General features: G+C 50.4%; 2 protein-coding genes across 4 annotated transcripts; both read left to right on the forward strand.

Moving 5' to 3' along the window:
* Window positions 1–11,568: 11,568 nt before the first annotated feature.
* Window positions 11,569–54,256, forward strand: LOC113904883 (olfactory guanylyl cyclase GC-D-like). Its single transcript, XM_027561967.1, is given in 27 exon segments — window positions 11,569–12,322; window positions 18,215–18,303; window positions 18,305–18,490; window positions 19,664–19,684; window positions 20,384–20,474; window positions 20,477–20,737; window positions 24,139–24,223; window positions 24,879–24,960; window positions 25,095–25,231; window positions 25,386–25,503; window positions 26,467–26,547; window positions 28,707–28,761; window positions 28,764–28,882; window positions 29,111–29,267; window positions 29,579–29,728; window positions 33,418–33,563; window positions 37,015–37,139; window positions 37,141–37,176; window positions 37,209–37,222; window positions 37,596–37,658; window positions 37,661–37,773; window positions 45,064–45,238; window positions 46,162–46,251; window positions 47,380–47,500; window positions 47,625–47,683; window positions 49,232–49,298; window positions 53,948–54,256. Coding segments are annotated over 27 exon segments (3,471 nt in total). The 5' UTR covers window positions 11,569–11,601; the 3' UTR covers window positions 54,057–54,256.
* A 17,044-nt stretch (window positions 54,257–71,300) lies between these two features.
* On the forward strand, window positions 71,301–85,370 carry LRRC32 (leucine rich repeat containing 32). Of its 3 annotated transcripts, none has more exons than XM_027562831.1 (3): window positions 71,301–71,437; window positions 76,060–76,150; window positions 81,252–85,370. In XM_027562831.1, exons 2-3 carry the CDS (start codon window positions 76,064–76,066, stop codon window positions 83,151–83,153), a joined length of 1,989 nt encoding a protein of 662 aa, XP_027418632.1. In that variant the 5' UTR covers window positions 71,301–71,437; window positions 76,060–76,063; the 3' UTR covers window positions 83,154–85,370. The 3 variants fall into 3 exon arrangements, with proteins under 3 accessions (XP_027418632.1, XP_027418634.1, XP_027418635.1); XM_027562833.1 differs by lacking the exon at window positions 71,301–71,437 and adding an exon at window positions 71,457–72,307; XM_027562834.1 differs by lacking the exon at window positions 71,301–71,437 and adding an exon at window positions 71,457–72,150.
* The last annotated feature ends 57,232 nt before the right edge of the window (window positions 85,371–142,602 follow it).

Consider the following 142,602-nt stretch of genomic DNA (forward strand, 5'->3'; position numbering starts at 1 on the left):
CACGTTCATTGAGTCAGTGATGCCATCCAGCCATCTCATCCTCTGTTGTCCCCTTCTCCTCCTGCCCCCAATCCCTCCCAGCATCAGAGTCTTTTCCAATGAGTCAACTCTTCGCATGAGGTGGCCAAAGTACTGGAGTTTCAGCTTCAGCATCATTTCTTCCAAAGAAATCCCAGGGCTGATCTCCTTCAGAATGGACTGGTTGGATCTCCTTGCAGTCCAAGGGACTCTCAAGAGTCTTCTCCAACACCACAGTTCAAAAGCATCAATTCTTCAGCGCTCAGCCTTCTTCACAGTCCAACTCTCACATCCATACGTGACCATAGGAAAAACCATAGCCTTGACTAGATGAACCTTTGTTGGCAAAGTAATGTCTCTGCTTTTCAATATGCTATCTAGGTTGGTCATAACCTTCCTTCCAAGGAGTAAGCGTCTTTTAATTTCATGGCTGCAGTCACTATCTGTAGTGATCTTGGAGCCCAGAAAAATAAAGTCTGACACTGTTTCCACTGTTTACCCATCTATTTCCCATGAAGTCATGGGACCAGATGCCATGATCTTCGTTTTCTGAATGTTGAGCTTTAAGCCAACTTTTCCCTCTCCACTTTCACTTTCATCAAGAGGCTTTTGAGTTCCTCTTCCCTTTCTGCCATAAGGGTGGTGTCATCTGCATATCTGAGGTTATTGATATTTCTCCTGGCAATCTTGATTCCAGCTTGTGTTTCTTCCAGTCCAGCGTTTCTCATGATGTACTCTGCATATAAGTTAAATAAGCAGGGTGACAATATACAGCCTTGACGAACTCCTTTTCCTATTTGGAACCAGTCTGTTGTTCCATGTCCAGTTCTAACTGTTGCTTCCTGACCTGCATACAGATTTCTCAAGAGGCAGATCAGGTGGTCTGGTAGGATTAGTCAAAAGGGTCTTAGGAAGAAACATGTCCTCAAGCAAGATACATTGCTATATTGACTAAGACAAAGCAATGTAGAAACAAAGGTTTGTCTTTTCCTCTTCCTTAAGAATTCCAGACCCCTGTTTCCTTCTTGGGACTCCAGACTTCTTATCAACCTACCTAGGAACTGACTCTCTCAGTATGGCCCCACTCAAGTCTACACTGGCCTGCAGCATCTTGGCAGGTTCTAGATACTGCCTTACCGGAAGGAAAAAGGCAAATAAATCACCCCCTCTTCTCCTTGGGGTCCTCGTCCAGTCTCAAGGAAGCCGCACCCTTTACAAGTCACTTTCTAAAACAGGAGCACTGCTTTAGACCTTCCTCCTCAGGATCAGGGTCAGGGGACCAGTTCATGATCAAAGACCTCTCACTCTTTTGTGCTCCATGCAGAACTCTCCACTTGCTCCAGCGAAACACGACATTGGTTTTCTGTTCATTTTTTTAAGGTCTTGGCTTTCTGCAGGTTGCCGCCAGCCGACAAGCTCATTCCAGGGTAATTCAAGCCAGGCCTGGTCCCTGTGATAAATCCCTGGCAAGGATCACAAATGACAACAACACATAAAATAAATGCCTAGGGAAAAAGTCAGCCTTCTGAAACAGATGGCACATTTACACCCAGCAGCCTGAGGAGATGCGAGTCAAGTTCCACGTTAAAATGTCAATTTCCTGCATTACAGAGGTGCACCAGGAGTTCCTGGGCAGGCTGGTAAGTGGTTATTTGGTATGCCACCCCAGGTGGCAGTATCAGTTCACTTAACTCAGCCCTTGTCTCTAAGAATCTTCCTCGGCCTCAGAGCAGCTTCCACCCTCAAGACTTCCACTCTCAACTGGAACTGTCTCCATCCCCCAGAACCACATTGATCCTAACAGAAATTTCTCTAGTCACATCAGGGTCCTTGGTGTTAGTTGCTCAGTCATATCAGACTCTTTGTGACCCCATGGACAGTAGCCGGCCAGGCTCCTCTGTCCATGGGATTCTCAGGCCAAGAATACTGGAGTGGGTTGCCATGTCCTCCTCCAGGGGGTCTTCCTGACCCAGGATTGAATCTGGGTCTCCTGCACTGCAGGCACATTCTTTACTCTCTGAGCCACCAGGGAAGCCCAAGGTCCTTAAAGATCATGTTTTTTTCCCATTTCATACTTGCTGGGTGGCCATGAGTAAGTGAAACAACTATTCTGGGCAATGAACACATTCTTTGTAAGTGTTGAGGGTGTCCAGCATACTGAGCACTCTCTGCTATACCTCATTTAATCCTCATGACAAATCTAAAAGGTATACTTATTTCCCAAGTTCACAAAAGGCAACTGGGCTCTTGTGTGTGAAGTGTTCTCCCCAAGGCCCATTATTACTGGATGCAGGTGTGAGGGTTTGTCTCTAAGCCTGTGCGCTTAGAGCCTCACCCCGAACCCCATGGTCTCTGACCTGGTCTTCTATTCTTTCACCTGCCAGAGCTGCCAAGATGTACAGACCACGACCAGGGCTGGCTACAGTTCACCCCCACCCCGACCCCACAAGAGGCTTTTTATTGCCAGGAAGCTTTCCACTCAGTTCAGTTCAGTTGCTCAGGCGTGTCCGACTCTTTGCGACTCCATGGACTGCAGCACGCCAGGCTTCCCTGTCTATCAGCAACTCCTGGAGCTTGCTCACACTCATGTCCATTGAGTTGGTGATGCCATCCATCCACCTTATCTTCTGTCGTCCCCTTCTCCTGCCTTCAATCTTTCCCAGCATCAGGGTCTTTTCCAATGAGTCAGTTCTTCCCATCAGGTGGCCAAAGTATTGTCTAAGCCAATTATTGGAGCCTTGGTGCCCTCTGCTGGATAAAGACTGGAAGACCAGTCCAAGTCTACACTGTTAAATTAACATCTTTTCCAAAATGGCATTTTTTTCCATTCATCCATCCACCCATCTTCTACCCATCCACCCATCTTCTACCCATCCACCCATGCACCCACCTCCAACCATCTCAGTTTCACCAATGTCTGGAAGCATCACCCTCAGCAGGTATATTAAGCTTTATGAACCTCAATTCCTTCTCTGTGAAGTTAACTCACCCAACTGATATTCAACGTGCATATGCTCTGTGCCAGTCTTGGCTTTGGGGCTGCAGCAATGAATCAGACTGAAGAGGCATCTGCCCCTTCAAGCTTTACACTGTGAAGTTATAAAGAGGCTTAAATGAAGTGAGAATATACCACAGTGCCACCTAAGTGCCCTTTATGTCATTTCGTGTCATTGCCTATGGGAGAAATGTGAAAGGCTTTGGAGACGCTTTCTTGGGGAAAATAAAGATGAGGAAATCCTTGACATTATATTACAAAAAAAAAAAAGCTGCACATTCTGGGGTTGAGGGCATAGGGTCTGGAGCTTCATCACCTGGTTCTAAGTCCCAGCTCTGCCTCTTTGAGCTTTGTGACCTGCAGCAGCAAAATGGAGATAGTGATACAACACATACTTATTGCATATCTAATAAGTGCCGGGGAGAGTCTTAAGGACCCAGAAATGAACAAGACAGGGAAGGCCTGTCCTATTTCATAGGAACATGATGATGCAATGAATCATTATATGCCAGACACCTATAATGGTCCTGAGCGTAACGTGCTTGCTATTATGACTATCTCGAGTTGTTGCAAAGGCTCTGTGGATGATGTTTACCAGTATTTTGTGTTTGACTGTCTCCAGGAGATAGTGAAGGACAAGGAAGCCTGGCATGCTGCAGTCCAAGGGGTCACAAAGAGTCAGACAGAACTTATCTACTGAACAACTTGACTGCCTGGATTTGATGACCACCGGAGGGGGCAGGCTCGCCCTGTTGGCAGAGAGTGTAGAACAGGGAAGTGGAGGTCAGAGGGACATGGGTTTCTCAGTGCAACAGGACAGGAGATTTAGCAGCTGAGTGGCTCACAGCAGGGCAGTGGCCCAAGGAGCAGTGAGTGGCCAATAATGAGTGGAGGTGTGCAAACGTGGTTGGAGGTACGTGGAGTTCCTGTCCTGTCTGAGAGGTGGCACAGAAGCAACTTAAGTCTCCTTCTTCACTAAGAGCTTCTGTTTCTCCAGGGGGCAGAGAAACATCTAGCATCCCTGGAGGGAGTCTGGACTCTGGTTGGGTTTGGCCCATGAGAAGCCCTAGCGGCAGTCAGAGAGTAAGACATGTGGGATGGGGTTTCCACTTCCCTGGATTCCTCCCTGTAGGGACACCATAGTCTGGATGTGTCCTTTCAGCTTTCAAGACAGTCAGCTGCCTTCTGGGCTCCAGAATACTCTTTTCCTCATCTCTTTGGGCCTGGGGAGACAATAGTTCTGCTACCATTGCTCTCAAGTTTCTGCAATATTCTTTAGATACCTCTGCTCCCACCTTTAGGACAGGCCTTTGTAAACAACTCCCCCAATGCTCCCAACCCCCTCAGAGTTATCGTAATTTGAGTCTGCCCTCAGTTTCTTGCTGGGACTCTGTCTGGTGCCAGGAGTGGCCTTAGGAACCTGATCCTCCAAATAGGATTCTGGAATTGGGTTGGTCCTGTATTTGAGCAGGGCTTCCCTGGTGGTTCAGACAGTAAAGCATCTGCCTGCAAGGTGCGAGACCTGGGTTTGATCCCTGGGTTGGGAAGATCCCCTGGAGAAGGAAATGGCAACCCACTCCAGTACTCTTGCCTGGAAAATTTCCATGGACTGAGGAGCCTGGTAGGCTACAGTCTGTGGGGATCGCAAAGAGTCAGACACGACTGAGAGACTTCACTTTCACTGTATTTGAGCAACATGGGGATAATCTCCTGCTGGGGGAACCAGGATGCAAGTAATTCATGGCATCTAGTAGTAGCACAGTTAGCACAGTTACTCAGTTGATCAACGGGTAGTAGCAGGGGACTCAGTGCAGGTTGGAAGGCCATACTTCGGCATAGCAAATGGCTGTGGTGCTTTGCTCGGTGGCAACAGTACTGGTTATAAAGACAGCGGAGGCACTTGGCTTCTTCCTATAGCCTGCGAGAGAGAGAGAGAGAGAGAGAGAGAGAATGTATGTGTATATATACACACACATATATATATGCAATAAATTAAAAATTATGATCATAAAATTGAAAATGTGTGTGAACAACAGAAGCTGTCCATGAGAACTTGAAGGAGCCCCTCATGTCCTGTGAGTGCTAAGAAGGTCTAACTGAGACCACACTTGGGGTCTGATGACAAAAGTTGCAAGGTTGCTGAATCTCTGCCCCAAATCTCTTATACTGAAGGAGAGACACTAATAGGGAAAGACTGGGACTCCAAGACAGAAGGTGGAGACTTGGGGAGACATGGGTGGGGCTGAGAATTTTGATCTGCTGACTCCCCTAAACCTCCTTCACCAGCAGAGGCAGCCCCTCCTCTCCATGAAAGCCTTTCAGTGGTCACCCTGGGAGCAGTAACTCTGTAAGTTAATAGCTATGCTCTGCAGAACACTCTCATCAGCTTCATTGCCTACAAGCCCATGACCAGTGCTCAGTCCCAGTGTAGCCTGGAGGTGAAGTGCAAAACCTGAACTATGAGAAGATCATCTAGATAGTGAAATACTCCTAAGATTCTGTCCGTCTGTATCAGCCAGAGCCTGCGGGAGTGGATTCCAAAGGCGTTAGACCAAGGGGAAGAATTAGGATTCGACTGGGCCACATTCACTGACATGGGTGCCCTAGTCTAGGGTATGGAATTTAATAATTTGACTTAATCACCCAGGAGTGGTTTTAATCATTTGACTAACTGAAGCCTGGAAACAATGATGGCCTCACTGAAGGAGTCCAGAACTTCCTTGGAGTACTGTGTAGGAGAGTATGAGGCCTCAGGGAAGTGGGCACACTGAAGTAGATCTATTATATGCAACCTGCCCATACCCCTGGGAGAAGCCAGAGGACTCTCTCTCTCACTCTTTTTTTTTTTTTTTTAGAAAGAAGTTGGACCTTTACCTTTAATCATATAAAAAATTAATTCAAAATGAACCATAGAACTAAATGCAATAGCTAAAGGTATCAAACTTAAAACATAAGCATATTGTTTGTGGTCTTGGATTAGGTGATGGTTACTCAGCTGTGACACCAAAAACACAAGTGATAACAGAAAAAAACTGATTCCATCAAAATCAAAACTTCGGGGGAGTTTCCTGGTGGGCCAGCGGCTAGGACTTGTGCTTTCACTGGTGTGGCCTGGGTTCTGTCCCTGGTCGGGGAACTAAGATCCCACATGCCAGGCAGCTTGGCCAAAAAAAAAATACTAAAAACCACTTTGTGCTTCAAAGGACACTGTGAAGACAGTGAGAAAACAATCCACAAAATGGGAGCAATTCATAGATCTGAAAAGGAATTTGCATCCCAAATATATTTTGAAAACTTTTACACTGATACCAAAGTCAGGCAAAGACACTAAAATAAAATTACAAATACCTTTATGAATATTGACATCATAACTCTGAACAAAATATGAGCAAACCAAGGCTTGATTTAAAAGCAAACCCTTTAAAAGTGTTATATACTATGACCAAGTGGGATTTATTCCTGGTATTAAAGAGTGGGTCAACAGACAAAAATTAATCATCATGATATATCACCACAGAATTAAGGGAAAAAAAATAAAACCAAAATCACCTCAGTTGATGCAGTAAAAGAATTTGACAAAATCCCACACCCTTTCACGATAAAAACACTTAACGCTAGAAATAGAAGGAAGCTTACTATGATAAAGGCCATATATAAAAAACCCATAACTAACAGCAAACATATTCAGTGGTGAAAGACTGAAAGCTTTCCCCCTAGAATTAGGAACAATACCCATTTTGCCACTTCTAGTCAATAATATCTTAGTGGGTCTAGCCAGAGTGAGTAGGCAAGAAAAAGAAATAAGACATTCAAATTAGAAAGGAAGATGTAAAATTATCTCTATTCAGAGATGATATGATCTCGTATCTAGAAAAATCTAAAGATTACCCCCCCACACACAAAGTTAGAGCTAATAAATGAATTCAGCAAAGTTCCAAGACAAAATCAACAAACAAAAATAGTTGCATTTCTATATACTAGCAATGAACAAACCAAAAGGATAATTGAGAAAACAATTCCACTTACAATAGCATTAAAAAGATTAAAATACTTAGGAATAAATGTAACTCTATCAAAATCCCACTGGTGATGAAGTTTTGAAACTGGAAAGAGGTGGTGGCTGTACAACATTTTGAATGCACTAAAGTCATCTAATTGTATACGTTAAAGTGGTTAATCATATTTTGTCTAGGCAATATCCAGCTTGCTTCTCTTTCTTGTTTCCTCCCAAGATTTTACTTTTAAAGTTTTCAGATATCAACTTGAAAAAATTTTTCAGCTGACATCTATATGCTTATCACCTAGATTCTATCTATGATCATTTTACTGTTCTATTCTTTACTAGTCTTTATCACTAATCATCCATCTTTCTACTAGTCCATTTAATTTTCTAATACATTTCAAAGAAATTTTCATCATCAGTACACTTCACTCCTAAACATTTCAGCATTGTTGTTGCTGTTTACTCGCTAAGTTGTGTCTGACTCTTTTGCGACCCCATGGACTGTAGCTGGCCAGCTCCTCTGTCCATGGGACTTCCCAGGCAAGAATACTGGAGTGGATTGCCATTTTTTTCTCCATTGAGGACACTCTTTTTACTCAAGAATTAAGGAACGCATTCACAGGACTCCCCATCCTTGAAGACCTCTATGTTGGTTGTCCTTTGTAGGCCAGAGATGGCCATGGGGTGGGGGGGATGGTGGTGTGGATAACAGGAGGCCAGGTAGATGGCAGCACTTAACCATCAGAAACAATGATTTCTGGGACACTCCTGAGAGGAAAAAAGAATGGATGAGTGCTAGGGAAATCAACATCACTGAGCATCCCACCATATACAGCCCAGAGAGGTTGTATGGGGTATGTTCAATCCCTAGCACAAGGTAGATACTTGGTGTACTTAATAAAGGTCAACTTTGCCTTGGTAGGAGAAAGCAGGTGGCAAAGGAAGGGCTAAAAGTCCATTGGATTCTGGTGTCTATCTCCACATAAGTGAAAGTAAAAGTTGTTCAGTTGTGTCCGACTGTTTGCGACTCCATGGACTATGCAGTCCATGGAATTCTCCAGGCCAGAATACTGGAGTGGGTAGCCTTTCCCTTCTCCAGGGGATCTTCCCAACCCAGAGATTAAACCCATGTCTCCCATATTGCAGGCAGATTCTCTACCAGCTGAGCCACAAGGGAAGCCCAAGAATACTGGAGTGGGTAGCCTATCCCTTCTCCAGGGGATCTTCCTGACCCAGGAATCGAACCCTGGTCTCCTGCTTTGCAGGTGGATCCTTTACTAACTGAGTTATGAGGGAAGCCCCAAATTATAATAGAGGTTTTTCTGTCTTCTCTTTTAATGTGGACCTTATGTGGAGATTCTCAAGGACTTCTCTGATAGCTCAGTTGGTAAAGAATCTCCACATAAGGTCCACATTAAAACAGAAGATAGAACAACCTCTATTATAATTCCCAAAGAATCCATGTGGTATGATGAGCAGAAACCTGGACCCATAGGCAGCCCTACCACTTACTAGCTCTGTGGCCTTGGTCAAATTAACTCTCCAGGCTGTCCTTTCCTTATATATAAAGTAGGAATAATAATGATAATACCTGTCTCAGTTCGTTGTGCAAACAGTGCCCAGTACAGGGCTTGGCACGTGGTGGATGCTCAATAAGACCAGTTTCTGTAGGGCTCGCCCATCCTTTTTCCCTCCTGGGAGTCCTGGCCAGGTGTGGAGCTGTCCGGAGTGCTGAAGACATCCTCCCTACCTCCTTGCTTCCTTCCGTACCTCCCTCCCTCAGGTCCTCTCTCCTGCATTCCCTCCTTCCTTTCTGTGCTTGGCTCCCCAGAGCCCTAGGGTCTGAACAAATCGAATTTTCCAAGTGACTTCTTCAAGCCCCTGAGGGGAACAGGAGGGAATGAACCATATATGAGGCCCTCTCCACTGGCAGAAGTCTTGGAAAGATGACAGGAAGCAAGAGTGGTGACTGTGTGACTGTGTAGGCCAAGGTGGGAATGGAGGGGATTCAGGGTGAGGGTGGGGGTGGGGTGGTGTCCTAGGACAGAGTCTGCTTGGAGAGCTTGACATCTGAGGATCTCATTCAAGAGCCTCAGGATCTGCAAAGAGACAGTGAGTCATGCCCAACAGCACAGCATGGCAGGTGGGTCTTTGGGGAAGTTTCCCTGAATGAAGGCAAGAAAGACCAGGTTGGGAGGCAGGAGGGTGACCTTTGGATACTGGGGTCTAAGAAACCCCAGCTTTGACAGGAATCACCCACCCCTCTTCCCTGGAATATGTTGGTCACTTGTCTGTTAATGTAGCTAAAGGTAGCTTCATCTTTTTAGGTTATGGTAGTATGGAGTTTACTAGCTTCATACACTTGGCTCTATGAGCCACACTGTGGCTAATCCTTGGTGTCCACTTCCTTGAGACTAAAACTACAAATGGTCTCCCCTAGGAGGGTGGTGCATGAACCTATTGTGTTAGAGGTGGGAGCACTGGCAGCTCACACATTCCTGGGGAAGGGCTGGAGAGGGGATGCGGCCACCTTCAGAGATGAAAGTCACCTGTTTCCTGGTTTCTACTGACAACTAAAACATTGGAGATGAAGGATCTTTGGAGACCTAAATATCTAACTAAGCCCTCCCTGTACAGATGGTACAGAAAAGGATGTGAATTCTATCTCATGAGTCAGAGGTGGAGCTGGGGCTAAAGTCAGCTTCTGCCTTGGCCAGAGGCTGGCCTCGCTAAGGACCTAAGCCTTCTGTGACCCCCTACAGGCCACTGGCTGCAGGGTTTCCATGACACTGAGCAGGATCAACAGGGCTGAACGGCCAGGGGAGCCTGCAGCTGCTTTGTGGGATGGAGAAGTCCACACCCCTTCTGTACCCGGTTCCCTGTCTGTGCATAGAGGAGTTGCTTCAGACGCTTAGATCTCTAGGATTCTTCAGCTCTGATGTTCTAAGTGTTCAATAAAAGAGATGATTTTTGTCTTTGACTAGGAGTTGGGAGCCTGGCTCCAGTCTCAACTCAGTCTTAACTTTTGATGAGAATTTGGGCAAGTCGCTTGAGCTTCCCTGGTGGCTCAGACGGTAAAGCGTCTGCCTGCAATGCGGGAGACCCAGGTTCGATCCCTGGGTTGGGAAGATCTCCTGGAGAAGGAAATGGCACCCCACTCCAGTACTCTTGCCTGGAGAACCCCACGGACGGAGGAGCCTGGTGGGCTGCAGTCCACGGGGTCGCAGAGAGTCGGACACGACCGAGGTGTGCTTTGCCTTTGCCATTGAGCGAGTCGCTGCCCTGCCCAGAGTCAGTCCCCCATCCCCGCCCAAAAGGAGGATAAGTGATCTCTCCTCAGGGCCTCTAGAAGCACCAGGCAAAGCAGTGGATCACAGGTGCTTTGGGAGGTAGGGATTGAAGGGAGAGGTGCCTGTCATCAGTATTGGAAGCATATGTCTATGTTCCCACCAGAAAATGATTCGCTGTTTGTGAGCCCAGGACAAGCTAGCTGCTCCAAGGGGTTCGTCCCTTGGGGCAAGATGCTAAGAGAGAGACCACTTAGAGAATCACAGCGGAAGAGGAGGGAGTGTACAGAGGGTCCCTCAGAGACTGGTAGACGAGCAGCCGTCCCCGAGTCACCAGCCTCTGAGATGGGAGAAATGTAGCATCACAAGCCAGAAGGGCTCAGAGCTGGCCACCTGGCAACTGTCTTCTACAGATGGCGAGGCTGAGGTTTTGAATGGGGCAGGGGCAGGACTGAAACTCAGGCCTTCACTCCCTTGCCCAACTCCCTCTACCCCATGGTACATTTGCCTCCCCTCAGAGATCCAACGATGGTGATGATAGTGGTGGTGATAATGATAACTATTCCATTTAATAAGTGCCTACTCACCTACCTACTCACTGCCATGACCATCCCCACTGTAGCCCCTCGAGCCACAAACACACAATGGGGATGCTACCCAGACCCAGGCGCTGCTTGTGCTGTGGGGCCCTCGGAGTCCTGCAGAGTTAAGTGCTATGGATGGTGCTGGGTTTGAGAGGTAAGAGGCAGGGGAGGTTCAGAGGGAGAACTTGGCCCGCTTTGGAGGACGAGTGAAGGAAGAAATAATAATAGGTTGAAAGAGGTAAGATTTATTGAACATATAAGTACCAGGGACGGTGCTAAATGCCTCACCTTGCATCATTTAATCATCACAACAACTCCACAAGGTAGGTTTCATTATCCGAATTCTACAGAAGAGAAAAATGAAGCTCAGGAACTTCAGAGATTGGCCTAGCCACAAGGATGGGAAACAGTGAGTGGGTCTGGCTGGCTCTGACTCCGGAGTCCACACTCCAGCCTAGGACTGAGTGTGAGCATTGCAGACTGTGAGCCAGTTCTGGGAAGGAGGTTTAGGTCCCCAGATCTGGGGGTCTTTGGGCATCAAGGATCTGAATCCCTCATTTTTACCAATGAAGAGGATGAGGTTCTGGGGGCAGGAGGGGTGTCTGCCTCAAAGCCATGCAGGAAACACTGGCAGAGAATGCTAGAAAGCAAGCCTTGACTTTACCCCTCTTTTCCAGGACTGTGGGAAGGCCTTATCCTGAAGATTGGTCTCAGATGCTGCTGCATGTAAAGGCCCACCAACCCCACCCGGGCCTGTGGGGGTCCACTCTCAGCCTTCTGAGCACAGTCCCTTCCCTGCCACTTCTCTCTGTGCCACTTTGGGGTGCTCTCCTGTGGGCTGGCTCCCTCCCTGATCTGGCCTAGGGGACAGAGACCTTCACTCTGGGGGTGCTGTGTCCCTGGGGCTGCGACTCCATCTTTGCCCAGGCCCTCCCCAGTGTGGCTGCCCAGCTGGCTGTGGACCGAGCCAACTAGGACCCCTCACTGATGCTGGGCTCACGCCTGGCTTCCATGGTTCTTCCCATGGGTTGTGACAGCCCTAGTGCCCTGGCCACATTCCTGGCCCACAAGAACACCACGGCTGCTTTTGTGGGCCCTGTCAATCCTGGTTACTGCCCAGCTGCAGCTCTGCTGGCCCAAGGCTGCGGCAAGACCCTCTTCTCCTGGGCGTGTGGGGATGCAGGGGGAGGAGGTGGGCTGGTGCCCGCCTTGCCTTTGGCTGCCCACATGCTGCTCTCTGTCATGAGACACTTTGCCTGGGCTCATGTGGCCATCGTGTCCTCCCACCAGGACATCTAGCTGGCTACTGCCCGGCAGGTGGCCATGACTCTCAGGACACACGGGCTGCCCGTGGGGCTGGTGATCTCTCTGGGACCCAGGGAGCAGGGGGCCACGGAGGTCCTGAAGCAGCTTTGCAGTGTGGATGGCCTAAAAAGTAAGTGTATGTGGGTGCCTTCCTCCTACCCTAGCCCAGACTGCACATGGCTGGTGATGGGGAGTTTTCTTGTATCAGACACTAGGCTGAGCCCTTGACAACAGGCCCACATTTTACCCCAGAGCAGCCCTGTGAGCTATTAATAGTTCTGCTGCGGTCTGCACTTTGCAGCTCAGAAAAAGTATGTAGCAGACCCAAGTCACACAGCTGGCAAGCAGCACAGCTGGATTTTGAGCTCCAGTGTATGTGTCAGTTGAGGAGTGGGGGCCAAGGGCTTTCTTGGTTCCTGGTAGAGTGAAGAAAAAGATAGTGTAGTAGGACCTGAGCCCCAGGAAGGGTGTTAGAGCCATTCTTAGTTTCTTGAAGTTAGAGTCAGAACCTTCATGGATTTGTTGACTGATGGAAGACTTCCTGCATTCATCAAGTCCCTGCTCTGCTGGGAGCTGGGCTGCCTGATGAACGGGATAAATAGTGCCTTCTCTAGGGGATGACTGAGTGATGGAGACACAGGTGTATAAGCAGGAGATTATGATAGAGGTCACGGTCACCCCAGGGAGTGGAGGCCTGGAGAGCAACAGGAGTATGCGGCTGGGCCCTGGGGGAATCTGAGGAGGCTTCTTGGAGGAGGTGGCATTTGACCTGTCTTTAAGGAAGTAGCTGGGCATGGAGAGTCACAGTGGGGTGGGGTATAGGGGAGTGGCAGCCTCTGGAAGACAGAAGATGCTTAGTGTTCATCTGAACTAGAGCTTTTCCAAACTGTGGGTCATGGCCCATTTGGTCAAGAAACCAGTTTAGTGAATCAAGCCTAGCATTGCAGGAGACTTCCCTGGTGGTCCAGTGATTAAGTGCTTCCAATGCAGGGGATGCGGGTTTGATCCCTAGTCCCACAGGCCATGTGGCATCACAAAAAAATTTAAAAAGAATTTAAAAAAATATAGTACAAAGTGAATCTAATAGAAATTAATTAAAATCTAAAAAAAAAAAAAAAGACAAGCATTACAAAAAAAAGAGGAAGCGACTGAAATAGAAAGGGAGGGACAAGAACGGAACTGACTAGAGGAGGATAAAAGTGCTGAAGGTGAGAACGGCGGGCAGACAGCTGGGGAAAGTGTCACTCTGTGAAACTTCCAGTTTCCTGGGCCGCTCCTTTCCTATGCCCAGCTTTCAGAGCACCCCAAGCTAAAATGCGCTTCTTACTGCAGCGCTGGCAACAGTTTGAGAGCCACAAAGACCAAGCGCTGGGTTCTGTCTGTTTGGAATGCGAGGCCAGTGCCAGTGAGGAGGGCCAGGGTGGGCAGCCTCTGAGCTCGTGAGGCCCGTAGTGAATTAGAGACAAGTGGAGGGGGAGGCCTGGCCCACATGTGCCCACCGCCCCTCAACTGAGCCCAGTTTGACAGGAGGGGAAATGGGCTACTGAGACCTATTTCACAGGGTCGAGTGCTCTGTACCCACTGCATTCCAACATGGTCATGGAGCACTACTTTGCATGATCCTCGCTGGGCTCTGGGGACACAGAGAGGAACTGGCCGGGCACCAGCAGGGTGAGCTGAGTCTGGCGGAAGACAGATGTGCATACGGGAACAGAGGAGCCCAGAGCCTGGGGGGAATGATCTGCAGGGGTGTGGGCAGGGCTTCCCAGAGGAGGTGACGCCAGGGGAGGGCCTGAAATGGAAGTTGATGGCAGAGGAACTACTGACAGAGAGGTCGGCTAGAGCAGAGGAATGGAGGTAGCCTGGTAGCAGGGTTAAGGGGACGAGCAAGTTCTCTTCTGTGTGGCTGGAGCATGGCGGAAGTGGATGGGGGAAACCTCAGTAGACTCTTGTTCCACCCCTGTTGTAGGGGTTGAGTTCCAGCCATGGTGGTAACCAGAAGCCAGAGCAGTTAGGTGCACATTCTCTGATATCAGATTACCGAGATCCCTCTCCTGGACCCATTTCCTACCAGCTGTGCGACCTCAGGCAAGTCACTAAACCTCTCTGTGCTGTAGTTTCCTTGTCAGTGACATGACTTTAATGAAAGCCCTTACTTCATGGGGTTGTGAAAATGAGATGGACTATTGCAGGTAAAGGGCTTGACTGTAATCAACGTGGACTTTGATTTTTTTAACCTCCCCTAAGCAAAGGAGAAAAGGAAAGATATAAACATCTGAATGCAGAGTTCCAAAGAATAGCAAGAAGAGACAAGAAAGCCTTCTTCAGCGATCAATGCAAAGAAATAGAGGAAAACAACAGAATGGGAAAGACTAGGGATCTCTTCAAGAAAATCAGAGATACCAAAGAACATTTCATGCAAAGACGGGCTCGATAAAGGACGGAAATGGTATGGACCTAACAGAAGCAGAAGATATTAAGAAGAGATGGCAAGAATACACAGAAGAACTGTACAAAAAAGATCTTCATGACCCAGATAATCACGATGGTGTGATCACTGACCTCCTGACATCCTGGAATGTGAAGTCAAGTGGGCCTTAGAAAGCATCACTATGAACAAAGCTAGTGGAGGTGATAGAATTCCAGTTGAGCTATTCCAAATCCTAAAAGATGATGCTGTGAAAGTGCTGCACTCAATATGCCAGCAAATTTGGAAAACTCAGCAGTGGCCACAGGACTGGAAAAGGTCAGTTTTCATTCCAATCCCAAAGAAAGACAATGCCAAAGAATGCTCAAACTACTGCACAATTGCACTCATCTCACATGCTAGTAAAGTAATGCTCAAAATTCTCCAAGCCAGGCTTCAGCAATATGTGAACCGTGAACTTCCTGATGTTCAAGCTGGTTTTAAAAAGGGCAGAGGAACCAGAGATCAAATTGCCAACATCCGCTGGATCATGGAAAAAGCAAGAGAGTTCCAGAAAAACATCTATTTCTGCTTTATTGACTATGCCAAAGCCTTTGACTGTGTGGATCACAATAAACTGTGGAAAATTCTTCAAGAGATAGGAATACCAGACCACCTGATCTGCCTCTTGAGAAATTTGTATGCAGGTCAGGAAGCAACAGTTAGAACTGGACATGGAACAACAGACTGGTTCCAAATAGGAAAAGGAGTTCGTCAAGGCTGTATATTGTCACCCTGTTTATTTAACTTATATGCAGAGTACATCATGAGAAATGCTGGACTGGAAGAAACACAAGCTGGAATCAAGATTGCCGGGAGAAATATCAATAACCTCAGATATGCAGATGACACCACCCTTATGGCAGAAAGGGAAGAGGAACTCAAAAACCTCTTGATGAAAGTGAAAGTGGAGAGGGAAAAGTTGGCTTAAAGCTCAACATTCAGAAAACGAAGATCATGGCATCTGGTCCCATGACTTCATGGGAAATAGATGGGGAAACAGTGGAAACAGTGTCAGACTTTATTTTTCTGGGCTCCAAAATCACTGCAGATGGTGACTGCAGCCATGAAATTAAAAGATGCTTACTCCTTGGAAGGAAGGTTATGACCAACCTAGACAGCATATTGAAAAGCAGAGACATTACTTTGCCAACAAAGGTCCGTCTAGTCAAGGCTATCCATATATGGATGTGAGAGTTGGACTGTGAAGAAGGCTGAGCGCTGAAGAATTGATGCTTTTGAACTGTGGTGTTAGAGAAGACTCTTGAGAGTCCCTTGGACTGCAAGGAGATCCAACCAGTCCATTCTGAAGGAGATCAGCCCTGGGATTTCTTTGGAAGGAATGATGCTAAAGCTGAAACTCCAATACTTTGGCCACCTCATGCGAAGAGTTGACTCATTGGAAAAGACTCTGATGCTGGGAGGGATTGGGGGCAGGAGGAGAAGGGACGACAGAGGATGAGATGGCTGGATGGCATCACTGACTCGATGGACGTGAGTCTGAGTGAACTCCGGAAGTTGGTGATGGACAGGGAGGCCTGGCGTGCTGCGATTCACGGGGTCGCAAAGAGTCGGACATGACTGAGCGACCGATCTGATCTGATCTGTTGTGTGGATTAGCTCCCCCTTGTGGCCAAATGAAGAAAAGCGCCTCAAGAGAAAGGAGAAGCTGAAATAGAAGCACGGCAGAGGGGAGGGGACCAAGATAGTCCCGGTTTTGTTTCCATTCAGTCCTGGTGGATCTTTCTCCCAGGGCCCTACCCACTATTTGGGGGGCAGAGAGGGGTGGCTCGAGGCCATAGCCCACATATCATGGCCACCTAGGAGTCAGCAGAGTCCAGGGTTCCTGGCTCCGTCTTCTTTACGAAGGCCCCCTATTCCTGGATAGGAATCCCTCCTCACCATGGAGACCCTTGGCCTTTCTTGATTGCTCCATATTCCTGGATTTTTCTGGAGAAGCAATTTCAGTAGGAACCTGGCCCCAGCTAAAACAAGTGGTGGCCCTTTTTTGGCAGGGGTTGCAACCTTTGTCAGGAACCCAAGATGCAAAAACCTTTACTTGGGCAACTACATGGGGCCCTTATTTGGGGCAGGATTCTCTTCTGTCCTGGATGCTTGGGGATGGAATTGCCTGCTTTATGATCATGGGCTTCGTTTCTGTTACACAGGCCAAGGGGAATGTATTCATGTTTTCTCAGACCTTGAGGATGCCCTCATCCACCGTTGAGATTACAAGCCAATGATAAATGGATAAACAAAATGTTTATACAATGGAATATTGTGCAACAGTAAAAATGAATGAAGTACTGATACAGGCTATCATATGGGTGAGCCTGGAAAACATTATGCTAACTGAAAGAGGCCAGACATAAAAGGCTGCATATTGTACAATTCTATTTACATGAAATGTCCAGAAGAGGCATATTCATAGAGAGAGAAAGTAGATTAGTGGTTGCCTGGGGTTAGGAGAAAAGAGAAATAGGGAGTAACCGGTATTGGGTATAGGATTTCTTTCTGAGTGATGAAAATGTTCTAAAATTAAATAGTGGCAGTGGTTTCATAACCTTATGCATAAAACTCCTGAGTTATACCCTTTTTAAAAGGTGAATTTTATGATATATGAATTATCTAAAATTTTAGAAAATGTTAAAATATAGAAAGATTATAAGTTGGAAGCCAGCCTTCCTGAGTTCCAGGACTGGCTCTATCACCCTGGTAGCTGTGTATCCTGGGGAAAGTCCTTAACCTCTCTGTGCCTTGGTTTACTCATCTGAGAGTAGAGATAATGATGAACATACTTCTTTTTTTAATATTTAGTTTTATTTGTTTATTTGGCCGTGCTGGGTCTTAGCTGTGGCCTATGAGGACCTGGGCTGTCGCACTGGGACCACGGCATCTTCGGCACTCGACCACCAGGGAAGTCCTAAACATACTTCTTCGTTTTGTTGTTAATTGAACGAGTAAATGTTTGTTAAAGTACTTTAGGACAACACATTACAAGATGTCAATAAATATTAGCAATTTTCAGAGCCAGTGGCACAGGGAGGGTGAAAATTTGATCAGAATTACTCGGTGGGAAGATTGGAAGGTACATGTTAATATAAATTTATCCTCAGATGAGGGGATTTTTTTTCACCAGATTAAACCCGGATTTATCAGTCTTAGCTGTTACTGTTGCGGGGGCATCAGATAAAGGGAAAATCCCTCTTCCCCCAGACTGAGGCTTTCCTGGTGGCTTAAACGGTAAAGAATCCGCCTGCAGTATAAGAGACCTGGGTTCGATTCCTGGGTTGGGAAGATCCTCCTGGAGGAGGGCATAGCAACCTACTCCAGTATTGTTGCCTGGAGAATCCCCATGGACAGAGGAGCCTGGCGGGCTACAGTCCATAAGGTTGCTAAGTCGGACATGACTGAGCAACTAAGCACCGGACTGAGGCAGTGGGAGGAAGGGAGGGGCAGCAAGGGGGGCCGGCTGGATCTGCGAGTTGCCGTTGCTCTCCAGGGCCACAGAAGCTTGGGGAAGGCCTGGAGGGTGAGCCCCGGCCTCTCCCCCAGCTGTGGTGCTGTGCATGCACTCAGCGCTCCTGGGCGGCTCTGAGCAGACTGCCCTGCTGAGCAGGGCGTGGGCCCAGGGCCTGACAGACGGGGAGGCTGGTCTTCCTGTCCTACGACACGCTGCTCTTCACCTTGCCCGCCTGTGACCGCTCCTATCGGGCCCTGGGCGCTGGTGGGCCCCTGCAGGAGGCGTGCGATGCAGTGCTGACCGTCAGCTTGGAGTCCAGCCTCAGAGACAAGGCCTTTGAAGCTTCTGGGGCAGATGGAGAGGCAGCTGTGTATCTGGAGCCAGCAGGCTGGTTGGCTCAGACCCTCAAGGGATCCAAGGGGCAAGGGTGCAGGCCGGCGCGAATGTCCCTCACCCACCCGGCCAACCGGTTCCTTCTCCACTGTGGGCACATGGCCTGTCCCTTATCTGACAAAATGTCTTGCTCTGTCTGTCTCTTTCTATCTCTTATATGTGTGTGTGTGAGCGTGTGTGTGTGTGAGCGTGTGTGTGTGTGAGCGTGTGTGTGCATGTGTGTGTATGAGTGTGTGTGTGTGTGTGTGTGTGAGCGTGTGTGTGTGTGTCTGTCCATCTCATTTCTTTCTCGTGTCTCTCACTCTCTTGGCCACTTTGTTGATTCTCCTTCTCTTGTGTCTCTCTTGCCTCCATTTTTCTGTCTTCAACTTGGTTTCTCTGATTCCCATCTCCAGCCCATCTGCTCTTTCTCTCACACACATTCTTCCTCTCCTTTCCCCACATTTCTCTAACACACTGTGGAGGTCAGAAAGAGAGAGTGATGGAAGTATGGGAGAGCGGGAAGGGTTTCTGAAGTCACTGCTGTGGATCTGAAGAGTATGGGTGGTTGGGGACGTGGCTGCCGGCTCAGTTTTGGTTCCTAGGACTCGGCTGCCTGAGTCTCTCCCAGGATGGCTACTTCCTGGTGATAAGAAGCCAGTAGTGCCTGGAGGTGGTGATGGGAATGTGGATGATGATGGAGGGTCATTCAACCAGTCATTCATCTGACAAATGTGGGTTGAGTCCCTTTCACGTGGCTCTGTGCCAGGCATCAAGGCTGTGAGGATGGGTAGACAGCCTTGGCCTTCAAGAAGCTTCCATTCTGTTAGGGTGAGACTGACACTAACCAAGCAACTTAATAAACAACTTCAAGTAGTGACTGTGTCATCAAGAAAGTAAAACAGGATAGAGTGACAGAGAGTAACTGGGATGGAGTAGTGGCAACGAGAGACAGGACCGGCAGAGAAGTTCACGTGGAGGAGGCGCACTTGAGCTGAGTTTTGAATGATAAAGAGGCAGTCAGGTGAAGATCTGAATGGCAAGCAACCAAGCAGGGCAAACAGCAAGTGCAAAGGCCCAGAGGCAGAGTGAGCATCAGTGGCCAGAGGAACAGTTGTGGGAGCGTGGAGTGGTGGGACTGTCATGAGTGATGGGGAGAGGGCTCCGAGGTGAGCTTGGGGCCCAATCGTGTGAGGCTTTGTAAACTGGGTAAGGCATCTGAAGTTATCATAAGTGAAATGGGAGACAACCAGCAAGGTTTAAGTAAGAAATTATTTATGTTTTTTTTTTTTTTTTAATATGGTTTGCTTGCTTTGTTGCGAGTGGTCTGAAGAGGGCTGGATGAAGCAGGGAGGCCCTTGGGAGGCCCTTAGGAGGTTCCTATGTGGTTCAGGTAAACAGTGAAGGGGGTTTGGACCCAGAGGGCAGGAGTAGAAGTGGTGAAAAGTCAGTTAGACTGGAAACAAATTCTGATATAAACCTAAAAAGATTTGATGATGAACTGAAGAGAGAGAGAGACAGGAATTGGGAATCAAGCCTAGGCTTGAGAAACTGGACAGGTGGTAGTTCCAGTTCTTCAAATTTGGGAGGAATGGGGTTTGGTGCAGTAGGGCCACGAAGAACCGTGCAGAATTGGGAGTTTGTTTTAGAAGTATTAGGTGAGTGGCGAGGGTGGTGGTGGCAGCCGGCATGATGGTGGTGACCATGGAGATGCGGAGGCTTCTGAGTGGGGACTGAGGTAATGGTGGGACTGAAGAGAGGACTGTGTTGTGGATGGGGAAAGGGGATGGTGATTCAAACAACTGCTGAGGGCAGGAGGGCCAGGACTCAGAAATATCTGGGAGGCTATGACGGGGGGTTATGGAGCTGAAAGAGCGTCTCTCCCTCAGGTGTCCCTGCTCTTTGGAACCATCTCTGATGCTGTTGTCCTGCTGGCCCACGCCCTGAACCGCTCTGAGATCCATGGGGCAGGACTCTCAGGGCCCACTTGGGGGACCACACAGGGCCTCTGGATGTGGCTGGCTTTAGCCAGAGGATCCGGATAGATGGGAAGGGGAGGAGGCTGGCTCAGTACGTCATTTTGGACACAGATGGTCAGGGAAGCCAGCTGGTTCCCACCCACATCCTGGGCACAGACCCATGGCAAGTGAAGCCCCTGAACAGAGCTGTCCACTTTCCAGGAGGAGCCCCTCCAGCTCACAACTCCAACTGCTGGTTTGACCCTAATGCACTATGCATAAGAGGTAATTCATCATCTATCCATCCACCCATCCATCCATCTGTCCACCCATCCATCCATCTGTCCATCCATTCATCCATTTCTCCACAATCCATCCATCATTCATTCACTCATCCATCATTCATCAAGGCTCTCCATGTGGACAGTCATGTGAGGAGCAGGAACAAGGAAGAGACTTGAACAGCCACTGAAAAGACTGAACCAGGGGTTGTGAAGCTCCAGGGAAGCCTAGCAAGGCCACCCCTCAGCCCAGCAAGCTAAAGCATGTGTAGAGCACGTTCCCACCTCTCAGCTCTCCTAAACTTCGCCACAGCTTTGTGACAGGGACACTATCCTCTATGGGCCCCAGTGGAGAACTGAAGCTCAGAAAGTTTAGGTAACTTGCCTAAGGTTACACAGGGGGCCCCAAGTCCATCACCTCCAAGGGCAAGATCCCCTTTACCTTATGACCACTGGGGAGTGTGAGACACGAGACCCACACATTCTCGTTTCTGAGATTCACCCACCCAGGCGTTGATCGCTGATGAAACTGCACTGACACACAAGCGCACAGGTGGAGATGAGCACACTCCTACGTGTGTACCAAGTGCACCCGCAGCTCCTCATGCACTCCTAGTTGCAGTGGCTGCTGTTGGGGGTAAATTCAGGTCTGACCAGGCTTGCTGACATCCCTGCCTGCCCCAAACCTTCAGCAGCCACTCCCCTACCCCACGACCCAGACCCTGCTGTCCTTTCTGCCCCATCTCCTGATACTGTTCCTCTTTGTCTTTCCCCTAAACACATGCCACCCTTTCCAGCCTCCCTAAACATGTGTGTTTTCCTCATCCTGGAATGCTCTGGCCTTGCCTGGCTAAATCCTTTTTTTCCTTCCAGAATAACTCTCCAGTCTGAGCCATGGCGGGTGGAGGGGGCGGGGTGTGTGTGCTACCGCGGTGCTCCCCACAGTGTCTGGGGGCATAGCTTCCTAGGGTGTGTGTCCTGTGTTGGGGAGACCAGTGCCATCTGTCCCCAGGCTAATAATAGGAGGTCAACAAAGAAAGTTTCACCCAGTTGTTTCTTTGCCTCCTTTCTTCTACAAATATTGACTGAAGATTTACTGTGCTCAGCCCCAGGGAAGGACGAATGAATGAAACATTGTCCCTGCACTGGCTTAGCGCACCTGCCTTCCTCCCCCGGTGAGCTCCATCACGATGCTGGTAGTGACTCTGAATCTTATCTGCTGTTGTATCTTCAGTTCTTGGCATTGAACTCAGCACACAGTGCTCTAGAAATGTTTGCGGAGGGATTCATTGAATGAATGAGCAAACTCCTGTCAGAGGGTAAAGTCTGTGAGCCAGGGCTGGTGGAGGTGTTTATGAAGACCTCCATCAGCCTCTGGCTGCCCTTGTCACAGTTTCGGCCACATTGTGTGGTGTTATCTCTGCTGTCCCTGTCTCTGCCACCAGACAGAAGCCCCCGGAGAGTGTAGCCTGGGGCTGGTCTTCAAGAACATCTGCTCTATGAGGGAGGGACGAGGCTTCATTCAGGTTTCTGCCACCGCTCAGCAGCCCCTCTTGCCTGGATGCCTAGATGGCGTCTTCAACTTGACGTTGTCTGAAACTGAACTCTGGATCTGCCCCCAGCCTCCTCCCATTCTCCTCCCCAGCATTTCCCACTGCAGGTGACGGCAACCCCATCCTCCCTAAGGCTCAGGCACCCTCGTCTCCCCACACCCAAGGCCCAGCCTATCAGAACACCCTGGGGGCTCCATCTTTAGAATTTGCCCAGAAGCAGAGCCCTGCTCACCACTCCCCTGCCTCCTCCTTGGTCCAGACCCCATTATCTCTTGCTGGATTACCACAGCAGCCTCCCAACAGGCCTCTGTGCTTCCGCCCTTGTCTCTGGACCTCACCATGGCAGTTGGAAGATCCTTGGAAAATATTTTAATAGAGCGGGCTTTCCCCTGCTCAGAGCCTGCAGAGGCTTGCCTCCCCAGAGTACAGCCAGAACCCTTGCCACCCTCGGCTCCCTGCCCTCCGTCTTCCTCCCATTGAACACACCAGCCACGCTCCTGTTTCTTTGTGTTTGCTGACTGCTTTCCTGTCTATGCTTCCTCTCTTACCTCCTCCAGATCAGGAGTCAAGCCTCCTTCCTGGGTGAGGGGCAGGGCGGGCGGTGGTTGGGAACCTAGGCTCTGCCACTCAGAGACAGTTGCCTGTCTTTCTGTTTCCTCTTCCATGGAATCATGATCATACCTACTTCCAGAGGTCACTGTGCAGAATACTCAGTTGAAATATGTGACATCCTTAGAACAGGTGTTTAGTGCAATACAATATACAGGAGTACAATAAATGGGCTTCCCTGGTGGCTCAGTGGTAAAGAATCCACCTGTTAATACTAGAGATACGGGTTCAATCCCTGGGGCAGAAAGATTCCCCTGGACAAGGAAATGGCAACCCACTTCAGTATTCTTGCCTGGAGAATCCCATGGACAGAAGAGCCTGACAGGCTACAGTCCATGGGGTTGCGAAAGTGTTGGACAAAACTTAGCGACTAAACAACAGAATAATATGTGCTACAAGCTATTTGCTGCTGTTATTATTATCAGGACAAAATTGGAGGAGGCTCATCTCATCAGAGGGCAGACAGACAGTGCTGTCCTTCAGCAAAAGGAAGGAAGGGAAGGAGGCAAGGAAGGAAGAAGAGATGGTCCCCCCACTTGTGTGACAGTGGAGATCATTGTCCTCTCTCCAGAATAGGGCCTGGCATTTTGCCACCTTGCTGATGCCCAAGTGGCCCTCCCCACCTTGCCCACCAGTCCCAAGAAGACTTTACACACCCAATCCTGATATGAGAGCTAGAGAGATTAAGATTCAGTGTTAAGATTCAGGCTCCTCTAACAGTCAAAGTCAATGACACTGAAAATGGCTGCTGAAATAGGTAACGAGCAGCCCATGGTCGGGGTTATGTAAGAAGCAGAATAATCATTGATAGGGATCTACCATTTTTATTCAATATCTTGCCTGTCTAGCCCCTGTGTAAGGTGCCCAGGGGCCCCAAGTTGAATAAGAAACAGGCCCTACTGTCCAGCTGCTCTCAGTCTAGTGGGAAGAGCCCAGCATCCTGGCAGATGAGGGCCAGAGTGTAGGACAGTCATGGGGTCTGTGCGGGGTCTGTGCAGGATCTGTGGGGCCCCTGCGGCCAGGAGCCTGAAGTGAGAACACTAAGAGCAGTGCTGGGAATCAAACGTGTGTGTGATGGCCAGGCCACAGTCCGGGGCCATTCTGTGCCTTCCCCGGGAGGGCTGGCACTGGGAAGGAGTGTGTCCCCATGTGCCAGTAGGTGCAGGAGCTGAGTGAAGGGGCTGAGCTCCTGTGTGGTTGTTAATTACTGTTGGGACTCATGCCGCCCCTGCTTCCCACACAGGTCAGCAGCCCCCTGGAGGCCTCCTCACGCTGGCCCTGGCCTGTGTCCTGGTGCTGGCTGGTGGGGCCCTCACTTGCCTCATCAGGTAAGATCCTGGTCTCCTGAGTCTTCATCTGCCCTCTGTGCCCCCGACCCCGCTGGGCCTCCTGACTGTGTATACAGCCCTGGCATCTGCAGGGAATTTCATCCCAACCTTCATCCCAACCTCAGGACTGCCCACCCTCCTGTCCATTCTAGAGCCTCGGTCAGGGCCCTGTCAAGGTGGGCATGCCTCATGGGAGGTCCTTAGAGACCTGAGGAAGAAGCCTGGGACCTCGGACAAGACTCCATCCTTCCTGAAGCTCAGGCTACACACCTGTGCATTGAGGGCTTGGTCAGGATGACCTCAGAGTTCTTCAGCTTTGAAAACAATCGTCTGGGCCTGAAGTCCTCTGTGCTCCCTGAGCCTCAGTGACATCCAAGAGGGACAGCCCTCTGCCCCTAGGTGGGTTGGAAACACCGAAGCTGGGGACCAGAAGACACATGAGGCCTGGGGTGCATCCAGCCCTGAGCCGGACCTAGGGGCTCTGAGGGGACAGTGCTCAGTGGTGCCTTCTCAGCCCAGCAGGGACTGATGGGGCAGACAGGCAGGGAAACGGGGAGGACCAGGAGGGCTCTGGATCAGAGGCAGCTCTGAGGAGCCAGATGGGGGGAGTGACGACAGCTCCATCTTCTCTGTCCTGCACTTTGGTCACCTCCAGATGGAGAATCTGGCAGCTGCAGCTGATGCGGGGCCCCCACTGGATCCTGCTGATGGCCCAGGAGCTCACCTTCATCCAGCAGATGGGTGGGTGGGCAGGCACCAGGCTGCAGCAGCAGGCACTAGGCTGAGGGGTGCAGGCACCAGGCTGGGGGAAGGCGGGCACCAGGCTGGGGGGTGGGCAGGGCGTGGCAGAGCTGCTCTAGCTCTTGACCACACCTACTGCCTCCAGAGGCTGCACATGGACAGTGTGAGCAAATCAAGAAGTATGGCAGACGGCAGGAGCCTGAGGTCTATGGCCCAGTGGTCAGCAAGGAGCCTACAGGCCCCCCAGGAGCCCGCCAACATGGCTCTGTAACCAGGTGAGGGCCCCTGCCACCCCCAGGCCCAGGTTTTGAGAGCTCTTGTCAGTTTGGGAGAAGCTGAGGGAATCCAGAGCATCTCTGTATGCCCCATTCCTAGGAAACCGAGGCTGAGGGACAGACAGTGACTTTTCTGGGTCTCACAGCAAGTCGGTGGCAGGGCTAGAAGTGGGAAGCAGGGCTTCCAACTCCCAGTCACCCATGTTTTGTGACCTGACCTTGGGAAACAACCAGTCCCCGGCCACTTGGACCCGGGCATTGCTGGTATGAGTCTGGCCCAGGACCTCTCTCAGCACTGGGCCAACTGGGCTTTGGAAAGGGGTGGTGCGGTCTGGGGTCCCCAAGGCCCTGAGTGTGGGGCAGCACCCAGGCCCAGGACAGCCTCTGGGCAGAGCTTGGGTCACCAGCTGGCAGGACAGAGGTGAGACCAGTCAGATACTAAAGTTGCTGAGGACACTATGATTTCTCTAGACCTGGCTTCTCAAATCCAGCAATTAACTGATCTCTGACTCTCCTGTTCTGTGTCTCACGGTGGATGAACCAGGTTAATAGCTTCTACGGGAAGCCACATGAGGCTCGTGCTCCTTCTTTCCACCTTCTCCCTCGGAGAATCCCATCTTTTTTCTCTTCTGCTGAAGGGAGGCTTTAAGGGTGTACAAAACATGTTTTGACTGCTCCACGAAAGCACTTCAGGCCAGACTGAGGAGGCAGGAATCCACCAGTGATGAGAGGAGAGAGGGCGAAGGTTACAGAAAGTTCTGGGCGAGGACTGAGCCCCAGCTTGAGGGGCTCTGCCTCTCTCACCCTCCCCTCCTCCCCTAGGGTCTCTGGGTCTCAGAGCTCCCCTCACTTTGCTGGGTTTGGAATGTTGCAGGTGCCCAAGGCCAGGAGCTAACATGTTTTCTCTCCACGATCTTGTTAGCCTTCTTCATGTAGGTGAGGATATCATCCTGGCTTTACAGAGCTGGGACATGAGGCTCAGAGAACTGAAGTCCCTTGTCCAAGGTCACCGAGCTAGAAAGTGGTGGAGTAAGGACTGGATCTTGGGTCTGTCAGCTGAAGAAGACAGAGTCTAACTTTTTGTTTCCAATGGCCAGGCTCTTCCTGGCTTGGAGCACACAGAAAGAACACACATATGGGGAAGAAGCCGAGGCTGAGAGCGGTGGAGGAGTTGACTCCAGTTGGGGACCAGCAGTGGATAAACTTTTGCTGTCTTTTCTTAAACAGGGAGAGTTGGTGTGGCTAAAGAGATTTGAAGGTGACACAGCCCCTGAGCTGCGGCCAAGCTGCCATAGAGTCCTCAGAAAGGTAGGGCAGAGGGCGTAGAGGGTGGGCTGTGGAGGGGTGCTGTCAGGAGACCTCTACTGGTCTGGATTGGTCCCTACTCAATGCAGAAGCTCCTAGCCTCCAAAAAGGAAGGACTTACTATTATCATGATCACTGGCCCATTGTCATGACAGATATGCACCATCGCTGTCACCATCCCACACCAGCATCCCCCATGTCACACCCCCACCCCATATGCTCATCATCGTGACAACCAGGGCACAGCCATCTCCACCACTATCATCACAGGGTACAATCAGCACCGCTAAAGGACCTCATCTTGCACCCTTCATCCCTCCACGTATCTGTTCATCTGTCCACTGCTTTTTGAGCACCTTCTATGCTCTGGGCTTTGGAGACACAGCACTGGAGAAGAGAGACAGGATCCCTTCCCTCGGGGAACTTCCAGCCACTTGTCATCACTACTCACATAAGCCCCTTCACCTCTGAGATTATCACCATCCTGAGAAGCACTGTGGGATGGAGGGCAGAGCATAAGATTTGAGTCAGGAAGATCCCAGATGGAATTCTGCCTGGGACACTTAGTTTTCCTGTAAAATGGAGCTAATAAAATGGGAATTAGGAGGGCTGGAACGCAGGAGTCCTGGGTTCAATCCCTGGGTCGAGAAGATCCCCTAGAGAAGGGAATGGCAACCCACTCCAATATTCTTGCCTGGAGAATCCATGGACAGTGGAGCCTGGCAAGCTACAGTCCTTGGGGTCACAAAAAGTCGGACACAACTGAAGCGACTTAGCACACACAGAGAGAGTATATAGAATAACCTAGAACTGTCTCTGGCAAGAAGAGTACCTTTAGTAAATGGTGAATTTTATTAATATTTCCAATATCATGTCATCTGAAATCAAATTCAGAGAGATTAATTGATTAGAGATTAGTTTAGACATTCCCCCGTGGGCATCTTACAACTGAGACGTGTAGATGTTTCTTGAAAGAAAAGGTCCTATATGTGGTCAAATGAGTTTAGAAATTGCTTGGCTTAGGCACAGAACTTCTCAGAACATTTAATAAGTCTGTTTCAGTTATCTGTGACTGTGTAACAACTTATCCCAAAATTAGCGGCTTAAAACATCAACCATTTTACAATATCTTACAATTTTGTGGTAGGAAATTTGAGCAGGGCTCAGCCAAGCAGTTCTTCTGTTCCACTTGGCCTTGACTGGGGGTTTCTCGGTGGTTTCTTGATGCCTTGGCTGGGCAGTTGGAAAAGCATACTCAACAGAACCTGCTTCTCCACTCAGTATTGTCTCAGGGCCTCTCCATATGATCTCACCCGTGGGGTGACTTGGGATGGAGGGACTTTTTATGAACATTTAGTCCTCCAACAAAGAGGGCTCCAAGAAACAGGAAATGGAAGCTGTCAGTCTCTTAAGACCTAGACCCAAAACACACAAGTTCACTTCCACCATGTTCTACTGGCCAACGCGGATTCAAAGGGAGGGGTCAGAGGCCCAACCTCTTGCTGGCAGCAGGGTTAAAGGATTTGAAGCCATTCTTACCTCATCACATATACTAATAAGCATGCAAATCCCTAAGGAGGTAGGGAGAGTATTCAGGTTTCCCTCACTTAGCTGATCCCTGAACTGTATTTGAGAGGAGAGCCATGCCAGACAATGTTTCCCTCTTTCCTGCTCAGGCAAATGCTAGCCTAGCTGACGGGGTTTGAGTTCTCTGACCTGCTGGGCTGCTTTCTGCTTGTTCCTGATCCCTTCGGTTCTTCTCCTCATCTGTCTCTGAGTCTTGGGGAGAGATTTTACAGTTTTACAGGCCATGATGTCACTTAGGTGGAGAATAGGCCTAGATCCATATTCTGTGGTGTATTGAGTTATTCATCCATGATGCTTCCACGCCCTCATTTCACTGGCTCATCCATCTGTCCATCCCTCCATCCATCATCCATCCACACACTCATCATCCATCTACACATTTGTCATTAATCCATCATCCACCCACTCATCTTTTATCTGTACCATCCATTCATTCATCCATCCACCCATCACTTCCATCCAACATTTCTGAGGCCTCTCTGTGTTCAGCCCTGTGCTGGGTTCTAAGTACAGGGGGCCAGATGTCCACCCTTTGAGAGTCCCCAGGGGCTGCTAAGGTGCCCTTGTGCTGGAAGATGTGGGAGCTGCAGCATGAGAACATCACCACCTTCCAGGGCTTCTTCGTGGCCCCTGGGTTAGTGGTCTGGTGTTGGAGCACTGTGCTCTGGGCAACCTGGAGGACCTGCTGAGGAATGAGGCTCTGCAGCTGGACTGGACCTTCAAGGCCTCCCTGCTGCTGGATTTGATCCATGTGAGACCCCTTCCCAGGCCTGGAGGTGTGGGGGCAACAGGGAGGGAAGGGAGACAAGAGAGGCTCATTTCCCAGGCCTCATTTTCCACTTTGTCTTATTGAGAAAAATCTGAACAGTGTGGCAAAGGGTGAAGGGACGCAGGGAGATTTCCTGGGAATTCTGAGAGAAGCAGGAGTCCTTCTCATTCACCACAGTCCTAAGGGACCCTCATGATTCCACTCTACTAGGGGGTGCGGTATCTACACCGTCAGCGTTTCCCTCATGGCCGCCTCAAGTCCCAAAACTGTGTGGTGGATGGGCGCTTTGTGCTGAAGGTCACTGACCACGGTTATGCAGAGCTCCTGGATGCTCAGAGGGCTCCCCGCCCCCAGCCAGCCCCAGAAGGTCAGCTCAGGGGTGGGCAGGGGGCTGCCAGTAGGTGCTGAGGCCTCTGTTTAAGCCAGGCGCTTGGAGGGAAGGGGAGAGGGGGAGATGCCTGGTCCTCCAGCACTTCCTGTGGTGTGACCTGGAGTGGATGGCTTTTTCTCTCTGAGCCTCAGGACCCTTACCTGTGAATGGGGGAGGGCAGAAGCACCTCCCTCCTCTGGGACTGTAGGGACAGGGCAATGGCACAACATGTGTGAAGCACCCACCCAGCTTGGCCAGCTTGGATGGTCCGCCAGTGACGGCCGTGTGGTCCTGCCTTGTGACTGCAGAGCTGCTGTGGACAGCTCCAGAGCTACTGCGGGGACCCAGAGCACCCAGGCGGGGCACCCTCAGAGGAGACACCTTCAGCATCGGCATTGTCCTGCAGGAGGTGCTGACTCGAGGCCCGCCCTACGGTTCCTCGGGGCTCCCAGCGGAAGGTACATCATCCTCCTCCTCTTTCCTCGGCCTGTCTCTAGCAGAGTCCCCACATAGTTGAGTAGCTCTGTGAGCATCAGGAAATCAGGGCCTGAAAAAAACCACAGAGACACACATGCCTGATTTGATGACAAGAAATGGGTTTCTTTGGCTTAAGCCAAGCAGCCTTTAGCAGCTACCAAAATGGCAGCTCACCATTTCTAGAACTAAAAACATTGGTTTCTGGGTGAAAGCCAAACCCCTTTCTTCCTCTCCCAATGTTATTGCCATGTCCAGAGGTGGTTATGCCCTAACCATCCAGCTGCCCAGCACAGATTTCGCGTCTATGGAGACCTCAGTTCTTCCCCTGGATCACTTACTGCATGACCGTACACTAATTACTTACCCTCTCTCGGCCTCAGTTTTCCCATCTTTAGAGTGAGGATTAAATTTTAAAATGTCAGGCATCCAATCCCTGTCAGATGTCACCAATCTTCTGGGTGTTTGGGGACTTGGTCTTCTGCTTGAGTGGGGCTCCTCGAAGCACATCTTTGTGCTTCTGGGGTAATCACTCACACCTTCCCCATCAGCACCTGGTCTTACACATTTTTTTCTCTTCAGACCCCAGTGCCAGGGCCCAGCTTCAGAAACACCACCTCTGAGTCGGTTCTCTCTCAGGGCTCCCTGGGCTCTGTGCTGCTCTTTCAGTAGCCTGTGCCCCCCTGCCCCCCGGCTGCTTCTGTCCAATCCCGGGGACCTGTCCCACGGATACCCTGCATTTCAGCCCACAGCACAGGCAGTAATGGAGTGATGGAGCCCCCTTTCCTCCCACCCCAGATGGAGAATCTGTACCTCACAGGGAGGCCTGGCCTCACTTCTTTTCTCCACCAAAGTATTGCTCCATGAATCATGAGCATTCCAGGTCCCAAATTTATGGGGTGGAGGAGTGGGAAGGGGAAGGGCTTGGTCACACCATTTGTTCAACTCTCCTTGGCTGCTCCCCCCCACCTCCAACTTGCTGACATCTGCCTGCTGAGGGGGTGGGAAGGCAAACAGCCAGATGGGGTTTGTGAGTCTTGCTGCTGTGCAGGGCCCTTCAGGCCAGTGCTCCTGAGACTTCAGGGACCCCAGGGTCGCCCCTGCATTGGGCTGTCAATCCGGACCTGCTACTCCCTGGCTGCACTTTTCCTGGTCTCAGGGAGTGAAATGTCCAGAGCACAGCCTTTGGGGGACATGGACTTGAGCCCAGCTCTACACCAGTTCACCTCATGACTCTGAGTAAATCTCTTTCAGACTCTGAGCTTGTTTGTTCATTTGTAAAATAGGGACCATGATGCCTAGCTCTAAGAGTATTTGTGAGGATTCAGTGAAATGCTTTAGACAAGAGCCTGGCACATGCTAGACCCTGGGTGGTGTTAGGGGTATGCGACTGGGGAAGAGCCCAGGTTTTTCCCACTCTCCTACTGAGAAGCGGACCTCCTTGCTCTAAGAAATAGCATCTTTGAAAAAACAATTAATTAATTTTTATTTATTTATTTTTGGCTGTGCTGGGTCTTCGTTGCTGTGAGTGGGCTTGTCTCTAGCTGTGGTGAGTGGGGGACTACTCTTTGTTGGGGTGCTCAGTAATTGTGACTCATGGGCTCTAGAGCTTGGGCTCAGCAGTCATGGTGCTTGGGCTTAACTGCTCTGCAGCATGTGGAATCTTCCCTGACCAGGGATGGAACCTGTGTCCCCTGCAATGGCTGGCAGATCCTTAACCACTGGACCACCAAGGAAGTCCCAGAAGTAGCATCTTTTTAAGATTCTGCGGCGGGGTGGACACGTGTGGTTTCCTAAGCACTGTCATCTGTGTTATGCCAATGGACAGTGCTGTGAGGTGGTAAGTGCACTCTTCAGAGATGAAGCAGTGAGGCTCAGAGAGGGGCAGGACTTCCCAGCGGGAAGCTGTGGTCAGGGATCCCAGTGGGCTCAGTGGTGTTGGCCTAAAATCTCCTGGAGTCATCCAGAAAGCATCTTCCATGGAGCTGGATGTACAGGCTCTTGGTCAGCGGCCAGCAGGACTGATCCATCCCAATGATGGGCTGGATGTGGACAGTGGGCTCAGCATGAGGAGGGAAAAGGAGATCTGGCCTGGCCTGGGCTATGGGTTCCCAACATGACCACCTGTGAGAACTCTACTTTAATGACAAAAAAGTTTGGAGCCTCACATGCTACTATCTGACTTTTAGTATCTGGTGACTGAGAAAATACCCAGAGACAAAAACCTGCTCTGAAATAAGCAACGCTTTGAAATGGATCTGTATTTTATTCATCACACCATTAGAATGCTTTTGAAAAAGAGCTGGACATGTGTGTGTGTGTGTGTGTGTGTGAGATATATTATGAGCTCCATCTGTGCACACTCCTTTATAAGCATATATAGCTTCCTAGACCCTCTACTCAGAGGCCCTCAGGGCCTAACGCCTACAGACTGGGATCCTCTGGGCAGAGAAAAAAGTGCAGGCTGGGAGGCTATCAAGCCCAGTTCTAGCATCTACTTTTTACTGGCCCTGTGGCTCAGTTGACCGATGTTACCACCTCCTCAGAACCTCAGTTTCCCTGTCTGTAAAATGGGACAGTGAATGACGGGCTTCCCCCAACAAGGAGGTCGGCAAAGGGAAATCCAGAGAGAAGCTTCTCTTCACTCTCCAGGGAACTTTCTCTCCAAGGAACCCACCTCTTTGCCTCCTCTGAGGAGGGTCCCAGCCCTCCTGTTCCACCCCTAATGGCCCTGTGAGGTCTGTCCTATTATCATTAGGTGAGGAGACTGAAGTTCAGAACATAGCATAGCTTGCACAGGATTAGAAGGATAATCTTGACATCTCCTCCTGTGCCGCTGAAGGCCTGAGCTTTGTACCCAGCCTCTCAACCTCCTGGTGTGCCCATGAATCTCTCAGCTCCCTGAGGCACCCCTAGGGCTGACCCAGGTGGGAAAACCAAGGCACAGAGTGATGACAAGTGACAGAGACGGAGCTGGATCGCTGATCCATCAGATCTCGACTCAGTCTGTGGTCTTTATCATGTGGAACGGGCACAGGAAGATCCACAGCAGGGACTGTCCTGGGAAAAGAGTCATGATGATGGCGAACATGCAAAGCAGAGAGTCCTGCCTCACAGTTGTGCAGAGTCGACCCCAGATGGCCTCCGGGTGGTGGGGCTGCCAGACAGATCTGCAGTGCCCAGGTTGTGAGCACATTCTTGGACATTGCTGGCAACAGAGCAGCAGCAAGTTGTGCAGGGTTCACGGACGGGGGTGAACCTAGCACCCCCAAGTCTAGCATCTGTCATTTCCTTCCTCAGCACTCATCTCACGAAGGCAGTTTGTTAAGCTCACTTCATAGACGGGGAGACCAAGGCTCAGAGAGATGGCTGTGTTGTTCACCATCTCACAGACAGGTGGTGGTGGATCCAGAATTCAGGCCCCATTCTTCAAGCTCCGAGCTGAGACCCTTTTCCCCGCCACACTATGGAATGGGCCCAGGAAAACAGCAATCCTGGACCACTGGCCAGCATGCCCTGGAGCAGAGAACAAGAGGCTGAGGAACACTCTCGTGGCCTGGTATCCACACCCCACAGGCCCAGCCTGCCCTCCATCTCAGGATCCCAGGCCCATGCCTCACCACCAGCCATCCTGGGGACCTCAGCCCCACTGGCGCGTCTGTGTTTGTTGCAGAAATCAGGAAGGTGGTATCCCCCCCTCCCCTGAGCCAGCCCCTGGTGTCCCCTGACCATGGGCCACCTGAGTGCATCCAGCTAATGAAGCAGTGCTGGGAGGAGGCTCCAGAGGACAGACCCAATCTGGACCAGATCTATAGCCAGGCCAGTGCCACCAGAGGAGCTGGCTACTCACAAGAAACAGCGAATCAGTTCACCTCACTTTGCCCAGTGGGGGCCCCCCTATCCCAGGGGCCTGGAAACCCTGTGCATAGAGGGGGCAATGGGCCAGCATCATCACCCCTGAGGGTGGAACCTGAGGCCTACCATCTGGGGGAATCTTTCTTAGAACTCTGGGTTCATAGACACTTCCTTCCTGAGTGCCAAGCTCCATGCTAAGTCCTATGCTTATATTTAACCCTCCTGATAGCCCTCCAAGGAAGCATTGCTATTATCTGGGCTTTACAAGAGAGAAACTGAGGCATGGCGAGGTGATGGGACTTGCCAAAGGTAACCAAGGAAGTGAAATGTGGGGCTGGAACACAGACCTAGGTTTGTCTCTGCAGCATTGATGCTAGGAACCCCGACCCCACGCCAGGCCTCCTGGCACCAGAGCAGAGGGGCCATTTGCGGTCATGGAGGCAGCGCTGGTTCCTGCATCAGGGAGTGGAAGGTGTGAGGGGGACTGCCGCTCCCATCCCCGGCCTGCCTTGCGGACTGTACCGGGAGGGGTGAGGCAAGCCTGGACGGGTTTGCTGGGCGGACGTGCTGTGTGTGGGCCTGACTGAGCTGGCTAACGGCTCTCACAGGGCCGACTCATTGAGCCTGTGGTGACAGCTTTTGTGCTTCCCGTTTCCTGCCCTCCACTCCCCAGCCACAGTGGAATTTTGCCAAGGGGAGGTTCAGTGAGCCAGAGGGGCATCCAGACAGGTGATGAGGGAGTGGGAGATAGGAAGACAGGAGAAACATACAGGCATCCTATGGGAAATGTGGACCTCAGAGTGAATGAGCTCTCAGTGGCCCCTGTGAGGGTGGGTGGCAGAGCTAGGCCAAAAAATCAGTTCTTAAAACACCAGCCTAGAATCTTTCCAGGGGTTAGAGATTGCCGTGGCTAATGAGGTGGGGAAGAAGGATCTTAGCCTGAGTGAGGGGCGACTGTGGGGAAAGCCTGCCTCAGGTTCAGTGGCAGAGAAGGCAGAGACTGGCACATGATGGACTCCACATGCAGAAGATGAGAACCATATCACACTGTGGGGAGGCTAAGGGTCAGACAGCCTGCATTCAGATCTATGCTTCCACTTCAGATCAGATCAGATCAGATCAGTCGCTCAGTCGTGTCCGACTCTTTGCAACCCCATGAATCGCAGCACGCCAGGCCTCCCTGTCCAACACCAACTCCCAGAGTTCACTCAGACTTACGTCCATCGAGTCAGTGATGCCATCCAGCCATCTCATCCTCTGTTGTCCCCTTCTCCTCTTGCCCCCAATCCCTCCCAGCATCAGAGTCTTTTCCAATGAGTCAACTCCACATGAGGTGGCCAAAGTACTGGAGTTTCAGCTTTAGCATCATTCCTTCCAAAGAAATCCCAGGGCTGATCTCCTTCAGAATAGACTGGTTGGATCTCCTTGCAGTCCAGGGGACTCTCAAGAGTCTTCTCCAACACCACAGTTCAAAAGCACCAATTCTTCAGCGCTCAGCCTTCTTCACAGTCCAACTCTCACACCCATACATGACCACAGGAAAAACCAGAGCCACTTACCTACTACTTGACCTTGGCCAAATCACTTCCACTGTTGAGCCTCAGATTTCCTTAGGTGATGTCTAAAAGGACTAACTCTGATCCAACTGGACACACTGGTGTGACCATCAAGTGAAATAACTAAGCAAAAAAAAAAGTATTTTTTCTGAGGAGAGAATGAGGAGAAAGAGCACTGACCCTGAAGTTGAAAGACTTAAACTGTGTTCATATAAGATTGTTCTGGGAGTATCAGCCAGTGTAATTAAGCAAGAAAATGAAAGTTGTAAAGGAAGAAGAAAATGGGCTTCCCTCGTGGTTTAGTGGTAAAGAATCTGCCTGCCAATGCAGGAGACTTGGGTTTGATCCCTGGGTCAGGAAGATCCCTTGGAGAAGGAAATGGCAACCCACTCCAGTATTCTTGCCTGGGAAGTCCCATGGATGGAGGAGCCTGGCAGGTTACAGTCCATGGGGTTGCAAGAACCTGACGTGACTGAGAAGCTAAACAGCAACAACAAAGAAAAAAATAATTGTGTTTGCATATTCTATGATTTCGTTCCTGGGCAATTCAAGGGAAGCAATGGAAAACACACTCCAAATGATGAAATAATTCAGTGGGGTGGCTGGTGATAGAATTAATATATAACAGACCCCTGTTTGAAATGCAGTTCCACCATTGCGTCGTTCTCAGCAAGTTGCACTTCTCAGATCCCTTGTTTCTTCATTATAAATGGGAGCCCTCCTTGCAGAGTCGATCTTACAGTCCTCTTCTTGTCCATATTGCTGTCTCAGGGTCAGCAGCTGTCACACCCATGGCAGCTGCCCTGAAGCTTGTGCCTCTGCTTCTAATGGGCAATACAAAATATGTGCTTTTCAGGGGCTGCTGACACTCCCCACCTTACAGACATTTGCCTGAGAAAAGCAGTATTAATGAAGGTTGGATATAAACACCTACACACACACACACACACACACACATACAGGTCAAGATGCTGGATTTAGACAGGAATAAACTCCTCCACTTTGATCATCATTAATTTGATTTTCCTGCTGATTGCACTTTGGTAAGGTACAAACCACACTGGGAAAAGTTCCAGTAAGTCTCTTTAGAAAACAAGGCTAAGGTTATTGTTGAAGGTACAGTTTATAACATCATCTTACAAAGACCTAGGAGAGGTACTTATCTCTGCTCAGCACCAGCAGTTTGTATTCCTTCTGGGAAACTAGTTTAATGCTCCATTGTCTCATGGACTCCATATATTATGTAATCGCTGTTTCCCTCTTTTCTTTGTTGCTAGAGAGCTCATATCCAAAATTGTGACCAAGTTGTAGCCTGCATTTTACATATAGACCTCACTCCTGGATTGACTTCTTTAGCTTTTGCTTTCCTTTGGTCTCAGTGCCCTTACATATTTATAATTTTGTTTTGTAAAAAAAATTTTTGAACAAAGAGAGAAATAAAGAGGTAGAAATAGATTATATATATGAGCAGTCTACATATAATGCTTCTGTGTATCTACCCATCTATCCATTCACCCAACCAACTTATCTTTGAGAACAAAGAATGTCTATTCCACAGTGTTTTTGTAAGAACCAAAGTGTTTGTTAATGGTGATACAATGCTGGGAATGGGTTCCTTTGCAAAGTCCTCTCCATGCCTGTCTGCCTCACAGAGAACTAGCCCATTTTTCCCCCCTGCTGTCTCTGCTTCCCCTTGTCAGAGCTGCCACCCCTTGCCTATTACCTACCTACTCCCCACCATCCAACTCTTCTGGGCAGGGACTATATCTGGTTCATTCCCGTGGCCTAGATTCTCAACGTGAGGGCCAAGTGCTCTGCTGATCTTCATGGATAAATTGGGATTTTCATTCCATTTTCAGTTCGAAAGCATCAACCAAGGCAAGAAGACCAGTGTTGCTGACCCTATGCTGCGGATGCTGGAGAAGTATTCCCAAAGCTTGGAGGACCTGACCCAGGAGCGGACTGAGGAGCTGGAGATGGAGAGACAGGACAGAAAGGTTGCTCTCTCGGATGCTGCCCCCGTGAGTGGACCTGATTGTGCCTCTGGCCTCAGTGCCTCTGAGCATGGTACCTGGGGAGCTGGGACAAAGCAGGTACTCGGTAAAGCTGGGTTCCATGAATTGATTCATTTGTTGTTTATTTACCCATCATATTTTCATAGAGCCCTTGCATGCATTAGGCACTGTGCTGTGCACATGAGTATTGAATTTCTGCTGCCTCTTTCCTTTGGGAACAAGGACAAGGTACAGTGTTCCCATCTGACTTCTGAGGAAGCAACGTCCAGAGAGGGGAACCAGCACACAGCACACCTATCCCAGACCCCCAGACACTCATCCCAGGACTTTCCCACAGATACCCCTCCCTCACTTCCAACTGTGGAGAGAGGGTCCTTCCACTTGTGACTTTGGCCCTTCCTATCCCTTCGGGTCTGTGACTGAAGCTCTGAAAATGGGGGCAGCCATGGAGCCAGAGTACTTTGATCAGGTTACCATACACTTCAGTGACTTGTGGGCTTTACCACCGTCGCAGCCCTGAGTGAGCCCGTTGAGGTGGTGGGCTTGCTCAGTGACCTCTACACATTGTTTGATGAGGTTCTGGGCAACCGTGACGTGTATAGGGTAAGAGGACCAGGAGGCAGGCATTCCATCCCTCTCTCTTCTACATCGTGTTTGCATCACACCTATATTTCCAGTCATTTGCTTATGCATCGTCTATCAGTAAGCTATTGCTGTGTAACAAACAACCCCCAAACCCAATAGTGTAAAGCAATACACATCTATTCTTGTTCACAAGCCTATAGGTCCAGCTAGAAAATTCTCTGGATTCGGCTGGGCTCACTCATACATCTGTGGTCAGTGTGGGTGAGAGGAAGCTCTGCTGATTTTGGCTGGACTCTGGGTGCCTTGGCTGAGACAACTCAGTTCTGGTCCACATGGTACCTCACCCTCCAGCAGGCGAGTTGGTATTATTTAAAAGGTGTGGCAGAGTTCAGAGAGAGAAAGCAGAAGTTCAGAAGTCTTTTGAAGTCTAAGCTGAAATTGGGTACATTATTTCTGACATATTCTATAGGTCAAAGTAAGTCAAAAGACCAGCCCAGATTCAAGAGGTAGGAAAATAAAGTCTACTTGTTCCAGGTGAGGGTCGATAGATGAATCAGCTTCTGTGCCTGCCCACAGGGAGCTCTCAGTGCTGTCTGTAAAAGAGGAAGACAACTATGAAATTGATGATCTGGGGAGGCAGAGGAGCCTGAGAGGGCCTCTAATCCAGCTGGGAGTAGATGTTTAGAGTAAAGAGCAAGGAAGTCTTCCTGGAAGAGGTGCTGTCTTCCTAGCATTGTCCATCCTGGGTGTGGTTGCTCTGAGCAAGCAATGGGGTAATAATGTACTAAATTTTGAGGCTTGAGAGGGTGGCCCTAGTAAGTGTGAGAAATGCTAAATGTGCTTTGATGGCTGGACATGAAGTGGGCCCTCAGTGGAAGTGGGTGGGAAACCCTGGAGGGGGCAGCAGGGGCCTTGGCAGAGCCATCAACCCCTCCATGATCTAGTCCCTGTGTACCTCTCAATCCTGGGTTAGAGTCCCACCCTGGACACCAGCTTCTGTGTCACTTTGGTTTCCCCTCTCTGGGCCTCTGTTTCCTTATCTATTAATATAAAACAGGAATAATGATTCCTGTCCCAGGGGATTCATAGACCATGGGCAGATTTTCTCCCCCTGGTAGAAATTCTGTGTAAAGCTGTGAGCCTGTGAAAGTGAATAGCCTTCTCCCCTCTCTGCCTGCCACGGGGGCCTTCCCAACTCAACCCTGCCCCTATTCTGATCCCATTGTTGGGGGTCCCAGATCAGCCTCAGACTTGGTGGAGGAGGTGGGGAGGAGCTCCCAGGAGACAGCCATACCCTGGCTCCCCTGCTCTTCACCTTCACTTGTGACCTGCCAGCCCCCTTCCTGCCACAGCCCTCCAGGAAGACTGGGGCTGGAGAGGGCCAGGCCCTGGGCTGGGCTGAAGCCAGGAAGGGAAGGGTGCATGGGCAGGAAGTTTCAGAGGTGAGAACTAACTCTTTGAGGTGCCAGGTAACCTGCTGATAGCATTACACACAGTATCCAGGCAGCAGTAGTCACCAGTATTTATTGAGTGCTTACTGTATACCGCACACTGGTATGCAGTCTGCTGCTGCTGCTGCTAAGTCGCTCAGTTGTGTCCGACTCTTAGCGACCCCATGGACTGCAGCCTACCAGGCTCCTCCGTCATGGGATTTTCCAGGCAAGAGTACTGGAGTGGGTGCCATTGCCTTCTCCAGGTATGCAGTCTAGATGCCTTATATGTATCGTACCATTTGATCATCATAACAACATAACAAGCTGTGAGGTAGGTACCTGCACCCCGTCGGATGAAGAAACAAGGGGTTGAGCAGCTGGTCTCAGCAGGACATGAAGCTGAGACTTGAACTTGGACATTCTGAAAACTAGCTTCCTCAGGGGTCATGGTCCTCCCAGGACCCAGACCTCCTCAGGATAAAGCCACAGGTTCACAGCCGGCCCTCCAGGAGTGGGCCCCACCTCCCTCCCCAGTGACTCTCACTCTGCCTCTGCGCCCTCTGCGTTCCTCACACAGGCTTTGCTCTCTTGCTCCCTCTAGCCACGAGGTCTTCACACATGCTGTTCCCTCCTCCTGGAACCCTGCCTACCCTCCTCTTCTGCTCCCTCCTGGTGTCAGGTTAGCTGCCCTGCCCTCGCACACGTGGTTAGGAGCTCTTGTGTGATGCTCGCATAACAACCCCCGGACGGGTCGGTTCCAACCTAAACCACTCTGTCCCCAGTGCTTGGCAATGTCCAATGTCCAACGTGTGGTGGGTCCTCAGAAAATACGTGTTGACTAAATGAGGAGCTCACTAAGGCCCAGAGAGGGAAACGACTTGCCCGAGATCACACAGCTGATAGGTGACAGAGCCAGGACAGGAGCCTGCCAAGGCCACCACCACTGCCCAGATCTGTTCACTGCCCCACACTGACCAGCGGAGACCTGAGCTGCTGACATTCCTAGCACACAGCTTCCCTCCGGTTTCCCACGTTCCTGCCCCAGCCCACGGCCTGAGGCATTCTCTGTCATGCTGGCTGTGTTCCCCTCTTGCCTCCAGAGCCTAGGAAAAGATTCCTCATCTCCTCGTGCTGGGCCCTGCAGCTCTGATGTGCCCTGAGTCACCCCTGGCCTTGTCTCTTCCTCTCCTGCTAGTCTTTTCTCACACATGTGTCCCTCTCAGCTCTGAATCACGCTTTCTGATCTGCTCTGAACTCTGGCCAGGAGGTCTGCATCTTTCTGGCAGAACGGAATGAAATAAAACAAGGCCTGCACACCCGTCCAGATGTGGGGAAACCGGAGGCCGGGTCCTTCCCAAGTGCAGGCGCCTCTCTCGTCGCTCACTCAGCTGCCTTGGGTTCCCCTCCATTCCAGCAGGATCTGGTTACTGCTCTTTAATCCAGTCTGGGCTGGGAGGCAGCCAGGCGATCATTTCCTGGTTCCCAAGGGGTCTGCGATTCCCTCCCAGCAGATACTGAGAGAGCACTTTCATGGACAGAGCTCCACAGCAGGGCCCTCTGGGCTGCCGGGTAGGGGGTGACGGCTGGGGGGTGGGGGTGGGGTTGCATGCGGAGGTATGGAGGAGGAGTGGGGAGGAAAGGGCTTTTACTCCAGTTCTCAACCCAGAGGGTGAGCTTGGCCCCACCCACATGGCTGAGCCACTCCGAGCACATCACTTCACCTCTCTGAGCCTCAAGCTTCCATTTGTAAAAGAGAGGTGAAAGTGACTCTGGCTTAGGGTGATCCAGCAGATTGAGCAGAATGTGAGAGAAGGTGCTGACGTTCACACCAACACAATGATGAGCACAGCATGTACTGGCATTGAGGCCTCCTCCTGAAAGTACAGAATAGGGGGACGTGGCGCTAGTGGTAAAGAATCTGCCTGCCAAACGCAGGGCATGCAAGACATGTGGGTTCTATCCCTGGATTGGGAAGATCTTGTGGAGGAGGGCATGGCAACCCATGCCCTCAGTATTCTTGCCTGGAAAATCCCATGGGCAGAGGAGATTGGTGGACTGTAATCCATGGAGTCACAAACAGTCAGACATGACTGAGCAACTGAACTCACGCAGATGCACCAGTTAAGCATCAACAGAGGACTGACCTGGCCTAGGGATTGTCACAGGATATCTCATTTAATCCTCGCAGTGCCCCTCAGAGGGATGGATTATTATTCTGACTGTACAGATAAGGATACAGGCTCAGAGAGGTAGATGACTCACCCAAGGTCACACAGCAATTCATGTCTGTGTCTGTTAGTATGGAAGCCTCTCCTCTGGCTGTGTTCTCTCCACTGCTAAAGGACTACACCTGTGTACAAGGAGCTGCAGCTCTCAGTTGCAGCTGAGTGCCCCCTGCGACAGAAATCTCTGGTGATCATCTTTGGGAGTCTGAGCTCCTAGAGAGCAGAGCCTGTGCCTGGTCACCTTTCTGCTGTTAGGGTTGTAGGATGGTTATTAATTACATCAAACTCTCCCTTCTTGCTCAGGTGGCAGGCAGGTGGAGGGCTAGAATTTAGCTTAGCGACTTGGAGAATGTAGTCTGGATGTGCGGCCACCTTGGGGCTTTCTCCTGTTCCTCCACGCCAGTTTGGACTTTGGGTCACCCATCTGAGGCAGCGCTGGGTGCCTAGAGCGAGTGTACTGTTCCTGCACTGCCCCTGCACACCTGGTGAGCTGGGAGTGGGGCTAGCGAGCAGTAGGACTCTTGGGCTGCCTCTGGAGGCAGGACTTGGCCCAGACACATGTGCTAACCATGTGCAGGGCAGGAAAGAGGGAACCCCACGTAGCAGGCAGATTCTCCCCACAAGAGAGAGAGAAAGGGCCCAAGCCGCGTGCATCAAGAGGCAGCATAGAACATGGGCTCTGGATTTGCTCTGAACAAGCTCACATCTGTGCTGTGTGATGGTGGCGAGTGACTTAACCTCTTTGGCCCAGTTTTCTGTTTGCAAAATGGCAATAGCTGCCTCACAGAATTTTTGTGAAGATCAAAAGCATTAATATTTGTAAAAGGTTTGGAATTGTGTCTGGCATGTAATGACTGCTGTATAAGTATTTAAAGGAGCACTTACTTAGTGCTTCTTCCCATCTTGCCAGTCAGATGTGCTCATCCTCCTGTGAGGAAGAAGTGTGTGGGCAGAGGGAAAGCCAGGGCTTGCTCGTATTCTTCCCTCTGGGCTGTGAGGTGGGAGGGCTCTCCTCTGTGGAAATGTACACAGTAGGGGGGCAGCTGTGTACTGTCCCTGGCGCATTCATGCCAGCCCACAAGTAAGTGCTGGGTGGGCGACAGTGAATGATGGAAGGGAGATGGAGGGCACAGCCCCGAAGAAGGAAACGTGTTTCCCAGCTGATGATGAGGGAGACTTTATGGTCTCAATACAACGTGAACTGGGCTGATGGAGGGCCCAGATCTCAACAGATAGAGAACATTTCAGGGGCGATCAGGGCCTGGAGGTGAGCAAGCGCTGAGTGTCTCTGTGGAGAGCAAAAAGGTTCCCATTTGGCTGAAGCATGGAAAACCAGTAGCAATTGTTAGGAGTAAGTCAGGGAATTCTAGAAATCATGGGAATCCCTGATCGCTAGCTCCATGGGGAGTGAATTTTAAGCCATTGGCTGTAGGGAGCAAATTTAAGTATCTGAGCTCAGTAAGGCGTGATTAGGGCAGATCACTTCTGGGTACTGGGGCAGAGATATCCCAAGTGAGGGAGAGGGAAAGTTGGGGACAGAGCTAGGAGGGCACAGTCCACAGCTAATGATGGGGAAGGAGATGCACTGAGTTACAGCACCCCCTGTGGACATGAGAAGCATCATCATTATTATCACTGTCTCAGTTCAGTTAAGTTCAGTCGCTCAGTTGTGTCCGACACTTTGTGACCCCATGGACTGCAGCACACTAGGCCTCCCTGTCCATCACCAACTCCCGGAGTCTACCCAAACCCATGTCAATCGAGTTGGTGATGCCATCCAACCATCTCATCCTCTGTTGTCCCATTCTTCTCCCACCCTCAATCTTTCCCAGCATCGGGGTCTTTCCCAGTGAGTCAACTCTTCACATGAGGTGGCCAAAGTATTGGAGTTTCAGCCTCAGCATCAGTCCTTCCAATGAACACTCAGGACTGATCTCCTTTAGGATGAACTGGTTGGATGTCCTTGCAGTCCAAGGGATCCTCAAAAGTCTTCTCCAACATCACAGTTCAAAAGCATCAATTCTTTGGTGCTCAGCTTTCTTCATAGTCCAAATCTCACATCCATACATGACTATTGGAAAAACCATGGCTTTGATTAGATGGGCCTTTGTTGGCAAAGTAATGTCTCTGCTTTTTAATATGCTGTCTAGGTTGGTCATAACTTTCCTTCCAAGGAGTAAGCGTCTTTTAGTTTCACAGCTGCAGCCGCCATCTGCAGTGATTTTGGAGCCCCCAAAAGTAAAGCCTCTTACTGTTTCCACTGTTTCCCCATCTATTTGCCATGAAGTGATGGGACTGGATGCCATGATCTTTGTTTTCTGAATGTTGAGTTTAAGCCAACTTTTTCACCCTCCTCTTTCACTTTTATCAAGTGGCTCCTTAGTTCCTCTTCACTTTCTGCCATAAGGGTGGTGTCATCTGCATATCTGAGGTTATTGATATTTTTCCCGGCAATCTTGATTCCAGCTTGTGCTTCATCCAGCCTAGCGTTTCTCATGATGTACTCTGCATATAAATTAAATAAGCCTGGTGACAATATACAGCCTTGATGTACTCCTTTCCTGATTTGGAACCAGTCTGTTATTCTATGTCCCAGGTTCTAAGGGAGAGTGCACACACTTGGCCTAAGAGAAGGTTCTGCTCTTCAGGTCCAGTGATGCTGAGGAGGGCCAGTGCAGGAGCCGGGCTCTTTAACCTGCAAATGGGAAGACTGAGAAGCAGAGTTGCTACCTTCAAGCTTGGCTGGCCTGGCCTGTGACGGGGGAGAAGGCCATGGCACACATCTGTGTCCCCAGGAACTGAAAAGATGTCTTCAGAATAGAGAATGAGCTTGAGAATAGGAAAGGTTTGCGGCTTGAGTTCAGAAGGTAGAGCTGGAGCCAGCAGGTGAAAGGCAATTGCCATTCAACTCAACTTTTATAAATTAGAGTTGCCTAGAGGGAGAAGCAGCCACCTCAAGAAGGAGATGTGAACAGGCCCAGACAGCCACTGGAAAGGCAGATGGGTGGCCTTTTAAAGTCCCTCCTGGTTCTAAGACTCTGGGATTCTGTTGTCTCCAAAACTGTTAGTGCAGGAAATGATGATGGTGGTGATGATGATGATGGTAAAGACTGAAGTCTCTGCTTATTGAACATCTATGATGAAACTGGCTCTTTATTACTGTATCTTTAATATGCATTTCATGTAAGAGGAACAGAGGCTCACACAAGTGAAGCGGCCAGACTAGGGTAAATGGCAGACCCAGGGTTTATATCCATCTATCAGATTTCAAACTCTGCATTCTTGGAGTACACCTTGGAAGATCAAGGGTTGGGGAAGTAGGCTAATGTATCCAATATACCTGCGCTTCTCTCCAGATGAAGCCCTGATCTGCCTGCAGCGTTGGGCAGTTGGGACACCCAGCTCTGCTGCCAAGATGCTCATGGCCTGGGCTCAAAGGAGATGAGACAGGCACGGTTATCTTAAATTCAGACAAAGGTGATCTTAAACATGCAGATTTAATCATTGTTAGAGAGGCTAGGAAAGATGCCACTGTGGGCCAGAGATTTGAGGAGTGGGCCAGGGGTTCTTGAGAGGCGGCCTTGTGTGGCACGTGGATCAGTCCAGGGAGGGGAGTGCTTGTACTGGAGCATGAAGGCTATGACTTCTAGGTGGAGACCATCGGGGATGCTTACATGGTGGCCTCGGGAGTGCCCAGGCACAACGGGAGCCGGCACGCTGCTGAGATGGTCAACATGGCCCTGGACATCCTCAGCTCTGTGGGTGACTTCCGGATGAGGCATGTGCCCACTGTGCCCATTCGCATCAGGGCTGGCCTGCACTCAGGTAAGGACTTGGGGCTGTGGGAGCCTCCCAGCCCTGCCTAAGGTGCTGGCTGGGGCAACCCAAAGGATTCTGAAATTCTGAGATTCTAAAACTCCATAATATAATTTTTAAACAATTTTATTCTATTATTTTAAGCTTCTAAGATATTATAAATCAAACAATCTGTTTTGCTTAGATTCACATTTTTTTTTTTTCGGTCTCAGCGTCTGTCAAGGGCATCTAAGTCCCTGGTGAGAAGCTGACAGAAGAGGCAGGACAGAGACCTTCTGTGGTCAGGCAGACAACTAAGTTTCTGCGGGTTGGGGACTAGGAGATGCCTTGGGGTCTCTACTATAGTATATCTTTCTCATGCTCCTACCCCATAAAGTCCAAACTCCTCAGCCCCACATAGCCTCCAAGACCCTTGCTAATCTCTGTAGCCTCATCTCCCACTTGGTATTCCATCCATACTCAGCCACTTGCAGTTTCCCACAGGCATGTGGGCTCTCTGCTTCTGTGGCTTTGCACCTGCTGTTCCCTGCCCACTCATTTTCTTATCCTTCAAGACACAGTTTATATACCGCTTCCTCCAGGAAGTCTTCAGGGTTGGGTCAGAGTCCCCTTTCTGGACTGGCACAGCTCTGGTGCTTCCCTCTTCATGACACTGGTTATAGTTTACACATCTCCCCCTGCCAGGCTGAGAGCTCCCTAAGAGCAGAGCCTAGATTTTTCTGTGTCCTCCTACCCCCAGCCCAGAGCCAGGCACAGATGTCACCTCTTCTCTGGGTGTTGTTGGAGATGCCATACAGCTTCATCTTCACCCTGTAGCTGGAGCCCAAAATGTAGGGTGGGGACAGCAGTTTAGGCGGAAGGGTGAGAAGGACGAGACTGTTGCAGGGTCTTCTCTTGGGTCTAGGAGCTCACTGGGCACATTTGAGTTTCAGGGCCCTGCGTGGCAGGGGTCATGGGTCTCACCATGCCTCGGTATTGCCTCTTTGGGGACACCGCATCCTGGATGGAGTCTACAGGGCTGCGTGAGTGTCTCATACTTCTATCCTGTCCAGGGAGGGACTCTCTCAATAACCGCTACAGCCTGGCTGTTTGAACCAGTGCTTAGTAACCAAGCCACCACTTGATGGCAGCGTGCCCTAGTCACCAGTAAAGCCACTGCGGTATAAGGAGATGATGGATGTCGCTTATTTAAAAAAAAAAAAAACAACTTAGCACAGGGCTTTTGTCATGATCTCATGAGAGAATTAGCAGGGAAAACAATGGCTTGAGGGGCAGGAAACCTGGGTCCCCAGCTGGACCTAGCATCCTCAGTGTCCTTGAGCCAAAATGCTCCTCTAGGCCTTGGTTTCCCCATCTTTAAAATGAATGGGCTTCCCAGGTGGCTCAGTGGTAAAGAATCTGCCTGCGCTGTAGGAGACGTGGGTTCGATCCTGGGGTCAAGAAGATCCCTTGCAGAAGGAAATGGTAACCCACTCCAGTATTCTTACCTGGGAAATCCTGTGGACAGAGGAGCCAGGAGGGCTACAGCCCATAGGGTCGCACAGAGTCAGAAACGACTGAGTGCGCGCGTGCGCACGCGCGCGCACGCACACACACACATACACACATACACACACACACACAGTGAGTGGACCCCTTTCAATTTTTAAAATGCCATGTTAGCCACTTGCTGGCAGCAGGAGCCACTCTGATGGCTTGATTATAGCAGTGAAAAAGCTCAGCCTCTGCTCTGGCTGCACAGATGGTGTGCTCTCTGATGTCGCTCCATACATATCGTGCTTAACCAGATGTGGTGGCCTTAGTGGGGAGTCCTGCCCTTAAAGGTAAAATAACTGCTTATCTGCATTGATCAGCCTTCAAAGACTTCCCTACAAGTAGAGATTACATTCAGACTTCAGCTTGTGTTTTGACTTCAGCTTCTGTTCTTCTTAACCTCAATCCATGTAATTTGCTTTGCCTTGAAACTGTTGCTTTAGTGCCCAACAATCTACTGGGGGACAAGAAGGCCAGGCAAAGGGCATTGCATGAATCAGAATTGTGTGCCTTGCTGGCTGGAACTGGGGGCTGTTACAGGCGCTCAGTGATTTTACCAAACACTAGGTATGCTCTCTCCAGGTAATAACTTGACTATTACCTTCCTTTCTCCTCAGCGTACAGAATTCATGTCAGCAGGAGCACCATCCAGACACTGCTCAGCCTGGATGAAGGCTACAAAATTGACATCAGAGGGCAGACTGAGATAAAGATGAGAGACTTGCTTTCCTGGGATTGACTGGAAACGTCTTCAGAGGTCCGGCTTCTGTGGGCAGTGGGAGAGATTCTCACCTGACTGATGTCGCTGAAGCAAGGCCAGCCTGGGAGCTGATCGCCCTCCGTGTCCTCCTTATTCCCCTAGTTCTGCGGAAACGTTTCTTCCTGGGAGCCACACCCTCATCTGGCTCCTCATGAGGATAAGTGCCAGGGCAGAGAAGTTACTTCTACTGATGGCCTACCCGGGCAGCATACTGATGCCCAACAGATATTAACATATTTATTACCACAGGAATGATGAAAGGAGGCTCCATATCCCTACTGTATAGTTGAGGAAATTAAATTAGAGATGCAAAGAGATTTGTCCAAAGTCACAGAGTTGGTCTTAGATCTGGTGGCTCCAAAGCCTGTGCCTTCTCCATAGCACTGTTGGGCTCCTACTCATCCTTCAGAACCTTAGCGCAGACCTCAGCTCTCACTGAAGCCTGCCCTGATCCAGGAATACTCTTCTTCTTCCTTTCCCCCAACAATAACTATCCTGTCTTCTCTGTGCACCCACCAGTCCCATGGCTGACCCTCTGCTGTTGTAGAGTGATGCTGGGTGTCCCTGCCCCTCTGTGCACCCACCAGTCCCATGGCTGACCCTCTGCTGTTGTAGAGTGATGCTGGGTGTCCCTGCCCCTCTGTGCACCCACCAGTCCCATGGCTGACCCTCTGCTGTTGTAGAGTGATGCTGGGTGTCCCTGCCCTTCAGCCTTGAAAAGGCAGGGATTGTTCTGTCACCTCTGTATTCCTTTTTTTTTTAATATCACATTTAATAATGGTACCATCCTATGAATGACTTTTCTTCCTACCCTACCCTCTTTCGTTTCCCCAATTCCTCAGGTACGGCCGGGCCTACTGAGTGACTGAAGCAGCCAAGGCATTTAAAGGCTGAGGGCTGTGACTGGGCCCCACCAACTGGGTGCCCCACGGGACTGACTTCATCACACAGTGAGATGTCAGAGAAGGAAAGTGCAGCTCAGAGACGAGCAGTAACTTGCCCAGGGTCACATAGCCTGAGAGGGCCAGTGTAAGTGGAACACTTTGCTCTGGAGGCTGAGGTTATGAGAGAGTGAGCTGGAGTAAGGCAGGCATGTCTTGTTCAGGGGAGTGGGTGCTAGAAGTCCTGAGGAGCGGAGGATTCTGATGACGGGAGGGGACGCAGAGTGGGAGTGGGGAGGGCAGCATGCCAACCTCAGGTTCTTTGGCCTGACTTGAGGATCCCAGGGTCTATACCCATCCCTGGGCCAGGTGGGACACGAAACTTCTAGGACAGCCAGCCCTGATCCCTGTACCCCTCGTGGCCCCTCCACTCCTAACCTCCAGGCAGCCGCACCCCCACCCCAGGGAAGACCAGCGGAACCTTTGGCTATTTGGGAGACTCACAGATCACAGAATCCTGGGATCTTAGTGTTCCATGTCTGCTGGTTATAGAATTCAAGATTCATGATTTATTTACTTCTCTAATGGATAAACATAAATTCATTGAATCCTCACAACAACTCTGTAAAGTATTTAGGAAATGGAGGCACAGAGAGGTGATGTAAGTTGGTCAAAGTCACACAGCTACCAAGTGACAGAGCTAGGATTTGGACCCAGACAGTCTGCCTCCAGGCTCTAGGCTGCTCTCCTCCCAGTGCTGGGAATCATGCCGCTGCCCTTGGTCTCTGCTTGAGGAGGTTTGCTAAGCTCCTTTCCTCTCTCTTCCAGGGGAAGGGCTGGTGGGGAAGGTGGGCTTCCCCAGACCCCTCCCCACACCTCTGGACATCAAACCAGGGTGAGTAAGAGGAATTTCCCCCCAAAGCTTGGCCTCTTTTGTTTGAAATTTGACACTTGTTATTTTTCTAATTATAAAGGTATTACCTGCCTAGTGTGGAAAACTTGGAAATACAGGATTGTTTCATGACTAAATAATCTCCATCTTTCCTCTCCTGAGAGACAACTGCTGTTAGTACTTCAGAGTGGTTCCTGTCAGCCTGTTTCTGGGAGGTTTTTCATGAATGAGATCATTCTGTCTCCATAACTTCTCATTCTGGTCTGTGTTCTCTGCTCAGAGTCCTGAGCACCCTTCCGTATTATTCAGAGCACTTTACACACACTCATAGCATCGGGATTGCAGCATGTGGGCACCATGATTGGCTCAACCTCCCTCTTGTCACCAAGCATGGAGACTCTTCCCATTCTGAGCCGGTTAGAGGTGAAGTGAAAGTATTAGTCGCTCAGTGTCCCACTCTGTGCGACCCCATGGACTGTAGCCGGCCAGGCTCCTCTGCCACGGAATTCTCCAGGCAAGAATACTGCAGTGGGTTGCCATGCCCTCTGTTGCCATTTCCTTCTCCGGGGGATCTTCCCCACCCAGGGGTCAAACCTGGATCTCCTGCGTTGCAGGCAGACTCTTTACCATCTGAGCTGCCAAGGAAGCCCGAGGCGATACGTTGATAAATATCACTGGGCATTTGTCACCATTCAAACTATTTCTGCAGATGAGGAATTTACACATCAAAGGTCCTCGTATTTTAGGAGGTCAAAAGAAGCAAATTCTTGGAGAGCTGGTGCCTGCCTTGAAGTTGGGCTCTTCCCTTTGTCCTCTGTCCTCTGCGATCCCACATCCTTCTCTGAGGGCAACGAGGGTGAGGTAAGAGGGTGCTGTGCTGTGCTGTGCTCAGTCGCTTCAGTCATGTCCGACTCTTTGCAACCGTGTGGACTGCACCAGGCTCTTCTGTGCATGGGATTCTCCAGGCAAGAATACTGGAGTGGGTTGCCATGCCCTCCTCCAGGGGATCTTTCCCACCCAAGGATTGAACCTGGGTTTCCTGCATTGTAGACAGATTCTTTACCATCTGAGCCACCGGGGATGCTGGTAGAGGGGTAGCCAGTACGTTTTACAGCAACACGCTGTTCCTCACTCCCTTCCACTGGAGCCACAGGAAGTCTGCAGAGGCCAGAGGGCACAGGTGCTGCCTCTTGTTGAGAATTAGTTTCCTAGAAATGAGGAGGACCTAGGGACCATAGGGGCCCATGGGCTCATTCTACAAGTGGGCAGCTAGCCTGGGGATGGACAGAGCCCCATCAGGGGTCCACAGCACAACCACATCAGAGCTTCCTGAGTGGGGCCTTTCCTTCATTAAAACTTCCAACTGGCTCCTCTCAGCATTTCCAGGACAGGCCCCATCCCAGGCTGCCCTCCTGCTATCTCTCAAAGATGAGAAACCCCATGTAGGGCAGACATGGGCTTCCTGGGAAAAGACCAGTGCTCAAGCAGCCTCAGCAGCACATCCCCCACGTGGAAGGACTGGTGTGGACAGGGGCTGAGGGCAGTCAGAGTGGCCATTTCCTACCCCCACTGCTGGGGTGTCCCAGGTCTTGGGACCCCAGGGAGCCCAGGCAGGGCCGTGCCCAGGGGCAGACAGTGCCTCATTCATCTCCATCCCTGGGGTCCAGTGAGGAAGGAAGAGGGGGACACACACAGTGGCATCTGGAGAAGCCCTCAATGTGCAGAACACACACAGGTGTACCCTTTAAAAAAAAATAATAAGGACACTCCAGACTGCTGGGTGCAAAACCAGCTTGTGTTCACAGAAGCCTCCACAGAGCCCTGGGTCCTTCAACTTGGCAGAAGGCTTGCTGGGTGAGGACCAGGCTCCGGCCAGGCTCTGTGACCCGGAGTAGGCTCTTGACCTCCCAGGGTCTTCCCCTAGGCAAGTGGCTGCAGCCCCCTGGCCCTGCTCAATCCCTCCAGGTCCTCTACTCCAGCCGCCTCTCCAGCCCCCAAGAGCCACTGTCCTCTGAGCTTACTATCCTCAGCAGCGGCCCGTTTCTGCTTCCACGCGCAGACACTTCTCTCAGAAGGCCCGTCTGCTGACGCTGACCTCACTTCCTCATCGCCCACTCCCGCCGGCCCCCGCAGCCTGACTTCTGCCCCAGTCCGCCCAGAAGGCTCCGTGAGGTCACTGGTGACCTGCATCCGTGTCACCAGCATCGTGGGCAGTTTTAGTTCCCAACCTGACTGCGCAGTAGCGTTTCCCCCGCCTCCCTCTTCCTAGAAAGGCTCTCCAAAGGCGGCCTCAGCACCCTGCCTGTGCACCCCGATCTCCATCTCCTCCTCCCCCGGCTCCCCGCCGCTCCTCTCCTCTCCCCAGCCCTTCCACGCTGGGGCTGGACAGAGCTCCTCCCTGAGGCGGCCCTTCCTCTCCTGACACTGACGCCCCCCTCCCCTCTGGGCCTCGGCCCCCAACCCGCTCTGAGCTCCAAGCCCGTGGAGCTCTCGCTGCCCCCTCAACAGTTTCTTCTGGAGCTATCAGAGGACCTCAGACTCGCCAGGTCCACCGGAGACCTGGCCTCCCCCAGAGTTCTCTTCTGGTGGGTGGCCTCACCATCCACAGTCAGAAAGCCAGTCCCTGTCCCGGAGACTTCAGCCAGATGGCTTCTCCATCACCTCCTCTCTCCTGGCCGCTGCAGGAGCTTCTCAGCTTTCACCCTTATCCATCTTTGCCCAGTAGCCAGCGTGATCGTTAAATAACAGCACACACGTGATTCACATGGCGGTTCCCTGTTTAACACCCTCTGGGTCTTCCTACCTGAACTCTTTCATGCTCCCTCTGAGGCCCTGCTCTGTCGGGCCTGGGTCTGCCCCGTGGGCTCAGTTTTCTAGCACCTTGTACTGTGAGTTACCACCTCGGGGCCTCCCTCCTGCCCCTTAAGACTCACTGACTGAGCTTCCCGCCTCAGGGCCTTCACTCTCTCTGTGCCCTGTGCCTGGTCCTTTCCTGTACTGCAGGTCTCAGCTTTGTTGCTGCCTCCTTCGAGAAGAGGCTCTCACCACACACTCTAATCAGAGTCCTGTCGCCGTCCCACCCCATCTCCCAGCCTTGTGTCCCTGAAGCACTTGTTACTCCTTGATTTTCCTTGCTGATGCATTTATGGAACCTCCCCCAGGAGGGTCTGGCTGGCTGGCTGATCCGCCTGCAGGTCTGCAGGTGACAGACTCCCAGGGAGGTGAGCTCTCATCTTCTCTCTCTCCCGACCCCTCTGCCCCATCCTGGGAGTGGGAGCCAGCAGGTCTGGCAGCTATGTGTCACCCCGAGCTCTCTCAGCTGATGACTTTTCCATTCCAGGCCAGGAACTTTAGAAACTGCCAGCAACGTTTTCATCTTCTTGGCTCAGGGAGGAAAGAGAGCGGAGATTAGGCCCAGCAAGCTTGACCTGACCTGGGAGCCTCCCAGGACTCTCGGAAGCACAGAAGAATCTCACATCCACTTAGGCCCACGGACTTAGATACAGCAGGTGGGGGAACGGGAGTCCAAGCACACAAGTGCACCCGCCTGTGTACACACACCCTCCACCCTGCATGAGCATCAGATACGTATGCACGCGGAAACACCACCACGTGCCCCTCTGTTTACTGGGGCGTGAGATCACAGACAGACAGACCCATAGACCCACGGAGAGATGCTTAGACAGACACACAGAATCTCTGCAGGAAGGACCAGCTGGGTGGGAACTTGTCTTGGACTTGTGTTTATGAGGCAGTTACCAAATCTTTGCTTGAACTGTATGCTGTAACTTGATTTCTTTTTTTAATAGTTTGATTTTTTTTTTTAATTTTTTTTTTATTTTTAAACTTTACATAATTGTATTAGTTTTGACAAATATCAAAATGAATCCACCACAGGTATACATGTGTTCCCCATCCTGAACCCAGTTTTCTAACAATGCTTTTATCCTTACTTTCTGTATTTGCCATATCTGCTGAAGTTACTTATCTTTATTTTGAGTGCTGTTTGGGGAAGCTGGTCGAGATCAGGGGATGGGGAATCCCCTACCTCGTGATTTGGTATAACCATGACCTAGGCAGCAGAACCCAAAGAAGGGCCTCCCGTCACCTGTCACAGAGACACTCCACACCGGGACCCGTTTTCCACTCTGCCCCTGACAACTGTGCTCAGAAGTAGCTCTGCCAAGCTGCTGTAAGGCCCTGGCTGCCACTCACCACGTTGCTCCCTTCTCTGTGCACAGGCAATAACACCATTCCACACTCCTCTGGGCATATGTGGGAAGCCGGTGAGAAAATGAAAGTGTGTGTAGGCTAGGGAGCCAGTGTCACTGCTCTGACTTGTGTTAAAACCCCAGAGCCACAGAGCTCCTCACCCCAGAGCGTTAGGCACAGAGCTGGGACTAGCTGCCCAACTCCTGGGAGGCCTCTGGACCCACACGTAAAGGAGTGAGCGGCTCTTCACCTCTCTGGGCCCCGTCCCCTACAGATATAAGTGTGGACAGCAGTGGTGTGCCTGTGGCTGGGCTGCTGCGGGAATCAGGAGACTCCAAGGACAGTGAGGGGGCTCCTTGTAATCAGCTGTGGGCTCTGAATGCCCACCACTGTTGTTCTGGGTGGTGCATTTATTATTCTTGTCTATCCTTTTCCTCTAGGGATGCCTGGCAGGAGCTCATAAACCAAGAGATCAAGGTGGCCTTTGCCAAAGCCCTCCAGAGCCCAGCGGGGCCCTGGGGTGCGGGGAGGGCCTTGGCCAGGCCCTGAGGAGCAGGATGGAGTGGGGCAGGGGCCAGCACCAGCCCAGAGACTCCTGTGCTTGGACACTCCCAGGCCCTCTCCCTCCTCCACTCCCTGCAACAAGCTCCCTTGCTGAGTTCTCTGGCAGCCAACTGGCTCTCATTAATATGTGCCCTAGGGCAATAGTCACTGATGCTTTCCTCTGTGAATCCTACGGGTAAACTTGCCTCTTGACACAGAAACAATAAAAAACATAGAAATAGTCCCTTCCTTTCATGTTGTGCTTTGTTCTTGACAAAAGGTTCTGACTCTCAGAGCTCATTATAGAGCTCACTATTCCTTCCATCGAGAACGCTGTCCCTGTTGTACAGTCGCGGTGCCCGGGCCCAGAGAGGAGGTCATCCTCTCCTGTCATCACTTCTCGAGCCTCTGTTTTGTCATCTCTAAAATGGGTTTGGAGAGGGCCCACCCGAGGCTTGATCCTAACACAGGGCTCCGTCCACAGCAAATGTTCAGAGCGAGCTTCCTCCTTCCCCGCCTCTCCTCCCTAGCTGGCCTAACCTCTGTGAGCACTGTGTTGAGAGTCCAGGTCTTGGGCTCCCAAGATCTCAGGGAAGGGTAAGGAGGGGAGTGATAATTCCTGGGGTGTTAGGAAAATGAGACTTCTGTCTTACAGAAAAAAAAAAAAAAAAAACCCACAACTAGCTCATTAAACTGGCTTCCAACATCAAAGGGTTACTTTCCAAATCCCCGAGGCTGATTTCAGAGCAGCCGGACCAGACACACATGGAATTCATTTCCTTGACTGAGGGGAGAGGGTGGGGGCCAGGGGACAGGTTAAGCCCTGAACAAACTCGTCCTTCTTCAAGAGACCCCTTGGGAGGGCGGAGCTGGTACTAAAGCTGAACTGGGAGTAGTGGGGAGAATGTTCTACTGGGGGCTGTGCCGAGTGTGTGTGTGTGTGTGTGTGTAGATGTGAGAGGGGTGTGGGTGATGTGTGTGGAGCCATGAGCTGCTGTGTGGTGGAAAGTGTTAGACTCCACTGTGAGAGATGCCCCTGCCATCCTGACCTGCACAGCTTTGGACCTAATCTTTTTACTCCTCAATTTCCTCAAATGCCAAGTGGGATGGGTCACCCTTACCCCCCATGTTGTTGTGAGGATTCATGGAAAGGACTGGAAACACCACAGCTGGGCCCCAGCAAGCCTGTGGTGTCCACGTTGAGAAGGGAGGGCATCCACGTGCCCATCCTGGGACGTGCCCAGGACTCTGTGCATAATTGTGTCTCCGCGTGCCGTGCCCCTGTGGCCTGGCCAGAAGCATGGCCCTGGTTCCTCTACTGAACTCTCCACAGCGACCAGAAGGCCTGAGGGATTTCTCTCCAGGCCTCAGCCTCTTCATCTGTAAAAAGCTTCTGCTCTAATCGCCATGAGGCCCCTCGGCGTGAGCCTCTGTGCGTACCCATGGGCACACAGGTGGTCAGTGGAGAGCTAGCAGTGGGCAGACACAGACCAGAATTCAAACCAGGATTCTGTTCCACTTTCCTCCCAGGAGCTGGTCTGTGGGCGCTTCTATGCCCCTAGCTCCTCACTGCACATTGGGGATCAGCTCGTGGCCCCACCTGCCTTACAGGGCAGCTGAAGGTCAAAGGAGGCAGCAGTGAAAGCTTAGTGTCCCTGGGAGGGTGCTGCAGCCGTGACTCAGGGTGCACGTGTGCGAACAGACCTGGTGGCTTCGTGTACATCGTGTGGATGTCAGCGCTCGGGGGCCCCGAGCAGGCAGGTGGCCGTGTTTCCATGCACGTGACTGTGTCTGCATGTGTGTGCTTGTCTACAGACGTCTGTGTGTGTGCTGTGCATCCGTGTACATGAGAACTGATATATGTGTGCGCCTTGGTATGTCTGCATGTATGCTGCCTTAGCTATGTACATCATGTGTCTGTGTCTCTCTGGGCACCAAAGTCTGGGAATAGTGGCCAAGCTTCCAATATTTGTGTCCATGCCCACAATGTGGGTCTGCAGGTGTGGTGTGTGTTGCCTTGTGTGTATGTGGGTGTGTGTCCAGGGGTGTCTGGATCCGGCTGTGGGTGAGTGTCCTCGCTCTGCCCTCCAGGATGGTAGTGTGAGAAGAGCAGAGCTGCCTGTGCTGAGAAGGGCTAAGGTGGCTCTGTTCTCAGAGGCCTCTACTCAGACCCTCCAGGGTAGAACCTGGGGGCTCCAGGGAGAAACTCTGGTGCTAAAGCCAACACACTGCCTAAGAATAGACCCCGCGACTCTGGGGTCCTCATCTCTCCCTAGCCTCCCCCCATTAGTAGAGGAGGCGGTCACCCAGGGGGACAGCCAGTGCCCACCTGGCTCCTGTGCTGTGGTCCCTCCTGGGATGGGCCGGTTTCCTCTGTCCCAGAGCCTTTGGGGCTTATTTACTTTACAGTCAAGAGCTGCCTGCTGTGGGCCAGCCCCTATGCCTGGACCTTCCACACACATTATCTTAACCACAGCCACTCTTGGGACAGGAGGTGTTTACCCACTTTTTAGAAGTAAAAACAGAGGCTCAGAGGAGTGAAAGGACCTATCCATGCCACCTCTGTCTCCTGATTCAAGGCGGCTGCACAGCTGCTACAGAAGCCAGGAGAGAACATGCAGAAGGGGTGCCCTCAGGGGCAAGCGACTGTCTCTGTGAAAGAGCTGAGGCTGAGGAGGCGCTTGGAGCTGGCCCTTCCCCCTTGAGGAGCTGGCCTAGCATCTGCATGGGGCTTCCGTGCATAAGCTCAGATGGAACGCCAGAGATGGGGCCTCAAGTCATGACTTTCAAGATGAATCAGTGCCAGCTGGTCCCCATGAAGTCCCCTACTCTCCTCCACCAGACTGGGGCCATCCTCCTGTCCCTCGGGGTCGGTTCCCAGCAATGGGACACCCCTGGCCTCTCTGGGGACTGGGGTTCTTGATATGACAGATAGGGCCACAGGGGTCTGGAAGGTCCTTGCGGGGCCTGGTCTGGAGTGGTTCAGTTCATGGTCCTTCAGGCTGGCACAGTTTGGGATGGTCTCCTTGGAAACAACAAATGCTTTAGCCTGGCATTCAAGGCTCTCCTCACGCTGCCTTTAGCTCATCAGCTCCCTGTGCTCTGACACTCTGGCCACATCAGGCCTCTTACTCTCCCCAAACCCTTCACGATGCCACCACGTGTTTTCTGTATCTAAATGACCTTATTTCTTTCTCAACATTTGGTGAGCACATCCTTTAAAAGCTATCTCCTGGAAATTCCCAAGATGCCCAGTTGTTAGGAATCCACACTCTCACTGTTGAGGGCCCAGGTTCAACCCCTGGTGGGGGAACTAAGATTCCACAGGCTGTGTGGCCTGGCAAAAAAAAAAAAAAGCTAGAACATTTTCCCAACTTCCCTCTGTATGTAATTAGTAGTTGCCTCGCCTGACCTTCACATCAGTAGGAACCTTATCTAGCTCATTGCTTTACTCTAATGGCCAGGGTGTGCACTGGGAGGCTGAATTGATGAATGAATGAACTAATGAACTAGTTAGCCCAAAGATTTCAATGAACAGTCTCTGCTCCTGCAATACCAGCTCCCAAGTCTCCTGCCTCGTTTCTCCTCTGCTCTTTCTGCCTCTGGGCTGTGGGTATGGCCAGTGTGTCAGCCCATGGCTTCCCTGGCTGCCCTGTCTCTCTTCCCCACCTCCAGCCTCTGCTCTGGCCTGGGTGCTCTTCCCCAGCCCCTCTGCTTCCCACCCCTTCTGGTCAGCTCCTCTGAACCCTCCATGCCTCTGCTCCTCTGCCACTTCCTCCAGGAAGCCTTCCCTGAAACCCTCCCTTCCACCCCTGTGTACTGTAGGAAGGGCACCTCCTCTGCCCTCTTAGCACCCCTCAAGTCACCCTGTCCAGCCCTGTCCTTGCATATGGGGGGCCTCCTGAGGGCAGGGCTGGGTTGAAACCCCTTTCTGTGACTTCAGTGGAAGAAGAAATATAACAGAGCAGGGGAGGTAAAGAAGGCCACAGTGATGGCGGGTGAGCATTGCTTTAAGGAAATATACCTGCCTGCAAATTCATATTCATTCAAAGTCTAGAGATGAGTCTACACCCTTACAAGGGGGTGGGGGGTGAAGTGACAGAGCGGCGGGAAGGGCCTCACGTACTTGGCCTGTTGTGTGTGCACTGTCTCAGGGAGCTGTCCTCGCAGCCCTAGCAAATGGGTGCCTTCACCACAGTGGCTGTTGAGTTCATCTGGGGCTGTGGGATGACAAAGCTCGGGTACTTTCTGGGGGGCCGGCCATGCTGCCTCTTGTCCCGGCTCTGCCTCCATACTTGCTTGTAGAAGCCACTCCTACTTTGGGCTCCAGTCTCCCCGTCAAGACATGGACAGGTGGACTCCTTTCCCAGAAGTTTCCCTGAGTCCTCAAGACTCTTCAGAAGTCCACTAGGGGGCAGGCAAGCTGTTCCCAAAAGAACCAGAGCCCCTGCTGCATCCCCAAGATTCCTAGCCCTTCCCCAAGCCCTCAGGGTCCCTGGGCTTAGTTCTCCAGCCCAGGAGGGAGTGATGGGCGGGGCGCCACCACACCGAGGAGCCGTGCTTGAGGACGGATGGACAGGACAACAGATCTCAGCTTCTGTCACTATCAGAAAGGCCCAGCCCAAGTCAGCATGTGCCAGAGGTTTGTCTGGTCTCTAGCCATTTGCATTTCTTGTTAAATAACACAAAGTTGATGATAACCTCATCCAGGGCTCTTTGGATGCGGCCTCATGCAGCCTACCACGCCCTCAGATGAGAGTGAGTGGCAATTCTGGCAGCTCTCTTCCACTGCTGACTTAGGCCTTCCTTCTGAGCTCCAGCTTAGTGCCTGGCCACCTGTTGGGCATCTCCCCAGTGAGCCGCAGATCTCCCTGACTATACCCTTCCCTGTTCCCTGCTCAGGACCACGGATGACCACCCTCGCTTCCCTGTCCTTCCCATAACCCTTTGCCTCACCCCCCATAATCAATCCTCAAGTCCCACCTACCATGATGAAGTCTGCCTTAGTCTAGGCTCCATCATCTAGGTCCTTGGCACTGCCGCAGCCTCCCCGTCTTTCTCTGGCCTCCATCCCCACTAGCCCGTGCCAGCCCCAGTTGACCCCCCGGGCAGCCCTCGCCATGTCGCTTTCCTACTTAGCATGCCCCCCACTGCTGATGACCAGGGCCTTCCTAGAACTCCTGCCAGTGGACCCTCCCACCACCTCCCCCAATGCCCAGACTTTCCCACCCCCATGCCCAGTCCTGTCTTGTCCCCTTAAACTGCTCAGACCCCCAGTTTCAACCTAGAGGATCTTTACTGTAAACGCATTCCTTTTAATCATTATAATAATGCCCCTAAGACTGGGGAGCAATAGTCTGGAAACTGTGTAACCTTGCCCTGTCACCACTGTGTCCAGGGGCAAAACCCTTCCAGTCTGAGGAACATCACAATAACCACTTGGCCCATTTCCAGAGTTGTCTTTAGGTGCCTGGCCTGGGCGGGGGGAGCTAGGTCATGGCACAGGCTCTATTCTTCTGCTTGTCCACCTTGAGCCCATGCTCAGTACTTGATACAGCCCTAAAATCAGGCCCAACCTCCCAGTGCAGCAATGAGACATGTGGAGTTTGCGGGAGATTTCCTGGGAGCCACGGAAGAGAGTATGTCCTCACCCTTCATGCAGCCAAGCTTCATGAACTCCTCTGAACCTCAGTTCTCTCTCCCAGGCCCCTCCCTGGCAGCTGCCTGCTCTTCCCGCTGTCCCTCCCTGTCACCCTCTGTTGCTCCCAGTCAACCGCACCTAGTCTCAGCTTCCTGCTCCATTGGTAGTTACCCAAAGAGCAACTGCAGGATTGATCAAAGGACCAGAGCCTGGAGCCTTTCTGAAGGGCTGATTCAGGCCTTCTAAACACTGGGGAGGTCTTCAAGGCTCCCCCTGCAGGCAGCCCATAGGAGGGTCTTTCAGTTCAGTTCAGTTCAGTCGCTCATTGTCCAGCTCTTTGCGACCCCGTGGACTGCAGCATGCCAGGCTTCCCTGTCCATCACCAACCCCCAGAGCTTACTCAAACTCATGGCCATTGAGTTGGTGATGCCACCAAACCATCTCATCCTCTGTTGTCCCCTTCTCTTCCTGCCTTCAATCGTTCCCAGCATCAGGGTCTTTTCCAATGAGTCAGTTCTTTGCATCAGGTGGCCAGAGTATTGTAGTTTCAGCCTCAGTCCTTCCAATGAATATTCAGGACTGATCCCCTTTAGGATGGATTGGTTGGATCTCCTTACTGTCCAAGGGACTCTCAAGTGTCTTCTCTAACACCATAGTTCAAAAGCATCAATTCTTCAGCGCTTAGCTTTCTTTATAGTCCAACTCTCACATCCATACATGACTACTGGAAAAAACCATAGCTTTGACTAGATGGACCTTTGTTGGCAAAGTAATGTCTCTGCTTTTTAATATGCTGTACTTCACTGTAAAGAAGGACCTGAGGCAGTCATGCAAGATAGACACATTCCCCTCGTATTTTCGATGAAGCTCCTGAAATCAGCCCAAGGTCACCCAGCAAGTCAGTGGTGGGACTGGACCTTAACTCCAAAGCCCCCGGAACACACGCCATCCTGGTTTACTTGTCAGCCACAGCCACACACTACACGGAAAAAAGTGACGCACACACAGTGACAGCCTCAGCCACCAGCCGCGGGGTGAGACCAACCAAAGGAAGTGGTGTGAGTCCTGGGGTGAGGTCCGGAGGGGCAGGCAGCTGAGGCTGGGGACCCGGGTGAAGCCAAGACCAACAGCCAGGGGCCTGGATGGTGGATGGAGGAGCTGCGTGTTTTGTGGACAGAGGTCGAGGTTGGAACCTGCAGTGTGAGTGGGGCAGTGGGAGAGTGAATTAACTCTGACCATCCAAAAGCCTTTTAAAGAGCCAGTTTGGTCACTGGACAGGATGTCTTCAAGGCTCCCCTTGTGAGCAGCCCAAGGGAGCATGGGTTTCTCACGTCTGTGGCCACAATATCTCCTCTCTTGGCCCCTGGACTTGTATTTCATGGACATGAAGCACCCTCTCAGTCAGAAGGCTTAGCCTTTTTTTTCCCCTTTTCTTTTTGTATGCATGTGTGCATGCTTATTCATGTCTGACTCTTTGTGACCCCATGGGCTGTAGCCCACCAGTCTCCTCTGTCCATGGAATTTCCAGGCAAGAATACTGGAGTGAGTTGGCATTTCCTGCTCCAGGGGATCTTCCTGATCCCAGGGATCGAATCCACGTCTCCTATACTGACAGGCAGATTCTTGACCACTGTGCCCCTGGGAAGCCCCTTCTTTTTGTATGGGAGCCCCTTAACTAGTTCTTATAGTCCTCCCCTCTACCAGCTCTTTAATGGAGACAGAGACAGAGGGGAGAGATGGAAGCGGCAGGGAGAAGGGAGAAGAGAGAGGCGAGGATAGGGAGTTTGACAGATGACTACACAGAGTTGGGAAAACCGGAAAGGAGAGAGGGGACAATGGAGGATGTATGTGGCCGCTTGATAGGGACTCTGGCCTCACGAGTAGTGAAAGAGACAGGAAAACGGGAAATGTGACATATGCTTGGATCCCCAGGGCCATCAAAGAGTTTTAAGCAGCAGAGTGACCTGGTCAAACCTGTGTTTTAGAGAGATTCCATCTGGCCACAATGTGGCGGGTGAATGGCTGGCTGGATGAACAGGAAAAGGAGACCCTGGGGCAGGAAGCTCTCCTGAGAGAAGGGTGAGAAGAGAAATGAGCAAGGCCAAGGAGGAGGGAGACCCATTTAAAGACCAGGAGGAGGAGGTGGTGGGGGTGAGTTGCCACAAAAGGATACAGGAGGTGGTGATGGGGAGGCTGGAAGAGGACCAGGAGAGGGTGTTACAAGGAGCCACTCTAGCAGGCAGCAGAGAAGAATGCAGCCAAGTGACCAAAGGAGCTGGGGACAGAAGAGTGTATGTCCGTATCAGTTCCAGATGTGGAGGCTGGGGGAAAGCTGGATGGAATGATAGGGCTGGAGACGGTGGAGAAAGCAGTGAAGTGAGTGGGGGAAATGGAGGTCACAAGAGTAGACAACAGCCTTGATAGGTTCAGCCAGGAGGAGACTAGAGGAAGGGTGGGCAGTGGCTGGCAGGGATCTGAGAGGCCTGTAGTTGTTGCTGTTTAGTTGCTAAGTTGAGTCCAACTCTGCCATCCCATGAACTGCAGCATGCCAGGCTTCCCTGTCCTTCACTATCTACTGGAGTTTGCTCAAACTCGTGTCCACTGAGTCAATGATGCCATCCTCTGTCGTCCCTTTCACCTCCTGCCTTCAATCTTTCCCAGCATCAGAGTCTTTTCTAATGAGTCCATTCTTTGCATCAAGTGACCAAAGTATTGGAGATTCAGCTTCATCACCAGTCCTTCCAATGAATGTTCAGGGTTGATTTCCTTTAGTATTGACTGGTTTGATCTCCTTGCTGTCCAAGGGACTCTCAAGAGTCTTTGCCATCACCACAGTTCAAAAGCATCAACCTTCTTTATGGTCCAACTCTCACATGCATATATGACTACTGGAAAAAAACAAAACTTTGACTATATGGACCTTTGTCGGTAAAGTGATGTCTCTGCTTTTTAATATTCTGTCTAGGTTTGTCATAACTTTTCTTCCAAGGAGCAAGCGTCTTTTAACTGCATAGCTACAGTCACTGCAGTGATTTTGGAACCAAAGAAAATAAAATCTGTCACTGTTTCCAGTTTTTCCCCTTCTATTTGCCCTGAAGTGATGGGACTGGATGCCATGATCTTAGTTTTTTGAATGCTGAGTTTTAAACCAGCTTTTTTCTCACTCCTCTTTCACCCTCATCAAGAGACTCTTTAGTTCCTCTTTTCTTTCTGCCACTAGAGTGGTATCGTTTGCATATCAGAGGTTGTTGATATTTCTCCCGGCAATCTTGATTCCAGCTTGTGATTCATCCAGCCTGGCATCTTGCATGATGTACTCTACATATCAGTTAAATAAGCAAGGTGACAATATACAGCCTTGATGTACTCTTTTCCCAATTTTGAACCAGTCGGTTGTCCCATGTCAGGTTCTAACTATTGCTTCTTGACCTGCATACAGGTTTTTCAGGAGAGAGATAAGATGGTCTGGTATTCCCATTTCTTTAAGAATTTTCCAGTGTCTTGTGATCCACACAGTCAAAGGCTTTAGCCTTTGAAGCAGATGAGATTTTTTCCAGAATTCCCTTGCTTTTTCCTATGATCCAACAGTTGTTGGCAATGTGACCTCTGGTTCCTCTGCCTTTTCTAAATCCAGCTTATACATCTGGACGTTCTCTATTCATTTACTGCTGAAGCCTAGCTTGAAGGATTTTGAGCATTACCTTGCTAGGATATGAAATAAGCGCAATTATATATGGTAGTTTGAACATTCTTTGGCATTGCCCCTCTTTTGGATTGGAACAGGGAGTTGTGAAATAAGGGGGTGTCCATGTTGATGGGACTCCTGCAGGGAGAGGGGCTGTTCAGATTTCCCAAGAGGCAGCCTCTGCCAGCAGAGAGCACAGCCCATCCCCCAGGAGGCCACATGGGCCCTGATGCAGGAGAGGTGAGTTTGATTTTTAGGGTCTAGTTCAGCTCTCAAACCTAATTCTCCTACCCGCCTGGATAGAGATGGCGAGCGGGAAGAAGCCACACAGCCCAGAGGAAGGCCAGAGAGCAGGAGTCTATAAGGCTGAACACCCATTCCCAAGTTTCCAGACCTAGAGAGAGGGGCTGGCTTTGGAAACAGGGCAGGGCATTCCCTCAGGAGACAGGATCCAGCCCTCTGCACGCTGGAGCCCCAGCCCAGCCTCCAAGTTCCTAGAGCTCCGAGGCCACAGCGTCCCACAGGGATGAGTCACAGGATCCCTGGGGCGCCACGGCTGTCTCACCGTGCCCTTTCCCCTTCTTCACTTTCACCCCCGGGAACTGGCACTCTTGGGAGCCACTCGACTTGTGTGTGGTCTGCTTCTGAGAACATCAGTGTCGTGAGCAACTTGAGATCACAGTCTTGCTCCATGCGTGTATGCACACGCGGGAGCTTGGGTCTGTGTATGGGCACCTCCACACACACATATGGTGTGTTTATCTGTGCACTGTGTCCTGTGTGTGTGCACACTGAGTTTGGGAATCTGGGTATTCCAACTCTGAGCTGTATACTTGGGATATGAAGTGTGTGTGTGGAGTGCTTGTGACTGGTGTTTGCACGGGAGGTACACGCGCTGTGCACACACCATGGATGTTCAGTGTGCAGGCTTGTGATGTGGCATGCATGGTAGATATCTGAGTGTTGAATTTGTGGGGGGTTGTGCCTGGGTGTGGTGGCTGTGTGACTTTTGAGGGTGTCTCTGAAATGTCTGAAATATTTGTGTCCGTGTAACATTTTTGTGTGAGGTGGAGGCATGCTTCCTGTTTTCAGGAGTTGTGGCCCTGTGCGTCCGTATTGTCTTTGAGGGTATTTATGAAGGTTGTGTGTGTGTGTTGAAGGGAGAGTGTGCTTTTGCAGGTGTCTGTGTCTATGGAGGGAGTGTGTGTGAGGAGGGATGTCACGGGGGGAGATGTGACAGCCCTACACAGCAGAAGGGGCAGAGTTCCAGCACTCGGTTCACCATCTCCTGGTTGGGTGACCTGAGCTAGTTACTGCCCCCTCAAGCCTAAGATTCCCACTAAAGACCAGTACCTGGTGAATTTTAGGAAAGCCCTATGGTCTTCAGGAGGAAGGCAACGTGAGCAGGACAAGAAGGGATCACATAGATTTATACTGAGGAGGAGGACGTTCCCCGTGACAGCCCGGGATGTGGCCAGGCCTCCACCCCCCTTGCCCAGCCCCCGGGGGCCCTGCCTGTGCCGACTGCCACCTCCTTTCACTGCCCCAGACGGGCAGCCACAGCTACATTTTAGGCAGGTCTCCTCCTCACATCCCTCGAGCACAGATTGGAGAAGCTTCCTGAACCACTTGACTCCCGCCCTGAACTAAACTAGTGTGAAGAAAATACAGCTGCTGCCCTTAATGGAAAACAACGCCCGGTTACGAATCACAAGTAGTTCCACAGACGGGCGAGTGTCACGGGGGGGCGGGCACTTGACATCAAGGGGCTTTCTCTCCCAACAGCCCTAGTTGTCCATCCACGTTTGCTCCGCTTTAGACATGGAATGGGTTCAGAGTGGTGAGGCCACGAGCCCAGAGTCCCACAGCCGTGCACAGAACAGTGAGGACAGGAACCCACGTTTCAAGTCCCTCTCTGAAACCTGGGCTGCTTCTCTTCCTCAGTTCTGCCCTCTTCGCGTCCCTCCTTGCCCCACCCAAGAGGAGGGAATATATAACTCGACACACATGGGGGACGTCATGATAAATTTTAAGAATTCTAGATGACATGCTCTTTTGGCTAATAAACACTCCACTAGGTGACAATACAATGGAGTATTAAGTGGGTGGACCCTAGAGCCCCACTGAGTGTACTCATCCAAAACTGGCTGTGCAAATTAGAGTTAATTACCTAACCTCTCTGGGTTTTCTCACATGTCGTCTGTAAAATGGAGGTAATAATAATAATAACCATATCTACCTCACTGAATGTTGTAGGATTAAATGGGTTACAATATGAAAGTTTCCTGAGAAAGCTGCCCGGGCCAGCCCATCCCCTTCTCAAAAGTACAGAGGCCTCACACCCGTCTCAGAATTTCACTCCTGGTGAGAAAGCTTCAAAATCCTGTTAACCATAACCTTTATATTTCAACCCTTCATTTCTGCAACTCAGTGGGGAGGGGCTGGTGTTACCTTCATTTCACAGAGAGGCGAAGGTAGCACCACAGTGAGGGGACAGCCCGCCTGCCCCATGCCCACTCAGGGCTTTTCAAAGGGCGCCTGCACTGGCAGTATTGGCACCCCTGGGAGGTGGCTCAAGATGAGGTTCCAGGCCCCAGCTCAGACCTAACTGAAGCAGACTCTCCGGGGCAATCTCCTCACAAGCCCTCAGAGATGATTCTAATACTCTAAGAGGAACTGGGCAAGGCCTCTGAAGAGATTGCTGAACCAGAAATACTTCACGTGAGGCAAGTGAAGGAAAGTGGAGTGGGGGAGGGGGATCACCCCCCTCAGCTCACGTGTGACCTCAGCCCACATCCTCACACTCTCTGGGCCTAGAATCTGCTCTCCTTCCAGGAGTGATAGTACAGGAGGCAAGCAGGATTCTCTGAAACTTCGGGAGGTGACCATTATCCGTGGGAATCGTCAGGGTCCAGGTGAGCCAGTTTCTGAGTTCTGCCAGGCCCTGGGACTTTGACCACCTAGAGGAAGTTGAGAGTCCACAGCCGGCAGGGGTTCAGCACAGTGGGGAACCCAAAGTCTGAGACAGCTGCAAATCTGGAAAGGGACCTCCAGAGAACCCCGAGAGGCAGGGTTCCCCGACTATGGCTCATCCTATCCTAGCCACAGTGGGTCAGGGTCGGGGTCAGGGCACACCTGAGGGTCGGGGCACACCTCTGCCTGGGTCCTGAGCCCACAGTGCTGTAGTCCCTCCAACGCAGGCCCTCCCCATCATTGCCTCCCACCGCTGGGTGCTCCATTGGTCCACAGATCCTTTCAATCTTCCACAGACTTTTATGTGAGGAAGACCATGTCAGTCACGTTGACCCGGCCCCCACTCCATGGCTTTCTACAAGTCATCCTCTCAACACCCCTTTGAAGTGATCAGAATGACTGTCCCCATTTGACAGATGAGAAATCGAGACTGCCAAGATAGAATGACTGCAAGCTCCCTTGTTGGGTGAGGGGGCTGTCCCACAGCAGCCTTGCCACTTATTAATGCTGCCTTTGGGGCACTCATGTGTTTGCAGCTGTCTCACCCGGGCTTGGTTCTGTTCCTGATGTGTTAACTTGGACATGACACTTTATGACATTACAGACCCTAACCAAGGCCTGTCCTGGTAACTCTGGATCCTCAAGAAAAGGGTTCATGCGATTTAACCTTCAAACGGTTAAAACAGATGAAAAAGCTCAAAGGGACAAACCCTCAGGTTCCCAGCAGCCCGAGGCCTGCAGAAAGCTGTGGTTTCATGGTCCACAGAGCAGCACAGTCAAGCTGTGGCAGCTGATCCTGCCCTGCCGGCTTCACTCACTCTCAAATTTTCTCACCTAACATCCCCGTCTCTTCCTCGGGGTCTCTGTGAGCCTCCAGATCCCCAGCCCTGGTTCTCGCTGACTGGAGTCAGAGCCAGGAGCCTCCTGTGTGGTGGCCGCAGAGTATATGGGGTGCTCCCAGCACCTGTTTCCCCCACAGGTGGCTCCAAGCAGACAAGCAGCCCAGCTGGCCACACAAGGGGGCCCTGGAGTCTGAGGACTCGATGGGAAGGGCTGTCATGCCCCGCCCTACTAGCTGTGTGACCATGGGCAAGTCACAGAATCCCTCTGAGCCTCGGTCTCTCTTCTGTGAAAAGGGAGCAACCATTGTCCTCCTTTTGCCAGGTGGCTGTGAGGAGGAGACGACACAGTAAAGTACCTGGCGCCACGCCCGGCCCCGCAAGCCCTCGTTATTCCCGTTAAACACGTAGGCTAGTGTTCAGCGGAAGGGACACTCCAGCTGTCTCTTTATCAGGATTTGTTTCCGAAGCACCCTACGTCTTCTTTTGGCTCACAGACTCCCTACAGCTGACACCCCCCAGCATTTTCTCTCCTATGCTACTGTCCCTCTGGGGGGTGGCCCATAGCTGGTACACTCTAAGCCTAGCTGCCTTACGAAGCTGGTGGGGGGTGGGCAAAGAAGAACTGGGGAACCCAGGGTTTTCCCACAGAAAGCAAGGCCCCAAAAGGGGCTGATGAGGGAACTCCCTGACTCCCCAGGGCCCACAGAGGTGCTGGGCAGGGCAGAGAGTGAGGAGAGCCACACTCTTGCACTGAAATCTGGTCTGGGAGTCTGGAGATCCAGGTTCAATTCCTGGCTCCCAAGCTGTGTGACGTGGGCCAGTTATTTAACCTCTCTGAGCCTCAGTTTCCAAGTCAGTAGTTGAGACTAAAGATACCTGAGGCTGTCTGTGGTTATCTTTACCCTCATTTGCCACAGGAGATGAAGGACTGGCCTGCAGCAGGTGTTCAGTAAAAAGGGCAGCAGAAACTAAGTTGGGGGTCCAGGGTGCCACAGTCCTTCCCACCCCGTTTCTATGGTTAGATGAGGCCAGAAAGGCTCAGAGAGGTTTAGAGACTTGTCCAAGGTCACACAGGTTGTGCACAGCATTGCCTTCCTGGGCCACTCACTCCTACTTGGGATCCTTGGTCTCAGAAACCCTCCCAGGGAACTTTGATCCTGCCTTGTTGCCTGAGAGAGTTTTCTCATCTCAGAATGGTAATCCTAGAGACACAAGAAAAGATGTGTCTCCTGTCTTCACTGACAGATGCTTGGGGGAACAGAAGCATTTCCACAAAAATACCAACACACTGAAGTTGAGCCTCCCATGGAAGGGCTGTCTGGGAGAATTGCTGGAGGGGTGCAAGTAGGCACTAAGCAACATTGGATGGAATGTTGGCTTTGGTGGCCTTTAAAAGAAAACCACCCTCCACATGGCTGCCACGAAAATCCAACCCTGCTCAGTCCCACCCTATCCTTCCCCTTCAGATCCAGTTTCGACTCCTGGACTTGGCCTGTGAGTCTTCTGGACTCCATCATCCTACATTCTCATTTGCCTCTCATCTGGTCTGGGGGCTCTACAAGGGTAGGTCCTGGACATTTTGATTCTGGGACCTGCCATAGAAAGGAGGTTAGGCTTTCTGGGCAAGGATCACAGGCCAGGCCCCCATCAGATGTTTACACACGTTTCTGCAATTTGGGCTTCACAATAAGCCAGAACATCAGGTGTTACTATTATTCTCACTTTGAAGATCAGCAAACTGAGGTCAGAAAGATCAAGCAATATGCCAAAAGTCACACTCAATGTGATCGCTGAAGACATGAAGAGATGAAGGAAGGGGCACTGAGCACATGGGGTTCCCGCTTTCAGGCCCTGGTCCCCAGAGGCATCTGCAGCGGGTAGGCTCGCTTGGTTGCCCATCTGTCTCCAACTCCTGGGGAGCCCCATCTAGGCACTGAGTGAGGTGGACCCCTGTGAACTGACTAACCACAACCACAGTCTTTGGAGGTGTGTGGGAGGAGGAGAGTGGCTCTCCCCCAGCCCGCCATAGCCCCAGCCCCGCCCTACCCCAGCCCCAGCCAAAGCTCTGTGCCAGCCCAGCAGTTTCTGCTTGGCAGCAGCTCAGAGAAAAGTGAAGTGGTGCTGGATGTGGGGGGAGCAGGTTGGGTGGGAGAGCCTGAGAACTGTCTGATTCCAGCTCAGCCATGTTCTGCCAATGCTGCAGGGCTGCTGTGAGGTACTTCCCGGGCATTTGGCCCCTTGGACAAGGATCTGGAAAAGGAAGCCCACAGGGAGTGGCAGAAGCATCATTAATCAGCACAATAAAGACAGCCAGAAGTTGCCCAACAACCACTGGGTACAGGCCCCAGGCTGGGTCCGTTATTCTCAGTTTAGGCACCAACCTGAGAAGAAGCTACTATCTTTCTCACTCTACTGATGGGGAAACTGAGGTTGGATGAGATGAGGACTAGAGCTGGGGGCAGGTGGGGGGAATATTAGTGATGACCAGCAGGGCCCTCCGTCAGCATAGATCTGAGGTTCCTGGTGGCGAGGAAGGAGAAGAAGGTGTGGACACCCTTTTCAGGTCTTGTGACCTTTCCTACCCATGCTCTCCTAGCAGCTCAGGCCCCCTCTTAGCAAAGCTTTGCCGATCTCTTCCTCTGAGTCTACATTAGGCCCTGCCCCATCCCCACCCTGTTCCCCTGGTGCTCACAGATTGTCATCTCTGAGCTGTCCCCATCTGCCCAGGCCTGTACCCACAGTGAGCCAGATGGGAGGAAGGAAAGGCAGATGCCATTGAGAATTCAAGGAACTCAGCTTGTTAAGTCCAGCTTCACCCTGATTTACCACAAGGCTTTGGGTGGTCCCTTCCCCATCTGTAAAATGGGGCACCCTGTGCTACTCTCAGGGCTGGTGACCATCAGGGAAGAGAAACATGTGGAAGAGGAATTCTCTACGATCCTTGGAACCGGGGTCTGGAGGATAGCTGTGACCCTCTTCCGCTTGGCATCCCTCCCTCGGGTCCATACTCAGCAGGGCAGGGCAGCTGTGATTTGGCAGGGTCGAGGCATCTAGAAGAGGAGGTGGCTTTGGGGAAGATGTGTAAAAGACAATGATACCACTGTGCTGCTTTTTGAACAGCACTTGAAGACAACCTGAGTAACGTGGTGCTGGAAACGGGGATTCAGTTTGGCCAGGGTTGGGATGATCCCCTGGAGGAGAGCTTGGCAACCCACTCCAGTATTCTTGCCTGGAGGATCCCATGGACAGAGGAGCCTGGCGGGCTACAGTCCATGGGGTCACAAAGATAGGCCATGGATGAGCGACTAAGCACAGCACAGCTAGCTTTGTGAAGACTGGGCTGAAATCCCTGTCTCTTAGAGTCAGTGTGACTTTGGATGTGCCACTTAACCTCTCTGAGACTCAGTTTCCCCAAAAGGGGACCTTACTAGTCCCAGACAGGTGATTTTTATTTATACTCGACGACCCCATCCTTAACTTGTTTCTCCACCTGAATTCTGGAGACTTAGATGGTACCTTTCCACAGCTGCTTGAGGGTCCAGGAGACGCTGGAGGAGGCTCTGAACACTACAGCACAACCAGAGAGGGGACTGTGGACCCACCAGAGGGGATGGCTGCGGTGTGGGGGAACCCCCTTTGTGGCCGCTCCAGGGCCAGTGAAGGGTCATTTCCTTCCGTGTTCAGCCCCGCCGTCACCTCTCCTGTTTGCCTCCCCTAAGTGCGGCGGCGCCAACAGCGGGAGAAATCGGGGCCAGGCCGGATTTCCTCTGCGGACCTGCGGCTGCTAGAGCCACCCGCCCCTCCGGACCCCGCGGGGCCACGAACTGCACGTGCGGCGGCGGCCTCGGTGGCACAGCGCTTCCTTAGGGACCCCTCTCCTTCCCCGTCCTTTCACCCTGTCCTCTTCGACCCGCCCCTCCCCAGCCTCGCGGTTTCGGCCGCGAGAAAATGCTTCCTCCCCTCGCGGGTTCCGGATAAACCGAGTCACGCGGGGGCGCGCCGGCCGGGCGCTAGGACCCCGCGGCCGGGCCCGGGGGGGCGTGGTGGGGCGGGTCGGCGGGAGAGGTATTTAAATTGGAGCCCCGGTCGCCCTCTCGTGGGTCGGGCTCCCGTGGGGCGGTGGAGCGGCCGTGCGCCTCCTCGGGCCGTGACCCCGGGGTCTGGCGCGGGGTGGGACGGGGAGGGCAGGTTTGCGCAAAATGTGCCGGGGCTGCCCGGGAGAGGAGCGGCGGCCGCGCTGAGCCAGGTAGGAGCCGCCCAGCGGGCGAGGCTGGCCGGCCCCTCGGGGAACTGGCGGTCCCGAGCCCCTCTCGAGCACCCGGCGCGGAGCTGAGCTGGGGCTGGTTCATCGAGAAACTGATCCTCAACAATCCCCCTCCAATACTTTGTGCGTGGGGCCAGGGTTGACCCTGCCTCGGCTCCAGGCTCCTAGCTCAGCGGATCTTTCCTGCGAAGGGCAGGGCGAGGCCGGCGTTCCCATTTGACAGATGGGAAAACAACCGCAGAAAGGCCGGCACTTGCCCAGGGAACACACAAGCCAGTCAAGGGCAGTTCAGGATTTGTCTCTGGTCTCCTACTGCCCTCTAACCCTGGCGAGGGGGCGGGGGCTGGGGGCGGGTCTTCGCATCCCACCGCACCAGATAGCCTGCCCATCTCTAGGGGTGCAGAGGGTGAGGCACCCACCTCTCTCCTAGGGTTTCCTCAGCCAGCCCTCTTAATGGGTGGTAGGACGTGAGGGACCCCCACCCCCACCCTCAGCTGCCTGAAATTCCGCCATCACAGACACATTCCTTTGGGTTAAGGTCTAATTCCCCCGTGGGCTGCACATGTCTCCAGAACGGGGCTTGCCCTTAGTGATTCACTGCTGGCTGGGAACATCTACAGCAGTTCTCCCAGGACCCGACTCTGCCCGTGATCCAGGCTGAGAGGAGGGAGAGGAGCACCCCGAAGCCCGGCACTGTGAGCCTGTCTGCTGCTGTGTGTGTTGGGGTTGGGGGATGTGTGGAGTGGATTAGAAAGGAGATCTTGGCTTAGTGTTGTGGAAACACTTGCTTTAGGAGGCAGACAGACTGGATTCTGATCTCGACTTTGCCATTAACTGCCTATGTGACCTTGGGTAAGTCATCTCCCTGAGCCTGGTTCTCCTCGTGGGCAAATTCTCTAGGAGGCAGGCAGCTCAGCACCTGCTGGAAAAAACACAACACACAGATCTGGGCTAAATCCCAAAACACTTATGAGCTGGGTAACTCTGGGGTAAGTCACTTCACCTTTCTGAGTCTCAGTGTTCTCATATGTAAAATGGAAATTATAGTAACTGATTCACTGGGTTGTTGTGAGAATTAAATGAAATGATATATGTCAAGTGCTAAGAAGAGTATCTAACATCCTTAAACACTAGAGATGGGCTTAATATTAGTAGTGCCCCTCCACCTCATCTCTCTCTCTCCCTCTCTCACACATACACACACACACACTTTCACACACACCTACACATTTTTTTGGCACTTCTCCTCCCAGAGTCCTAAGATGTTTTTTTGCCTCCTCTTCCCTGGGCCACTTGTCTGCAGGCCGGGGGCTTTCCTCTTGAGCACTCCTTGCCTCGCCTGGGCTGCTCAGCCCTGCGAGTTTATCCCTGCTGGGAAAGACAGTATGTGTCCAGGGTACCTTCACGGCCGTTCTATGCTTGATCATCACAACCACTGGAGGCAAACAGTGGCAAAACAGGAACCAGGCTACTTGCTCTACAGATGGGACATGGAGACCCTGAAAGGTGAAGGGACGTGCCCCAGGGCACAGGGCTGGTGAGGAGTAGAGTCAGGATGGGAGCCTGGGTCTCAGTGAACCCAGTCCTCCCTTTTGAGAGTGAGTAGCCCTCAAATTCTACGCACTGTCTGGGCACTGCTGAAGGGTGCCCACCATCAAGGGGCCCCTCTCCTTTGGATGGCAGGGCAGAGTTCCACGTGCTGCAGGGAAGGGCCCCCCTGGATGTTCAGCTGCCCACCTGGGAGATAGGATGGGATTTGGCAGGGGAACAGGAAACAAGAGCCCCTTTGAGAAGGTTCAGAACTAACCCAGGTCCTCTCTTATCCTTACCTTATCCTTACCTACCTTATCCTTACCACTCAGCCCTTAGCAGTGGACTGCTACTCCTCACTTTTCTGTTTATTCAATAGATCTTTAGTGAGTACTGCTTATTAGACCCCTGTTCTCAGAATAAGGAATAAATATTAGGAAACAACCAAAATGAGGAAAACAGTAAAACATATGCAGATCTGGGGAGGTGGAGGGAGCAAGCAGGGCAAAGGCCCTGAGGCAGGAGGGCACTTGCTTGAGGAATGGCGAGAAAGCTAGGAGTCGGTGAGGAAAGGGCAAATGGTAGATGGAGTTAGAGAGGAGGTTGTGTACATCTGAATTTTATGGGAGGTTTTCAAGCAGTGAGATTCATGGTCTGATACATGATTTAAAGACATCACTCAGGCTACTATGTTTAGGGCAGACTGCAAGAGATCAAGGTGGAAACAAGGTGTTGCTGGGATCGAGGCCCAGGGTCGTGGTGGTGCCTCAGTCTGTGGGGCGGTGGGCAGATCCAGAATCTGGTTTTTTAGGAAGAGCAGACAGAACCTGCTGATGAGGGGAGGGAGTGTGGCAGGGAGGTAAAGAGAGAGTCCAGGAGAGAAACTGCTTTCTCCAGCATCACCATGTCAGCGAGGCGCCACCGCGTGCCGATTCTCACTGCCTTCCCCGACCTGCACAGTGTGAGATGGGGCCCAGTGGAGAGTAAGGCCCCTTTGCCCTGGGGACGCGGCCCATGGTGATGGGGGAGGGGGCAAAGGGAAGGGAACCAGGGGCTGATGGGACGCTTGGCACCAATATAGAGCCCAGACTCGGAGAACCAGAGAGGGCTTCTTGGAGGAGGTAACATCTAGGCTGAGACCCAAAGAATGAGGAGGTATTCAGCACAATAGAGGGGAGGAAGTGAAGGTTAGGGGCAGTGAAAAGATGCTTAGAGAACTGAAGGGAATTTGAGGCTTTCAGAACACAGAATAGGAGAAGGGACAGTGAGAAATGAAGCTGGAGGGAAGAGTTGGCGAGGCAGGCACGCTCCGCAAGGGCCTCGAAGGCCTGCTGAGGGGTTTCCACTCAATTCTGAGTATACTGGCTTTCGAAAGGGTGGTGACGTTCTGCTTTTTAAACAGCAGAACAGAATTTCCTGTAAAAGCCCAACCTGTAACGCAGGTGAGAGGAAGAACAGCTGTGGGGCAGGGGGCCCATGGCCCCGGGGGAACCCAGGGAACAGGGCTTAAAAGACACCACTGCGTTCTTTGCCTATCTGAACAAGGAAGGACCTCAGAGCACCCGCCTTCATTTACAAATCATAGCAAGGATGTTTAACAGGTTCTAACAGTAAGGACTCAGCCCATAAATGTTCTATAAATGCATCTTCTAAAGCATCCCTCAGATTCACAATTCAGCACTTACTAATTGAGCACCTGCAGGAGACCTTATAGCTAGAGGTTAAGGGCACAGATCCAGAAGCCCACCTTCCTGGGTCTGTCCCTTGTTAGTTGTGTGACCTTGGGCATGTTGCTTAATTTCTCTGAGCCTCCATTTTCCTGTCTGCACAGTGGGAATGGTGATCATAAAACCAAGTCACTGAATTATTGGAAGGAATTAAAGAGTTCATAGCTGTAAAGTGTGGAGAAGAGTGCCTAGTACATGAGAGCTCTGTGTGCGACACTTTCATAGAATATGTCTCATTTGATCTTTAACAAAACTTGGCGAGGTTGGCATTAGCCTCAGAAGAGGAAACTGAGGCTCAGAGAGGTGAAGTGACTTGTACAAAGTCACACAGCAGGTAAGTGGAAGAGACAGAGGAAGCAGTCTGGTGTGGGTGACTCTGAGTCCAGTGCTCTTGGAGAGCATTATGTCTCTCCTTGTTAATGTTTTGTAGGTATTTATATTATGGTCACTTCTGGGCCTTTATCTGTGTCCCCAGTTCCCAGTACAGAGCCAGACATGAAGAGGCATTCAGTAAGATGTGGGTGAATGAATGACTGAATGAATGAAACTGACCGACTGAGCTGTGTTTTGCCAGCACTTGGCCCAGGTTCTCAGTGAATGAGCCCCTAGCAGCACTGGGATGCGACCCGTCTGGGGGCTTTGTGGTCGCCCTCAACCTCAACCAGGCTGCTCATGAGAGAAGGGCTGGCCCAGCAGGCCTGGGTGTCCCACTGTGCAGGCGGTGGCTTCAGTGAAAGTTAAGGGCCTGGCAGCCTGTTCCTGGGGAAGTCCACGGGCCACAGTGCTGGGGGCAGGGCAGGCCTCCTGGCGGGGCTTCCTGTCAAGGCTCCAGGCCCAGCCTTCAAACAATGGCAGGGACTCGGGGATCAGAAAATCAAAAGAGAAAGGGCAAAATAAAGTTCTGCGGGTGGGGGGATTGAGGAATTCCGTTTGGAACTTGAGCTCAGATGGGGGGCCTGCTTGTGGCCTGTGTGGACCTGGAGTCCTGAGCTTGGCCCAGGGCAGCCCTTGAGGCCTGTCTGCCTCCTGCTCACCTCCTCCATGCTGTCTTCTGCCTGATGGGGACTTTTGAAGCCCAAATCTGACCGTGTCACCCACTGCTTAAAAACTCCTATCCAAGGTAATGGCTTAGCCCCTCCATCTGGCACTGAAGGCCGTTTGTGATGGGCTGCAGCCCTGTTTCCCACCACCTTCACAAGGGGCCCTGTTCACAGCACCTTCAGTCCAGCTCCCGCTGTGGTCTGGGGTTCCCTGAGGGCAGCTGCAGACAGGAGAGGGCAGTGGGAGCCCGCGGTGGGAAGGAGCCTGCAGTCTTACCATCTTCCCCTTTCTTCCTGCCCTCTGCAGAGCCATGAGCCACCAGATTCTGCTGCTTCTGGCCGTGCTGACCCTGGGCCTGGCTACCTCCCAACACCGAGACAAGGTGCCCTGTAGGAAGGTAAGACGCTCTGCCTCATCAGGGAGAGTTCCTCATATCCCCTGCCCCCGGGGGTCCTACTGGCCCAGAAGCCAGAGGCTAGAGGGCTCAGAAGAGGAAAGGGGATCCACTTAATGCCATTAAAGCTCGCATTTACTGAGCACCTACTAGAATGTCTAAATGCCCTGTTTACTATTAATCCTGCCAGGTAAGTATAATCATTCCAGTTTTAGAGAATTGGAAACCGGCTTGGAGAAGTTAGCCTTGTCCGAGGTCATTCACTTCAGTAGGGACTCTATTTCCTCAGGCCATCCCCACAGGTCAGTGGGTCCAGCTGGTTGCTGAAGAATATGTGTGCGTGAGTGCTAAGTCACTTCAGCCGTGTCCAACTTTTTGTGACCCCATGGACTGTAGGACCAGGCTCCTCTGTCCGTGGGGATTCTCCAGGCAAGAATACCGGAGTGGGTTGCCATGCCTTCTTCCTGGAGATCTTCCCAACCCAGGGATCGAACCCACATCTCTTACAACTCCTGCATTGGCAGCCAGGTTCTTTACTACTAGTGCCACATGTGATGCCCTGAAGAACATGTATATGTGTGGGGAACCTGGGGTGGGCAGCTGGGAAAGGCTTTTCTGTCCTGGGCCCCTCCTGGGGACAAATCCCCTCCCTAACTGGGCTCCTTAACTTGAGCCCAACTGCCGTATTCCTGCTGTGATGCCTCTCACTTAGTACTGCCCAGGTCAAATGCCGCCTTCTCCAAGAAGCTTTCCCTGACCCCTCCCAGGCCATCCCTCTTCTGGGCTCCCACAGTCCTAAGCCTCCCTCCTTCTCAACACTGAGCACATGAGGTAGTTGGTAAATGGGTCCACGGCTGACTCAGCTACCAGACCAAGAGTTCCTCAAGGGTAGTGACAAGGTTTGATCCATTTTGTCCCATTTTCCTAGAGTCTGGGAAACGCTCTGAGGTTACTGTGACCCTGTGGGATACAGAGAAAAGAGCTTATCTAGTCTAACTGGACAGCTGGACAGTCACTGAGGTCAAGGCCAGAGCTTGGGCTGGGGAAGGGACAGGCCCTCCAGTAGCCTCATTTGGACCTGGGACTGGGAGCTCATGACACAGAGTTGGTGGTGTTTTAGTCACCCAGTCGTGTCTGACTCTTTTGTGACCCCGTGGATTGGGATTTTCCCAGGCAAGAATAGTGGAATGCGCTGCCATTTCCTTTCTCCAGGGGATCTTCCCAACCAAGGGACCGAACTTGCATCTCCTGCATTGCAGGAAGATTCTTTACTGCTGAGCCACTGGGGAAGCCCTAGTGACACAGGGTGGGCAGCTGCTTTGGGAGGTACATGTGCTAGCAGCCAGGGCCAGCAGCACTTCCCTGGGGTTTGCAGTGTCTGCTGTGGCCACCTCACTCGTGCTCCTTGGAGCCCTTCCAGGGTTCCCAGAATCCAGAATAATGGGCAGAGAAGGACTCAGACATCACCACATGCAGCCCCACATCCTTCCTGGGGCACAAAGCTCAGAGGGAGGGAGGAAGGGCCTGGGCCACGCAACAGGCAGAAGGGAACTGGGTGAGCTTTGGATTTGGGGCAAAGGAGGTAACAGGCAGGAATGGACTTTCTGAACTCCCACAGAAGGCATTATGATGCTTTTCAGTAGTAAAAAGAAATGGCCACATGCCGAGGGCTAGCAAGGGGCCTGCTCTACACTAAGGACCATCTCTCATTTTGTCCTGCCCGGAACTTCTCTTTTCAGCTGAGGAAACTTAGGCTGAGAGAAAAGATGTGACCCCCAAGGTCATACAGACAGGAAGTAACAGATTTGGACCCCTCCCTCCCAAGTTCATGGTGTCCACTGCCGGGTGACTCTCCCTGCTCTGCTTCCCTTCTGTGTGCAGATAGTATGATGGGGTTGAGTGGCACCCTCTTCCCTCCTAAAAAAAAAAAAAAGAACCTGGGCAATGGCATCCTGGCACATCAGAGAGAGTGGATAGGGGGTCATCAGGGGAAGCTCAGAACCTGACTAAGGGTGGACACTCCCAAGATCCCTCCCCACATAAGTCACTCATGCTGGGGGCTCGGAGATCAGGGAGCAGTGGGTGCCTCACAAATGGTGTCCTGAGAGCTGCCCTGGCCTTCAAGCTCCTTCCTGGACTGAACTGGAGAGCTGAGCAGTCCTGCCTCGTGGCGGTCCCCTCTGGGCCTCTGTGACAGGGGTTCTGGGCACTGGGCAGAAAGCAGGATTGGGTGCTGGACTGGGCCAGCTTCGTGTCCTGGCTCAACTCTCAGGGGCTGGTGCCACAGAGGACCTTTGAGTATCCAGAGGTGAAATGGAGCTGGGCTTATACATGGGGTAAGCACTCCCCACCCCACACAACACATGTTATGTCTGTGTTCATTTTGTTGTTTCTTCTTTAATCAGGATGGTTCAGGGAGCTGAGAATATGGATGAGGAGTCTATGCCCAGTAGCCCCAGCTGGCAGAGAAGTTGTGAGGGAGGAGGGAGCAAGGAGCCAGGCAGGTCTGGCAAGGTGGCTAGAGTATGAGGATGCTACTTTGCACTGGGCCGCAATGGCAGGGGTTGTCCCTGGGCCTCTGAGTAATGCCGGTCACTGTGCCGTGTGGACTTGGAAGAGTCACACATGCCTGATGGAAGACAGCCGGTTCCTCCTCGCATCCCTCCCCCTACCTTGGGCTCTTGGGAGGAAGCTGAGAGCTGGGCCAGGCAGGGAACACCCAGGCTGTATTCCTACCCTGTCGGCCCAGCTGCTGATTTGTGACCTCATTCAAGTTACTGCCATCTTTAGGCTTGGTCTCCCCATCTGGGAAGGGGGTGGGCTGAACCCTTTGCGCTCTAATAGTCTTTGACTCTGGTCTGAATAAATGGATCGTGTTTAGTCGTGTCCGACTCTTGTGACCACACGGACTGTAGCCTGCCAGGCTCCTCTGTTCATGGGATTTCCCAGGCAAGAATACTGAAATGGGTTGCCATTTCCTCCTCCAGGAGATCTTCCCAACCCAGGGATCAAACCCTATCTCCTGCATTGGCAGGCGGGTTGATTACCACTAGCGCCATCTGGGAAACCCTGAATGAATGGATCATCCCTTGATTGAGTCAGTCCCTCAGACCTGTATTAAGCTGATGATGTCTTCCATCTACTGAAAAATGTACTGAGCACTTTCTGGTGCTCAGAAAGGCCAGGTCCAAATATCCAGTCAATCAAACCCTTTGCCCTGAGCTCACTTTCTAGCCGGTCCACACACAGATAGTCACAGGGAGAAACAAAGGGAAGCACAGGGACTGTGAGAGCCCAGGGGAGGCCCTGACCTGCCCAGCATTTAGGGAGGTCTCCTGGGTGGAGGAGACCCTGGTGCTCAGCACACAGAGTTCGCGATCCTGCTCTGGTTGGGCAGAGCACAGCCAGCACATGGAGCAGCGGGAAGGAGGCTGAGAGGTGGGTGTGGGAGGGTGCAGTGGGCCGTGGTCAGGTGTGGGCTGGGCTAGGGTGGGTTGGGAGAAGATGAGCAGGGGCCACAAACAATGTTGAGCCCTGCTTAGGGTCCTGGCTCTGCCTGGAAGGGGTTTAAGTCAAGGGCAGCATGGTCAGAGTGGAGTTTCTGACAGTTTCCAGGCATTCGGCTGGCAGACCCGTCAGAAGGGGTCAGTGAAGACAGAGAGGCTGGGGTGGAGTGGGCCTGAGCTGGGTGCTTATGGAAGTCAGAGCCTTTGCTGGGAAAGGCTGGGGTTCCTGGTGTGCCGGAAATGACAGAGGGAGACCGCATTCACATGGAAAGAATTCTGGCCCCTGAAGGCACATGTGGTGGAGGACAAAAGTGGGGTCTTCAGTTGTTAGGAGACTGGGGTTCAAAAGCTACTAGCTCTGTTCCTCACCAGCTGGGTGATCCTAGACCCTCTCTTCCCCTCTCTGAGCTTGAGTTTCTTAAAGAGGGGTGATCATGTTTGATGGGCAGGCTACCATGACAATCCAATGAGACTATGGGTCTGAAAATGTGAAATAAAATATAAAATGCTGAAGAGGCATTGGGGAAGGATGAGTTACATTCTGGATCAGAACCAGATGGAGCTCACACAGCAAAATCAGCTCTTGTTAACAAAGAATATGGGTTGGGACTCTGGTCATCTTTTTCCCGGCCCCAACCCCATCTCTGGGGGCCCATCTGGACTGGACCATGGGAACTGAAGCCACTGATGGGGTGGGGGTGGGGTGGGGTAGATGGAGCAGCAGGAAAGAGGTCACATTTAGGGAGTGTCAGCAAGGAAGGCAGGCTCTGGAACCAGAGTTGTGCCCCATGGAGTGAGGGTTCAAATGAGATCTGAGGGTGCGAGACCAGAATTAAAACAGAGGACTAGAGTGGAAAGAGCATTTTTCGTTTTTGGAAACATTTCTCCCAAAGTGGTTTCTAATCTAACATCAGCTGGGTAAGTTTAACTCTGTGGGTCCATAGAAGGAACTTGGGATGTAGAACGAGGAGGCCTGGGTCCCAGCGTGGCCCTGCTCCTCACTGGCTCTGGCTCACTCTAAATGATACGTGGCTTAGTTTCCTGTAAAATAGGATAATAGTCAGTACAGAATTTTTTTGTTAGTACATTTTTCCTTCTGCCTATCATCTGTATGGTCTACCCATCAAAGCTTCCTTGAGTCCCTCCCTGATGCCAGCACTGCTGTGAAGTGAAGTCACTCAGTCGTGTCCGACTCTTTGCGACCCCATGGACTGTAGCCCACCAGGCTCCTCTGTCCATAGAATTCTCCAGGCAAGAGTACTGGAGTGGGTTGCCATTTCTTCCCCCAGGGGCTATTCCTGACCCAGGGATTGAACCCGGGTCTCCGCATTGCAGTCAGACACTTTACCGTCTGAGCCACCAGGGAAGCACTGCTCTATCGTGTACCAAAGACAGCGGCAGGGAGCAGGGTGGGGATCATGCAGACCTAGGCGGGTTAGGCTGGGGTGGAGGACCTGAATCATGCTGGGAGGACAGAAGAGAGTCCTAGCCAAGCCTGGTGGGGGCTCAAGTCATCCTTCCTAGAGGCGAGTGTCGGGTTCTACCTCCTAGGGCATGCACTAATGCCATTGCTCTCCCTGCCCTCCCACCCTCCCCAGGTGGACAAGGAGGTCTGGTGCCAGGGCCGTGGCCTGCTCCAGGTCCCCTCGGTGCTCTCACGGGACATCGAGGTCCTCAACTTATCTAGGAACCAGCTGCGGAGCATCCTGGCCTTGCCCCTGGGCTTCTACACGGCACTTCGTCACCTGGACCTGAGCGCCAACGAGATCAGCTTCCTCCAGCCAGGGGTCTTCCAGGCCCTGCCCCACCTGGAGCACCTCAACCTGGCCCACAACCACCTGGCGGTGGGCACAGCGCTGAATACTGGGGGACTGGGCCCCCTGCTGCACCTGACGTCCTTGGACCTGTCGGGGAACAGCCTGTACAGCGGCCTGGTGGAGCAGCTGCTGGGGGAGGCGCCCGCCCTGCGCACTCTCTCACTGGCGGAGAACAGCCTGACGCGCCTGGGCCGCCGCACCTTCTTGAGCACACCCGCGCTGGAGCGGCTGGACCTTCACAGCAACGTGCTGATGGACATCGAAGACGGTGCCTTTGAGGCCTTGCCCCGCCTGGTGCACCTCAACCTCTCCAGGAACTCCCTCACCTGCATCTCCGATTTCAGCCTCCAGCAGCTGCGCGTCCTGGATCTGAGCTGCAACAGTATTGAGGCCTTTCAGACGGCGGAGCCGAGGGCCGAGTACCAGCTCGCCTGGCTCGACCTGCGGGAGAACAAACTGCTCCACTTTCCCGACCTGAGCGCACTCCCGAGACTCATTTACCTGAACGCGTCCAACAACCTCATCCGGCTCCCTGCGGAGCCACCCCGGGGTGGAGCCGAGGGCCTCCATGCGCCTTCCGAGGGCTGGTCATCCTTGCCCCTCTCCAACCCCAGCCGCAATGCCAGCACCCAACCCCTCTCCCAGCTCTTGAATCTGGATTTGAGCTACAATGAGATTGAGCTCGTCCCGGAGGGCTTTCTTGAGCCCCTGACCTCACTGCGCTCCCTGAACCTCAGCCGGAACTGTTTGCGGGCCTTTGAGGCCCAGCCCGGCTCCCTGCCCTGCCTGACGCTTCTGGACATCAGCCACAATGCGCTGGAGACTCTGGAGCTGGGCGCCAGGGCCCTGGGGTCCCTGCGGACGCTGCTTTTACAGGACAATGCCCTGCGGGACCTGCCCCTGTACACCTTCACCAGCCTGGCCAGTCTGCAGAGGCTTAACTTGCAGGGGAACCGGCTCAGCCCCTGCGGGGGCCCAGCTGAACCTGGACCCTCGGGTTGCGTGGCCTTCTCTGGTATCTCCTCCCTCCGTGTCCTGAACCTGGCGGACAATGAGATGGAGATACTGCAGGCAGGTGCCTTCCTCCACACGCCACTGGCCGAGCTGGACCTCTCCTCTAACCCTGGGCTGGATGTGGCCCCAGGGGCCTTGGCGGGCTTGGAGGGCTCCTTGGAGGTCCTGGCCCTGCAGGGCAATGGGCTGGCCGTCCTGCAGGTGGACCTGCCCTGCTTCAGCTGCCTCAAGCGGCTCAATCTGGCTGAGAACCGCCTGAGCCGCCTACCTGCCTGGACACAGGCCGTGTCCCTGGAGGTGCTGGATCTGAGGAACAACAGCTTCAGCCTCCTTCCGGGCAGTGCCATGGGCGGCCTGGAAAACAGCCTGCGGCGCCTCTACCTGCAGGGGAACCCGCTCAGCTGCTGCGGCAATGGCTGGCTGGCGGCCCAGCTGCACCAGGGCCGTGTGGACGTGGATGCCACCCAGGACCTGATCTGCCGCTTTGGCTCTCAGGAGGAGGTGTCCCTGAGTCACGTGCGTCCCGAGGACTGTGAGAAGGGGGGTCTCAAGAATATCAACCTCATCATCATTCTCACCTTTGCAGTGGTGTCCGCCATCCTGCTCACCACGCTGGCCACCTGCTGCTGTGTGCGGCGGCAGAAGTTCAGCCAACAGTACAAAGCCTAGAGAGTTTGGAGGCCACACACGGGCTCTGTCCGGAGACCCTGCTGGGGCAGTGGGGGAGCCAGAGGCATGGAGAAGGGTGGGGACTGACCCATGATCACACAGTAAGCCAGGGTCCAAGACCCTCGGGCTCTCGGTCCCAGCCCAGGGCTCCTTTCCCCGTGTCCTGCTGCACCAGTAGGTGACCCACTTCTCAGGCCGCACATCATGTAGTCCAGCTGTGGAAGCCGGAAGTTGGGCAGTTTCAGGAGTGACAGAGTGTAAGGCTGATCCCATCAGATCTACAGATCTTTGCCAAGCATCTGTTTTGTGCCACATCCTGCCCTGGGCACTGGGGGCGCCGGGGAATGAGACACATCCCTTCCCTCAGCATTGCCCAGTCTGAGTGGGCAGGTGGTTACAGAGTGTGCGGTCACCACGTGGAGTGTGAAAGCCAGGCTCCAAAGTTCTGCAGCCCCAGCTGGCTGAATGTGGATAGTCCTTCCCTGGCTGGGCCAGGGCAAGAAAGGGGCAAGACCAAGAGGATTTGTCTGAGACATTTCCAAGCAGACTATTTGTCACATCTTCTGATAATGACTTTCAGCTTCTCTGAAACATGAAGAGCTTGTGACCGGAAGAAAGCTGGAGCCACTTGAGTAAGGCTTGGATCCAGTGTTGTTAGGCAGGCTGCGGCAGCTCTGGCAGGGTCAGTTAAGAGGCAGTCTCCCTGGGCTCTGGCCCAGCACTGGACTGGTCTGTTTCCTGCTCTGCACAGGCGCTTTCCTACCTGGCACCCTCAGGTTGCACACATGGGTCCAGATAACTGCCCTAGCCGCGCGCCCCCCCCCCCCCCCCCCCGCCCCACCCCGCCGCCCATTCCCTGTCCAGGTCCTGCTCGGGCCTGCTGCTCCAGCTCAGCCCCATCCTGGCCAGTGAGCCAGGAGTGAGACCCTTAGGTTTCTGGTTCTGTTTTACACCACACTTGGCAGCAGTGACAAACCCAAGCCTGCATTTGCCTCTTTATGACAACCCTCTGAGGTTGGTATATTATCCCGTTTAACTAGAGGCTCTGAAAGTCTCCCTCCGGGGATCTCCAGCTAAGAAATGCCAGAACTGAGCTCCAGGCTCACATCCTCCTGCGTCCAGAGCCTGAGCTTGGCCACTGCAGGGGCTGCAGGCTGTAAGATGGACAGGAAATGGCCCCATATGGCTGGAACGGGGCCAGGGAGCATCTGGGCACACCCACCCACTCTTCTCCTTCCTCTCTCCCAGGCGGGCAGAGAGAAGACGGGCAGCCACAGGCCCGCTCCTCCTCCTGTGCCTCTGTTTCTCTTATTCCATCCTTTGCTGACTAGGTGGGCTCTCCTTTTCTCATCTAGCCCTAGAATTCCCTCCCTCCTTCTCCCTCTGTTGAACATAGCCTGGAATTTGAGACCATTGAGTCCAACCTCCCTGGTACATAGATAGAACAGCTGAGACTTAGGAAGAGACTGGAACTTGCTCAGAGCTGCTCAAGTCAGGACAGAGCCTGTGAAAAAAGGTAGATTCAGATTTCAGACCTCACTGAGGGAGTCAGGGTTGGGGGGCTTGGGGGTTGGACCTGGGCAGTTTCCTTCTCTCTCTCAGCTGTCACATCACAAGATGATGCTGGCTCCAACCTCCCTTTCTGGTCCTTGTCATGCAGGGAATTTTTCCCCCTAGAAAAATGCATAGAAAAATCCCATGCAGATATAGCCCGTGGAATCGTGGGCTGTCTGGGGACAAAGGAAGCCCTGGGACAAGCCCAGGACTCTGTGTCATGGTCTTCACCTTCTTACTGTGTTTGGCCTGCACTCAGGCTCACGATGGTGCTCGGTAAAGTATGAGATGATGAAAATGGCCCTCTGTCCACCCCATTTCACAGATGAGAAAACTGAGGCTGAGAGAGGGTCAAAGACTCAGGGAGTCCATGGCAGAGCAGGGCCAGAACCTGGCCTGGTGGCCTGGCCCCAGCCGGGGGCCCTGGTGGCGAATGGGGCAGCTGGTGGGTCCAGTCCTGTTCGGGATCATGACCACAGGTGCTCAGTGCACACAAACACTCTTCCTCAGGCCTGAGGGCAAGGCGTGGGCCCCTTCTCGCCTGATCTTTGAAAACACTACAGGATGCTGCTTTCACCTCCCGGGAGCCAGGCCACAACCCAGGCCTCAGGACCCGCTCTTTGTTTAACCCACATGAATGTATTAAAAATGATTTTGGAGAAATGGTGCAGCCTGCCGGCCTCCTCCTTGCTGCTGGGAATCTTTGCATCCACTGGAACCCTGCCCTCCTCTACTTCCCTTCCAGGCTTTGAAGCCTCATGGCAGACCCCTGGGGAGACAGGCGGAGGACCACTGGGTGGGAGACTGAGGCCCTGGGTCTCACCATCTTGACCCTTGGTGCCTCAGCCACCATCATGCCCCTGCCACACCTCTGTCTCCTCACACTCGGCAAACGCCGCTCCCCACCTGCGAAGAAAACGGTGACTTCCAGCAGGAGCCTGTTAGTACCTCTCTCTCTCTGCAGCTCCATTCGAGTGCTTCCTCTATACCCGCTCCCCACCCTGTCCAGAGGCAGCATGTCCTGGGCATGTCCTGTCCTCTCTCACTCATTTATTTTCTCACTTTGCGCTCCCTTCAGCCTCTCCTCTCTGCTTCTGTCTTCCTCGCAGATTTCAGCTGTGCTCAAGTCTTGCCCATCTTAAAAACAGTACGAAGACCCTTAAACCACTTTCCCCTTCCTTTCCGGACATCATGGGTAAACTTCTCAGTAAAGTAGCTTCCCCTCCCTCCCCTCCATCCTAATCTATTCCAGGCCACTTCCAGCTGCTCCCAGCAATCTCCCCAACCCAGGGCTGAGGTCACCAAGGTTGCGCTTTTCAGACCATGTCTCCCTGACCCGTGCACCGTGGGGCCCGCCTCTATCCCCCAATCACCCACACCTTCCCCTTGGGACACTCCCCTGACATCTAGGACCCTAGATGCCACTCCTTTTGGGGCTTCGTGGTGTGCTCATCTTCCTCAAGCCATCAGAAAGGCAATCAGAAGGACTCTTCTCCCAGGAACATCATCACCCTCACTGATGTGGCTGCCCCATCGCTCTGATGATGCCTACATCTCTGTCTCCAGCCCCAGACCTTCCTGAGCATCCAGCCCTGCTACCTTGACACCCAAAGGCCTCCCCAGCTAGAGAGTTAAAGACCTCCCAGGGGCTGGAGGATTGAGAGTGAGCAGCCAGGCTGCTCAAGGTTGAACTTGGAAGAAATCAAGAGGGGTCAGAAGAAGAACATTCATGGTTCCTAGAAGGGAATTGGAGGGTGAGAGTGTGGGCTGTGGGGTCTAGGGGAAGCAACAAGAGCCACCTCACCTGGGGTGGGGGTGGGAGTCCGGTGAGGGGGCACTGAGGCAAAGTCTAGAGGGCAGGGAGTGGGTGCCCGGGCTCTCCCACTTTGCAGCCCCCTGTGCTTATCTTCATGTGGTTCCATCACCCCTTCTCAGCTGCCTGACAGTGAGACACCACCCCCTCTGCAGGTGCCAACCTCTTCTCCACGTTCTCTCCCACAGGCTCCAGCTCTGCCTCCCCCATCCCCCAAGTACCCTGGAGATTTCTCCAGCCCAGCTTCTTCTCTGGGCTATGCTATGGCCTCTCACCTCTCTGTTCCTGCTCCCAGCTCCTATTCTCCAAAGGAAAAATTGAAATGCCTATTTCATGTATGGGGCTGGGGGGGTGAGCATTTATGTGATTCAATGCCCTGGCACACAGGAGATGCTCCTTGATGGCCCACGGGAGGACAGTAGCATGGACTGAGCTCAGTCCAGGGCTCTGCGGGAGCCTCCAGGCCCCTAACCTCTTTTCCTGGCAAACAGAGGAGTGTGCTCACCTGGCCAAGACCCCCAGCAAGGCAGAAATTCCTGTTTTCAGCTGAGCATGGACACAGCTGCCAACTAGGTCATCAGAGCATCCGGCAAGTTCCAAAGAGAGAGGAGGCCAGTGCACAGGCCCTGTCACAGACAGACTGCAGTGCCAGGCCACCAGGCTCACTTGATCCGGTGAGCCGTTGTGGCACTCCACCAGGGCCAGGGCCCAGTGGGAGCTAGGCTTGCAGGCCAGGTGGGAGGGCGGGGGGCCAGCAGCCCCGGCCCACCAGCTGCTGCACCCTGTCGGTTCCCTATGCTGGCTCAATCCCCTTCCCTGGAATCCAGGATCCACTGTCTGCTCTCTGCACCCTTGCTCTTTAGTAGCTCACAGGTCCTGCAACTCTCCAGCTCCATCTCTCTCTGGCCACCTGCCACCTCTTATTACAAGCTGACCCTTAATTAGCACCTCCAGGTTGGGGCCTGAACTGAACACTTGACATACATGGCCGAAGAGAATTCTAACATGCTTTAAAAACATTTCTGTAATTGTCATCCTCAGTTTAGAGACACTGAGACTCAAGATCCCACAGCTGTCAAGTGCCAGAGCTGAGACTGAACCCAGGTTCACCCCGCTTCTCTCTGGAGCCAGCAATCTTAACCATTAGGCAGCACTGCCTCCTGACCCTCCCAACTCCCGGCTCTCTCCCACCTCCTCTACTCAAAATGCCCCTGCCAGTATCACCTCCTCTGAGAAGACCATCCTGATTTCTCTCCTCCAGCCACTGACAGCTCTGGCTGCCCTGGGCCGCAACATCAGGGTGTCGGCCTGACCCGCCACTAGACCAGGAGCTCCTGGAGGGAGGTCCTACCCAGAGTCCCTCCTGTATCCCTGGGGCCTGTGAGCCAGCACAGAGGCAAGTTCAAAGAAAAGGCTTCCTGAATGGATGGCCCTGCCCTCTAGGACCTAAAGTCTTGTGGGGATTAAGATCAAACCAAGAATGGGTGACAGGCTTCTCAGACAGACCCTGGAGACCCAGTGGGACTCCTCTGGGGAAGAGGAATCTTCTTTCACCATCCTCGTTCCCCTCGGTTCCTCTTGCTTCTAGGACCCTGGCTTCTCTTCTCCGTCCCCCACTTGCCCCTGACTCGCCTCTTCTCCTTCCCCTCCCTCAGTCATCTCCCCTCCACCCTCATCTCCCTGGGATCAGCTGGGGCTGTGGTGCTGAGAACATGGAGGGGAGGGAGGCCCAAGCTGTTTATAGGAACTGGAGCAGCTCCATCCATCAGCTCTGTTTGGAGCTGGAGACCAAGCATAATAAATACCTTGGCTCCTCCCCAGTTGTGCTTTCCCTGAACTTGGCCATTCGAACTCCAAATCTCTCTGGCCTGCTGGTTCTCAGGACCCAGCTCCCACCCCACTGCACCCTACCCCCACCTCCCATCAGCTGCCCTGGAAAGAGCCCTGCCCCTGGGACCAGATATGCAAGCTGAGCCTAGGCTGTGCTGCAGCTTTGCTTTGGAAGCAAACCATGCCCTGCATCTGTGCCTCCATTTCCCCATCCGTAAAATGGGGTCATCATCACTGCCCTCTGAACACACAATGCTGCTCACACATTAGGCTTGAGTATCTGCTTGGTGCTGGGCCCCGGGCCCCTTGAGATCCCTGGGAACAGGCAGGCAGAGCCTCTGCCTATTGGGCAGAGGGAGGGGCTGCACCATAGCACAAGCAGGAAGTGGTCAGCACCACGAGGGAGGTCCAGACTTTGGAAGTTTGTTTGCAGCAGGGAGCGGCCCTTCCAGCTGGAGGAGTCAAGGAAGACTTCGAGGACATCTGGTCTGGCCCTGCAAGGAAGGGTAGGATTTCAACATGCAGAGATGGGGAGAGCCTCTGCCTGGCAGAGCAGACTCTGGGCAGCAGGAAGATGCGGGCCTGGGGGTGGTGGGGGCAGAGAGGAGTCTCCATCTGCCCAGCTTCCACCCTATCACTCCCAACTTTGTCCTCTTCTCTGATCCTCCAGCACCTTATGCTTTTTGAACTCTTCCCTCCTTCCCTAGAGAGCTTTACATTCACCCAGCTCTCCCAAGTTGTAGATGCATTCTCGGAATTCTGCAGTCATGTCCCCACTCCCAGCCTCCCCCTCTCCCCAAAGTCATCCTAGAAAGTGGAAGATTCGGATCAGGGCAAAAGTCATTGGCCAATAGAACATGTTTCTGGAATGAATAAGGGAATAAATGAATAAAGGAATGAATAAAAGAGTGAGTCAATAAAAAAGAATAAGTGAGTAGGAAATTGTTTAATTCAATTGACATACTGTGCTGTACATACAAGCTCCCTCCCCTGGTGGTGCTGTTTTTGAGGGGATGGGTGGGAATAGAAAATAAACACATGCTCGCATGCACACACACACACACACATAAAGACAATATGGCAAATCATGATGAGTGTTATAAGAGGAAATAATAGGGAGATGAAATGGGTGGACCTAGAATTCCTTTCTGAGGATGGAGTCTGTAAGCTGAGACTGAAGGAGAACTAAAGCTGAGTGAGTGAATTATTCCTTCTAGCCTCTTCCCGTCACTCCCATTAATTTGCAAGAGCTGCACTCTAGACCCAGAGGTCCATTCTCATGCATTAAAAAGTACCCTTACCCTCGTTCCCTCTGGACCTTCCTCTCCCTTCAGTGCATTGGCTGTCCCATTCTAGAATCATGGAGAAAAATATGGAAGGCCATGCATAACAGGTGGTGGGAGGAATGACCAAGGGATGGGTGTGAAGAATCAAGTTGTGGGGTAAGGGGCTGGTTAGGCCACAGGATAAGAGAGTCAAGTTCCAAAGGCCCCTGATTTAAAATTTTGGGCGGAGGGTTGGATGGGCTAGGCTCCCTCCACCATTCTTGAGTTACCCATGTCAGCTTGCACTAACCATATTTTTTCAGCCTAGGTAACTTACTAACATTCTCCTATTTAACCTATATGTTTTCTCCATAATTAAGTCACCATTGACAGACATATTTAAAATACATGCAAACACGCTTATGCATGTATCATTGTTTTATAAAAATGGGATCATATTATACACAGTTTCCTGCATCTTACTTTTTTATTCAGCAGTACTTCGAGGAAATCCCACCAAACAGATAGCTCTGATTCATTTTTGACAGTATGCAATACTCATAGTGTGAATATACCATAATTTATTCAACTATTCACCAATTGGAAGAGAAACACTTTGATATCTTGCAACTGAAAACATGCAGCAAAATCATCCTTGTTCATATACCCGTAGTCTCTGGAATTGTATTGCTGTCAGATAACTACTTACAAGTGAGATTCTACATCAATGGACAGATATATATATATATATATATATATATATATATATATATATATATAATGCTGTGCTGTGCCGTGGAGAAGGCAATGACACCCCACTCCAGTACTCTTGCCTGGAAAATCCTATGGACAGAGGAGCCTGGTGGGCTGCAGTCCATGGGGTCGCTAAGAGTCAGACACGACTGAGCGACTTCACTTTCACTTTTCACTTTCATGCATTGGAGAAGGAAATGGCAACCCACTCCAGTGTTCTTGCCTGGAGAATCCCAGGGACGGGGGAGCCTGGTGGGCTGCCGTCTCTGGGGTCACACAGAGTCGGACATGACTGAAGTGACTTAGCAGCAGCAGTGCTGTGCCGTGCTGTGCTAAGTCGCTTCAGTTGTGTCCAACTGCCCAATCCTATGGACTGTAGCCAGCCAGGCTCCTCTGGGATCCATGGGATTCTCCAGACAGGAGTACTGGAGTGGGTTGCCATGCCCTCCTCCAGTGGATCTTCCTGACCCAGGAATCAAACTCAGGTCTCTTATGTCTCCTGCATTGGCAGGTGGGTTCTTTACCAGCAGCGCAACCTGGGAAGCCCATATATATGATACATAATTTTAATAAAGCTACTTTTCAAAAAAAACAATGATGTTTCATGTTTCCACAATCAACTTGTGAGATAATCTTTTCCTATGCTTCCTGCCAGAAATGTGGGTAATAGCTACAGATGTAAAGTAGTCACTCGTTGTTACTTTACATTGCATTTCCCTACTGCTGAATCTGAGCAGGTTTTCATTTGTTTGTTGCTTGTTTGGATCTATTCTTCCATGAATTGCCTGTTTTTGTCTTATGTTCACTTTTCTGTTGAGTTATTGGTTCCTTATCAGCTTGTTAAACCTCACTATGCATTGCAGTTTTTAACTTTATCTAACATTTTTATAACATACATTTTCCAAATCTCTCATCTGTCTGTTGACTCTGCTTATGTGTCCTTGTTCTAAATTGTTTTTTGGAGCCTCATTTTTCTTTCATAGCTTCTCAATTTGAGTATTTCACTCAGATTGTTCATATAGTCTAAATTTTCTTTTTTTTTTACATTTAAAGCTTTAAATAATCTAAAATTATTATGAAGATGGAAAAATTACTTGCTTCTGAATGTACTATTTCCTTTCCTGAAGGAAATGAGTCTTGAATATTCATTGGAAGGACTGATGAAGATGGAAAAATTACTTGCTTCTGTATGTACTATTTCCTTTCCTGAAGGAAATGAGTCTTGAATATTCATTGGAAGGACTGATGCTAAAGCTGAAGCTCCCATACTTTGGCCACCTGATTCAAAGAACTGACTCATTGGAAAAGACCCTGATGCTGGGAAATGTTGAAGGCAGGAGGAGAAGGGGACAACAGAGGATGAGATGGTTGGATGGAATCACCAACTCGATGGTCATGAGTTTGAGTAAGCTCCGGGAGTTGGTGATAGACAAGGAAGCCTGGCATGCTGCCAGTCCATGGGGTCTCGAAGAGTTGGACGTGAGTGAGTGACTGAACTGAATTGAATGTACTATAATTTTGACAGCATCATGTATTAAATAAGCAAAAGCTCACTGTCAAATGCTAAATTCTGATATATATTTGGTATCTATTTCTGTATTTCCTGTTCTGTATATTTCATTGATCTACTTCTCTATTCCTATAATAGAGAAGTTTGTTGTTTGTTCTGATACAAAATGATGCAAGTTCTTTTGTACTGTTATTACTTTCCATAACTTTTGGGCTATTTCCAGGCATTTACTCTTTCATATAAACATTTCACTCTATTTGGAACTGATCTGGGGAGTTTGGACATTTCTATGATATTAAGTCTTCCCATCCAGGAGTATTGGTATTTCTTCCCATATATTCAGTTCTCATGTTCAGTCTTTCCACAAGACTGTATAGCCTTCTTCATGTAGGCCTTACGTTTTTCTTGTTAAATCTATTCCTAACCTATTTTGGACTTTTTGTCAAGATTATAAATGGAATATTTTTCCTATTTTCATTTTTATGTGTTTATTGTCAGAATAGAAAAAAAAAGTACAAAATTGGTTTTTGCTTATTTATCTTGTACCCTAAAATTGATGTAGCCCATCAATTTTTCTTAATTCAAATAGGGTTTTATTTGTTTGTTTGTTTTGTTTTTGTTTTTTGCTTCTCTGCTAGAGGCTCTTGGGTTTTTGGGGTACACAATCACTTAATCAACCTCGTCGTTCCCATAGCTCCCTGATGCCCTCATCACTGTAGCGTCTGTCTGCAGCCACCTCTCCTCACCTGAATGGCAGCCAGGTTGCAGGGACCCCCCTCCACCATAACCCACCATGGAGCTCCTTCTCCTATGTTTTTTCTCTTTTCAAGACCAGGGCTCCAATCCCGTCTCTGATTTGCAGGAGTAGAGTGGAGGTGTTACACGGCAGGGCAGGGTGGACACTCTGAATCCCAGCCGATTTGTTCCACAGAATGATTCGTTCCACACTAACTGGAATTCTGTTCTCCTCCTAGAGCAAAGGTTGAAAAGTGGTGGCCTTTGAGCCAGATTTAGCCCTCAGACATGCTTTATTTGGCCCACACAGTGGTTTATAAAAATCTGGATTGGTTGCCAACATTTAAAACTTGAAAGAGTTGTTTTATATGGAACCATATAAAAAAAGATCTAGATTTCTGATTTATTTTTTTTAATCATGGAGAATCTGAGAACCTGGGTCCCCAGCCCACAGGACAGTGAGTGGCAGAAGCTGTGAAACTGTATCTCCCATCGAGACTGTGAGCGCCTCAAGGGCAAGCAGCCATCCAGCCCTTTCTGTATCCCAGCACCCGATACAGAGCCTGACTCCAGGCTGGGGTCATTAAAGTTTAATTCCTTTCCTTTTGTATCATGCACAAGTTTCGAGAACTTGTGAGTCAAGAGCCCCATACAGGAAGGGTTCTGACCGTGGCTGTGCATAAACACTTTGGCAGTCTGATGACCCTGTGGACCCCTTTTCAGAACAAGGTTTTCTAATTCATAAAACAAAAAAAAATAGGTGATTGCAAAGGAAATCAATCCTACTGAACACAGCTTTCAAACTATTAAAAAATAATTGTGATTGGATGATCCATGCTTTTTATTAACATGCTAAAATAACAAAATCTAGTTGCAGATACGATAATTACTATAACTTTGAAGTGCTGTTGAGCATGAGTTCAACAGCTAACATGAAAACATCTGTGATTTCTGTAGGTAGTGGGACTGCTAACCTCCCATTACCTCCTGGTAATGGTTCAGGGATTTGTGGCCCACGTTCAGGATGGAAAGATGTATTACATTTCACCAAGAGGCTAGTGATGAAAAGGAAGATGTAAATTTTTCTCATCTGAGTTCACCACCCCAGGAATTCTACCCTTGTGAACCAAGGATCTCAGGTCAAGACCCTTGCTTTTGGGAAAAGGCGCTAATGGCAGCTATGACCAAGTCACAGTAACAGGGAAATGCAATCCCGTAGAAACCACTGCAATCTCGGGCATTCTCGTCCAGGGCAGGGTTGGGATGTAAATTAGGTCACTTTTTCTGGAGGGCTTCTTGACAATATGTTCCAAGAATCCTAAAAATGTGCATCTGCTTTAACCCAGCACTTCTGTTTCTAGGAGTTTATCCTAAGGAAATAAAAATGTAGCCAAAAGAAAATTGACTGTGAGGATGTTTATCATAGCCAAGGGCACATCCAGCTTTTGTGCAGCCTGACGCTTATACAATTTAGAGGGCCCTTTTCTCAAAAAGAAGACAAAATATTGTTAGACTCCTCTCCTGGGCATGTAAAAAAGTTCTGTGCAAGTGCGTTTGTTGTTGTTCAGTCGCTAAGTTGTGTCTGACACTTTGCGACCCCATGGTCTGCAGCACACCACTCTCCCCTGTCCTTCACTGTCTCCCGGAGTTTGCTCAGATTCACGTCCATTGAGTCGGTGATGCTATCTAACCGTCTCATCCTGGACCACCCCCTTCTCCTTTTGCCTTCAATCTTTCCCAGAATCAGGGTCTTTTCCAACGAGTCGGTTCTTCACATCAGGTGGCCAAAGTAAGTGAGGACCCTACAGCTAAAGTTCCATTAACTAGACCTAAATTGACCCAATAATAGCATTGTTAATGAAATCTAAGATTAGAAACAGACTGCCAACAATCAGGGTTCAATATAGTAAGTCACAATATATCTATACAAGGGAAAACTGATCAGCTGTTTTAAATAGTATGAATGTAGACATGTTTATTGATATGTGTTTATTGACATGAAGAGATGCTCCAAACAGTGTGAAGTGGAAAAGCAGATTATAAAACATGGGTGAGATCCCAGTTTTGTTAAACAGCATGCTAGTTATGTGTAATAGGAAGCTAAATGGGACTTTCCTGTCTCAGAATTACTGCAGGACTCAGCAAGAGATTACAATGTCCTCATGCCATCACCTGCCTCCAGACTCACACTGACCCAGGAGAGGAGAACAGCTGCTGAGACTTTCCTCCAAGGGATAGTCCAAGTGTTGGGCTTCACCCCACATGGCTCAAGCCACCAGGACTTCCTTAGAGCTCAGAGGACCCAGAGCCTGAGCTCACCTCTCACACAGAAAAGTCTGAAGATGAGGGGACTGTGAGAGCTGTCCCTGGTGAGGGTGGGTTTGGGGGATGCACCTTCCAGAGTTTGGCAACAAAAGAGAGGAATGTCTCCCAAGGGACCTACGGGAAACTGTGCAGGGTACTGGGCATGAGTCATCCCCAAATATCCCTTTGCAACAAGTCTGCTCTCCAGGGCAAGGGAACTATAGAAGGACCCCCTCAGCAAGATTGGAGGTGGGCAGGAGTGGAAAGGGCAGGTGGTCAGCCAGGGAATGTGTCAAATAAGCCCAGGGCCCAGTGAGGGGAGACCACAGAGGAAGCTCCATATAACCACAAAATTGTTTACTCTGTGAGACCAAGAACTAGAGTTTGGGCATCTGCTGCTTAGAGGGATCTAACTACAGTTTACAAAGTCTCCCTTCTGAGCAGACTTGGCACTTTCCTTGACCTCCCCGACTCCCACTCAACCCTGAGCCCAATCTGAAGATGCAGAAGAGAAAGAGATAAGATTCCCTTTCCCCACCTCAGGTTTCTGAAGTGTGTCTGCCTGGGAGCTGTAGGGGAGGAGAAAAGCTTTGAGAAATTCTCTTCATTTGTCTTTTTGTATAATTGAGATATAATCTAGTCACGGTAACCTATGTAAGCCACTCAGTCCTGTCCGACTCTTTGCAACCCTATAGACTGTAGCCTGCCAGGTTCCTCTGTCCATAGGATTTTCCAGGCAAGAATACTGGAGTAGTTTTCCATTCCCTTCTCCAGGGGATCTTCCTGACCCAGGGATCGAACCCAGGTCTCCTGCATTGCAGGCAGCTTTCTTTACCATCACCCTTAACACACAATTATGTGAGTTTTGACAAATTCATACTGTTGTGTAACTACCACCACAGCCACGATGTAAAACGTTCCCATCACCCTAAAAAGTTCCCTTGCACCCCTCTATTATCAACTCCTTCCTCCAAGCCCAGCCCCTAGAAATCACTGATCTCTTTCTTGTCGTTTTGCTTTTTCCAGAATAAATGAAACCGCACAGTCTGTAGCCTTTTGTGTGTGGGATCTTTCACTTAGTACAACCCACTTGAGTGTCATCTGTATTGCTGAATCAAGTTTCCTTCTCATCACTGAGTAGTTTTCCACTGAGTGATACATGACCCTTTGTCCATCCATTTACCTATTGAAGAACATTTGAGTTGTTTCTAGTTTGGGGATAGAATTATAAATACAACTGGTATAAACATTCATGTATAGGATTTCTGTTAACATAAGTTTTCCTTTCTCTTGACTAAATAGCTAGGAGAGGAAGTGTTGGGTTCCATGGCAGGTGTGTGTTTAACTTTCAAAGACACTGAAAAACTGGTTTTCCAAAGAGACTGTACAGCGTTCACTTCCCAGCAGCCACGAATGAGTTCCAGTTGCTATTCATCTTCAGCAACAACTTGGTATTTTTGTTGCTTTTTTTAATCCATCTAATAGGAGTATAGTATGAGACTAAAATTTTGTTTTAATAGAGTTTTAAAGAGCAGTTTTCGGTTCACAGCAAAGTTGAGCAGAGAGTACAAAGTGTTCTCACATATTCCCTGTCTCCCAAAAAGCACGACTTCTCCCCGCTGACACCCCACCACAACAGTACATTTGGTATAACTGGTGAACCTGCACTGACACAGCATCATCACCCAGAGTCCATGGTTTACGTTAAAGTTCACTCTTGGTGTTCGGCATTCTTGGTGTTCTCGGTGTTCAAATCTGGGCAAATGTACAATGACGTGTATTCTGCATTGTAACATCACACAGAAGAGTTTCACTGCCCCAAAACTCCTCCATGCTCTGCCTAGTCATCCCCTCTCCCTGCATCTTCTGGCAACCACTGATCTTTTGACTGTATCCATGGTTTTGCATTTTCTGGAATGTCATATAATTGGAATCATACAGTATGTAGCCATTTCAGATTGGTTTCTTTCACTCACTAACATGCTTATAAAGTTCCTCCATGTCTTCATGGTTGATAGTTCATTTCTATTTAGCTCTGAATAATATTCCATTGTCTGAATGGGCCATAGTTTATTTGTCCATTCACCTATTGAAGGACATCTTGGTTGATTCCAAGTTTTAGCAATTATGAATAAAGCTGCTATAAACATCTGTGTGCAGGTTTTTGTGTGAACATAAAATTTTATCTCATTTGGGTAAACACCAAGAAGGGCAATTGCTGGATCATATAGTAAAAATACGTTTGATTTTGTAAGAAGCTGTCCAATTGTCTTCCAAAGGGGCTGTGCGTGCCTGCTCAGTTGCTCAGTCATGTCTGACTCTTTGTGACCCCATGGACTGTAGCCCACCAGGCTCCTCTGTCCATGGGGTTTTTCAGACAAGAATACCATTTTGTATTCCCACCAGCAATGAATGAGAGTTTCTATTTTTCCACATCCTCACCAACATCTGATGTTGTCAGTGTTTTGGATTTTGGATAGTCAAACAGGTCTGTAGTGATATCTCATGTTGTTTTAACTTGCAATTTCCTGATAACATACTATTTTCATGCTTATTTGCAACTGATATATCTTCTTTAGTGAGTTGTCTGTTCAGGTATCTTGCACATTTAATAAATTGTGTTGTTTGTTTTCTTAGTGTTGAGTTGTAAGAGTTCTTTTTTTTTTAATTCTTTTTTTAAGAGTTCTTTGTATAATAGTCTTTTATTGGATATATCTTTTCAAATATTTTCTTCCAGAGACCGAAGTTTTAATTTTAATTGGACTGGACTTTTTTTTACCTTTTAGTTTTGAAACATATTCAAACTTGCAGAAGAATGTAAGAATAGTACAAATAACTTCCAAATATCCTTCACTCATTTTCACCAGTTGTTAGTAATTATCAACATTTTGCTTTGTCATTTTCTCTCTCTCTCTGTACACACTCTCCCCAAGCTATTTGAGAATAAGTTGCATATATTGTTAGCCAAATATTTAAACATCTTTTTCCTAAGAAAAAGACATTCATTTCCTCTGAGAAAAAAGACTTTCTTTTTCCTAAAGAAGAGTACAGTTATAAAATTCAGGAAATTTAACATTGCTATAATACCACTATCTAATCCAATTCACTAAGTGCTCCAATAATGTCCTTTTTAAAATTAAAATTTACTTCTTTTTAATTGGAGGATAATCACTTTACATTAATGTGTTGCTTTTTGCCAAAGGTCAACATGAATCAGCCACAGATATACACATATCCTCTCTCTCTTGAGACTCTCTCCCACCCTCCACCCCATTCTACCCCTCTAGGTTGTCACAGAGCACTGGATTTGAGCTCTCTACATCATACAGCAAATTCCCACTGGCTATCTAATTTTTACATGTGGTAACGTATATATTTCAGGGCTACTCGCTCAGTTCGTCCCCCCTCTCCTTCCCACGGTATCCACCAGTCTCTTCTCTGTCTGCATCTTCATTGCTGCCCTGAGGATAGGTTCATCAGTACCATCTTTCTAGATTCCATACATACGTGTTGCTGCTGCTAAGTCGCTTCAGTCGTGTCCGACTCTGTGCGACCCCAGAGACGGCAGCCCACCAGGCTCCCCCGTCCCTGGGAGTCTCCAGGCAAGAACACTGGAGTGGGTTGCCATTTCCTCCTCCAATGCATGAAAGTGAAAAGTGAAAGTGAAGTCGCTCAGTTGTGTCCGACTCTTAGTGACCCCATGGACTGCAGCCTACCAGGCTCCTCTGTCCATGGGATTTTCCAGGCGAGAGTACTGGAGTGGGGTGCCATTGCCTTCTCCATATATACGTGTTACTATATGATATTTGTTTTTCTCTTTCTGACTTACTTCCCTCTGTATAATAGGCTCTAGATTCATCCATCCTGTTAGAACTGAGTCAGATGTGTTCATTTTTATGGCTGAGTAATATTCCACTGTGTATACGTACCACAACTTCTTTATCCATTCATCTGTCGATAGACATTTAGGTTGCTTCCATGTCCTAGTTATTGCAAATATAGTAAATATTGCTGTGATGAACATTGAGGTACATGCGTCTTTTTCAATTATGGTTTCCTCAGGGTATATGCCCAGTAGTGGGATTGTTGGGTCATATGGTAGTTTGATTCCTAGTTGCTTTTTTTTTTTTTTTTTTTTTTAAGGAATCTCCATACTGTTTTCCATAATGGCTGGATCAATTTGCATTCCTACCAACAGTGCAAGAGGGTTCCCTTTTCTCCACATCCTCTCCAACATTGATTCCTGCACAGCAATTTCCTCTCTAGCCTAGGATGAAATCCAGAATCATGCATTCTGTTTGGTAGCCATGTCTCATCTCCACTAATCTGAAGCGGTTAGTCTTTCACTGTCTTTTTCATTTTATGACGCTGACACTTTGGATGAGCCTGGACCAATAATCTTATAGACTGGTTCTCAGCTTGGTTAGTCTGATGTTTCCTCTGTCAGGTTCTGCCTTTTCAGCAGGAATACCACAGACGTGAGGCGTCTTTCTCAGTCACCACATCAAGAGGCACTTTAGACTCCACTGAATATAGCTTTTAAAATACATTAGGGAGAAAAGAAAACAGAATGGAAAGAGGATATTCACCAAAAAATGAGTAACATTTCAGGTGATTTTTATTTTCTTATTTGACTTATCCATATAATGGACTCATACCCAGCAAACATTTAATCTATATACCCACCACCTCCAAACAGCCCTTTCACCCACTTCAAACTAGATCTTGGTCCTTGATGCTCCATGGAAAAAGAGGTCACAGTCAAAAGGTTGTTATACAACATAACCTTTGTCTTCTGAATTTCTAATATCCCAGGTCCTTCCACTTAAGTGATTACCCAAGGTTATTTTTATTGAAAACAATTTTCACCTTACACTCATAAGAGCTAATGCTACTAGCCTTTCAGATTTTTTTTTATACAGTTAACTTACATTAGTCATGAGTGAAAAGAAAAGAAGTTTATATATATTTTTTAAAAAGGTGAAAAATCACTTGCTTCCATGACATTTTGAATAGTGGACCAGAAACCTCAGCAGCCTGAGGTGGGGGTTGCTCATTCCTCTGCTCCATCCCCAAGCCTGACAGCTGCCACAGAGGTCACGGGGGTGGGGTGATTTATACGTCACTGCCTACATCATGGAAATTCTCAGCGTGGCATCTTCAGAAGGAGGAAGAGCTTGGAGACAGGCACCTCAAAGGGGAAGAGATCTCTAAATTAGTCATCGGGCACACATTTCTTCCTCAGAAATGTCTTTCATCTTCTTTTCATCCTTATGTCCCTGAGGGTTCAGGCCTCTGTGATCTTTCACCTGGATGGTGGCCCCAGCCACCGACCTCCCTGGCCTCCCTGTCTTTGGACTCTTCCGTAGCTAAATAATCTTCCCAGAGCCCCTCTGTTGTTCCCTCTCTTATCCATGCTTCTCCACTGCTCCATTGCCTTCTTAGTTAAATGCATTCCCAAACTCTGAAACCCTGATGCCCACTTCTCCCAACTCTCTATCCCACCCTGCCTCCATCTCTCCCAGAATCCCGAACCCCAGCTCCCAGGCAACAGTGAGTTGCTCACTTGTTCCTTTAGCGTGTATCCTGCCTTTGAATTTTGCTAGCACCATTCTCATCCCTCTGATGCCTTCTCCGGATGGCTCTGCCTGTCCAAAGGGCCACACTTCAAGGGCAAGCATCAGAGTTACCTCTTTCAAAAATTTTCCAGCAAACCTTAATTAATGACTCCTGTGGGCCAGGCTCTGTGCCAGGCCTTGAAGATACAACAATGAGAATGACATATAGCCTGCCTCCAAGGGGTTCACAGTCCAATTGCAAGTCCAGAAAGATAACACATGAACAGAGAAATCAAGGGATAATATGGGGACAAAAATATTGTTCATTTATAAATAAATATTAAATAATAAAAAAGAAGAGAGGGCTAGAAACATAATATATGACACAGAAAATAAGTTTCCTTTTTAGGTGGTGTATCTGTTTGCTCAGGCTGCTGGAACAAGGCACCAAAATCTGGGAAGCTTAAAACAAAAGGAATACATTGTCTCCCAGTTCCGGAGCCTGGAAGTTCAAGATTAAGGTGTTGGCAAGGCCGTGTTCCTCTGAAGGCACTAGGAAAGGAACTGTTCCAGGCCACTCTCCTGGCATCCTGGTGGGTCCCTGGCATGTACAGCACAATTCTGGTCTTCACAGGAAGGTCTTCCTGTGTATGCGTCTCTGTCCAAAATTTGCCTCTTCTTTAGGGTACCTGTCACACTGGGTTAGGGGCCCACCCTACTCTATTATGATCTCATCTTAATAATGAATGTCTACATCAACCCTATTTCCAAATATGGTCACATTCTGAGATGCTGAGGGTTAGGACTTTAACATATGAAATTGTCGGGGGGAGGCACAATTCAACCCATAACAGGTGAATAGAGACCAGAGGCCAAAGTGGAGGGCTGAGCATGGAGGAGTAGAACTGGAAGTTTCGGTTCAAGCTAAATTCACCCATGTGAGAAAGGCAGCTGGGTCAGAAGAGGGGTTGGGGGGAAAGACAGAAATGGTTCATGGAAATTTAGAAGAGTGTTATTGCTGTGTGGCACGCATTGACGTCTCTTCCATGTTCCACAAAAGCTATTTCAGCTCTGTATCCTGGAGTGGGGGAGGGGATTGCAGCTGTGCTGACCCCAAAGCCAGGCCAGGAGGCCAGGGCTCCTGGTAACGCAGGCTAAACCTACGGCATGGAGGAGCTGGGGTGCTCCTGGCTGAGGGAGCAGAGTAAGGAAGAGCCTACAGCACCAGCTCTGTGAGGGAAGAAGGAAACAAACACAACCAGCTGTGTTTGACATCAGACTTTGCCGTATGCACTCATTTCTGATGGCATGGTTGATTCTCATAAATACCTCATAATGGTAGAATTTATTGTCCCTATGTTATCGACATGGTGGCTCAAGTGTGGTGTGGCCACTAGGAGACCTACTGCGGGCGCCAAAGTTTGAACCCAGGAAACAAAACAGCAAAGCCCCAACTCCTTCCAGAGGTACATTCTGACCATACCCTACTCTTCAGCAACGTGGGGCACCTCATGTGCACTGAGCCCCAACAAGCCAGGCCAGGAGGATGTAGTCACATTCCTTGGCTCACTTCTGATTTCAGACAAAGGTCACCTCCCACAGCCAGCATCTTACCCCAAGCTTGTGCTGCGCATCTCCGCATTAGCTGCAGCTCTTCAGCACCTGACTAGCTGGGGCAGGCTATGCAGACAAGGGGTGCAAAGGCCCTTACCCAATGGAGTGAGTGTCTGGAGCAACTTCCTGCAGGTAGACGATTTCTGGGAGGTGTTCCGTAGGCTCCGCAGGGTCCTGGTGAGCGCAGCCCCATCGCACACTGCACAGATGATAGAACTCACGAGGGTGGACTTTTCTCCCTTCCCTGTCGCATTCTTCACACCCCTTTACTCCCGCTTCTCAGAATCACTTCCCTATAAACTACTTACGCTGGGACCTTGAGTCATGCATTTGGAGGAACTCAGACTACAACAACAGTGATGATGCTGGTGGGAATGAGGAGGAACCCTTTCCAAGGGGCCCCTCTGAAACAGACTCAGAGGCATGCATGAAGAAGCCAGCAAAGGCTCATGGATCACAGACCATCGAATAGGGTTTTGCTTCCAAGGCAAAGCTGGAGAGGGAGGCCTGAGTGTATCACACAGGTTAGAGATCCAGGGCTCCTTCTAAGCATGGACGAGACATGCTTAGTTAGATTCATACTTCTGAAAGATCAGGCTAGCTGCTCAACAGAGGATGGATGGGAGGTAGCAAGACTGGGACCAGTGAGAGAAATGAGGAGGCCATTGTTGCAACTGAGTGTAGACAAAGAAGCCTGGACTAGGGGAGTGGTGATGGCCAGGAGACGAGAGGGCAGGGTCCAGAGCAGTTTAGCAAGTCAAACTTCTGGACTCATGAGAACCCGTAGAAGGTCAGAGGTTGAGGATGGAGAGAGACTGTCAGAGATGACTCCAGGCTTCTGGTGTCTTCCCTGATGGAGGGGACGTGGTGGGAGGGGAGTGTGTTGGGTGTCAGTGATCCTGGGTTAGGTAGGTCCCTGGGGCACTTGGAGGTCTGTGTGTGGCACTCAGGGGAAAGCCTGACCGTGAAACAGACACAGGGGGCACCCATCTAGTGTGTGCATCACTCACGGGCCTGTTCCTGCTGCTGAAACCAAGAGGGGTCACGCTAGGTCACTCCTAAGCATCCTGCAGCTCGTGGGGAGAGCCTCTGCCGCTTCTTCTTCTTTGTGTCCCCCAGCCGGGGGGAGGAGACAAAATCTAGTTTCAGACTCCACCCCCAACCTCGGGACACTCTGCTTCTTCTAGGTGGAAGCCCAGGAGACCCAGCATGTCCCAGGAGATGAGGGCCCCAGAGGAACTCAGTCCCAGCCCCTGGAAACCCGTTTCATTGTTTCCACAACAGCACCAGCCCAGAAACAAGGCAGGAGACTCAACGGGGAGGCAGACTTTGCCAAGTCGCTTTCCTGTCTCAGGTGGGTGGGGATGGGGCTGTGGGGAGCATCCCAGTGGAGATGGGGAACATGGCAGTAAGGCGGGAGAAGGTCCAGCTTGGTCTCAGCTGGGATCCCAGCAGGAGATTGGGCCGTTCAAGGTGAGGGGCTGAAGAGAGATGAATGATGTGATGGGCAGATGAAGGGAACCAAAAGAGGGTGAGGAGCGATGTCCAGACCAGCGACAGAGGGGCGGGAAGCAGTTCCCCACCTGCAGCAATGGCGTTCCCAGAGCCAGCAGAGCCTGCACTGTGGCCAGGCAGGAGGAGCAGGCTTTGCCCTCTCTCTCCTCCCTCCCTGGCCTCCCGCCATAGCTTCTTCTTGGCTGAACCTAGCAGAAGGGTGAAGCCTCCACAGAAGTCAGCCCCCCGGGACACAGACCAGAACGGAGGACAGAGCTGGGGCGTTTGGAGAGCGACCAGTGCAGCGTGGATTCTGGGTGAAAGTGCCAGCTGCTCTGCTTTCCAGATGTTCAAGGAGCCTTTTCACCTCTTCATTTTCCTCATCCGTAGAGAGACAACTGGCGAGATGCCTGCCACATAGAGAACACTCAATGTTTCCTTTCCATGGTCCAATCTCTTACACAGGTCTACTCAGCAAAATGCTCCCTACCCCATGTACACATGGGCACTCCCACTGCACCTCCAATCCTGTTTATCTCCACGTTAGACTAGATGTTCTTTGAAGCATCTTGGTGTGCAAGGCTTGGAGTCTGAAGACTTGGGTCAAGGCCATGGCTCTGTCCCCTACCTTAAGAAAGTCCCGTGACATGTCTGAATCTTGACTTTTCTCACCTACTAAAACAGTCACCATAAACAGTGCATTTTTAGTATTTTAGCTCATACCCTTGGTACACCTTCCCATGTCCTCTGAGATTTTCCTTCAGGAGGGAGCTGTGGGCACTAATTCACATGTGTGTAAATGACTGACAACTGACTCAGAGCTCTTGCAAGGGCCTGGGAGGACAAATAGATGCCTCAGTCATCAAGATTATAGGGTGTCTCTTATTCATTTCTGCATCACTGGTATCTCACACCATGTCCTACTCCTCATGGGCAGAGGGTAAAGGTTTGTAGAAAGGCTACATTCTCCTCTGATGTACCTCTGTGTTCTGGATACCCATACGGAACCTGGCAAACAAGGTGCCCATGGGGATTCTCCAGGCAAGAATACTGGAGTGGGTTGCCATGCCCTCCTCCAGGGGATCTTCCCAACCCTGGGATCGAACCCAGGTCTCCTGCATTGCAGGCAGAGTCTTTACCATCTGAGCCACCAGGGAAGTCCATGTGATCAGTATGTGAAGGGATTGCTGAGTTCAGTGGGGCCCCAAAGACCATGTGTGAGTGTGGGGTTTCCTGGCTGCTGCAGTTTGGCGGGGTGCAGGATCACACCTCTCTGCATGCAAGAAGTCAACGCCTTGGCAACAGCTGCAGCCAGCTGGCACCAGGTCCCGGCAAGAGTCATTGTTTGGCCAAAACAGGAAGCCACCAGAGGGGAAGTGTGGCCTCGCCTCAGTGAACCCCTGAAGAATGGCCCCTGAGAAACCTGGGGACGTGCTGGCAGGCACGGACCACACTGCAGCTGTACCACCACCACCTCAGGCCGGGCAGCAGACCTCACCTGACCTGTGTGACTTGGTGCAGGAGAACAGGGCTGAGAGCCAGGGTCGAGGTTATAGTCCTGTGTGACCTTGGGCGGTTACTGCCCCTCTCTGAACAGGTTTCCTCATCTATCGAGTGATGAATCGAACTACACATTTCACCAAATGGATCCATGTCTGGCAATCTCATGGGCAATCCCTCTGGCCACCTGTTTCCTCTTGTCTTTTAGAACAGACCAGGCCCATGGAATGACCACTTTCCACCAGGAGAGGGGAGGCATGATGGTTCAGATGCACTTCACAATTAGGAAAACACCATCTCCTCATTTCATTTCATTCTCCCAACAATTATGCCAAGAAGAGAAGGTGGGGTTAGCCCTCCCATCTCACAGAGGAAGACACAGAAGCTCCAAGTCAGGATTTGAACCCCCAGCCCTGGCCTTGGGTCCCAAAGCTCTTGGGAAGCCTCACGTCGTGCATGAGTGCACACTCAGGCTGGAGAGGAAGGCGGCCTTCCACGCCGCAGGATGGGCTCTGACCCTGAGCCACGGGGGACAGGCGCTGTGGATACCCAGAGGAGCTTGACTCAGGCTCGCAGCTGGAGGTCTGCTCTGTTTGCTTGCTGTGTATTTTTCTCAGTTCAGGCTCTGCCACTTACCCACTTGTGTGACACAAACAAGTGTCACACCTACCCTCTGCCTCAGTGACCTTAGTGGCCACCTGGAGAGGATGCTCATCCTGCTGACCCCCAGGCTGAATGGGGGTTGGATGAGCTGAGGGGGGACAGAGGCTTATCATCCTGTAGACGTGTTGGTTGCCCATCCAGCCTCTGCTGCACTCTGCCTGCCTTACTTACAGGACCTCAGTTCTGCTCAACCTCTCAACCCCCAAGTTTAACACTGTGAGTGCTCAGTCACTTCGGTCGTGCCCAACTCTTTGTCACTCTATGGACCATAGCCCGCCAGGCACCCCTGTCCATGAAATTCTCCAGGCAAGAACACCGGAATGGGTTACTTGCCCTCCTCCAGGGGATCTTTCTAACCCAGGGATCAAATCTGCATCTCTTACATCTCCTGCATTGGCCGGCAGGTTCTTTACCATTATTGCCACTTAGGAAGCCCAATTAATCTAAGCCAATTGATCTAGACCAATCAGCACAGGCATTCCATGAGAGACTATCACCAACTGGAAACATGACCCAAGTTGTCCTGTTCAAACCAAAGAAAAGGACTTTAGTCCAGAGTTGGGAGAGAAGTCCTCTCTTGCACTTTCCTGCTGGACATTTCACACGGAAATGTGTAGCCTCTGTTGTCACTGATAGCTGTCATGGGGCCACAAAGGGAACCAGCCAAGGACAAGAAAGAAATAGAAAAGCTTATGTTCTTGATTATACAAGGAATTGCTGCTGGAGCCAGAACCACCCACTGAGGGCTTGTAGTGGTGAGAGGTGATACATTTCCTTGTTATATTTAGACACTAGAGACAGGGTTTTCTCTTACTTGCAGCCAAAGGCATCTTCAGTGCCCCTCGTTATCAAGCAGATTCTGGTACACAGCGGGAGAATGAGCTGCCCTCCCATGTTGGCTCCCTCATGTTATTCAAGCCTTTGGACGGTTGCGAGGATGGTTGCAAAACCTCTGGGCACCCAGCCAGAGCTGATGACTTGTTCACAGCTTTTTGGAAGCTCTGCATTCTTTCCTCTCTGTTCCTCGAGCCAGAGACAATTCCTCCCTCCCCGCAGCTGGCCTCTGGCCTCGGCCCAGCCACCCCACCGACATGAAAGCTGCAAGATTGATGGGAGCAGAGAGACTGTGAGCCTAGGCCCCGAGACCCCAGCCCTGGCTGCTCTTTCAGCTCAGCCTCTGTTTTTCTCTCTCCTCTTCCCTCCAGGGACCTCAGCCTCTTTCCAACTTAAGATCAAAGAATTTTCAGAATATAAGAGCCCCTGGAAACGACCTGGTGCAAGCTCCTTGATGTACAAAAGTGGAAATCGGGGCCCAGATAGAGGTGAGAAACTTGCTCCAGATCATATGGATCTGGGACTAGAACCCAGGTCCCTTGGCTCCCAGTCCAGGCCTCTTTCCCATAGGCTATGGGAATGTCATAATTTGACATAACTTTTTCTTTTTTGAATATCGACGGTAGAGCTGGCATTTCTTATCCCAGCGCTCCTTTTCTGTCCCTGTGACCGCTGCTCTGATTTGGGCTTCCCAATCTCTTGCCTGGGTATTGGTCTCACTTGAAGTCTGTCCAGTTCTCATCTACAATTCTACCATCCACACAGCAGCCAGAGGGATTGTCCTTAACACAGACCTGATTCTCATCTCCCCGCTTCACTGCATAGGCTGTGTGACCCAGAATCTGTAATCTGGTTTACAGATCCCCTCAGGACAGATCACTGCCCAGCCTCATCTTCCAGGTAAGATCTATATTCCCCACTACTAAACTTGATTGATGCCTCCTCCAGGCAGCTCTCCCACATCCCTCTGTAGTCAACAGTACTATATTAGAGTCTATCAAGGAGCTCTTCTCAGGGTGGGAGGCTCTGACCCAGCTGTCTGCTCCCTGGATGGTGAGTGTTTCCGAAGCAGAGGCTGCATCTGCTCAGTGTCCCTGCCTGCCTCTCTCTCCACCAGACTTGACCTTGCCCTGTACTCTCCATCAGGCTCGAACTTGCCCATGTGCAGTTTCCTCCTGTTGGTTCCAGTCGTCTGTCAATTGTCCTGGGAAGGCAAGGAGCTCAAGGGTGAATGGCAGGAGATTCTGATTCCTCCTCCTGAGTGGGCTCCGTCCTGCCCACTTGGCCCCTCCTCAGAACTGACCTGGGTGTGAGTATGTCTCTGCTCTAGAGGACAGACACTAGACACTAGCCTGGGGCTATAGGAAGTCACAGGGGCAAAGCTTAGCAGACAGCGTCCTCTGAGCATAGCCAAAAAAACCCTGAACTTGGAACTCAGTGCTGGGATTCTAGGAGCTCCATTTCCAGGAATCAAATCCTAAGGGGGAAAATTTCAGAATGTGAAAAAAGATGGACATGGGGGAATTTATAATAGTGAAAATCTGGAAACAATCTAGAAGTCTAGCAATAATTGAAAGGTTAAACATATGCTCTGATGGTGAAATATAGTACCGTCATTATTATGTTTGCAAAGAGTTGTTATTAACATGGAAAAGTGTTAAGTGAAAAAGAACAGAATATAAAACCATATATGTAGTATGACCATAACTAGAAAAAAATACATAAAGACTGGGAAGAAATAGACTGAACACTAAAAGTGGTTGACTTGGGGTAGAAAGATTAAAATTTTTCTTGGCTTATACTTTCCTGACAACAAAGGTCTGCCTAGTCAAAGCTATGGTTTTTCCAGTAGTCATGTATGGATGTGAGAGTTGGACTATAAAGAAAGCTGAGTGCCAAAGAATTGATGTTTTTGAACTGTGGTGTTGGAGAAGACTCTCGAGAGTCTCATCGACAGCTAGGAGATCCAACCAGTCCATCCTAAAGGAAATCAGTCCTGAATATTCACTGGAAGAACTGATGCTAAAGCTGAAACTCCAATACTCTGGCCACCTGATGCGAAGAACTGACTCATTGGAAAAGACCCTGATGCTGGGAAAGATTGAAGGGAGGAGGAGAAGGGGACAACAGAGGATGAGATGGTTGGATGACATCACCAACTCAATGGACATGAGTTGAGTAAGATCTGGGAGCGGGTGATGGACAGGGAAGCCTGGTGTGCTGCATTCCATGGACACAACTGAGCGACTGAACTTAACTGAACTGATACTTTCCTGTGCTTTCCAAACTTTCTACTGTAAACTCATACTCATTTTATAATCAGAAAACTTCTCCTATAAACTTCTATTCATTTTATAGTCAGAAAAACAAATTAGACAAGGAAAAAAGATCAGTTCTAGTTCTAACTTTGGTGATAATTAGACTTCGGGCAAGTCAACCACCCTCTTTATGATTTGACTTCATCTGTTTGTTCACCTGTTCCTTCCTTTTTTTCATTCTAGGAATCTCTCCAAAAGGTCTCACCTGTGCCAGCTGGGTACTAAGGACCCAAAAGTGAATCAGAACATAGATATGTGAAAAGATATTTAACCTTGTTCATAATCAGAGAAATATAAATTAAAATTAAGCCAAGGGTTATGTTTAAGTTTATCAGATTGGCAAAGCCTCAGATGTTTGATAACATACTCTTTTGGCAAGACTGTGGGAAATGACGTTCTCTCATAACTGTGTGTGGTGGGTATACAAAAAGGGGCAAGCTCTCTGTAGAAGGAATTTTGTAATTTCTAGAAAAATTACATATGTGCTTATTCTTGAACATTATTTGTCATTGCCTTTCTTTGGGATTGGAATGAAAAAAGACCTTCTGCTGTCCTGTGGTCACTGCTGTGTTTTCCATATTTGCTGGCATATTGAGTGCAGCACTTTCACAGCATCATCTTTTAGGATTTTAAAGTCTTAGGTTTTATTTAAAATATCAGTATGAGCTCTTGGTGTGAATTTTATTAAGCCAAAAGTATTTCCCAGCTCTGCACCCTGAAATAACCTAGACATAATGACAGCCAGATAGCACTGAGCACTCCTCGCATCCAGGCTTGTGGTCTCTCATGTCACTTCTCATTTAAGGAACCAGAACTTCTTGGATAAATAGCTGATTCCAGATTTGGGCCAAAAATGCACAAGACAAATCTGGACATCTTGTCATACCAGAAAGTCAGGAAGCTACTAAACACTGCTTCGGATTCAGATCAAAAGGACTCAGAAGTCAATTAAAGAGAGCTCTACTGGCCAAAAATGGGATGATTTGATAATAACTATAATAGAGTCGGAGAAGGCAATGGCACCTCACTCCAGTACTCTTGCCTGGGAAATCCCATGGATGGAGGAGCCTGGTAAGCTACAGTCCTTGGGGCTGCTAAGAGTCGGACACGATTGAGTGACTTCACTTTCACTTTTCACTTTCATGCATTGGAGAAGGAAATGGCAACCCACTCCAGTGCTCTTTCCTGGAGAATCCCAGGGACAGTGGAGCCTGGTGGGCTGCCATCTATGGGGTCGCACAGAGTCAGACACAACTGACGCAACTTAGCAGCAGCAGCAGTAATAGAGTAAAACATATCAAATGCACTAAAACTATAAGATACGAATGATACAAAAGCCCAAAACAAACAAAACCCTGTTGGTCACCTTTAGAGAATATTAGAGACTCAACTCCTTATTCTGAAAGCTGATAAATAAGAGGAAAACATCAAGCATTTTTCTTACAATTCATGAATAGATTGTACCTCAGAGAAACCAGAGTTGATGACAGAAGTTTCTCTCTATAGAAATATTCCAGTTAATAAATGAAGAAGAAAGTAAAATATTGTTTTGAAAATTTCTGATAAAGTAGTGGATCTAGGCAATGATCTTCAAAGTCTTTTGGTGCTGGTTTAGTCACTAAGTTGAGTCCAACTCTTGAGATTCCATGGACAGGGGAGCCTGGAAGGCTACATACAGTCCATGGGATTCTCCAGGCAAGAATACTGGAGTGGGTTGCCATTTCCTTCTCCAGGGGATCTTCCCAACCCAGGAATCGGACCCGGGTCTCCTGCTTTGTAGGCGGATTCTTTACCAACTGAGCTTTAAGGGAAGCCCCTCAAAGTCTTTTAGAAGCCCCCCAAAGAAAAGATAGATAATGAAATATTACGTGCCTTTTGAGGAAAGCCTGGTAGTCTCCCCTCTTATGCATGATTTCACTTTCCACAGTTTCAGATACCTGCTGTCTACTGTGGTCCAAAAATATTAAATGGAAAATTCCAGAAATAATTCATAAGTTTTAAACTGTGCACTGTTTGAAGTAGCATGATGAAAGCTCACATCATCCCTCTCTGTTTTGCCCGGATGTGAATCATACAGTCCACTTGTCACTGAGCAGCCACCTGTGTTATCAGATTGACTGTCACAAGTATCATGGTGCTTATGGCCAAGTGATTCTGATTTTACTTAATAATGGCCCCAAAGTGCAAAAGTAGTGATGCTGGCACTTCAGATATTCTCTTTCTGTGCCTAATTTATATTATACATTAAAATTTATCATAGGTATGTATACATAAGAAAACATATAGTATATATAGGGTTTGGTACTATCTGAAGTTTCAGGCATCCACCAGGGGGTCTTGGAACATACTCTCCATGGATAAAGGGAGGCTACTGTACACACACCTCCTATGAAGAATTCTTTCTAAAACGTTAAATATGAATTTAATGAAATCTTTAGATCTGTCAATTATAGTAAAGGCAGGGGACTGAAGAATATGTTAGACAACACCATGGGGGATGCAGCGGGGAAAGTCCAGAATGTGAACGACTACAGGGACAAACAAGGTGGTTTATTCCACAAACGAGGGGAAAAATAACAGAAGAGGGAGAAACCTACAGATTGAAGGAACACAAAAGACCCAACAAACAAGGGGCGTGTATGGACCTTGTTGGATCCTGGTCTAGAGCAAATCAATTTTAAAAGACCATTTATGAGACAATTGGGAAAATTTAAACCTGACTGGATATTTGATAATAATTTTAAATATTATGAAAATGTATGTATGATAATGGTATTCTGGTCATGCCATTATAATTTAGAAATACATACTGCAATATTTAGGGATAAAATGATTTGATGTTTTGGATTTGCTCCAGATAATAGATCCAGTCAGGGAGAAGTTGGGGGTTAGAAATGAAGCAAGAGTGGCCTTGTACACAGGGTTCTTTGTACTGTTCTATTTTTGGGTATGCTTAACATTTTCCACAATAAAATGTCTTTGCAGCTCTCACGGAGGTGGGGAGGAAGACTCAGAGACATCAACCAAGGAGGTCAGTTTCCTCTGAGGCAATGGTGGGGGCAGATCCCGGAGCAGCGCACCTCCCTCCGCAGTGAGCAAGCAGGAACGGGCATGCAGAGGGAGGGGCTCCCATAGAGGGAACAGCACGAGCCTGGGCAAGAGGGTTCCCTAATCTGGGACAGTAAGGAGAGTGGCTAAGACAGAGATGGGGGGAGGGCCTCGAAGGCCCTTCAAAGCCACGGAGGGCCTTGAAGGCCCAGCAGGCAGGCTCAGGAAGGATTTACACTGGTGAGTAACATCGTGGGCTGTTTCAGCCATGTCACCCAAGCAATCGGACAGACTGAGGGAAGGAGCCTGAACGGATGTGGGGAGATCCGAGCAGAGGCTGGGCAGGGGTCCTAGAGAGACTCCAGGAGGCCTGAGCTGGGGTGGCCCAGGGACAGGTTGGAGCAGCTGCGTGGCTACAGTGAGGAGGTAGTTGAGCAGTTTCTGGCTCGGGCAACTTAGTGGATGTTGGTGCTATTATTAAAATGGGGCAATGTGGGGAGCAGTTTAGGTGCCCCCATCTAGAGCCCTGGCTGAGAGGCAGGGGCCTGGGTTCTGGCCCTAGCTCTGCTGTGTGGCTGTGGACCTCAGGGCATATCTCTACCTTTTTCTGGCCCAGGGGTCCCCATCTCTGAAGCCTCAGAGCAGAGGTTCTCCAATTCCCCTTGGCCCATGCATGCATCCTTCTTGCCTGCAAAGAGTTCATAAGTTCTCTTGCCTCGCTGAAAATCCAGTTGTGTGATGTCAGTGGCATTTCCCTTCAGAAAAAGGAAGGTTTTCAGAAAAATGAGGTTAGCGAGCGTGTTATCAGGAAAGGAAAGTGAGTTGGGCCCCACCTTCGGCAGCCCCATGTGCCCCACCTCACCCCAACCCTGGGCATGCTAGGCCCCTCTGCCTGGAGCTGGGGACCAGACACAGAAATGTCACGCTTCAGACAGAGACACTGATACAACATGGGTGAGTATTGACTACTACGACTTTGATTTCCAAGCAGGGCTGGGCTACCCCCAACAGAGTCAGCATCTTGTCTGGTGCCCACGGCCCGAACCCTGGCCACATTGGGCAATTGGGAGGTCACAGGAGGCTCCAGGGTCTCATTAAATATCAGCAGGGCCCTAATGATGAGCTCTTTGTACGTGAAGAGGCAGAGGCCCAAAGAGAAGGGACATGGCCAAGATCACAGGGCAAGTCAGAGAACACAGGTATAGGTTACATGACATGAAAGGGGTCAGTTGGTCCCAGACAGCCTGTCATGCCGAACTCCCAGAATGTCCTGCTCCTGATGGATGTCCCCAGAAAGTCCTTCTCCGGTTACAAATATTAAGTGTGTTTATTAAACTGCACCACTCCCAACCCTAAGCTTTTGACCATCTGGACATTCTTTAAAAGTCTGTCATAAAGACAAGATAAAAAACAAATTCTAATCCTTCCAATAAAATTGCTGTGTACATCTGAACTGACAAAAAGAGCCCCGAAATCAACAAGTTGATAACTTGGTATGTTCAGCAAATCAGTCTTCTATAGGGTTGATCCCTTGGCAAATGGATCATTAAGTGAATACACTTCAAGGGACTTGATCTTGAGCCTCCCCCTGATTCCACCCATCGCCCCACCTCCGGACTGTGAGCCCCGCAGCCCCACTCCAGCTGTCCTCTCTGCCTCCAAATGCCGGCCCAGCGCCTGGCACACGGGGGTGGGGGGCAGGTGCTGGTGAGTTAATTGTTGAGTTAACTAAGGAGATGGAACTCTGAGGTTGGACCTGGCTGTCCTCAAGGGTTGAGGGGCTCCTTGGAGGGGGATTAGCAATGGTGTCCCTGGTCACTCCCAGTACAGTGAGGTAACAAGGGTGGAAAAAACCCTCACTCTTGCTCTTTGCAAAAGTCACCTTGGGTCATACTTTCCACTGTGCCCCCTCCAGGGAGGGCGTCTGGTTCACCCTCCCACACACCCAGGGGCTGGGGGTTTTCAGGTGAAGTGGAACTAGATACTTAAGTCTGTGTACCTTTGCAGACTCACTCAGCAACAAGGGAGCCAGACAAGGCAGTGTGTATGTACACTGGTGTGCGACACCGGTGGGCTTGTATGTGTGTGTATGTGCAAGGGTGTGTGTTTGTGTTTGCACATGCACGTGTGGATGGCTGTAGTGTATATACTGATGTTCATATAAACTGTGCTTATTGTTTCTGTGTATGGATATGTGTCAATGAAATGTATATACACACCCAGGTTTGTATGAGTCTCTGTGTGTTTGTGGGAGCATTCATTCAAATACCAGCTTTCACAGTGTGAGTATATTGAGTTTTGGTACTTGTCTGTCCATGGAAGTATATGATGATTGGGTGTGTGTGTGCTTTTTGCATAAATCCATCACTTGTGTTAATCCATGTGAGTGTACGAGACATGCATGTGTGTTTCGGGTAAGGTGTGTGTGTGTTCCATAGGTGCATCTTAATGTAGGGCTATGGATAAATGTGATGTGTACATATGGATGCCTGTGGGAATAAGTGTTTTGTGTGTGCCTGTGTGAACATGTGTGTGTGAAGATCTAAATATGTGTGGGCACAGGTGAATTTGTGCATGAAGCGGGCTTGTGTGGTGCGTGTGGTGTGTGTGACACATGATTGCAGGTTGCACACATGAACGTAGCCTCACTGCTGTCTGTTTCCTCCTGGGAAGAACAGAGCTTCTGAGCTCTAACCACGGCTGGTGACTCTTCCAGGAACGATGTTTCCTGAACCTGAAAAGTGAGACCATCAGAGGTCCTATGTGAATGAGGAAGAGGCATGGACCCGAGGCTTGAGCTCCTCTAAGCCGGGAGGTGGCCCCCAGGGCCGCAGCTGTGGGTCAGGCTGGCGAATGGCAGGGACACCTGGGACCTCAGCCCTCACTCTGCGCCCTGGGGAGTGTCACTGCCACCTCCTGTGGCAGTTCACCCCTCAGTGGCTTTCAAACGTTTTTAGGGGTCATGCTGCTGCTAAGTTGCATCAGTCATGTCTGTCTGGGCGACCCCATAGACGGCAGCCCACCAGGCTCCCCCATCCCTGGGATTCTCCAGGCAAGAACACTGGAGTGGGTTGCCATTTCCTTCTCCAGTGCATGAAAGTGAAAAGTCAAAGTGAAGCCACTCAGTTGTGTCCGACTCTTAGCGACCCCATGGACTGCAGCCTATCAGGCTCCTCCGTCCATGGGATTTTCCAGGCAAGAGTACTGGAGTGGGGTGCCATCGCCTTCTCTGTTTAGGGGTCATAGGGGGAAATAAAATCTTACAAGTCTCCCCAGGCGTGGAAAATAGATGAGTAAGTGGGAATGCTGTGGCTGAAGGCTGGAGTTGGGGAGGGGTGGGAAGGGGTCTCCATGGAACTGAGCCTAGGCTGTCTCTGGGCCTGTTGGTTTACAGTTTAGAGTCTAGTTTACAGTTTAAAAAACATACTGATATCCATGATCTCAGCTAATCCTCCTGAACTTCTTCCAGCTGTTTGAGGAGGCTGGGAGCAGAGCGGTAAAAAGCCCTGGTTCTACTCTGGCCCCTCTTCTATCTGAGCAGTTTCTGCGACCCAGCCTCTCTCATAGCGAGAACCATGTGAGATCCGTATTTGGCGCTTAGTAAGCAGCACAGAAATGTGAGCTCCCGTGTTTATGGCTATCCTCATTTTACAGATGAGGAAACTGAGACCTGGAGAGACTGACTTGATCCCATGTCAGCCTGGAAGTGCTGGGAACCACTCATGTCCTTGCTGACCTCAGATATTCACCCTCTGTCATCAGAAGTGTTTTCTTGTTCTTCTGGGCTTGGCCAGGCGGTGGTAAACCCCACATGTGGTTCTGTGGTTGCCCACACAGGCCTAAAAATAGCCAATAGGAGCCCGGGGCTCCCCCTTGGTGAATGGCAGAAGGCTTATGCTCCAGACAGCTTAGCTCTGCCCACAGATGAACAGGTCCACTCTAGGGAGGGCTGGGTGGTCTGAGTACCCTGCATGACATGCCAGAGGCTTTGCCAAACTTGTAACAGAGATTATTGCATTTCTCTGACTTGTTCTGTGAAGTCTGTGATATCCCATTGGACAAATACGAAAACTGAGCCTAAGAGGGATGAAGTGATCCACCCAAGGTCAAGGAGCTTCAGTGAGAACCAAAGTAGCTCTGATCTAAGGCCTATGTTCTTACTGCTTCAGCTTATCACCCGTTCCTTATCTTGAACCTGGGACACCTGGGGCAGGGCAAGAGCAGGACCTTTGGAGTCACACAGACCCAACTTCAGGTCCCAGCCTCACTGATGACTCCTTGTGGCCTGGATAAGTCCTCACCTCTCCCAGCTTCAGTCTCCTCACCTACAGAACAGGAGCTGCGTGGCCCGCCATGTGGAATCACGGCATGGATGGAATGTAATAAAGCATGGAAGTGCCCAGGGTAGGACCTGGTGTACATGCTCAGTACACAGCCATTCACACTCTCTCCCCATCACACCACTGAGGACCAAGCTTTCCTAGTTGGGATGAGAGGAGCAATGTCTGCTGAGCCTCTGAAGGTGTCTTGCTGGTTGGGAGGTGAGACTACTGAGGAGAGGTCAAGAGAGGAAGTCCCTGTGAGGGGTAGATTTCCCGAAAATGGACTCAGGAGTATTTTCAGATCCTCATATTGAAAACTTGCCATTCTCCATCAAGAAATGGAGTGCATTGCCTCTCCCCTTGAAATTAAGCAGAACCCTGTGACCGTGTCAGTGAAGAGAATGCAGCAGACATGACGTTACATAAGTTGCCAAGCTAAAATCTACAAAGGTAACTCAGCTTCCACCCATCTGTCTGAATGCCTCTCTGTCACCGTTTCTCTCTCTGAGATTCAGTAACCATATTGTGAGGAAGCCCAAGCCACATGGAGAGGCCACTCTAAATGTTCTGGCTAACCAGTGCCCTACCCAATTAATCTCTTGGCCAATGGCCAGCTTCAACCACTGGACTTACCCATGAATGACTCTTCAAATGATTCCAGCTCGCAGACTGCCAACCATCCCAGGTAATGCCGAGTCGAGCAGAGATGAACTATCCCCTCTGAAAGTGAAAGGAAAGTGAAAGTGAAGTCGCTCAGTCACGTCCGACTCTTTGCGACCCTGTGGACTGTAGTCCACCAGACTCCTCCATCCATGGGATTCTCCAAGCAAGAATATTGGAGTGGGTTGCCATTGGCTTCTCCAGGGAATCTTCCTGACCCAGGGATCGAACCTAGGTCTCCCTTATTGCAGGCAGATGCTTTAACCTCTGAGCCACCAGGGAAGCCCTGAGCCCTGACTACATATAGATTTGAGGACAAAATAAATGTCATTGTTTCAAGCACTAGGCTTGGGGTACACAGCATTAGGTGACAGGTACACCTCTTTCCTCTTTCCCCTGTAGCCCTCTGAGTTCCCCCAGCCAGACACAAGTAAGCTCCTTCCCGTGCCCCACTTCCACTCCAGCAGGTATAACTTGGAGTCTGTCTTCTGCCCACTGTTGAGCCCTCCAAGCCAAGTTGGACAGCCCTGTCTCAGAGGCCAGCTCTGTGGCTTCCAGTTGTGTGCCCTTGGGCAAGTCATCAACCATCTAGGATGCTTTATTTTTTGTGTTGATGGTAATTAGGATAGCGCCTCTTGGGAGTTTAGTGTGCATCATCAGTTGCTCAGTCGTGTATGATTCTTTGCAACCCCATGGGCTGTAGCCTGCCAGGCTCCTCTGTTCATGCGATTATCCAGGCAAGATTACTGGAGTGGGTTGCCATTTCCTCCTCCAGGGGATTCTTCCCAACCCAGGGATCAAACCCGTGAGTCCTGCATTTCCTGTATTGGCAGGTGGATTCTTTACCACTGAGTCACCTGGGAAGCCCCAGGGAGTCTGGGGAACTCATTCAACAAAGTACCCAGGCACATAGTGAGTGCTTCTTAGAAGGATATGGGCATGTAAGGCTTGTGAGAAAGGAAGTAGTCAAAGATGTAACTCCAGCCTCTGCCTTAGTCCAGAGAGAGGGGAGGAGTGGGTCCAGGGAGCCGGAAAAGCCATGAGTTCTGGCAGATGTCTAGTGCGAGAGGCCCAGCCCTGTGCAGGCAGGATGTGTCCCAGGTGATGCTGCCCTCAGGTGGCTCCCAGATTAACTGAGCTATAGGAGCAAGAGGAATGGTGCTGGGTGGGCCTGGCAGGATCCTGTCATGGGTGAATGAGGTCGGGGAGTGGAGGGCAGCAGGCAGCAACAGGAGAGGGAGGGATGGGGGGTTGGGTAGCCTGCACCAGAATCACGCAGGTTCAGCCACACTTGAGCATTGCACTGTGAAACTTCTCAGAAACCCAGAGGCACTCTTCCTCTCCAGCCAGAGCTAGCTTGGCCCCATCTAGAGAGAAAGTCACTGCAGGGGTTCCCAGACCAGAGACATCCTTATCAGCCACGGTTGTCTGGGATACTTGGGAATGTAAACACGCCTGATGAGATGGGCCAGCCCTGGGAAGACACAAAACAGATGCTCAGGGAGACGTCCCCTCTCCCCATTACCCCATTCCCTCCCTGAAACCCTGAAAGCAGGAGGAGAGGGAGCCCCAGCCTCACACAGAGCTTGAGGGGTCCTCTACTCCCAACACTGGGGATGTGTTCTTGTCCTTCTGGTCACACTCAGATTTGAAGAGGCCACAAGGAGCCCACTCTGTTAAGGCCATGCTGGCCAATGGTACAGCATGGTGCTACCCGGTGAGGATAACTGGAGGTGAAGGGCACACAGGCTGAAGTGCCTTCACACACCACTCAGGCTCTCCAACTTGCACAAACATTTGGGCCAGGCACGGGAATGGGTGCTATTGTGAATTGGGACCCAGAAAACACAGCCCTCCTGATTCAGTGTCTGGTGGACATGCATGCTAAGTCACTTTAGTTGTTTGTGTCTGACTCTTTGTGACTCTATAGACTGCAGCCTGCCAGGCTCCTCTGTCCATGGGATTCTCCAGGCAAAAATACTGGAGTGGGTTGCCATGCCCTCCTCCAGGGGATCTTCCCAGCGATCGAACCTGAGTCTCATATGTCTCCTGCTTTGGCAGGCGGGTTCTTTCCCACTAGCATCACCTGGGAAGACTTGTCTATTGGGCAAAATGGCCAAATAATAATAATAATGAGCTTGTTGTTGGGCACTGACTGTGCATCAGGCACTGTTCTGAGTGCTGTACATGGATGAACTTTTTAATTCACACACAGCCCTATAGTATAAGACGGTGAATATGTCTGTTTCACAGAGCAGGAAGCCTAGACCAAGGGAGGTGGCAGCATGTGCACAAGATCCGAGAGCTGGGATTCAAGACACAGAAGCATGGCCCCAGGGACAGAGTGGTGAGGGCTGTATGGGGCTCCAACTGTAGTTTCTCCTGGCTCAGCCAGTGAGCTGAGAAAACACTGGGGTGGGGTCAGCGGACAGTAGATGCCTCTCCAGACTCAGACCCTGACCTCTTCTTCATAGCCCACCCCTACTCACTCTACCTGGGCTCCAGTCCTTCCTTCTCATTGTGCTCAGGCCTGCTCAGACCTGTGACTTGGGACTCCCAGTCCTGGTGAGGACCCTTCACAACCACATGCTCCTGGGATCCAGAGATGCCAACGTCAGACAGTGAGAGCAGGGAAAGAGCACTAGGTTTGGGGTGGGACAGAGTTTACATCCTGGCTCTGCATCCCTGGGCCTCATTTGTCATGTCCAATTCTTTGCAACTCTGTGGATTATAGCCTGCCAGGCTCCTCTGTCCATGGGATTCTCCAGGCAAGAATACTGCAGTGGATTGCCATTTCCTCCTCCAACGGATCTTCCTGACCCAGGGATTGAACCAGTGTCTCCCGTGCCTCCTGCATTGCAGGCAGATTTGTCACTGCTGAGCCACCGGGGAAGCCCCGCCTGTAAAATGAGGTATAGTCTAAATGACTTGCCAGGGCCTCAGGCTCCACTGACATCCCAAGAGTGTGTCAAGGCAAGTAACTGTGAATGCATCTGCAGAGATGCAAGCAAGGAACCTGGGTGGCCAAGACAGGGAGCTTCTGCTGTCTGGGGGCCTTCCTGGAGGAGGAGTCATTGAGCAAGCACCTGAAAATAAATTTCTTCTTTTCTCTTCCTTTTCTGCCTACTTTTTACCCTTTTCCCAGGCTGAGCAGGGGGCTGTATGCTTGGTATCACCAAGGCGTAGATCAAGGTCTGTACAGGGTCCAGTGGGGGAGGGAGCATAGAGTGAGGGACGGGTCAGGGCCACCTTGTGGGGCGATCTTTAGGCGGCATGATCCTTGAAGAATGGGTGGGTATTTGCCAGGCAGACCAGAGGGAAGAGGGGGAAGGAGCTGTGGGCAGACGGAGCTGGGACCAGAGCAGGAAGCCTCGGAGGCTGTCTGGTGCATGGATGGCCGAGCTCGGGGGCTCCTGAGGGCAGCAGGAGCTAGGGGAGCAGGAAGCAAGGCCTGAGCTGAAAGCTGAGGAGCTGGGCTTTCCCCTGAGGATGCTGGGGAGCCATGGATGGGTTTTGAGGAGAGGAGGAGTGTGATCTGACCAGTATGTCCAAAATGTGTCTCTGGCTACTGTGAGGAGATTGAACTGGAGCAGAGGGGTGGATGGGAGGCTGGGAGGCCACTGGGATATAAGTCTGGAAAGTGAAAGTCGCTCAGTAGTGTTCGACTCTTTGTGACCCCATGGACTATAGTCCATGGGATTCTCCAGGCCAGAATACTGGAGTGGGTAGCCTATCCCTTCTCCAGAGGATCTTCCCAACCCAGAAATCGAACCGGGGTCTTCTGAATTGCAGGCGGATTCTTTACCAGCGGAGCTATCAGGGAAGCCAATAACCAGGGAAGCAAGTCTGGGGCTGCGGTCAAAGGCGGTAGGCAGAGAGGCTCTATGTGAGAGCTGAAGGGGTGGCCCTGGAATATGAGGGCTTGTCAGAAGAAGGAAGGGGAGCCAGGTGGCCTCAGGGATCTGGCTAGTTGTATGGTGGCTGGACCCTGGGCTGAGCCCTCACCTGGGATCAGGCTCCAGGTCAAAATGGGAGGCAGGGGTGGAGAGAGGGTGGGAAAGGCTGTTACAGGGGAGTGAAGGGTGGGCTGACTAGGACAAGGAATGGGACTTTGGGAAGATGCCCATGGTGTCTTCCTCTTGAGGGTCTAGAGAGGAGGCCTCGGGGCTCAGGATAATAGAATCCTCTTGGAGGTGGTGTGGGTCACTCAGCCCATCCTTCTCTCTGAAGGCTGGTCTGTGCTCTTAACTGTGGGTGATTTGAGCTTTACAGAGTGCTGTTCTGTGTGTGCAGTGTAAGGCTGGGACCAGAAAACCTCCAAGCCCCTTCCCTTTCTTACCATTCCCGGCTTCTTTGTTTCCCTCTGCCCTGTTGACTGGGCGGCTTTGTGTCAGGCTTCCCCAACTCCAGGCCTCAGCTGCCTCCTCTAATCCAAGCCTGTGTTAAGCTGAAATGATCTTGAAGGTTCCACAGAAGGCCTCCGTGTTTGTTCAGAGAGCAAGCGAACAGATTCCAGCTGCCAAGGCCCCAGATTTCATTCCTCTCCAAGGAGTCCACGCTCAGCCCTGCTTCCCTGGCCAGTCAGCCTGCCCCCCAGCTCTGCCCTCAATTAATCGGCTCCTAGGGCATGGACACAACCTGTCTGCTCCCAGCTCTCCCACTCCCTGACCCCCCAAGCGTCCTGGAGCTGGGGAGGCGCGACCTGCAGGCCTGAGGCTTTCCCGCCAATCTCAGTAAAGCCCTGTGTTTCCAGAGAGTGGGTGTAGCAATCCTGCGGCTCTCAGCCGACCCTGGAGTTCAGAAAAAAGGCAGCTGGTGGCAGATAGATAATAACTTCTGTCTGGGTTTTTAAAATTTTCTTTAAAAGCGCTGGACGTCATCGCACTCCCACCCCCCAACCCGCTCTCTCCACCCCCCACTCCGCCCACCACCCGGAAGGTAGAGCAAGGAGAGCCGAGACTTTGCAGATGGAGAAACCAGGGCTCAGAGAGAGAGGAGGAAGTGACGTGCCCAGAGTCACGCAGCAAGCAGCAGAGCTGGGAATTAAACCTCAGCTCTGCCGCCAAGCCTGTTTTCAGAAGAGACTTCTGATTCCAGTAATTCCTAAAGTTCCTCCAGAACTCGCATCCTATCCTAGGGTTTTCCCAGGCAGATGAGAGAGGTCAGGAAGAGGGGAGGGGCAGGACAGCCTGAGTGTGTGTGAGAGCCTGACCCTCCCAGCCCTGCCTCCACATGAACCTGGTACCGTGCCACAGCCCTCAAGTCCCTGGGCAGTCTGACCCTCCAGCCTCTTCTCTCTCCTCTTCTTTGCCCTGTGAGCTCCTGCCACATGGTTTTCTTTGCTTTCTTAAACATACCAGGGTCCCAGCCATAGGGCCTTTGCACATGCAGCTCCCTTAGCTTAGAAGGCGTATCCCAAGCCCCAGCCCCTTCCAGGCTCACATAACGCCTCCTCATTTTTCTATCCTTATTAAATACCAGTCCTATTGAGTTATAATTCATATATCATACAATTCTCCTATTTAAAATACATAATTCACTGGTTTTTCAGGATAGTCACAGATTTGGGTAACTATTACCATATTCAATTTTAGAACATTTGCATCTTCCCCCACAAAATTGCCATACTCAATCATCACTGCCTCCCTCCCCAAAATTTCACAACCACTAGGAGTTCATCAAGGCTGTATATTGTCACCCTGCTTATTTAACTTATATGCAGAGTACATCATGAGAAACACTGGGCTGGAAGAAACACAAGCTGGAATCAAGATTGCCGGGAGAAATATCAATAACCTCAGATATGCAGATGACACCACCCTTATGGCAGAAAGTGAAGAGGAACTCAAAAGCCTCTTGATGAAAGTGAAAGTGGAGAGGGAAAAGTTGGCTTAAAGCTCAACATTCAGAAAACGAAGATCATGGCATCTGGTCCCATCACTTCATGGGAAATAGATGGGGAAACAATGGAAACAGTGTCAGACTTTATTTTTGGGGGCTCCAAAATCACTGCAGATGGTGGTTGCAGCCATGAAATTAAAAGACGCTTACTCCTTGGAAGGAAAGTTATGACCAATCTAGATAGCGTATTCAAAAGCAGAGACATTACTTTGCCAACATAGGTCTGTCTAGTCAAGGCTATGGTTTTTCCTGTGGTCATGTATGGATGTGAGAGTTGGACTGTGAAGAAGGCTGAGCGCCGAAGAATTGATGCTTTTGAACTGTGGTGTTGGAGAAGACTCTTGAGAGTCCCTTGGGCTGCAAGGAGATCCAACCAGTCCATTCTGAAGATCAGCCCTGGGATTTCTTTGGAAAGAATGACGCTAAAGCTGAAACTCCAGTACTTTGGCCACCTCATGCGAAGAGTTGACTCATTGGAAAAGACTCTGACACTGGGAGGGATTGGGGGCAGGAGGAGAAGGGGACGACAGGGGATGAGATGGCTGGATGGCATCACTGACTCGATGGACGTGAGTCTGAGTGAACTCCTGGAGATGGTGATGGATAGGGAGGCCTGGCGTGCTGCAATTCATGGGGTCACAAAGAGTCGGACATGATTGAGTGACTGAACTGAACTGAATCTAATCTGTGTTATCTATGGATTTGACTATTTTGGACATTTCATATAAATGGAATCATACAATATATGGTCTTCTGAGATTGGCTTCTTTCACTTAGCATAATGTTTTCAAGATTCTTCTGTTGGTACATATTTTATTACTTTATTTATTTTTGTTGCTGAGCAATATTTCATCACATAGATGATACCACATTTTATTTATACATTCATCAGTTGATGAACATTTGGATTGTTCCCACTTTTTAGCTGTTATGACTAATACTGCTATGACCAGCCTCTTGAGGACATATGTTTTCATTAACCTTGTATATATTCCTAGGAGTGGAATTGTTGGATTATGTGGTAACTCGATGTTTGACCTTTTGAGGAACTACAAGACTATTTTCCTTAGAGGCTACATCAATTTCCAATTTCTCCACATCCTCATCAACACTTTTTATTGTCATATATATCATATCTCCATCATAGTGAGCATGAAATGGTATTTCATTGTGGCTTTGAGTTGCATTTCTCTGATGAGTAATCATGTCAGAGCATCTTTTCATGAGCTTATTGGACATCTGTACATCTTCTTTGGAGAAATGTCTGTCTAGATTCTTTGCCCATTTTAAATTGGGTTCTTTGTCTTTTTTATTATTGAGTTGTAAGAGTTCTTAATTATATTCTAGATTCAAATCCCTTATCAGATGTAAGGCTTTGTAAAAATTTTTCCTATTCTTGATGGTGTTCTTTGAAACATGCAAGTTTTTTGTTTTGATGATATCCAATGTTTCTAATTTTCTTTTAGTTGCTTATACTTTTGGTGTCATACCCAAGAAGTCACTACCTAATCCAAGGTCACAAAGATTTACAACTATTTTTTTTTCTAAGAGTCTTAGAGCTTTAGTTTTAGATCTTTGATCCATTTTAAGTTCACTTTTTGTGTGTTATTAGATAGGAGATCAACTTCATTCTTTTGCATGTAGATACCCAGTTGTCCCAGCACCATTTGTTAAGAGGACTACTCTTTTTCTCATGGAGTGGTCTTGGCAACATTATAAAAAATTGATTGCCTTATGTTAACTCAAGCATCATTTCCTCAGAGAAGCCTTTGCTGACATCCCTTGCCAACCTAACCTCAGCTTAGCCAGGTTCTCTGTAACATAAATGTGCCTGTATGTGCTGGTCACTCAGTCGTGTCCAACTGTCTGCAACCCCATGGACTGTAGTCTGTCAGGCTCTTCTGTCCATGGAATTCTCCAGGCAAGAATACTGGAGTGGGTAGCCATTTCCTTCTCCAGGGGATCTTTCCAACCCAGGGATCGAACCCGGGTCTCCTGCATTGCAGGCAGATTCTTTACCATCTGAGGAGGTGGGATAGGTTATGAATTATATTTATCTGTTTAATGTTGCAGTCATGAGCACACACACTCTGTAGCCAGACAGCCAGTTCTGCCACTTCCTGGCTGCCTGATATACTGTTTCACCTCCCGTACCTCAGATTCCTCACCTGTAATAGGGGATTTACTCACCTCATATTGTTGTCAGGAGAGTTGACATGTGTAAAGTACATGGCAGGTGGCGATAACATTGAATGTATGAGCTCTCATTAATCGGTGTCATCTCCTTAGGTGTTACACTCCTTGAGGATGGGAATCCTGTCTGTTTTGGCTTTCATGAAATCCTCGTGGGCAACATCGGGAGGGCTCAGGGAAGGGCTTCAGTGCGGGCTTCTTGAATTAATTAGTGGGCGAAAGCGCATACACATGCATGAGTGAATGAGCCTGGCAGACGGGGTTCTAATCCCACCCTCACTGTCTGGCTGTCTGGCTTCAGAACTGAAGCCAGATCCTTGGAAGCTCTCGTGGTTTACTCCCTTTCTCTGCTTGGGTGCAGAACTCTCTCTCCACTTCAAATAAGGGGAACCTAATATATAACTCAGATAAGGGGGGCTGTTGTGAGAGAAGCCAGAGTGGGGCCCAGAGACCCCTCCTCCTGGGCACCCCCGACGACCCCCAGAGTCTTCCAGACAGTAAGTGTGAAGATGTGATCCCATATCCTCTCCAGGCTCGAGCAGCCTGTGATTCAGAGGCAGCTGACGTCTGACGCTCTTAATTCAGCCCAAATGCTGAAGGTCTGTGTCTTGCAGCATGGAGGAGGTGGAGGGGCACATTCCAAGGGAGAAAGCTCTTCCTGCCTTCTGCCCATGGAGGGGAGCCATGTGCCCTGAACTTACGGACAAGCACGTCCTGGCTCTCGTACCCGCCTTTCCTTCCTGCTTGGTTTCTCGACCCGCACCTGGGATGGCCTGGTCTCTTGGACCGAACTTCCTCCTGCCTGCCCCCCTCCACCGTGACCTCACACCCAGCTCACTTCCAGGGAAGCCCACTGTGATCCTGCTCATGTCACCCTCCACGCCCTCATTTCATCTAGGAGACAATTCTTCGGAGGCTTAGGGAGGTGAGTGACTAATCCAAGGTCATGGTGCAGCAAATAAATGGCAGACCAAAGAGTCGAACCCCAGGCTCCCAACTCCAAGTCTGGACCCTTTCCTCAATAGCTGCCTCCATTACACGAAGAGGGAACCACCATCCACATGGCCTCAGGGACAGGGCCAGAGCAGGAGGTGTGGGAGCTCAGCCAAGCTCTGTGATCCCCAAGGCAGCTCCTCTGGCAAAAGGAGCTGCCTAATGCTTTCCCCTGGCAGAGGACCCCTGGCCACAGTGGGAGGGGTTGCCCTGGGAAACAAAGGGAGGGGAGGTCCCCACTTGGTAGGGTACCGACATGAATTTAAGAGCTAGGCAGATCTGTTCAGGTTACTGCCAACCTCTCTGAGCCTCAGTCTCCCCTGACCCCATGCCATGAGGATAATAGTACCCACAGAGCTAGGTTGCTATGAGCATAAATTAAGAGTGAACATACTGCCCTTGGTGCTGGGGAAGCTGGGCTCTCCAGGAGTTGCCGGGAGTCCCCCTCAGGAGGCAGACCCAGGCTCATAAGGAGGAGACAACTGGTTCCCAGATCCCTCCCAGATCTTTGAATTCCCTGAGGATGTTTTTAGGAACCATATCTCTACCGGAAAAAGAGGTTTAGAGTGCTAATTGTCCAGAGGAATGAATCTGGGAGAGTCACCGGATGACTGGAGAGTTGATTTGGGTTAATTAAGTTTTTGTTTTTTTTTTTTTTAACTCAGATTTCCTTCAGGACATTTGTCCACTGAAGACAAGCAGGTCTGAGACGGTCATCTGAGGGGGCTGCTGCTCTGTCACTTCGCTTTGGAGCCTAGCTCTGCCTCTCTGAGCCTCAGTGTCTTCATTCGTAAAATAGAGAAAAAAGGGAGGGTCCCATATGAAGGTTGCAGCCCTTGCTCCTGCTGCAGTGAGGAGCTGGAGCTCCAACTGGGGGCCTTTAAAGTGGGGCCTACAAGGTGCTGAGGAAAAGACCCCTTCCAGGCGGGGGAATCTGGGTGCACTTCCTGGGGGCAATGGCTCAGAAGAAAGAAAGCAGTCCAGGTAGAGGGAACAGCTTGCGCAAGGGTAGATCAGCGGGAAATAGCAGGGCCCGCAGAGATGGTTGTGACAGGGATGTGAGATTCAGGAGGGAAGGCCGAGGGGGAGGTTGGGGGTGAGGATCATGCAGAGCTCAGGTGACTGGCAGGGGCGGGATTCTGACTGAGCCTTGGGGCAGCTTCTGGGAAGGGCTCCTGGATCTATTCTCAGAGTTCCCCAAGGGGCAGGGAGGGGAGGGCCGAGTGATTCAGGTCTGCTCTGCTGTTGACACAGCTTCCTGACAGGCACGTTGGTTGAGAGGCAGGTTCTTCCTGGAGGGCGTGGCTTCCCACCCAGCCACCCCCACCCACTGCAACCCCTGGACCCAATGGAAGGTCAAGGGAAGTGGGGCCCAACCCACGCCTGAATTATTCACCAAACAGCCCAAAAAAGCCAACAAGAGACGCCCACGTTAATAATAAAAATAACAATTCCTTAAATGTGATCAGAAGTGTGGGAGCTCACTCGGTAGGGGCGCCTCCCTGTGAGGTCACTCTCTTTACCCTCCTGACTGACATGCACAGAACAGACTGGGGAGGGAAGTGGCTCCAGGGAGGCCAGTCACTAGGAGACTGTACTCCTGAGGGCATCTGTGTGTGCACAGAGGGGCCAGGGGGCTGGGCACAGCAGGGAAGGGACCTCTGCCTGGGGACAGTAGCCCAGTGGGTTCCCTCAGTCTTAGCGGGGTGAAGAGGGGTGTTGCTGGGCCCAGGGTCTCTCACCACTTTCCTCACTGGCCCCGCAGCAGGAGCAGCAAACTGGAGGAGCAGCAGGGGAGCTCAGTAACTTGGCAGAGCGACCTGATGCGGGGAGGGTGGAGGAGGGAGGGGGACGGGGCTAGGGTGGATGGGGCCTTCTCTGGCAGCCCAGTGGTTAAGACTCCTGCTGCTGGTTGGATCCCTGCTTGAGGACCTAAGATCCCTCAGGTGTCCACTGTGAAATGCTGCCAAGAAATTTAACCAAAAAGTGAAAAAAATTTTGGATGTAGATGGAGTGGGGGCTGGCAGGAACCAGGTCAGGGAGATGGGCTCTCTGACCCGGGAGATGGGGCAAGTCTCTTGGGCAGCATGCTGGCATCCCATGGGAAGACTGAGGCCCAGGGACAAGGGGACTGTGTATCCCAGGATTTGCTGTTGTTGTTGTTCAGTCGCTCAGTCGTATCCAACTCTCTGCAACCCCATGGACTGCAGCATGCCAGGCTTCCCTGTCCTTCACCATCTCCTGGAGCTTGCTCAAACTCAAGTCCGTCAAGTTGGTGATGCCAACCAACCATCTCATCCCCTGTTGGCCCCTTGTCTTCCCGCCTTCAATCTTTCCCAGCCTTTTTCAATGAGTCAGCTCTTTCAATCAGGAGGCCCAAGTGTTGGAGCTTCAGCTTCAGCATCAGTCCTTCCGATGAATATTCAGGACTGGTTTCCTTTAGGATTGACTGATTTGATCTTGCAATCCAAGGGACTCTCAAGAGTCTTCTCCAACACCACAGGCTAGATTAGAACATATCAGTTCAGGTCTGAAGTGAGCCGCCTTTCCCCTGAAGTCATCCCCACGGGGGATCCTGAAGTGTGAGCCTTCCAGTCACACCACTGGTGTGAATGCAGTGAGCTCCCACGGGAACTCTGCAGGGAGTAAGGCGTACTTGGAAGGATGTGTCTTAGTTGTGCTGCTCTCCCATCTCACTCGAAAGACAGGGGCGCTCCTCCCCAACACCAAGGGCAGGGCTGACTTGCCTGCTCTCTGAGCACAGTTTGTGAATGGACAGACTGACTTTCAAACCCCAGTCCCCTCTGACCAACTGCTCTTCTCCTGGCCTGGCAGCCAGGGCCAGGCCAGACAATGGCGAGTTGTTGGGCCACTCCCAGGCATGTCCAGATTTGGCCTGCCAGACCTTCCAGGGCCAGAGGGGACCTTCCTGCATGGCTCTGACTAACAGGCCCCTGGTTCTGTGTAGCATCACAACAGAGTCTGTTGCCAGGGTAACCTCAGACCCGGTAGCCTGGGACCTGGGGCTCTGGCCACCCCACACTGGCTGCTAGCATGAGCACTTCTGGTGCAGCCCTCCCTGGCTCAGCTGGGCTGTGCAGGACAACAAGGCAGGAGGAGGCCCTGTCTGGGCCCTGGAGCTGAGCCAGCCTGCAGGGAGAGCAGACTCTCCCAGGGCCTTGGTCGTCTCCTCTATCAGGGACCCCACATCATTACCTCATCACATGGACCAAGGCAATAGCAGGGGTGCCTCTGGAGCTCTCTCACCCCTCATCCCATCTGTCACCGCAGGCATCCTCCACTCCCCACTCCACCCTCCCTTCAGCTCCAGGGCCAGCTCAGGCCCCCTCCTGAATCCAGTCTAGATCACAGCCCAGTCTCCTGTCTAGACACTGGGCCTCACGTGCCCAAAGTGGCCTTAATATGGATCCAGCCTTTCCCTCCAGAATTCCTCCCTAACTTCCCCATCACTCTTGGCCACAGATGAACCTCACCCTCCCATCAGCAAAAGCAAAGTTCATGCAATCTAACCAATATATGTATACATTTATTTGTAAATTATATGCATATGCCACCATACAAATATACTAGATAAATGATAAAACATATACCAAAAAATAGAAACTGAAAAAAGAATGAAAGAGTAAATCAGTTATTTTATGTTTTGTTTTCTTTTTCTTTAATGGTTTAAAAAATCTTCTTTCTCTGATTATATATACTATTACTAAAAATTGTACTTAAATGTGGTTCATTTTTCATAGAGAGCAGACTTGTGGTTGCCAAGGGGGAGGGAAGGTTGAGGGATGGACTGGAATTTTGGGATCAGCCCTGGGATTTCTTTGGAAGGAATGATGCTAAAGCTGAAATTCCAGTACTTTGTCCACCTCATGTGAAGAAGTGACTCATTGGAAAAGACTCTGATGCTGGGAGGGATTGGGGGCAGGAGGAGAAGGGGACGACAGAGGATGAGATGGCTGGATGGCATCACCGATTCAATGGACGTGAGTTTGAGTGAACTCCAGGAGTTGGTGATGGACAGGGAGGCCTGGCGTGCTGCGATTCATGGGGTCGCAAAGAGTCGGACACGACTGAGCGACTGAACTGAACTGAACTGAGATGCAAACTATTACATAGAATGGATGGACAGCAAGGTCCTACTGTATAGCACAGAGAACTGTATTTGATGTCCTGGGATAAATCATAGTGGAAAAGAGTATAAAAAGAGCGTATAACCAAGTAAGTCACTTTGCTCTATAGCAAAAATTAACACAACATTAGAAATCAACTGTACTTCAATAAAAAAAAAAGTGTGGTTCATTTAAAATAAAACCTTGGTTTCATGATGCGGTGCATTCATTAACTGAGAATCTGGTACTAAACTCCATGTATATTTTCATTTGGTTTAATTTCTGTTGTAGTTGAAAAGTATACATACCTCATAAAGAGCAGATGCTCCATGTGGAAGAAGAATGTTCCTGGTTGTGCTTACTAAATCACACAGTTTGAACTTTTTATTTTATTTTTTCTTTTCTTTTTTTAAAAACTTATTTATTTTAGTTGGAGGCTAATTACTTTATAATATTGTGGTGGTTTTTGCCATACATTGATATGAATCAGCCATGGGTGTACATGTGTTCCCCAACCTGAACTCCCCTCCCACCTCCCACCCCATCCCATCCCTCTGGGTCATCCCAGTGCACCAGCCTTGAGCACCCTGTCTCATGCATCGAACCTGGACTGGCGATCTGTTTCATATATAATTATATACATGTTTCAATGCTATTCTCTCAGATCATCCCACCCTCACCCTCTCCCACAGAGTCCAAAAGACTGCTCTATACATCTGTGTCTATTTTGCTGTCTCGCATACAGGGTTATCATTACCATCTTTCTAAATTCCATATATATGTGTTAGTATACTGTATTGGTGTTTTTCTTTCTGGCTTACTTCACTCTATAATAGGCTGGTGTGAACTTTTTAATTCCATGCAGAGGTTTTTGTAATTTTATTTAAATGATATCAATCTCTTGTTGGAAACTAATCAGAAGGTGTTACTTTAAAAATATTTTTGACAAAAAAGAGTTCAAAACCAACTGAAACTCTTCAGTCAGAAGATTTTAAAATTCTTTATATTATATTATATTTCAAATGTACAGATGCAACAGACAATGCTCAGTAACAAAATCGTTCCAAAATACGTCTGCAAAGTATTCTGTCTGTAGTGCGAGTTTCCTTCCCAAAGTGGTTCCTTTCTTTTAATCTTAAAACATCTTTACCTATGGCATTCATTTGTTTTAGCTTCTACTGGATAGCATTTCCTTGTCATCACAAAGAAAGCTGGCACATTTGGATGGTTTGTCTTTTTGTAAAACAAAACAAAACAGAAAAACCTCATTTTTAAGGTGGCAACTCTTGGGCTCTTCTGGTGGCTCAGTGGTAAAGAATTTGCCTGACAGTGCAGGAGACACCAGTTCCATCTGAGAAGATCCCACGTGCTGTGGAGCAACTAAGCCTGAGCGCCACAGCTATTGAGCCTGTGCTCTGCAGCCCGGGAGTGGCAAACACTGAAACCTGTGCTCCACAGTAAGAGAAGCCGCCACAATGAGAAGCCCGCACACTGCAAGGAAGAGTAGCCCCCGCTTACTGCAACCGGAAACAAAAACCCAAGCAGCGACAAAAACCCAGCACAGCCCCCCAGAATGGCGGCAACTCTTTTAATGACTTTGCTATGAAACAACCAGAAAATTTCTCTATGGTGCAAAAGATTTTTATGGCCCCTGCCTTTGTCAATAACATGTTTGGTAAAGATTCAATTATTTAAAGACTTTTGTTTTTGTAAAATTAAGTGCCTGAATGAGGCCTGTGGCAGGTTAACTGAAGTCATCATCAGGGGAGTGGGGATACCATCCAAGCTTCCTCAGGAGACCTGGGATATGGGACATATGACCTAGTCTATTTGGTTAATGTTAGTAGTGCTTAATTTTTTCTTCCTTTTTTTAAAAGGTAAAGGCAAGTATAAATAAATATTCTAGAATGTTCTGTCTACAAGAATGGGTCACTTTGTGCACACCATTCTGGACACCTCTGGGCTGCACAACAGGGTCCTTGGCCATCTTCACAGCCCCTTGGGATCTGTTCCACTATTCCTCCCACTTTGGCTCCCATATAAAACTAAATTCAGTGTTCCTGAGTATATCATATGTTTTCTGTCTTTTCAATGGAAGTCTTTTTTGCCTGATATTCCCATCCCCAGTGGACTGGTTCAAAATTTTATCCTTCCTTCAAGAGCCACAGACTGCTGCTCCATAAAGACCATTCTGATTGTCTGGGCAGAGTCACATATTCAGTTATCCAACAAATATTTATTGAGCACCTTTTGAATAAAATATTTATTTATCCAACAAATATTTATTGAGTCAAATACATGACTGATCTAGGGGCTACTGAGCATATAGCAGTGCACCAAACAGACAAAAACCCTTGCCTCCGGGAGCTCACATTCTAGCGGGATAGACAGTGATGTTCAAGGCTCAGTCCTCATGCCATTTACCCACAGGTCGTTGGCCATTTACAAGTTTGTCTCCCCAGGAAAGCATTTCTTCCTACAAGCAGGGATTTCTGAACCTGAGCTCTAAGTCCAAATAGATATGGTTGGAATTAATAAATAAGACAGGGGATAATCAATGCGATCACACTGGCCATAGATGGACATCTGACACCAAATCCAGATGGAGGTCTTCCAAGTGCTTGAGCCCAGCACACGCTGTCTCATAAATGCTGTTCCCAAGAGCCTCCTCCCAGCTTCGGGGATGAAGGAACTGGATGGCCCCCTGCAGCCGGCAGGAACCACTTCCACCTCCAAACGTCCCTATATTTAGCTGCGTGCTGTGACCCTGCAGCCCTCTCTCTTCTCCATGGCCGGAGGGAATTGCCCAGGCAGCTTTGATGGCATGTTTTCCCAGGCCCTGCTCCTGCTTCCCAGACCTTCAGCATCCCTGCAGGAGGTGGGGGCCTTAGCCCAGTCTCCAAGCAACTGGCAGGTTCCGTATCCCAAAATAGCATTGGCACTTGGCAAAGGAGAAACGCCACCTGTAGGGACAGTGCTGCCTTAGGGAGGGGAGGCAGGGCAGGGTCAGGTAGGGTTAGGGGAGAGATCATGAGAACTGAGGTGGGGATGGGTAGCACACTCCTGTGGTCCCTGATCTCTTCCTAGCATTAAGTTCTTGACCATTAATTCTTCCACTTGGCCTAAGGCTAACTGCTGACAACCAAGACAAAATCTTGAGCTTGCCCTCTCACCACTACACACCCAATCTGGATACTAGCCACACAGTTCCTCCTAGGTCCCCACCTCTGAAACTTAGCTTAACTAAATCTCTCTCAATCCCAAGCCCACCCCCAGGATCAAAGAGCCAGTTCAAACGCCACCCGGGTGCTGGAGATCCCCCGATGCACTAGGTTGGGCTCAATGGTTATGCTTCAGTGCTTTCTGCCCCTGCTGCCCCTGGCCTGCCCTGTAACTTCTTCCTGGTCCAAAACCCCTACAGTGGTGTTTGCAAGATACAGGTTCTAGACTCACCTCAATATGTTACTCTGGGGGTGTTGCTCCTTGGTCTGGCTCTCGGTTTCTTTGCTTGTGAAATGGTGGAGTTTTACTCTTTAATCTCTAAGAAATTCCCAGCATTCTGAGCCTGAGATTCACCACCTTGGAGAACAAGATCAATTTGATAGAGGGAACTTGCTCTGATCCTCAGACTATTGGAGGTGTGGTCTCTTCCTCCCCCACTGCCCCCCATCCCCATCCTTCCCCACAAAGCCAGGTGTGGGCTCCTGAAAGGGCTTCTCTGGCTGCCACTGGTGGGATGGGGCATGGTGGCGAGGCTGCCGCCCATGCTAGGAGGCCCCCCTCTCCCATCCATCTGAGGGTTCAGGTTTCTCTGTTTCTGTCTCAGCTGGCGCACTCTGCCCACAAGTCTTGTCGACTGGAGTGAGACATCCCAACATTTCCATGTTGTTTGCTTCAGCTGGGCACAGGCCCAGGGGTTCTGCACAGACCACCGGGATCTCTGTGGACAATAGGAAATCCCAGCTGAGCTGCTCCGGAAGGGGCCAGGGAGCCAGTTCTCGCTGGAATTCCAGTGAGGCAGCAGAGATTCCAGAGGATGCTCGGGTCTTACGGGTTGGGGAACCCCCTTGAATTCTCAGGTGTGTCCCCTCTCCTTTCAGTGTAGAATAAAGGCAGCTTCCAGGAAATGTAAGAGGTCTTCTAAACAATATTGGATGTCCTATCAGGGCAAAGACGGTAATGATTCAATGGAACATATTCAGTAAATGTCTGCTGTGTCCCAAGCACTATTCTAAACGTGGGGGTACAACAGTGAGTAAAACTGACACAGTCCTTGCCTTTAAGGAACTGACATTCTAGTGGAGAGAAGTAGACAAATAAATATATACTATTCCAGGTAAATGGAAAGAAGTGCTCTGAAGGAAAATAAAATGAGGCAAGGGGACTACAGGGTGGCCACTGTCTGGAAGCTGACATCTGAGACCTGGAAGAAGTAAGAGGGAGCCATGGGGAATCTGGAGTAGGAATGTTCCAGTCAGAACAGCCAGCATGAAGGCCCTGAGGCAAGAGTGATGCAGGAACAATGAGAAAATCAGTGAGGCTGCAGCAGAGTCAGGGAGAAAGAGAGGAGATAAAGTACACAGATAACGGGGCTGGGGAGCAGGGCACACTGAGCACTTTTATTTTTGGTTGATTATAACCCACAGTAAGAAATACATTTTATATTTCAATTCAGTATAAACACTTGGGGTGCAGCTTTGGGCTTTCCTAGTGGCTCAGCTGGTAAAGAATCCGCCTGTAATGAGGGAGACCTGGGTTTGATCCCTGTACTGGGGAGATCCCCTGGAGAAGGGAAAGGCTACCCACTCCAGTATTCTGGCCTGCAGAATTCCCTGGGGTGGCAAAGAGTCAGACACGACTGAATGACTTTCAACCCATGGATGGAGGAGCCTGGCAGACTATAGTCCATAGGGTCACAAAGAGTCGGACATGACTGAGTGACTTCACTTCAAAGGTCAGTATAAACGCACATATACAAAAATAACACTGAAGTCAACATTTCATAAAACATACCTTTACTATATACACACACTCCTATATTTCATTTCATTCTACTTCACTAAGAAAAGAATGCTGGTCACGATCCTCAAATTGATTTCCCCTCCTGTACTAAAAAGTCATGGCCCACAGTTTGAAAAACACTGATACTGGGCCTTACAAACGATTGCAAAGAGTAAGCTAGGAGCCACTGGTCAGGTTTGCACAGATGTGAGTAATGTGGTTGGATTTGCCTTCCTGTTCCAATTTTTAAATTAAGGCATAATTTACACACAGTAAGATATACCTTTTCTCTTGGCACCGCCTCCTGTGCCTCCCAGAGGTTTGCCCAAGAGGAGGTTTGGCAGCCACAGGACTGTAGATCTTTGCTCTTCGGTTGGTGTGGCCTCCCCTGAGGCCCCAAGCCCTTTAAAAGTGGTTAGTTTCTTGAGGAATCTGTCACCATCTGGTCCCCATGTAATGCCTGTGGGTCTTTCTGGAGCACTGGAAGATTCCATTCCAGCCAGGGTAATTGTCACCAGAGATGGGCATGACTGGGCTTTGGGAGGGGCGGCACTGCCCAGAGCAGGGCCTTTGATGACTTGAAAAGAGGGAGTATGAGACAGAGACAGAGAGAAAATCAGGACTGGAGGTGACAAGAGAGAGACAGAGGGGAACACCAGGACGGAACCGAGCAAGAGAGGGAACGCGTCAAGCAGATGGGAACTTAGGCAGATGTGACAGCAGGAGCCAGAGTCGGATGGCCTGATAAGGACAGAGACCAAGAGAGCAGAGAAAGGCAGAGACCAGGGAGAGACCAACACCCAAGGATAGACAATAGGGAGGAAGGAGAGACCAGAAGGGAGAGAGTGGGTAGAGGGGGAGAGAAGAGATGGTAGCCAGGGCCAAAGGAACAGGCTGAGAAAATGCTAGGACGCCCAAGCTGGTGAGAATGGTGGCTCCAGGGAGGGGGCTTTCTGAGCTGCTGGAGCCCCCAGGCCCAGGGGGTGCCCATGCCCCCCGGTCCCGGGACAGCTGTGGTCACATCAGGAGAGGTCAACTGCTGCTCACTGGCCTCTCCGAACCCGGTCCCCACCTTGCACCACCCATCCAAGGGCGCCCCCCTCCTGCCTCCCTCCTGGGCCCTGGCCCAACACCAAAGTCACCTTCCCACTGGACTCTAGGAAACCACTTCTCCTCCGAGCATGGTCTTGGGAAGAGCCTTGGCCCACGAGCCTTGGTCCTGTCCCTGCCTCTATTCACTGCACAACCTCCTGTGTTCTCCTCCCCTCTCTGTGCCTCAGTGGTTTTGTCTGTCAAAAGGACCGGGCTTGTCCGTCTAGCACTTTGTTCTGACCCAGCAGGAAAATTGGGCTCCGTAGGTGATGGACTGCTCACCGCACATGGCCTCATCTCAGCCTTGCCTCACACTCACTCAGTCACTTGTTCACTCATTCTTTCATTCACTCATCCCCTCTGCCAGTTCCTCTGCTTTAGCCCCACTATCTTTTCCTTCCTTCCTTCTTTCTTCCCTTCATCCTTTCCTCTTTTTTTTTTTTAAATTTTATTTTTTGGCTGCACACAGCATGTAGGATCTTAGTTGCCTGACCAGGGATCCCCCTGCCTTGTAAATTCAGTCTTAACCACTGGATCACCAGTGGTGGTGAAGTCCCAATCCCTCTCATTTTGTCTATCTTTGTCTTCCTCCCTCCCTGCCTCCCTTTCTCTTTCCTTTCTCTGCCTCCTTTGTGCCAACACTGGGGTGGGCACTGATGCCTCAGAAGTGGGTCCTACAGGGTCCCTGGGTCTGGTGGGCTCAGCCCAGGACTGAGGCATAAGGTGTGGAGCCAGTAGGGGCAGATCTGACTCCAGGCATAAACGCCCCTGCCCCAGACCAGGGGGCTCCCTCTTGTGCCACTAGCCCCAGCCCCCACATCTACACAGCCCTGCTTTGGGCAGTTTAGCTCTGGACATTGACCCCAGGATGCACAGAGGGTGACACTGGCATAATCAAACACTTCCCACGTTAGAATCAGGGGTGGCCATAGAGCCCAGAGAGAGGCAGGGACTTGCCCAAGGTAATACAGCTACTCATAGCCTGACTTACTTCCTACTTTGTCTTGGTTCGTCCTGGGGGACCTGTACAGATCACACACCCAGGCCAGGGAAAATCTAGCCATGGCCAGTCAGAGTGAGGTCACTGATGGGATCCATGTGTTTAGGCTTTGTTCCCCCCTGCAGCCCTCCCCACCCAGCCCCAGGAGGCCTTGGGAGGTAATGGCGGTTGGGGGGTGGGGTGGGTTGCGATGTGTCAGGCAGGCACTCAGCCCAGGGATGATGAATGCTGAGGCCAAGTCTGAAAAACAGGAGAGAAAGTGATCCCCACCCGCCACCTTACATCTTCAGATAGGAGGAGGGTAAGGGGGTGGGGCACAGGAAAGGTCAAGCCTCAGGCTGGAGTGGGGTCAGCTTGATGATGCCGGATGCCTGTAGGCTCCATGGCTTCAGGCGAGCCTAGACTCTGAGTCCTTCAAACTTGCCTACCAGTCCCCAAGCTCTATAAGCCAGTTCCTGGCACTAACCCTCATAATGCGTCTCCTACGGGTTCTACTTCCCTAACAGGGCCCTGATTGATGCACCATCCATGGCACAGACCATGTGCAGGTGCCATTTTGATGCAACATTCTTTTCCAAAGGATTTTCCCTGTTGCTTCAGTCTTCATTTTTGGCTGCAGAATATTTTATCTTGTGAATGCATCATGATTTACTCAGTCCCCTCTTGCTGAACATTTGTCACTGTTGTTCAGTTGCCAAGTTGTGTTCGACTCTTTGCTGGACATTTAGGTTACTTCTAAATATCTCTATGGGGCTTCCCTGGTGGCTCAGTGGTAAAGAATCCACCTGCTAATTCAGAAGATATGGGCTCAATCCCTGGGTCGGGAAGATCCCCTGGAGAAGGAAATGGCAACCCACTCCAGCTTTATTGCCTGGGAAATTCCATGGACAGAGGAGCCTGGTGGGCTACAATCCATGGAGTAACAACAGAGTCGGACGCAACTGAGTGACTAAGAAACAACAAATCTCTCTCTATATATATCTATATAAATATATCTAAATATTCTTATCTATCATCTATCCAACTTTCATGAACATCACTGTAGTTTGAAAGTTTTTCTCAAGAGGAATCTCCAGGCATAGGGCTCTGGCACACAGACTACCTGCCCATATCAGTCCAGCTTCCATCTCTCTTTCTCTCTCTCTCTCTACCTGAGGGCTTCCTTCAGTGCCAAGGGAGCCTGTGCAGGGAAATGCCAGAGATTCCATACATCCATGGGCACCCTTCAATTGTGAGGGGCGGGAGCTGGACCAACACTGAGCCTTTAGCTCCCCATTTGAAAATTCTGGTGTGTGTTCTGTTCAGTTCAGTTCAGTTCTGTCACTCAGTCATGTCTGACTCTTTGCAACCCCATGGATTGCAGCACGCCAGGCTTCCCTGTCCATCACCAACTTCTGGAGTTTACCCAAACTCATGCCATCCAACCATCTCATCCTTTGTCGTCCCCTTCTCCTCCTGCCTTCAATCTTTCCCAGCTATCAGGGTCTTTTCAAATGAGTCAGCTCTTTGCATCAGGTGGCCAAGGTACTGGAGTTTCAGCTTCAACATCAGTTCTTCCAATGAACACTTAGGACTGATCTCCTTTAGGATGGACTGGTTGAATCTTATTGCAGCCCAAGAGACTCTCAAGAGTCTTCCCCAACACCACAGTTCAAAAGCATCAATTCTTTGGTGCTCAGTTTCTTTATCGTCCAACTCTCACATCCATACATGACTACTGGAAAAGCCATAGCTTTGACTAGATGGACCTTTGTTGGCGCAGTAATGTCTCTGCTTTTGAATATGCTGTCTAGGTGGTCATAACTTTCCTTCCAAGGAGTAAGCGTCTTTTAATTTCATGGCTGCAGTCACCATCTGCAGTGATTTTGGAGCCCCAGAAAATAAAGTCTGACACTGTTTCCCCATCTATTTCCCATGAAGTGAAGGGACAGGATGCCATGATCTTAGTTTTCTGAATGTTGCACTTTAAGCCAACTTTTTCACTCTCCTCTTTCACTTTCATCAAGAGGCTCTTTAGTTCTTCTTCACTTTCTGCCATAAGGGTGGTGTCATCTGCATATCTGAGGTTATTGATATTTCTCCTGGAAATCTTGATTCCAGCTTGTGCTTCCTCCAGCCCAGAGTTTCTCATGATGTACTCTGCATATAAGTTAAATAAGCACAGTGACAATATACAGCCTTGACATACTCCTTTTCCTATTTGGAACCAGTCTGTTGTTCCATGTCCAGCTCTAGCTGTTGCTTCCTGACCTGCATACAGATTTCTCAAGAGGCAGGTCAGGTGGTCTGGTATTCCCATTTCTTTCAGAATTTCCCACAGTTTACTGTGATACACACGGTCAAAGGCTTTGGCATAGTCAATAAAGCAGAAATAGATGTTTTTTCTGGAAATCTCTTGCTTTGTTGATGATCCAGAGGATGTTGGCAATATGATCTCTGGTTCATCTGCCTTTTCTAACCAGCTTGAACATCTGGAAGTTCATGGCTCACGTATTGTTGAAGCCTGTGTGTTCTGTATACCCGCTCAAAGGGCACCCAATGGGGTTGAGCGCAGGTGCCCACAGTGTTGTCCTGTTCATCAGATGCATTTTCCTGGGCTCTCTGCCTCCCAGGTCTCACTTCTCTGCCCCCAACTGTGTTTTCTGGTGTTACCTTCTACCTAGAGGAGCTACCTGTACCCAACTTCTTGGCTTTAGGTCTGCTGGGGGAACCCAGTTTAGGACAGGAATTGTGGAAAATGTCTTTCAAAGACTTGACATCACTAGTGGGAAGGGGGCCATCTCAGCTCAATTTTCCTCTCAAATGATCTTGAATCCACTTCCACCGTCCTCAGACCTCAGGATGCAGTGTAAGAGAAACAGCAGGGATTTCGGAACCAGGCAGCCCCGTCACTGAGCAAGTCACTTCACCTCTGTGAGCCTCAATTTCCTCTTCTGAAAATGGGCCAGAAGGGCTGTATATTCGACTACCTATAGCCTAAATTCGAAAGGGAACTATAGTCCCACCACCTCCTTCCCAACCCTGGCCCTGTCTCCTCTTTCAGTCTGGCTGAATGAGGTTGTGGCCAAAAGCCATTTCCCTAACCCTTTCCTGTCCTTAAATAATTACCACTTATGATAACCCAGGCACTGTGCCAGGGCCACACATTGACAACGTCATTTAATCCCCAAAACCCCATAGGGCAGGTACAATGATTGTGCCCATTTCATAAATGAGCAAACTTAGATGTAGAGTAGAGGAGATTTGCCCAGACATTCAGCTGTCTCAATTCCCATTCAGATCTCTCTGAGTCCATAGTCTCGAGCATCATGTAGCCGGCCTCTCACCCTCAGAACCCTCTGGAGAGGAGAGAGGATTCCTTGGAGCTGACTCAGGGCCTGAGACAAGGAAGCCACCTCTCTGGTGGCTGCAGGGAGGGAGAAAGTGATGCAGGGGAAATTCCCACACAGAGTCGAGGTTCTAAGCAGTCAGAATTTGGAGGAAGGGGCTGTGGGCTTTGTCACCACACTCAGGTTCTTGGAGGGGTCAGAGCTGCCCGGGTGGCTGCATGATATGTGGGGAACTGGGGAGAAGTGAGTGAGGCCACCCTGAGTGGTTTCTGGAACCCAGACGCTGTCTGGGAAGCAAACATTCTTCAGTGGCTGAGGTTGAGTGGAATTCAGTGGGAATTGCAAAGGCTGCTTTTCCAGGGAGCCACCAGGAAGATGCCCTGGAAGTGGTCTTTCCAACTTCTAGAGCAGCGTCACCCAATAAAATATAATGCAAGCCACATATGTAATTAAATTTCTTTAGTAGTCACATTGTGAAAGTAAAAAGAAACAAGTGAGGTTAATTTTAATAATATATTTTAGTTAACCTAATATATCCAAACTATTCACCATTTCAGCATGTAATTAATATAATTAAAGTAAAAATCATTCATGATATATTTACATCCTCTTTGCATATTGTCTTTGAAATTCTGTGTAAAATAATAATGATAATAATAAAACACAGCACATCTTGACTCAGACACACCATAGCCTCAGACACTGAATAGCTGCATGTGGCTAGTGGCTATGAGGTGGAGAGCAGTTATAGAGCCCAGGGGATGGAGCCCACAGTTATAGAGCATCTGAGGATGCTACTTTTCCAAGTAGGACTGAAGAGGGCCAACCACGGTGCCAGGTGCTAGCCAGGTTGGAGACCCAGAGCTAACGATAAGAATTGGGTACTCTTGAGTCCCTTGGACATCAAGGAGATCAAACCAGTCAATCCTGACAGAAATCAGTCCTGAATATTCATTGGAAGGGCTGGTGCTGAAACTGAAGCTCCAATATTTTGGCCACCTGATGGGAAGAACTGACTCACTGGAAAAGACCCTGATGCTAGGAAAGATTGAGGGCAAGAGGAGAATGGGGCGACAGAGGAAGAGATGGTTGGATGGTATCACTGACTCAGTGGACATGAATTGGAGCAAACTCAGGGAGAGAGTGAAGGACAGGGAAGCTTGGAGTGCTACACTTCATGGGGTCACAAAGAGTCAGACACAACTTAGTGGCTGAACAACAACAACTGGTGGTATATCATTTAATCCTCTCAGCAACCCTGGGAGTTTGTACTATTATCCCTGGGAGCTAGATGAGGAAGCCAGCTCATAGAAGTCAAGTGACTTGCACAAGTTCACACAGCAGCATGTGGACTTAGTCGCCCTGCAGAACTGAGGGGCTGTTGGAGCTCACCCAACCCCAGGGGCACAGAAGAGTGAAAGAAGACTCCCCACCCCAGAATCGATGCTCACTGATCTCTTCCCTGGCTCACCAAGTAAGGGACAGGCACACAGAGAGACCCCTTCAGTCACCCTTCCTTCATATGGACTTGGGGGAACCAGGAGGTGGGTGGGCAGCAACAGGTTTTTCTCCATCTTTCCCTGTCAAGCTTGTGATGGGTGGTATCAGAAGGACAAATTACTGCACAACTGCACTCATCTCACATGCTAGCAAACTAACACTCAAAATTCTCCAAGCAAGGCTTCAACAGCATGTGAACCAAGAACTTCCAGATGTTCAAGCTGGATTTAGAAAATGAAGAGGAACCAGAGATCAAATTGCCAACATCTTTTGGATCATTGAAAAAGCAAGAGAGTTCCAGAAAGACATCTACTTCTGTGTTGTTGATGATGCCAAAGGCTTTGGTTGTGTGGATCACAACAAACTGTGGAAAATTCTGAAAGAGATGAGAATACCAGACCACCTGACCTGCCTCCTGAGAAATCTGTATGCAGGTCAAGAAGCAACAGTTAGAACTGGACGTGGAACAACAGACTTGCTCCAAATTGGGAAAGGACTATGTCGAGGCTGTATATTGTCACCCTACTTATTTAACTTA

This window comes from Bos indicus x Bos taurus, chromosome 15 (assembly GCF_003369695.1).
Source record: "Bos indicus x Bos taurus breed Angus x Brahman F1 hybrid chromosome 15, Bos_hybrid_MaternalHap_v2.0, whole genome shotgun sequence".
Classification (NCBI taxonomy): domain Eukaryota; kingdom Metazoa; phylum Chordata; class Mammalia; order Artiodactyla; family Bovidae; genus Bos; species Bos indicus x Bos taurus.

Coding starts and splice junctions, on each gene's coding strand:
- LRRC32 (XM_027562831.1), top strand. CDS start 76,064: ATGAGCCACCAGATTCTGCTGCTTCTGGCCGTGCTGACCCTGGGCCTG. Junction 76,151..81,251: donor ACAAGGTGCCCTGTAGGAAG/GTAAGACGCTCT, acceptor CACCCTCCCCAG/GTGGACAAGGAGGTCTGGTG.